This window comes from Polypterus senegalus, chromosome 10 (genome assembly GCF_016835505.1).
Source record: "Polypterus senegalus isolate Bchr_013 chromosome 10, ASM1683550v1, whole genome shotgun sequence".
In the NCBI taxonomy this organism is placed as follows: Eukaryota; Metazoa; Chordata; class Cladistia; order Polypteriformes; family Polypteridae; genus Polypterus; species Polypterus senegalus.
The window spans coordinates 17,795,404-17,908,385 of record NC_053163.1 but is presented as its reverse complement, the minus strand read 5'-3'; the positions used below and the strand labels follow the sequence as shown (position 1 = coordinate 17,908,385).

The 112,982-nt window shown below is 40.6% G+C and overlaps 3 protein-coding genes and 1 long non-coding RNA gene across 4 annotated transcripts in view; 3 read left to right on the top strand and 1 right to left on the bottom strand.

Annotated features, from left to right (window-relative positions):
- Positions 1 to 19,850: 19,850 nt before the first annotated feature.
- On the bottom strand, positions 19,851 to 27,558 carry LOC120536872. The gene is made up of 3 exons (XR_005635216.1): positions 27,481 to 27,558; positions 26,823 to 26,889; positions 19,851 to 19,910 (listed from the first exon to the last, which is right to left on the bottom strand). It is a non-coding gene; the product is annotated as an uncharacterized LOC120536872 (long non-coding RNA).
- A 2,203-nt stretch (positions 27,559 to 29,761) lies between these two features.
- Positions 29,762 to 64,939, top strand: LOC120536845 (extracellular serine/threonine protein kinase FAM20C-like). The gene is made up of 11 exons (XM_039765361.1): positions 29,762 to 29,869; positions 34,649 to 35,116; positions 38,903 to 39,075; positions 44,254 to 44,332; positions 47,709 to 47,801; positions 50,001 to 50,116; positions 56,199 to 56,379; positions 58,078 to 58,187; positions 60,799 to 60,880; positions 61,039 to 61,098; positions 64,548 to 64,939. Exons 1-11 carry the CDS (start codon positions 29,856 to 29,858, stop codon positions 64,786 to 64,788), a joined length of 1,617 nt encoding a protein of 538 aa, XP_039621295.1. The 5' UTR covers positions 29,762 to 29,855; the 3' UTR covers positions 64,789 to 64,939.
- Positions 64,940 to 79,084: 14,145 nt separating this feature from the next.
- Positions 79,085 to 86,267, top strand: LOC120536850 (zinc finger protein 184-like). Its single transcript, XM_039765369.1, has 2 exons — positions 79,085 to 79,792; positions 84,846 to 86,267. The coding sequence occupies exons 1-2, from the start codon at positions 79,156 to 79,158 to the stop codon at positions 85,751 to 85,753; spliced, it is 1,545 nt and encodes a 514-aa protein (XP_039621303.1). The 5' UTR covers positions 79,085 to 79,155; the 3' UTR covers positions 85,754 to 86,267.
- Positions 86,268 to 106,082: 19,815 nt separating this feature from the next.
- LOC120536863 overlaps positions 106,083 to 112,982 on the top strand; it is a 17,599-nt gene continuing 10,699 nt past the window's right edge. Inside the window, exon 1 of the mRNA XM_039765390.1 lies at positions 106,083 to 106,704. Within this exon, the coding sequence (XP_039621324.1) occupies positions 106,143 to 106,704 (562 nt within the window). The 5' untranslated portion in view covers positions 106,083 to 106,142. The remainder of the gene's footprint in view (positions 106,705 to 112,982) is intronic.

Genomic DNA, 112,982 nt, shown 5'->3' with positions numbered 1-112,982 from the left:
TGAGAGCAGGCCGTCCACATAAAACTGAATGATTGTGCAAGAAGAAGACTATTGAGGGAGGCCACTAACAGACCAATGAGTACCCTGAAGGACTTACAAGCTACACTGACTAGGACTGGAGAGACTCTGCAGATAACAGCGTCAGCTCGGGTGCTTCACCAATCACTTCTTTATGGGAGAGGTGGCAAAGAGAAAACATTTGGACGTGAGCGTCAGTAAGCTTTGCGCCCTAGGACCCAAGTTACCCAAACTATTCTATAACATTTCAGTAATTATTTACCCCTCTGATGCTGATGTTTCTGATCATAAAATAAGTCATTACGATAGCAATTGATGAGAAAAATTCATAATTAATCGCAGAATTACGGTATTTGAGGGTTCCTCTGGACTGCTTTGTTCTGTTGTCTGATTTGGCTTGAAAAGTAATCAACACATCATCATCTCATAACAGGCTTCATTTTCGAGTTTGGTATTTTATCCTTCCAGCTATTTTAGCTCAAGACCGTCCTCAAGAAACTGTGACACACAGACACATTCCCACACACAGACAAATGCACACCCATCATTGAAATATCGATTTTTTCGGTATCAGGAGACTCAAAAATGTCGAGATCCATCAAAAACTGGAATTGAAATTTTTGATGAATCTAAAGCTTTCGTTCCTCCCCTGTAGATGATAGGTTATGATGGGGGAGAACACAAAGCAAAACAACACAGAACATCTCAACAGAAAGCACATGGGAGACTCTGAAGTCAGCTGGAAGAAGGTTCTGCTGTCTGATGAGACCAAAACTGTTTTTTTGATCATCAGACTAAATGCAGTGTTTGAACACAACACATTATGATAAACACATCATCCCTGCCATGAAGCATGAGGGCAGTATCAGACTGTGGGGATGATTCTTTGCAGAAATGTGTGGATAAAATGCACACAGTAAAATATGGGGAAATCCTGGAGGAAAACCTGATGCAAACTTCAAGGAACATGAGCATCAGGAGCAAATTGAGTAAAGCCAAAGCTAGACAGGAATACTGTAGCATCAGAACAACAATATTAATATGCCAGAGTGACCGAGTCAGAGTCCAGATCTCAATCCAACTGAGACTGTGTGGCTGGACTTGTTCACTCATGATCAGCATGTCACCTGACAGAACTTGCACCGCTTTGCAAAGATGAATAGGTAAATATTGGCAATGTCCTGATGGGCAAAGCTAAGCGAGGATAAGAGAGACTTGTGCATACAGGATGATGACCAGCATGGCTGCCAAAAATGCATCTGTTAAATACTAACTTGGCTCATTTGACACAAAGTCAAACCAGCTGTACCTAGGATTCTCCCAATAAACACAATACCTAAGGAGTCCAGTCTTCTTCTCAGGTTACTGGATAGTGTCCATGTCTCACAACAATATAACAAGACAGGAAGCACCTGGACTCTAAAGACTTGGACCTTCGTTCTTATGCACAGATATTGGGATTGCCGCACACCCCTTTCCAGTGACCTCATGGCCCCCCATGCTCTCCCAATCTGTCTACTGACTTCATAGGAAGAGTCACCAGAGACATGAATAATCACTGTCATGGTAGGTAAACCTCTCAATGAGGTTGACACTCTCTCTACAAACAGACACACTGCTGATGGCTATGACCAAGAGGTCATTAAAGACCTGGATATTGGTTTTTATCCAGAACACTCGCAAGCCCAGACACTCAGACTCCTAGCTCAGTCTCTCGAGCACTCTGATCAGAGCTTCCATTGACTCCGGGAAGATCACAACACTGTCAGCAAAGTCAAGATCAGTGAATCTGTCTTCACCAACAGATGCCCCACTAAGCTGCTGGACCCTACGACCTTGCCCAAAACCCAGTCTATACAAGCACTGAACAGAGTAGGAGCAGAACACACCCCTAATGAACCCCAGAATCAACTGGGAAAAACGCAGAGGTTCTGCCTCCATTCTGCACAGCACTCCTAGTACCAGTGTACAGGCCGGCCATAATATCCAGCAGCCTTGAGGGGATCCCGCGAACCCTCAGAATGTCCCACATTACAGCTTGATCGACTGAGTCGAACACTTTATGAAAATCAACAAAGGCTGCTTAAAAACTCTACCGATATTTGCATTTGCACTCAATGAGAACCCTCATTGCCAGGATGTGGTTGATGGAAGACATTTTAGGCGTAAAACCAGACTGCTTCGGTTGTTCGTGGGTCAGCAAGTGATCACGGATCTTATTGAGGATGACTCTAGCCAGGACCTTCCCCGGCACCGAGAGCAGTGCTCTCCCTCTGTAGTTGCCGCAATCCAGACGATCACTCTTCTTTTTCCATATAGAGACGACAAGTCCCATTTTTCAGTCAGTTGGGATACCAACAGTCTCCCAAATGGAAGCAAAGATTGCTTGCAATGCCAGGAGAAAAGCCTTACTATTAGCCTGAAGAAGTTCACCTCGAATACCACATATCCCAGCAGCCTTCCCTACCCTCAGCTGGTTTACCACCTGGGCAATCTCAGTGAGATTGGGTCGGTCACATCTAATTTTTTTTTAGTCATTGATGAAAAGAGATTGGGTGGTTCATATTAGCTGTGAACCATCCAATCGCTGTTCATCGGTGACTAAAAAAATCTAATTAAACCCACTGTGATTCAATGTAATAACGATACAATGTGAAAAGTTCAATTTGTTGAATACTTTTAATAGGTACTGTAGATAGATAGATAGATAGATAGGTAGATAGATAGATAGATAGATAGATAGATAGATAGATAGATAGATAGATAGATAGATAGATAGATAGATAGATAGATAGATAGATGTACTTTATTTTTCCACAAGGGGAAATCTGAACTTTACAGAAGGTTGAGAGAAAAAGAAATATAAATAATATATAAATAATGAAACAAACAACATCCCCCTAATCACACATAAGAACATCTGTCTTGGATACTGGAGAATTGCTGCAATCAATAACACCAAAATAGTCTGGAGTGAAAGTTGCATGTTTATTTGTGTATTATATATACAAAGTGATAGATAGACAGTACATGTGATAGACTGGTATCCCAAGTGGAATTGGTTCTGAGTACGGTCTTGAAATTGATTTTGTGGCCTGTTCTTTACTCCATCCAACCAACTGTCTCTCCAGGTTGTCACACATGTACATCTGTGGTTTGCCTTCTGGGCTCATCAGAGGTAAGCACTACCACTCTGGGACACAAGGGGGTGCTGTCTCTGATGGTGCCATCTCCTTTGTCTCCTACAGCCCTGAGAAACCACCAGCGGGGGTTGTTTCATTCTGGAAGAACGGACCTCCTGTGTGAGTACTGACCACTCTAGAAAACCTTGAATGCTTTTGTTTACCTCTGTTTTTGCTCTGCTTTACATTTTACTATTATTCAATGCACCATTGAGTGCTTTTTTATTTTTTATAAGCTGCAAATTTTAAAAGGGGCAACCTGGCTGGTGCCCCAACATGTGACCAATATGTTCCCTCAGACAATGAAATGGTTTATAGCCACTTTGTTCTCTTCTGGCAAGAATGGGAGCAAGAGTGGATTCAGACCAGGCAGGCCACCAGTATACTTTGAGACACACATCAATAACTGATTTAGAGTCACCAATCCATTTCACGGTGCATCTCTGCACATGGGATTGACGCTGGAGTCCATGGTGGAAACTCAGATGACTACAGCAGAACACAGAGGATCGAATTGTCTTTCTTTTTGAGTTGGTGACCCTCATTTTAAGCTTGGACTGATGTTGACTGTCACCATCTAGAAGAGCAACACTGCTCTGCTGACTTCACTGTCTCTGTGTCAACTTTTCTCTTCGGTCACATTGCTTGGTTAAGCCCGTGGTGCTGTTTGGTGCTGTGGTGTTTAGTTCAGTGTGGTGGTGGTGGTCACTGTATCCAAACCTGGATCAGGCCAGGGCCCACACAAAAAACCACCTCAGTTTTCTTTTGAATATAAATAGTGTGACCAAGTGGCTACGGCACCACCAAGCTGCAGGTCTAAAGCTCTCCAATCACTGATTCACTAAATGACCGTTGAGATGGTCATTTATCCTGTGTAGCAATTGTAACTATATGAACATAATGGTGCTTGTGACTTGCAAGGCACTGTATCTGTATAGAATGCAGTCCGATCAGTCCACGCCTTTCTTAAATGTAATTGCTGTTGCACTCAATGCATTCAAATCTGCATTAGTCATTGGCCAGAAATAAAACTACGACCTTCCATTTTAACATAAACATGGCGGCCACCCTGTGGTGGGTTGGCACCCTGCCCGGGGTTTGTTTCCTGCCTTGTGCCCTGTGTTGGCTGGGATTGGCTCCAGCGGACCCCCGTGACCCTGTAGTTAGGATATAGTGGGTTAGATAATGGATGGATAGATGGACATGGCGGCCAAGTGGTTAAAGCACTGGAGTGTAAAGCACAAGACTCCACGTTCAGGCCCCAACACTCATGGATCCACTATGTAACCTGCTCATGTTACGTACTGGTTGTACAGTAAAAGAATACATGGAAATCGTAAGGTGCTACATACAGTAATATCCAGCCTGATCAGTCTGAATCTTTAATGGTGGTCATTGTGTCTGATTCCCTCACACTTAAAGGGTCCACTTGGTTTCAGTTATAGGTAAAGGGGCTAACTGTGGAGCAGACACTTCCTGGTTCAATTCCCACCACTGACTTGGGTGACTTTTGGGGGGTGGGGGGGAGTCATTTAATCCTCCTGCACTACAATCATTAAGGTATAGAAGTGTCGGGATTTGTGGGCTTCTTTATCAAAGAGGCTGATAAATAAGCAAACGTGAAACTCAAGGGCGCCCCCAACATGAAAGGAAGAAACTGCGCCTAGGCATTTATAAGTGAAGGTGGATTATTCAGGTGGCACGGTGGTATGGTAGTGCTGTTGATTTGCACTGGTTTGTGTCCCAGGTGCTCCCTGCTTGGAGTTTGCTTGTTCTCCAGTGGCCTTCTTGGTTTCCTCTGAAGTCCAACACCATGCAAATTAGGAGGATTGGCATTGGTAAATTGCCCGTAGTGTGTGTGAGAGTGTGAGTGTCTGTGTTCACCTTGCGATGGACTGATGTCACGTCCATGCGTTGTTCCTGCCCTTGCGCCTGATGCTTGTTAGGGTAGGCTCCCGCTACCCTGTAACCCTGCTCAGATTAACTGGGACCGATAATGGATGGATGGTCTGTTGCCCATGAGATTCACACTGCTGTGACACTTAACCTGCCATCAACTTGCACTTTGAGCTGCATGATAAACCCTCGGCTCATCTTGGCCTCAGCCCAATGTGCAGGACGTGACCCATCACCACGTGGGCCTTCATCCAAATGGCAGAAATCAAAGCTTTACTTTTATTCAGAAAATTTCATTCAAGGAGCTTCTTTAACCTTTAAATGCGCCAAGATAAATGGACGAGTGAACAGCGGCTTTAAATATCATTGTATATAAATTCCTAGTTAAGCATTCGTCTTCTCCATGACAGGTCTGTACTTTTAGTTATTTATTTATTTTTGTTTAAAAAATGCTTTACAATAACAGTTTTCTAACAAACTCGGGGAGCAGCACACTCTTCTCAAATGATGCAGGCCTTCACCCACAAACAATGCCAGCTACCTGCTGCTACCCTAAAAGAGCTTTAGCGCCTTTCTTTTGAGTGGGGCCTCTGATTCAACGACACTGTCGTTTTCTTCACACCTCGTGTCACAAGCAGTGCCATGTGGGTGAGTGTGTATGAGAATCACAAGTTTAGCAGTGAGCCACGAGCTGCAAAAAAAAAAAAAATTCAAAATGTAAAATAAGCCACCTGTATGTGAGCAGAAGTGACGTTTGCTCCATGATTTGACCTGTGCCAGTGCTATGAGGGCCACGAACTAACAGCCAGGGAACTAACCGATCAAGGAAGACGAAATACAGCTGAGCTACAGAATATGGCTGCCCAATGTGGGCACCCACAGGGAAATCTAGAACTCCATTACCTCCCACCTGTCCCAGATTTACTGGACATTCCCAGATGAACTGCCACCTTCTTTTTCCAGGAAAGAAAGGGTCACTCCCTCAATGCTGCTGTTCCTTGAACTCACTGATTCACCACAACACTCTCCTGAATTGTCAAAACAATCAAAATGGAGAAATAGGATCATGCTAGAGCAGGAAGTTGACCACACTTGGCGACTTGTCTGATGTGCTGAATGTAGTTCCCTGTGATTTATGTGGCTAAATGTAGGATACACTTTTTCATTACAGTCAGCGCTGTATAAAACCCCATCCTGAGTGCCATTATGGAAAAGCCAACCTCTGGCTTTAATGACCTCAGTTCCTGGATACCTGCAGAACTCCAATATTTCATCTAACACTTTATTTGATACTTCCATCCATCCATTTTCCAACCTGTTGAATCCGAACACAGGGGTCTGCTGGAGCCAACCCCAGCCAAAACAGGGCACAAGGCAGGAACCACTCCTGGGCAGGGCGCCAAGCCACTGCAGGACACACTCACACACCAGGGACAATTTAGAATCGCCAATCCACCTAACCTACATGTCTTTGGGAGGAAACCCTCGCAGACACGGGGAGAACATGCAAACTCCACACAGGGAGGATAAACCCTCTACTAACTGCGAGGCAGCAGCGCTACCACTGCACCACCGTGCCACTGATTTGATAATTGCTGTGCTAAATGTTTTTGACATATTATTTGATCTGTATGTTCTTTTAGGTTTGGGGTCCGGTCAAAAGCATCTCCTGCAGTTTACACTATCTATCTATCTATCTATCTATCTATCTATCTATCTATCTATTAGTTGATCCTGCCTTCTTCTTCTATCTATCGGCTACTCCCTATTAGTTGATCCTGCCTTCTTCTTCTTTCGGCTACTCCCCACAGCGGATCATCTTCTTCCATATCTTTCTGTCCTCTTCATCTTGTTCTGTTACACCCATCATCTGCATGTCCTCTCTCACCACGTCCATAAACCTTCTCTTAGGCCCTCCTCTTTTTCTCTTCCCTGACAGCTCTATCCTTTGCATCCTTCTCCCAATATACCCAGCATCTCTCTTCTGCACATGTCCAAACCAACGCAATCTCGGCTCTCTGACTTTGACTCCCAAACGTCCAACTTTAGCTGACCCTCTAATGTCCTCATTTCTAATCTTGTTCATCCTCGTCATGCCCAATGCAAATCTTAGCACCTTTAACTCTGACACCTCCAGCTCTGTCTCCTGCTTTCTGGTCAACGCCACCGTCTCCAAGCTATATAACATAGCTGGTCTCACTACCGTCCTGTAGATCTTCCCTTTCACTCTTGCTGATACTCGTCTGTCACAAATCACTCCTGACACTCTTCTCCACCCATTCCACCCTGCCTGCACTCTCTTTTTTACCTCTCTTCCACAATCCCCATTACTCTGTACTGTTGATCCCAAGTATTAAAACTCATCCACCTTCACCAACTCTACTCCCTGCATCCTCACCATTCCACTGACCTCCCTCTCATTCACACACATATATTATGTCTTGTTCTTACTGACCTTCATTCCTCTCCTCTCTAGAGCATATCTCAACCTCTCCAGGGTCTCCTCAACCTGCTCCCTACTATTGCTACAGATCACAATGTCATTAGTAAACATCATAGTCCAAGGGGACTCCTGTCTAATCTTGTCTGTCAACCTGTCCATCACAATTGCAAATAAGAAAGGGCTCAGAGCCGATCCCTGATGTGCAGTAATCCCACCTTCAACTTGAATGTATCCATCACTCCTACCGCAGACCTCACTTCCCTTGTACATATCCTGTACAACTGTTACGTACTTCTCTGCCACTCCCGACTTACTCATACAATACCACAGCTCCTCTCGAGGCACTCTGTCATATACTTTCTTCAGTTTCACAAAGACGTAGTGCAACTCCTTCTGGCCTTCTCTGTACTTCTCCATCAACATCCTTAGAGCAAACATTGAATCTGTGTTGCTCTTTCTTAGCATGAAACCATACTGCTGCTCAGTAATCATCACTTCACTTCTTAACCTAGCTTCCACTATTCTTTCCCATAACTTCATGCTGTGGCTCATCAATTTTATTCCCCTGTAGTTACTACAGTCCTGCACAACCCCTTTATTCATAAATATCGGCACCAGTACACTTTTTCTGCACTCCTGAGGCATCCTCTCACTTTCCAAGATTCCATTAAACAATCTGGTTAAAAACACCACTGCCCTCTCTCCTAAACACCTCCATGCTTCCACAGGTATGTCATTTGGACCAACGGCCTTTCCATTCTTCATCCTCTTCATAGCTGTCCTTACTTCCTCCTTGCTAATCCGTTGCACTTCCTGATTCACTATCTCCACATCTTCCAACCTTTTCTCTCTCTCGTTCTCTTCATTCATCTCTTCATTCAGCAGCCTCTCAAAGTACTCTCCATCTGCTCAACACACTCACCTCACTTGTGAGTACATTTCCATCTTTATCCTTCATCACCCTAACCTGCTGCTCATCTTTTCCAGCTCGGCCCCTCTCTGTACCCCACCTCTTCCTCTGTATACTCTCCTGTATTTCCTCATTCCACCAACAGGTTTCCTTTTCCTCCTTCCTCTTTCCAGATGTCACAGCAAGCACCCTTCTTGCTGTCACCCTTACTACATCTGCTATAGTTTCCCAGCTATCTAGTAACTCTTCACTGCCACCCAGTGCCTGTCTCACCTCCTCCCTAAACTCAACCTTGCAGTCTTCCTTTTTCAACTTCCACCATTTGATCCTTGGCTCTGCCCTCACTCTCTTCCTCTTCTTGATCTCCATTGTCATCCTACAGACCACCATCCTATGCTGCTTAACTACACTTTCCCCTGCCACCACTTTGCAGTCTTCAATCTCCTTCAGATCAACTCTTCTGCATAGGATGTAATCTACCTGTGTGCCTCTTCCTCCACTCTTGTACGTAGCCCAATGTTCCTCCCTCTTCTTAAAATACGTATTCACCATAGCCATGTCCATCCTTTTGGCAAAATCCACTATCCTCTAACCTTCTTCATTCATCTCCTTGACACCATACCTACCCATCACCTCCTCGTCTCCACTGTTCCCTTCACCAACATGCCCATTGAAATCCACTCCAATCACCACTTTCTGTCCCTTAGGTACACTGTTCATCACTTCATCCAACTCACTCCAAAAATCTTCTTTCTCACCCATTTAACACCCAACTTGTGGTGCATATGCACTAACAACATTCATCATCACACCTCCAATTTCCAGCTTCATAATCATTACTCTGTCTGACACTCTTTTCACCTCCAAAACACTCTTGACATACTGTTCCTTCAGAATAACTCTTACTCCATTTCTCCTCCCATCCACACCATGATTGAACAATTTGAATCCACCTCCAATCCACCTGGCCTTACTCCCCTTCCATTTAGTCTCTTGCACACACAATATATCAACCTTCCTTCTCTCCATCATATCTGCTAACTCTCTCCTCTTACCAGTCATACTGCCAACATTCAAAGTTCCTACCCTCAGTTCCATTCTCTTTACTTTCCTCCTCTCCTACTGCCTCTGGACACGTCTCCCTCCTGTTCTTCTCCTTCTTCTTTTTTGGCCAAAAGTAGCCCAATTTCCGCCGGCACCCTGTTGGCTAATAGTACCGGTGGCAGTCGTTGTTAACCCGGAGCTCGACCAATCAGGATGCCCTTCCTGATGTAACCCTCCCCATTTATCCGGGCTTGATCCTGCCTACTATGCTAGAATTAAAATCTATCTATCTATCTATCTATCTATCTATCTATCTATCTATCTATCTATCTATCTATCTATCTATCTATCTATCTATCTATCTATCTATCTATCTATCTATCTATTATATACTGCCTTCCATATCTATCTATCTATCTATCTATGTGCCTTGAGCATGGGAAATACACTATATAAATAAAATGTATTATTATTATTATTATTATTATTATTATTATTATTATTATTATTATTTATCTATCTGTGCTGTTAATACTAAGAGGTTTCTAATGTCAGCACTTGTAAACCTCAAGGACTGCTGTCATTTACACAGATTCAGTGACAGTAAGCCAAGACATAAGTCCACCTGAGCGGCACTGATGATGCCCTAAGCTAAAGAGAAGTGTCCACAATGTGTTTGCCAGAGGAATTCTGGTGTAACGTCTCAGCTGGGGCAGGCTGACACCTGGCGTCTCTCACGGTTACTGTTTACTTTGGCTCTGTGAGTGTTTATCCACATACAGACACACAACCAGCCACCCCCAGTAAGCAATGAGGTAGGGCACAATGCACTTATGGCTCAAAGTGCTCATCCACGTGTCTGAGGGCTTCAGTTCTGCCAGCTGCTCTGTGAGCAGGAGCACAGGACAGAGAGTGCTTGCATTCAGTCATTTTATGTGGTCTGAAGCATCTGCCGATTCTCTCACCTCCAACCCACAGAGCATTGGCATGACCGTGTTGAGGAAACTGTACAGTACTAATCTCACAATAAGGATGTTTTAACATCAGGGTATAGACCACAGTGGAGAATGTCCCTGCACTATTAAGGGTATTCTTACTTTTTTCTGGATTCATCTTTATGGGAATGAGAAGAATAATAAAACCCAGTAGTGGTTTTGTATTTAGATATTGTGGGGTATTGCTGAGGCCATCAGGTTGCTCTTGCCCTTGTGGTCTTTGTGTGGATCCCAATGTTGGTGTTAAATTGCTAACCATCCTTCGGATAAGATGTAAAATTGAGTTCCTAACTCCCTTTTCTCATTAACAATCTATGGGTATTTTCGAAAAGAGTAAGGTGTACAGCAGCGTCCTGACTAATTTGCCCACCATGGTCATTCTGACCCCCTGATTTAGTCCATTATTGCCTATCTCTCTCACCACTTCATTATCTAATAGCTAATGTGTGCTTAGCATACTGGCAGAACAGTGGCAGCCATCACATCATTAAGGTGGATGCCACAAATTGATGGTGGTTGAAGTGACTCCTCTACTGTCTACTGTATGTAAAACACTTTGAGTAGATTAGAAAAGCTCTATATAAATGTAATGTATTATTATTATTATTATTCTTTCCCCATAATTGCCTAATGCTTGTCACCGTTAAAAAGTAATTTATAACATAACATGATAGATTTTTCAGTCTGTGTAACTGAGCTTTAAGTTGTGGGGAATCAGAGGTGCTTGAAATGTGCCAACATTAGAAGGTCAAATGAAGGTGGATCTTGGTGGTGAGGGTGGAGAAAGCCATGACGGATGGAAAGACCAGCCAATCCACAGGCAGCTGAAGTGATACCCTGGAAATTAGAATTTGGCTAATCCTAACAACTTATCGTTGAAATATGGGAGCACACGTGAAGGGAAAATGGTGCCCAGCAGGGTATCCAACAGTGCTAGGTGGCAGCCCACTCCCTGTTCATCCATCTCTGTATTCTTGCCTGGCATCCTAGGGTGCCCTGCCACTCTGCATCCCAGCATGCCAGCATGTTAATGAACAGGACCTCCGGATGTCTGATCGTCAAGCCTTCAGAAGCCTTTATTTTAATTAGGGACCTCCAAGAGAGGGAGGGATGCGATAAGGGATCACATGACATCAGGTTTCCCCTTCATGGTAAAGAAAATGAAGGCTGCCATCATTTGAAAGCCTCGGCACCCTGGAGATGCCTCTGAAAATGACTTCCTTTCAGCACCTCCGATGCTGTGTTAATATTTTATGTCCTGCGTTATACCGGATGTCTGGGGAGAATAAGGGAGAGACAGAGAGGAGTGTAAGAGAAGCCTGTGGCTCAGCAGGGGGGTGGGCTCGGTAAATGAAATCAAATACAAGAGAGACAAGACATACAGTATAATGCGACATGAAGCAGAGGTGGCACAAAGAGCAGCTGTCAAAGTGACACACTAACATACAGCCAGTGTCACTTGTTCTGTCCTCGCTGTCTTGGGTGACTTCTCTGTCATTGTGTGTTTTGCTTTATTTGTTATTTGTGTATAAGTGGCTTTACTGTATGCTGTCGATGTTCATTTTATCTGTCTGTACATTTTCAGATTTAGCCTTTTTCTGTGATAAGGTGGTGGGAAGCCAGAACTGATGCTGGAAGAAAGAGGTATAAAGTAGGAAACATCCCTAGAGGGGGCATCAGCCTGTTTTGTGGCAAACTTTCACACACTTGTACACTTTCACTTGCAGCATCCAAGAATAATTGGGGGGAGAAAAAAGAAAAAATCAATTAGACAATGGAAAAAAAGACAAACTCCACAGACAAACTGGGTTGGAAGCCTGACCAGGTCCCTACAACTAAACACTGAGCCACAGTGCCCAGAAATCATCCAACTCTCTTCAGACCATGTCACATAACAAAAGCCTTCCAGCTGTGTCCAGTCACAGACTTCATTTACATAATCTTAATGAGTCAAAGGCAGTCCCGGTGTGTTACCAAGACCACCGGTCATGTACTCCACCAGTCTGTGTTCGTTTGTAGGGACGGGCTCAGTGTGCTTGAGATCGAACAACCAATGAATGACCACCCAGAATTATAATGCTTATAATGCATTTTCCTTCAAAAAGCATTCATGTCACTTCACTTTTTACTTTCTTGTATATAAAGTATAGGGAAAGTATTGTAATTGTCCAAAACTTCGACCTCGACATTTTAATAAATCTCCTCGTTTTAGACCTCCCTGAGTCCGATTTACTTTCTCGTAAGGAAAGTTTTGCATTTGTTCGAAAAGTCGACCTCGAGATCTTGTTGAATCTCGACATTTTAGACCTCCCTGAGTCCGATTTACTTTCTCGGAGGGAAAGTATTGTAATCGTCCAAAAATTCAGTTTCAAGAATTTGATGAAACTCTGCGTTTTAGACCTCAACTACTCCCCCAAAAATCTAAACCTCGAGAATTTGATTAATGTCGACATTTTAGACCTCCACTATTCCCCCTGTACAATCCTCCTACTCAGCACATAATTCACTATTATACACACAGCACTGTATTCTCTAGTACGTCTTCTTTTCTGTGCTTTCAACCATCCAGGGACATTTAAAGAAGTCACCACCCAGTCACCAACTTTCCCTTCTCAACAGAACACAACCCCCAAGCCCCCATCAATTGCAGAAGGTCTGCATGTCTCCAATAAGGTGGTGGTAAGAGAACTCCAGTTTCACTTGGCACTTCACCATTACTTTAAAACTCAGGAACACATCGGTGGTCTTTGAGTTTTTCTCTGTGTTCCTCCTGGTTTTGAGGATTGAGAGTTTTGCTTGGCCAAGAAGATAATTTCTCAACACACACTTGCTTTTCTGTGGGGAATCACAGGTAATAATCACTGTGCTACTATGCGACCCTGTGGACCCTGTGTAGATAGATAGATAGATAGATAGATAGATAGATAGATAGATAGATAGATAGATAGATAGATAGATAGATAGATAGTGAATGGCTTTGGACATCCCAAGTATTACACACAAAAGCAGACCTCAGAAGGAGCTACAGACAGGTCAGATAGATAAATTACATAAGAAAAACTATGCAGATTCTATCCAGCCAGCCATCCATCCATAATCCAACTATATCCTAAGTACGGGGTCATGGGGGTCTGCTGGAGCCAATCCCAGCAGACACAGGGTGCAAGGCAGGAAACAAACCTTGGTCAGGGCGCCAGCCCACCACAGACTATGCAGACTCATACTTTTCAAATACTTTTCACAGAGTAGTTGTTGTCTTCTGTCATCATTGTGTAGATTAGGCCACCGAACTGACCCACCACAGGTTGGAACGGCTAGATACCGAAGTGCATTTATATTACAATCAATTGAAACCTCAGACAGGTAATCTCCATTGACCCAATTCTGGGACTTCTAAAGCCAACTGGCTGCCCCTGTAATGATTTAGGGGTGTCATAATAAAGTGTGGGGGTTACTTTTGGAAACAATTATTTTGTGGTTTACTCATTAATTTAGACCAGTTTGTAGAGATCTGTTTTCATTTTGACATTAAAGTGTCTTTTTCTACTGGTGTCAAAAAAAGATAAATGAAACCTGCTGTGATTCAATGTTGAAGAAAAAGATGCGAAAACACCAAACTTTGTGTGTGTGTGTCTGTGTCAATATATCATATCAATAAATAATTTACCAAAATAGTGTCTAACTTGCCCTTAATTTAATTCAAAATGCAGGTAATATTATATTTAGATTTCAGTGAAGCGTGTTGTTTGAAAGACTAGTATATTAGTATTAAAAGATTTGTACCTTGATATAACAATATTTACTATATATGTGTATATATGTATGTACCGGGATATATAAATCAGCATGTTTTGTGAGTGAGTATGAGTCCACATATAAAAATGATTATATATAATAATTATACACACACACACACACGTGTATATATAGATAGATAGATAGATAGATAGATAGATAGATAGATAGATAGATAGATAGATAGATAGATAGATAGATAGATAGATAGATAGATAGATATTTATATATAATAACAATTTTGGGGTTTTATGTCAGCTGTCACTCTTCCTTGCACTCCATTTCCAGCTAGTAACACGTCCCCACATGTGTGCTGGAGTCTATGCATTCTTTCATCTTTAAAGAAAACGCCTGCAGCACTGGCACAAGTGAGAATTCACATCTGACCAATCAGTAAAGGGCAGGAGGAGGTTGCTAGGCAACATCTATCTGTAAGGAGCTCTGTAGAAGCAACAGGAGTAGGGCAGCAGAGCAGGAGGGAGGATGGGCGGATGAGGAAAGTGTGAGCCAAGGACTTGTGGCCGTGTGTGGCTGTGAGTGTGTGTGTGCGCGTGCGTGCATATTTTGCTCTCAGTCTGAAGTGTGAAGTGGACGCCGCAGAGCAGACTACTTGCAGTACAATGACATGACATGCAACTAAATCTCATTCCATGTCAGGTTCAGGAGAAGTGGAGCAGTGTCCACGGCTCCAGAACTCAGCCTTCTCGATTCTGACCACATCATGCTCAGATAATTGATAGTCAGACATGGGAGGACAGCCCTCGCCCATCCCTCTTTCTGATGAGTCTCTTACTTTTACCATTGCCTAATGATTTCTGATTCATAATAGGGATTGGGGTTATTGGGATGACATTTGCAAAAATACCAAATAGAAAAGCTAAAAAGAACAGAAAAATAAAACAGATAAAAAAAAAAAGTAATTTGCTAGTCATAAGCAGGAAGCTCTCAAAAGAAGGTACCTCATTTCTTTGTAAGTAGCCCATTGATAGTCAAAACCCACCAACAATTGACTCAAAACCCCAGCACTGAAGTGAAATAAGAAGAATCTACAATCTCCTATCCCCCTCTGCAGCTTGCTATCCCTTCCTTCTATCCTGTATATAGATAGATAGATAGATAGATAGATAGATAGATAGATAGATAGATAGATAGATAGATAGATAGATAGATAGATAGATAGATAGATAGATAGATAGATAGACTTTATTTTAGTATAGGTGGCAGGATAGATAGATAGATAGATAGATAGATAGATAGATAGATAGATAGATAGATAGATAGATAGATAGATAGATAGATAGATAGATAGATAGATAGATAGATAGATAGAGTAGATTGCAAGTTTATTATACTTCTGCTGTGTGGGATGTATGGGATGCAATCTGAAGGATCTGCAGTCAGGTCCTTTTAAGAGGAGAATGTGTGAAGCTGCATTTTTCACTCCCGTCTTGTAATGATGAAACATATGAGACGCATTCCGCCTGGCACAGAATGAAAATGATGGCCACTACTAGCATTCTGCTTTTCTGTGGCTAATAAAGACACAGACAAGTTCCATTTTAGAAAGTAGGACAGGTTGGTGGAAAATAATGGAAGTGGGGTTTTGGGGGCAAGATAGTCCGGACTATGCAATAAGTAATATTTTTCTTTCTTTCTTTCTTTCTTTCTTTCTTTCTTTCTTTCTTTCTTTCTTTCTTTCTTTCTTTCTTTCTTTCTTTCTTTCTTTCTTTCTTCCAGAGATGCGACTTGAGTGAGCACAGATTGCATTGACTAATATCAGTGCGCCGCAGGGCCGAGGCGCTGCCGAGGTGCAAACACAAATCAAAGTCTTTTGGGGGTGGTGGTGTTGCTTTGCAATCTGCTCAGTGGAGGAGCATATCTGGCTTTGAAAAAAGAACTCTTATATAAACACCCCCTCCCCCCACCAACACCGACACCTTCCCCCTGCTATTGAGGACAATATTAAAAAAAAAAAAAGAATAAGTACAAGTCTGAGAGCTGCCACACACTCCCTCGCATGCTAAAGAAGTCTTGGCTCAGGATAGCAGCAGACTCTTCGCAGCACATATTCTCAGCAATTATAAATATAGTGCCTCACTGCAGGAATGCTGGGAAGTCTTTCTTTTCAGATGTGTGGCTTCTTATTCGTGTTTGGCCAAAAAATTCAGATTTGAAGAAGAGAGAGAGGGAAAGAGAGAGGAGGCCATTATATCAAGCTGAAGTGCTTCAGGCGGTAGAGCCCACCGATAAATCTGGTAGAGAGGAAGAAGGCAGGAGAAAGGAGTGAGTGAGGATGAGCGTCAAAAAGTCCAAATTCATTCCTCCACCAAGAGAAAAGTGCATGCAGAGATAAAATGAGTGGGTGAAAGGACCACGCAGCATAGGCAGGAAGGGAATAGAAGCTGAGATGATCCACGTTTCACACTCCTGGAGAACTTAGCTGACTGTTTTACCTGTGATCAACCACTGAATGACTCAGCCGTGAGCTTCAAAGTTTTCTAAGCACTTACTAACTTAACAGAGAAATTGCACTGTTTCAATTAGTTCATCGAGTTAGCCATGATGTTCTTATGTATTACCCTACAAATTACAAATCACCATTAACAAAGTGAAGGGTCTTACAGAAGAGCTCAGTGACTTTAAACCCGGGATTGCTGTAGGATACTATTTTGCCACAAATCATGACATGAAATTTCTTCTCTACTAGATCTGCCCTGGTGCATGTAAGTACTACTATTGTGAAGGGGAAGTGTTGGGAGCAAGAATAATTCAATTATGAAATTACAAACCACGCAAACTCTCAGAGTGGGGCAACCGAGTAGTGAAGCACATGGAGCGTGAAGTTCACATATCCTCATGTGGCATCATTCACAGCAGAGTTCCAACCTTCCATTGGAAGCAACGTTGTCACAAGAACTGTGCATCAGGAGCTTTCATGAAATGGGTTTACATGGCCGAGTAGCTGCACACAAGCCTAAGATCATTGTGCACAATGCCAAGTGTTGGCTAGAGTGGAATAAAGCATGTCACCATGGGACTCAGGAAGAGTGGAAACATGTCCTCTAGAGTGATGAACCGTGCCTTACTATCTGGCAGTCTGATGGTTGAATCTGTGTTTGGAGGATGCCAGGATTACGCTACTTTACAGACTGCATTGTGCCTACTATAAAGTTTAGTGGAGGAGGGATAATGGTCTGGGGCTGTTTTTCAGGGTTTGGAATTAGCCCCTTGGTTCCAGTGAGGGGTATTGTTAATGCTACAGCAGACAAAGATATTTTAGACAATTGTACACTTCCAAATTTGTGGTAACAGTTTGGAGAGGACCTTATTCTGTTGTAGCAGGACTCTGCCCCATGCACAAAGCCAGGTCCATAAAAGCATGGAGGAACTCGAGTGGCCTGCACAGAGCCCTGACCTCAACCCTACTGAACACTCTTCAGATGAATTGTAATCCAGGTCTTTTTACCCAACATTAGTCCCTGACCTCACAATTGCTTTGTGGATGAATGGGCCAACATGTTCACATAGACATTTTTATTGGCTAACTAAAAAGATTACAATATGCAAGCTTCCAAGGCAGCTCGGGCCCCATCTTGCCTGAATAAGTGTCCTAAGCTGCCTCGAAAGCTTGCATAATGTAATCTATTTAGTGAGCCAATAAAAGGTGTCATTGTGCTTGACTTCTCCTTGCATCCATAATGGCTAACACAGTACAACATCCTACTACTGCATACACACTTTACAATCTTGTGGAAAAACCTTCTCAGAAAACGGGAGACTGGGATAGGGGGGCCAACTCCATATTAATGCCCAAGGTTTTGGAATAGGATGCCAGCAAGTTTGGAAATGGTGTGATGGTCATGTATCCACATACTTTTGGTTATATAATCTATCTATTTGACCTGACTGCAGGTCCATCGGATTGTATCCCATTCAAGAGGTCTGCTTTTGTGTGTAATGCTTGGGATATCCCTGGCCATCCAACATCTATCTATCTATCTATCTATCTATCTATCTATCTATCTATCTATCTATCTATCTATCTATCTATCTATCTATCTATCTATCTATCTATCTATCTATCTATATATCTATCACATTTAACATGAAAAAGACGCAATGATATTCAGTGTAAAAGAGCTTATGTGAAACGTAGTGCAGTCCATCCTGGAGTTTGGAGCTGTAAGAGCAAATTAGATGGGGCACTCACCAGTAAGTAGTTCATGTTGTTGATGTGGGATGTAATGTAAGGATGGACAAGTTTATCAGCATTAGAAAAGGAAAAGAATGAGCAAACATGGGTTATGTTATGGAGGTGGAAATAAGAAAGATTTTTAATGTGATAAGTGTGGGTCGAAGAAGAATGGGAGGAATCCAAAATGAAATCTATTTATCTATCCAATCCCACCTACTATACTAAATTTATTATCTATCTATCTATCTATCTATCTATCTATCTATCTATCTATCTATCTATCTATCTATCTATCTATCTATCTATCTATCTATCTACACAGGGTCCACAGGGTCGCATAGTAGCACAGTGATTATTACCTGTGATTCCACACAGAAAAGTGTGTGCTGGGAAGTTATCTTCTTGGCCAAGCAAAACTCTCAATCTTCAAAACCAGGAGGAACACAGAGAAAAACTCAAAGACCACCGATGTGCTCCTGAGTTTTAAAGTAATGGTGAAGTGCCAAATGAAACTGGAGTTCTCTTACCACCACCTTATTGGAGACATGATTTTTAATGTGATAAGTGTGGGTCGAATAAGAATGGGAGGAATCCAAAAATGACACCAAGATTTCTTGCAGTAGAAGAAGGTCTGATGATTTCATCACCAAGAGTGATTTTAAAGGAACAAATTTACTTAAACTAACAGTTAACACCAATCAGCATTGCTTCAGTTTTGGAGCAGTTTAATTTTAAAGAGTCATGTTCCATTCAGGTTTAAATTTTACTAAGGCAAGATGTGAGCTGAAAAATGTATGAGAAACTTTGTCTTTTAACACAGAAACAGATTGGAGTACTATCTCCATTAAAATGATAACCCAGTCCAAAGCTAGAAATAATATGCCCAAGGGGAAGCATGTAGATGAAGAACAGAAGGATGAGGACAGAGCCTTTAGGAACTGCTTGTGAGACTGGTAGTGAGCCGGACGTGCTGTTGCCAACTCAACAAACATTTGCCAAACAGTCATCTATCTTGCCTACTACATTAAAATTAATATCTATCTATCTATCTATCTATCTATCTATCTATCTATCTATCTATCTATCTATCTATCTATCTATTTCAGGAAACTACAGAGGGTGGCAAAGTTGGAACAGAATATCACTGACACACAATTCCCTCATGTCCAAGATATATTAAGCATTATCTTCATTTAAGAAGAAAGAGTATTATTAATTCTTCAATCTTGCACAATCCTCCATCCCACCGAACAGTTCAGGACCATCAGCACTTGCACCACAAGATTCACAGATAGTTTGATCCTCAGATCATACAGCTTATTCAACAGCCAACCCTGCTAACAACTGAATAAGCAGAAATTATGTGTGTTTCTTCTTTAGCCATCATCTGGTGTGGTATGGATTGTTTCTGGTCATTATTGTACTCTTGAGTCTGTAAGAGACAGGAAAGCGAGAATTCCATGAAAATAAATTTAATCTTGAACTTGAATTTGTAAGCCAAAGACTGTCAAGAAATTAGTGTTGCATTCTAGTCACCACAGCAGAAATCTGTTGGGAAAATATGATTTTAAGATAGCATTCCAACAGGCATAAAGACCTCCCAAGTACATCCAGCCAGAGTGACTTTGACAGTCAGAACTTTCACACCTACCAATATAATATGCAGATGTAGACATAGGACCATCAATTTTTGGAAATGCCTTTTGACCATCCTGGACTAAGAACTTAGTGACTTCATGCCTAAGAATAGGCCTACAGTATGTGCCAATTGGTACTTTACAGGCACACAAACATGCAAGGAAATAGTTAAAACAACAGCACGTGTCCATCAGCTAATTGTAGAACCATGGCCAGATTGTTGAAAAGGAGTTAGACAAGCCAGACACAGGAGACCTTTGCCTCCCCCCCATTGGTCATTCAACAGCTGAGTCAGTGCTGGAGTGGCCAATCAGATGAAAGGACCTTTCTACCTGATGATTCCACTGCTCCTTCAACTGAGATGACTTTGCCATAGGCAGGCAAACAACTTAGCAGTGCAGCAGTGGCACCAAGTGCCACATGAGGGCCACGAGAAGAGAACTACACTACACTGCCGTCTTCTCAGAAGCCTCATCCTCGAGGGTAACTCAAACTCCATCTGCCAGGTGATCTGGTTTGACTTAGCTGAAAGCGAGCCATTGTGAGGCGGGATTGAGGGGTCCACCAACATTAGATCTAAACCACTCCTCCATTTGGGGGGTCATTAGTTGGTTCTTCTCCCAACCACTCCACCAATTTAACAGCCCAGGGAGTACAAGACTACATGGCCCTTTGTCAAATCAGCCCAATTAAAGAGATAATTCGAATCGGCAGAATGAAGGCAGCCAGACTTCGTTACATCCCACTCTTTTCATATAAATCTGATTTATTGTCATTTAGTAGCTCGGGAACATTTTTTCCATTCATGTGGAATGGGTTTGTAGTACTATTTGTTGATAATTTATTTGATTTAGTATCTAATTTGCATACAATTTGAATAATTTAGTTGTCCGGTTATGTGATTTCTGCACAGTTTGGTTTAGTGTCTCATTTACATTTAGAAATCCTATGGGAATAACTGCATGTGGTGTCTTCAGTTAAGGTGCTTCTCTGACTTACTTACATTGTACTAATATGGGATTACACGTACATGATTTGAGAATATAATCAATATGATTTAGCATGTACTTGCAGTTTTTGCTATGAAATGAAAATTGCTTAATGCTACTGTTAAATGTAATCGTTTAATTGATTTAGTATCTCATTTGGATATTTGCCTCCATTTTAAATAAGATAGTATCATGATGATTTGAATAAAATGAGTGTGATTTGGTACCACATTTGCATATCTTACATTAATTTAGAATTACCTCGTAAGGCAGAAACACGAATTGTGCAAAATTTCTGTGATTCGTCATTTCAGTTTAAATAATTTAGTGCTGTAGTTACTATGTCATTTACATACAGGGTGATTTAGTATGTCATTTGCATCTATGAATCTAATTAGCACAATTAAGTATTGCACTTAAGTCGTTTCAATAATATTAATGTGATTTAGTACCTTGCGTGTTTGCATCCAAATGGAACAGATTAGCATCTCAATTGCATGACTTGTACACAATTACTTTGATTCAGGACTTCATTGTTGCATCCATTTAAAATAATCAAGCAGAGCAAGAACACGATTTGCCCAACATCCATCCGTCTCATTTTTGCACTTACAATTTGCACCAAACGTTGGCGTGATCTTTGCCAACAGCCAGAGTTAGCGGACTGGTGCTGTCACTTGTCACACTTGCTCTGATGAATTACTCCTCGTGCCATCGCTTTTTATGCTGAGGTTCCCCGTGCTACACCACACCCTGCCGGCGTTACACAAATAAACTGAATCCCCCTGGAGGCTGCCTTCCTGTCATGTTTCATTTTTTTACTTTTCATCAACTGGGAGTTCAGGTAATTTAGTGTCTTATTCACTTGATTTGCAGCCTCCTTTGTGATGCCTGGGGATTATTTAGCCTCTAATTTGCATACTCATCCCATGCAAATTGCCCCACATTTTGTTTTGCATAATTTGAATCCTGTCAGAGTGATCTGATCCCGCCTGGAAAGATGGATGACATGCGCCGGGTTGCTTCGATGAACTCTGCGCTCATTGTTACATTCTTTTTCTCTCGATAGGCTCTCGATGCCCGCCTCAGGGTATATGCCTGCATTATTGAAATGGTGCTCAGAAATATCTGGATTTTGACCTAAAGCTGAAGAAGCCTGGAGAATAAATACTTGAGCTCATTTAAGCTCTCTTATTCCAAATGGAGAAGCCGCACTTACATGCAGGCACACAAATCAAACACACTTAGCTGGTTACATCATCGGCTACGATAAACCAAATATAGACTTGGGGATGGGGGAGAGAGCTTACTGTAAAGTATGGCCACAGAGCCCGAGGAGACGGAGACGGCAAGCTTGGAAATGAGCTGTGAGCCTAGCAAACAGACGCATTTCGAGAGCCCGGCTTTTTCAGCAGTAGCCGCAAGCGCTACAAAACGCTCTTAAGAGACAATCTTTATGTTAGAGCATATAGGACATTGTCATTATTAATAGTAGCCTAAAGCACTATACACTTTAATTCAGAAATTGTCTAATGCTTTTAATCAGTCTGCAGTTTTACATTGAACATGAGGGCACAACACACTTCATCACAAATAGTGACCGTTAAAGTCACCAAGGAGATCAGGTGGCACCTCCACCTTGCAGTATGAGTGACATAAGTTAGGCAAACTCAATTTATCCATTACCCAGTTCAGGGGGTATATCCTGTATAGGGCACCACTGTGTCACAACCAATCAGATTGGGAGAGTTTCAGAGATGCTGGTTAGTTTAGTTTAGTGTTTCATGTCTGAAGTTCCTGTCTGTCTACCTTCCATTCGGATTCTTGTTTTGTCCTGGATTGTCTCTTGTTTTGGGATATGGTCTGTCTGGTGTCTTCCTGCTTATGAGGATTTGCCATCCTGTGAAGAAAGGAGCGCTCCTGATCCCATTCATCCATCTTCATTTTCATCCGGAAAATACCAGTAGGACTATCTTTACATTCAATACAATCTATATATATAATTCACTAAGGCAAGACACCCATGGAAAGCACGCCAGAAGGGGCGTGGATTCACTAAGCCGTTGACAAATAAGACACCGATGGCACACGCAGGGAGGAGCCACGCCCACCAACTCCAAGACCATTGGAAACGACGACAACTCGCAGAGCCACGGCTACCAACTCGGACGCGACGACAAAGAAAGAACGGCGTCATTTATATTCGTCTGTCGTAGAGGCCTCATGTACCTCCGAGCCACCTTGACTGTTCATAGAGGCATGTTTCTCGCGGAGGTGAATCGCCATATGCGGCGTGTAAAACAGTTTGCGAGGGGTATCACATGGGATCCTTAAAACCATCCTTTACAACTGAGGTTAAAACACAATGAAGTAAGCAGTCTTTAAAAACTGAGTTTTCTGTTACGACGCACGACCGCGTGCACCATAGCAAACTGTTTTACACGCTACATACAGCAATTCACATCCGCGACAAACATGCGTCGTCTTCACTCACGGACAATTATATGTTGCTCTCTCCAGAGTTCCATCTTTTCATTCACTTTCTGTTGTATCCTCAAACCCTCCCTTTTTAGACAACTGTGTCTTTCCAGAAGTGTTCAACCATCAATAAATAATTATGCGGCGTTTGTTATGCCACGGGTTCACTATTGTGTTGTATTTTGCTCTCTCCAGAGTTCCATCTTTTCATTCACTTACTGTTGTATTCTCACACCAACCCATTTTAGACAACCGTGTCTTTCCAGAAGTGTTTAGCATTCAATAAATAATTATGCATGAGATTGAGCGTGTGTCTACACGACGCAGAGAGGTGTGGGTAAGCCATTGAACCCCATTCGGGCTGCAAACTGTGGAATTCCCACTAAGTGCGATTCATACACTCCCACTGGTTGCGTCCCTACCCTTTGTACACACCCCCCTCCCACCTCGCTACTACCGTGGTTGGGTGTCTTGGTGGATTATATTTAGAAAAGCAGCCAACGACTCAAGTGACGAGTTGGAGGTGGGCACATGAGCGGGCAGTACATACTGAACGAGAATTCCGGAGACTAGCATGACGGAGGGAGCTGAATGGACGTCCTTCTCCTCTCCTCCCATTCCACACTCCGCGCCATGCACCCCCATCCCTCCGTCTGGCAAGAGAAGGCGCCATTGCAGTCCGCCAGTTTTCAGTCACAGACGATTGTGTGTTGGTTCGTTCCGTGCATTGTTACAATGTTGCTTTTCATGCTGATTTATTACATTACCGATTTTTCAAATGTTAATTTTCTCCCTGTGCTTAAAAATCATTAAAAAACCGGCCTGATTATGTGGCTTATGGTACTCTGCGGGTTGGCTAGTACAATATAATACAATACAATTTATTTTTGTATAGCCCAAAATCACACAAGAAGTTCAGCAATGGGCTTTAACAGGCCCTGCTTCTTGACAGCCGTCCAGCCTTGACTCTCTAAGAAGACAAAAAAAAACTCCCCCAAAAAAACCCTTGTAGGAAAAAATGGAAGAAACCTTGAGAAAGGAAGTTCAAAGAGAGACCCCATTCCAGGTAGGCCGGGCGTGCAGTGGGTGTCAAAAAAAAGGAGGTCAATACAATGCAATACACAGAACAGAACAAATCCTCAATACAGTATAAAAATAAAAATTTGACAAGTACGGAGCAGGAGTTAACAGTAGATGATATCACATAATATGATTTGGATTTGTTTAGAGTCCTGGCCGTCAAGCTGCCTCCCCCATTTGGCCATTCCACAGCAGAGACAGCCAATCTGATGAAAGGACCCAACTAGCCCACGATTTCTGCAATACTCCATCAGGGATGACATTCCCATTCAACTTGCTGATTTCTGGACCTCCATCGTTGCATTTCATCCGTTGCCGTTTTCTATGGACTTTATAGTGAGTGTTTATTGTTGTGGTTTGTTTTTGTGTTTATTGTACATTGCCGTAAGGGGAACTGGGGTGGGATTGTTGCTTTCATTTATTATTGTTGAATACATTCCTTATTTGTTGTTTATAACCAGTGGCTTTTTTGTCTCTGCTTGTGAGTGTGTGAGGGTCGGGTCAAGGTTGGGTGCATCCATGGAATCTCCACCCAAATAAAAAATAAATCACCGTCTCTTCGACGGTGTGAATCTTAGTGGCACCTTACCGCTACGCCCTTTATACTATTTATTACACAGACCTTAACAGATTGCCATAAATCCTGTACTATAGCCCTCATATGTTACACTGACTTTGTTGCCTATGACCTCTGCCATCCCACTTGAAGATGGTGTTCTGCAATATGGATTTGGACATTTTTAGGTCTACGAGTCTAACCTGATATTATTTCCCAAATTTGTTATGAGTTGGCCTACCCTTGCGCTTTAAGCTAACATACACATGTACACACACATAGACTCTATCCAGTTAAGTGTTGTTTATGAGTGATGCCTACAATTCCCATCACTCCTCAGTACTTCACATGGACTCATAATTAATTAATAATCAGTATGACAAACATACATGGTGTCCCCAAGACAGATGAAGGCTCATACACTTTGCTTAATTTCACTTACCCACCAACAATGTCTTGCTTCTTCTGTACTGTACTGTATTGGAAAACATCTTTCCTCAATGTGCCAAACCCTGTGTATAAACACAGTGACAATCTTCCCACATCACATGTCCTGCAACGACTTTACACACACACACACTATCCACTTGTGCACTCTTTATGTGCCACTCCTCAGTACTCCGCACAGGGACTCATTAGCTTTGGCACAAACAACACATAAGCGATCCCTGAGACACATGGAGGATGATAGACCCTTTAGTTTTATGGCACTTACCACCCATAGGATATTTTACTCCCAACTTTACTGACTCGATTAGAGACAAAATATTTTTTTTTGTTTGAAAAGGACCAGAAGATATGCAAAGTCTAACAACTAGCTGAGGTCAAAACTAAGAGTTACTGGATTTATTAACAAAACCAAAAGGAGAACAAGCTCAAAGGTCATGGATAAGACCAAAAGATTTGAGAACCGGGAAATCAAAAATAAAAGTCTTGAAAGTCGCAAGTTAAGATATGCAAAATAGATGATGGAGAAGACCTTTCAATCTCTGACTAGATTTATCAATGAATCCAAAATGTGAACAACATCAAAGATCAGGGACAAGACCAAAAGATTTGAGAACTGGAAAATCAAAAAACAAAGCTCTTTGAAGTTGCAACTTAGGACTGGTTTGCTAGCTACAAATATTGATACAAAATGGGCTGCCGAAGAGACCTTTCATCCTCCCACCAACTGGCCTCTTCAAGTTGTGATATCAGAGGCCAAGCCTCTAGTAATCAGGATCCACAAAATAATGTTAGAATACACAAAATGGCAGCGCTCAAGGAAAACCAATATGGTATCAAGAGAAAATTCTAACTTAATATAAGTTCATCATAAATGCATTAAACCTGAGCTGTGTCTTCAGAGGTAGAATTACTGAGTTTCAAAACCCCAGATGAGACATATAATTAGCCAAAATGTATTCAGGATCAAACAAAATTTCCAGTCATAACTTCACCATGAGGTCCAATTCTTCTGAGACATTCCTGTCAAACTGATAACCTTGTAGGCAAAAGCAAATGGCAATCTTGGCCTCACCACATGTCCTATAAACACAAACACATGCATGCAAACGGTCATCCAAACAGTAACCACAAACAGGGTACAACACATGCTTACCCAAAAATTCTGCCGTGCTCTACGCCAAGTGTTCTGGAGTAGAGTCCTAAGGAGATGCTGCTTTCCCCTATAGATAGATAGATAGATAGATAGTGAATGGCTTTGGACATCCCAAGCATTACACACAAAAGCAGACCCCAGAAGGAGCTACAGACAGGTCAGATAGATAAATTACATAAGAAAAACTATGCAGATTCTATCCAGCAAGCCATCCATCCATAATCCAACTATATCCTAACTACGGGGTCATGGGGGTCTGCTGGAGCCAATCCCAGCCAACACAGGGTGCAAGGCAGGAAACAAACCTTGGGCAGGGCGCCAGCCCACCACAGACTATGCAGACTCATGCTTTTCAATTACTTTTCACAGAGTAGTTGTTGTCTTCTGTCATCATTGTGTAGATTAGGCCACCGTTTAATTCTAGCATAATAGGCAGGATCAAGCCAGGATAAATAGGGAGGGTTACGTCAGGAAGGGCATCCGGTGTAAAATTTAGCAAAATCAATATTCAGACAACTATACAAGTTTCCATACTGGATCAGTCGAGCTCCGGGTTAACAACGACTGCCACCGGTACTGTTAGCCCTATGAACACAAACACATGCATGCAAACGGTCATCCAAACAGTAACCACAAACAGGGTGCAACACATGCTTACCCAAAAATTCTGTTGTGCTCTATGCCGTGTTCTGGAGTAGAGTCCTAAGGAGATACTGCTTTCCCCTATAGATAGATAGATAGATAGATAGATAGATAGATAGATAGATAGATAGATAGATAGATAGATAGATAGATAGATAGATAATTACAATAAAATAGCCTGGATCGAAAGTTGCATGTTAGTTTGTGTATTATATATGATAATTTAAATCTTTAAATATTATGACTAGTGCCATAAACAAAAGCAAACAGAATGTGACTTTGCAAACCATACAATGTAATGGTGCTTGATGTGTAGTTTCAGCCTTTGTACTGTAGGTACTTGTAGTTACACTCTATTCTCTGATCAGCTCATCTCTGGTCTGTTTTCTTCTGGTTATCATCTTGTCAATTCTCTTCCTAGCCACCTCATTAACCTGACTTTTTACATCTTCATTCCTTAGTGGCCTGTGCCAGGCTCATATATCTAAAACCGGTCTCTCTTTTTCTAAGGTTTCTTTCTGGAGAGGGGTGGTTCATAGAATGTGAAGTGTCCGTGAAGACCTGGTCCACTCTCACCCTAACAAAGGATCTTATCTGATCTAATAAATCATAAATGTCCCCAAGCAAGGACTGGCTGATATACCTTCCCTGCATTTTAAAATTAGATATTAACTTTTCTGCCAGTTTAAAATTTGTTAAATGTGTAATTAATAATAAAAAATAATTAACCTATATGCTAGATATTCTTCTCCATTACAGCTTGCAATGTAATGGATTGGTGTCCCAGCAAATGAAGGACCTTAGCTCTCTGCAATCCTGATTGGGGTAGACTTGCAGTAGAAATGAACGATTTTCCTGATTTAAGTGACTTGTAGAAATATCTGCCTGCTTGTGTAGGAGAAGCTCCATTGATCTTAACAGTTAAATCCAGACTGAATACTCACTACTTTACTCTATTATAACCCAATTTGATCTGCCGGGTAGATGTTATTATTGCAGCTCTATTAGTCATCTGTTAAAAGTTAAAACTTGCCAATGGTGATGAACTGCTAATGACCCTCCTGCATTCTGTGTCTGTTCTTGTTATCCTGCTGTGGCACTTAGTGCCACTGTTAGAGAGCCAAGCTGTTACTCCTGCCCAAGGAGAGTGGCACCAAAGATATTGAGAGCTTGGAACTCCAAAGATGAAATCATTTAATCTTCTTATTTTTCTGCCTGACATGTTGTTTTAGTTTCATACAATACTCAGAAGAGGGTGGGAGGCTAGTATGTCTGCGTCACCAGGGCTGTGACTTTATGTGACATCACCTGTGATTTTCTCTTTTACAGTCAACTGTGGACCCCCTACTCTGCCTAACCAGGAATGATGCTAATAAAGGTTTTTGTAAATCCCCTCTTGTCTTTGTATTATAGATGCATAAGTGCTCTGTACCTGTACTTGGTGATGAGCACTATACAAACAGAAGTTGAATTGAAGTCAAAAAATAAAAATCTGAGAGATTATGCAAGATGACCTGCAGTCAAAATCATTAAACATTCATTGAGTGCTTGCTCACCATTTCTGTGATGTGACCGATGACTCTTCTCTGCACATGGTCTAACTGTCGTTACAGCAGTGGTTCTAAAACTGTGAGGTGGGCCCCCCTAAGGGGGCACGAAGTAACAAAAAGGGGGGGTGCGAAGATGTAAAAAAAAGAAAACAATTATCAAAAATATGAGAAATACATCTATCGAAACCAAAACAAATTAACTTAAACTACATTCTGATACTAGAAAAATAAATAGATAGAGTTAGAGTTAGATAATGTCGATAAAAGTTAAGTAGGTATAATAAAATATGCATCTATGATATATCATTAATTAAAAAAGAACAAATTGGTATTAGTGGGCTTCTTTCAAAAAAATGTTACGGGGGTGCAATTAAAACTGTTATGAAAATTCGGACCTCAAATACTTAAAAGGTTGAGAAACGCTGCGTTACACCATCGTGGTGGTATGGAGACTGAGAATTCTGGCCTTGTGTCACCAGGGTGGTGGCAGTTTAGCTGGATCTACCTGATGCCACGTGCAAGACAGTGTTCACTTTGACAGGTGCTATAACACCTCAGCTTTAAAGACGCTTCATTAAACCTGCCCAGTTCCATGGTGTACGTGTTCCCTACATTTTAAGGACATCACCTTTTTGAGAATGTCCTAACTGTGTCTGGCCAGTTGTACCCATTAATGATCACTGTAACCTGGCAAAGTCACCGTGTGCTTTGTTTGCACCGTGATAAGAGTGAAAGACAAGAGGGGGGAGAGAGTGGGGAAGAAATCTGATGTGCAGTGGGCATCAGGGAGCTCAAGCAAAATCATTTTCAGGGAACTTTCTGGAAAAGTGCTGGCTGAGAGATGACAGCTTCCAGGTGAGACTGAGGAGAAATCTATTATAAGTTTATAGATGGCTGATACATGTAGTCACTGATTTTAGGAAATTTATATTGGGTGGATGATAAAGTTAGGGAAGAGCTGCACCAGTGTGCCATGGGAAGGGGAAGAAGTCAACAAAAGTAAATGCCACAAAAAATGTGTTTTTGGTTCAATTACTTTTTATCTTATGCTCTGTTTCTGTTTATCCTTTTTGGTCAAACATATGCAGTGTATGATGTGCATAAATGCCTAAATAAAAATGTTAAAACAATAATGCCTATTATTTAAAAACATATGATCCATGAATCAATTTGGTTTAATTTATAATGTACAGATGTGTAATTCATAATATAATATAATATAATATAATTTCAAGTTTTATTTATGTAATGGCTAAATTAATGTAGGAATCTTTCATCTACTGTATGTATTGTATAAAATGTGCTTAATTCAAAAAATACAATTAGAAAATGGAAATGTAAACTTGTAAAACAGGAGAAATGTGTCATGGTGACCAGCAGCAGGTCGAATAGACAGGCAAACAGCTGTCCCTAACCAGTGCTGACAGATTATTACACCAGAATACATAGATGAGTGGCCAGATGATATGAAAGGCATTATACAAATACATATATTTCAAAGGGATTATAATCAGACAGATAGATAATCAATAGTCATTAATTTATTAGTTGTAGTGTTAAAGTCCTGCTTATGGAAACAGTATTTCCATATGTAGTCAGAAAGAATTGAAACAGATAGATAGATAGATAGATAGATAGATAGATAGATAGATAGATAGATAGATAGATAGATAGATAGATAGATAGATAGATAGATATAAATTTCAGTATAGTAGGCAGGATAGATAGATGTGTGATACTATTGCATATTGAATGTTAAATTTAGAGTATCTACTATGTATATTATTATTTAAATATATTAAATATTAAATGAAAGCATCGAAGAAGCAGAATGAGCTTGATACATGGTATATAGTGGCACAGTGGGCAACAGTGGTGCCCTAGAAATGCAGTTTTCTGCTTTCCAGAGTCTTTTGCTCTTATGCAGTTTGCACATTTTTTCCATGTTTTCTTCAATTTTTTCCCCCATACATCCCCAAACATGTGCTGGTTAGTTTTATTAATAATTCCAATTTGACCCTATGTCAGTGTACTGTAAGTGTGTCTGTGCCTGGTGCTGCTGCCAGGATATCCTCCAGCCCCACATTAGCCTGAGTTGCAGAAGTGTGTTTAAGAATGCGTATATACAGTATATACAGTAGATAGATAGATAGATAGATAGATAGATAGATAGATAGATAGATAGATAGATAGATAGATAGATAGAAATTGTAGTATAGTAGGCAGCATAGATATTAATTTTAGTATAGTAGGCAGGATTAGATAGATAGATAGATAGATAGATAGATAGATAGATAGATAGATAGATAGATAGATAGATAGATAGATAGATACTTTATTAATCCCCAAGGGGAAATTCACATTCTCCAGCAGCAGCATACTAATAAAAACAATATTAATTAAATAGTGATAAAAATGCAGTGCGAGTTAAAAAATGCAGGGTGGAGAGTGAAAGGCAGGTATAGCAGTCTATAATCTTGTATAATTTTGACGTTTACCCCCCTGGGTGGAATTGCAGAGTCGCATAGTGTGGGGGAGGAACGATCTCCTCATTCTGTCAGTGGAGCAGGATGGTGACAGCAGTCTGTTGCTGAAGCTGCTCCGATGTCTGGAGATGTTACTGTTTAGTTGACACAGTGAAAGCAATGGATTCTCCATGATTGACAGGAGCCTGCTCAGCACCCATCACTCTGCCACAGATGTCAAACTGTCCAGCCCTGTGCCTTCAATAGAGCCTTCCTTACCAGTTTGTCTGGGTGTGAGGCGTCCCTCATCTTTATGCTGCCTCCCCAGCACACCACCGAATAGAAGAGGGTGCTTGCCACAACCATCTGATAGATCATCTGCAGCATCTTATTGCAGATGTTGAAAGATGCCAGCCTTCTTAGGAAGTATAGTCGGCTCTGTCCTCTCTTGCACAGAGTATTGGTATTGGCAGTCCAGTCCAATTTATCATCCAGCTGCACTCCGAGGTATTTATAGGTCTGTACCATCTGCACACAGTCACCTCTGATGATCACAGGGTCCAAGAGTGGCCTGGGCCTCCTAGAATCCACCACCAGCTCCTTGGTTTTGTAGGTGTTCAGTTGTAGGTGGACGGAGTCGTACCATTTAACAAAGTCCTTGATTTGGTTCCTATACTCCTCCTCCTGCCCACTCCTGATGCAGCCCACGATAGCAGTGTTGTCAGCGAACTTTTGCACGTGGCAGGACTCCGAGTTGTATTGGAAGTCCAATGTATATAGGCTGAACAGGACCGGAGAAAGCACAGTCCCCTGCAGTGCTCCTGTGCTGTTGACCACAATGTCAGACCTGCAGTTCCCGAGATGCACATACTGAGGTCTGTCTGTAAGTTGGTCCATGATCCTTGCCACCAGATATGAATCTACTCCTATCTCTGTCAGCTTGTCCCTAAGGAGCATATATATATATATATATATATATATATATATATATATATATATATAATATCTATATATATATATATATATCTAATATCTATATAAATATATATATATATATCTATATCTATATATCTCTCTCTCTATATATATACACATACATACTGTATATACATACACACACACACACATTATATATATATATATATCTATATCTATCTATATATATATATATATATATATACATATATATGCACACACACACACATTATATCTATATATCTATATATATATATATATATATATATATTATATATACATACACACACAAACATTATATCTAAATCTGTATATATATACTAGCAAAATACCAAGCCAGAAGGCAAAGTACTGCCTTAAAAGTTTTATTAAGAAGAAAATTAAACCTTTTTAAACTGAGGGAAAATATACCAATAATTATTTGTTAAGGATCTCTTTGTATACCACATTGTGAGTTCGGCCCTCCGGTTGTAATATGACCAAGCTGTGCACTGAGCTTACTCTTAAGCATGCATCGTACAGTTGGCCATGTGAACAGTAATCTTGTTTCAAATCTCACAGCTTGGATTGCTGCTGTCATAATCTGTTTGAGTTTCATGGTTTGTTTCAATTACGACAGCATTTGCAGGACATGTGTTGAAGTGACATTCGGCATCTGTGAAGCGTTGTAAGTATACAACCAGTTTCATCGATAACTTCACATCCAGCTTTTGAGAGTTTAAACATTCATAAACATCAAAGTGTCCACTACTGAAATTGTCACCTGTGAATCTAAAATGTTTAAGAGGCATTGGCGGTTGTCGAAAGGTGTAAAATATTTGGCCATTTTGGTACACTTGAAAGCGACAACCAAACAATTCAGCGGCAGCCATCAACTCACATGCAGAACCATAGGTGAAGGGCTTAAGCATTTCACTCTTCTAGTGCTCCTGTGTAGTATAATTATCTCCTGTACTGTCATCAATCCACACCTTGAACCTGTCCCAGTCATTTAATACATAAGACACAATGTTTCTCCAGATATCAAGAGTGAGCCTGATATGGCCGTGCAATATGTAACACAGAGAATGGAAAAGATAGGTGCCATCTCCTGGCATGGAAACCACTCAGTAAGTGACAGTTCTTTGATCGATGGTGATCACCTCGATAGATATGTTAATGTGGGTACGGTTGGAATGATAAAGGAAATGGGTACCTGAACAATGTAAAGTAAGCCTTAAATACCTACACAATAACTATAATCATAATAAATGAACAATAAAACATCGGAGAAGCTGTGTATTAAATATAAAGGCTGTAGTTATCAGCAGGTAGACGTGAATCCCGTGGCGAAGCAAGGAAGGGAATGAAGAGACTTGAGCGACGGACGGCCTTATATAGGCATGCAGCCAACAACGTGGGAGGCGTTGGGATGGGGGACTATGCAGGCTATGGACATATATATGTACGTAAGTAGGATTCAGTTAGCGTTGGGAACCCGCGTACCAAATTTCTTAAAGATAGGCCCATAAGTAACAAAGACTGTTGAAAAGTTCAATATGGTGGCCGACAGTGGCATCATACCACCGAAATAAGTACCAAATTTCAGCCTTCTACCTACACGGGAATTTGGAGAATTAGTGACGTTTGGAAAATTCAATATGGCGGCCGACAGTGGCGTCATACTACCGAAATAAGTATGTACATCGGTTTCGTTTAGCGCAGGGAAGCCGCCTACCAAATTTCGTGAAGATGGGGCCATAAATAAGAAAGTTCAACATGGCAGACGTTGTTGACCGTTATTGACCGTTATGACCCTTACGCGTAGAATTCCGAAATAAAACGTGCTTGCCTTTTGTAAGTAAGCTGTAAGGAATAAGCCTGCCAAATTTCAGCCTTCTACCTACACGGGAAGCTGGAGAATTAGTGATGAGTGAGTGAGTGAGTGAGGGCTTTGTCTTTTATTAGTATATATATATATATATATATATATATATATATATATATATATATATATATATATATATATATATATATATATATATATATATAAAGAGTCACAGAGACTCTTGCCTTGTACCAGCACTAGTACAACTGAGTGTATGTTGAAAGTCCTTATGTTTTTAATTTACTCCTTCCTGTTGTTGTCTGACATTAGTTTATCATGTTCTCCACATTTGAGGATTCTCACATATTGTATTTGTGTTCTTGACAGAACCTTCTTCAGACTTCGACTTCACTGTCTCCATAATGTTCTCCACCGCAAAATTAAAACCCTCCTCTTGGCTCTGCTGTCCTTGTCTTTTTTTCTTCACACCTTTGTAATGCTCTCCCCTCTTATGAAACCTCTGGAGAGGTCAGACTGCCCTGAAAGAAACACACTCTTACCAGCGCAGGTGCAATCGGATCCAACAGGCAGAAGGGTTCAGGTCTCTCCACACCTCAGAGTGCTACAGGACTTCAGTGGCTCATCAAACAAGTCTTCTATAGATGCATCCAACACAAAGCAGGATATTTCCAAAGCTGGCAGCAGACAAAGTCAACTCACAGTATCAAAAATGGCAGCCCTGTTCAGGCATCCACTCTACAACACAGCCCTATCAGAACTGACAGACGACGACTGGCTTCTGCGTTTAAAATCTGGTGCCATGTTCAACGAAAAAGACAGCAACAGCCAGGAATGGTAAGTGCGGACGTCTTAACCTTGGTGGGCTCAGATTTAATGACTGACTCATAAATTAACACAAATCAGCCTTCAGGGGCAACTAATTAGGCCAATCATCTCATAAGAGTGCAGATATTTGCATGAAGTGCCTTCAATAGATTTAAATAGTGAGCAGGTCTCATTATAGAGAAGCAACAAAGGAACATCTTTAGTGGAAAATTGCAGTGAAAAGTGGAAACCAAGCAAATGGAAGACAAATATGCTTGAGTAGGCCACATCTAGGTTTAAAATTGGGTATAAATTGTATTGTTTCAATTGAATTCTTTGCATTTAGAAGGTCTAGGTGGTGCTGGTACCTCACATGTGGAAGAATTAGATGATGATTATCATGTGGACCTCTGGCCTTCAATCCATTAACGTAGGGACTGCACAGTGCATTGATCAGGTGGTGGTGGTGCAGATCAGCACCAAAGAAAACCTGAAAAAGAACAGCAGAGAAAGTTGGGGTTAGTGTGGATTGTGGAGATATGATACAAATGATAATTCAATGCATATACAGAATATCAGGATCACACTAAAATGAAGCTATGAGAAAGCCATGTTAAAATAATCATCCAGAGAAGAATGACAGAAAATCCCTAAATCCAAGTGTACAAAGTTTGATACATCAGACCCAAGAAGTTTCCAGGCTGGAATCGCTGCCAAAGGGGCCTTCCATTAAGTATTGAGTAAAGGGTCTAAATACTTGCATCAGTATGATAGTTCAGTTTTTTTTTATTTTAACCAGATTGGACAAAATTGATAAAAGCTTGTCTTCATGTTGTCATTCTGGAGTGTTGAGTGTTGTTTGATGTAGGAAAGTGAAATTAAGGCTGCAACATTGCTAAACATCAAAACAGTGAAGCAGTCTGAGTACTTTCTTAATCCACTATATACAGCTACTAATTTACCCAACATGCCCATCCCTGGAATATGGGAGGAAAGCCATTGTCCCCAGAGAAAAGCCCTAAGACTTGTCTGGAAGTCAGCAGCCTTAACCATTGCCTCACCATACTGTCCCACATGATTACTTCAAATTGTATTTTTAAAATTTTGAATCTTGAAAACTATAGTATTGATTCAATCACTTTACATTAACATTATATTATACTAGCAGGAGTACCCGATGTTGCCCGGGAATCTATAACCAGTGAATTTCACAAATGAAAGAAACAGAACATAGAAATAGGAAAAACAGTTTTGTGATTCACATTTTATTGTAAGTTCCTTCACTCTGGATTTTGTCTGATGTGGCGTTTCAGACGCCCTTGAAATAGACTTTCTTGTGGCATGTGAAGTGGATCTTCCAATTCTATATCTTTTTTTCGGTGGCATGGGTATATTAGCGAAAAGCAGGACAATTATAATGTATTACATGGTATTACGTACGGAATAAGCACCACAGTGAGATGAATTTACGTTATTTACAATATGTCGGAAAGTGAACAAATAGCACCAATCAGTCAGAAAGAGCAACACTAAAATCGTACTGTGAGTTGGAAAGTAAGCAAATAGCACCACAAATGCAGAAAGCCAGTGAGAAAGAGTAGCACTGAAACCGTACTGGGAAAAATGGCGGGGAGGGGTGCTCTGTTTTTAAGGAACATCTGTGTTGAACCGTGATGTCATCTAACAGATGTTGGTGATGGTAAGTACAGAGAGAAGTGATATACAACCGCTGGTGCGTGTGTGGAAAATGGTGGGGGAAGGATGCTGTCTTTTTAAGGTGAGTCTCTGTTCAAACGTGCTGCCAAATAACAGACGTTGGCGAATGAAATACAGCACTATTAGTGCGTGTGGGAGTGTGACCCGGGGAAACGGGGGTGTGTCAGCCGGTCACGTGCACTGTGTTGTTCACGTTTTACATCCATACAGCAGTTCCTCTTCACCCGATCAAAGCAGTCGGCCTTCTCATACTTGGACACTTGCGCCACCTCTTGGCAATTTAAAGAAACATGGGTAAAGAGCGACAGACAGGGACCAAACGTGGCGCTAGATGGCGCCTGCGTGAACGTCTGTTGCAGCGTGCAGCCATCTTGTCGATGATAAGTACAATACATGTGAGACATGTGCCAAATGTTGTGCCGGTGAAAAGGTGCCCTGCGCTTCACCAGGATCATTTTTCCCAACCAAACATACCCTATGACCTCCTCCTGGTCACAAAGGAGCTCCATCCCCAATTTGGTGGTGATTGGACGCCTGGTGCAAATTTGTATGGCAGACAAACAAACATACATACACACATACATACATCAGCTCTGCTTTATATATTAAATTATATTATATTATATTATATTATATTATATTATATTATATTATATTATATTACATTGATCCCCCGCCTATAGCTGAAGTTACATTCCAGACCCATCAGCGATAGGTGAAAATCTGCGATATAGAAAGACCATATAAATAAACATTTTTTATAGTTTAAGCCTTAAAATACCCTCCCACATGCTTTAAACACATGTAAACTTATTAAAACACACTTTGTAAACACATATGATATGTGGATCTTGGGCTCAGGATATGAGTATAATAATAATAATAATAATAATAATAATAATAATAATAATAATAATAATAATAATGTAGCGTACCGTCGATTCATTCAAGCCATAATAGCGAGTGACATTCGCATAACGCTTTCCTTCCCTTCTAAAATGCAGGAACCTTGGGAGCCATTGTAGGGCTTAAAACAAAATCAAAAGTTCACAAACATTGTTGTTTGCTCACAACAATCAGACCACAAGCAAGATACGCGATACGGAGAGAACTGAGCTGCGTCGGGGACCCACGCTCGCTGTTCTTGACCGATTACACCACGTTAGCAGCAGCCAATCAGAGCCCAAGAGAATTAAAATCCCATTCTGATTGGTTGAGTCTCCTCTTTCATCCAATAACGGGCCTTGTAAGAAATCATCTGGGCACTGTAACGCAAAACTCTTTGTCTACTGTAGTGACTGCTGAAAACCGTATGCTTTTTTATGAATTGGCTGCAAAGTACACTACAGGTAGGATGTACTTATTGAATTTTTCCACGATATAGCAGGGGCGCGATAGCTGAACCGCAATACAGTTGGGGATCACTGTATATTATATTATATTATATTATATTATATTATATTATATTATATTATATTATATTATATTATATTCTTGCATTCCTCATTGAGTTAAGCGTGTCCTAGAGTGCTATGTCTTTTTTTTCAAGTGAATGGTCTCCACTGGATTAACAGCTTGCCCAGTATTGCTGCTTGCCTTGCACTCAGTGCCTTGAGGATAAGCTTCACCTTCCTGCAATCCTGCATTGGTTTAGAGTAAACACTATATACACAAAATTCTCCAACCTCGTTAATTAAGTTTAAATGGAGGTGTTCGTCCCACAAGGTTTAGATGTGAGGCAGGAGCCATCCTTAAATGGGATGCCAGTGCATTGCTGCCCTCACTCCTGCTCACACCTATGTTTATGCTTACCTTCTGAAATGGCCAGTTGACTTAACACTCATGTTTTATGGGATGAGGATGGAAAGCCCATACAGGCATAATGTGAACATACATACTCCACACAGGCCTTAACTGGGCATGGAAATGAAATCAGAGGACACTGGATCTTTAGGGAAGCAGTCCCATTATCGTTATCATTGGATTGGCAACATTTTCTGGGTTCTTATTAAAGAGTATGGTGGAATTGTTATATGCTGAACTTACAATGATGGCCCCATATTACTGTCAAAATAAGATTCATTTTTTATCCCATTTCAGGGTGAGTGATGAGCACGGTTTCGACCTGATCAAGTGGAATAGGAGCGTCGAATCTCATCCTCCCTGGCTACGATTCCACCTGGGCATCAACCGCTACGAGCTGTACTCCCGCCACGACTCCAATGTGGACATCTTGTTAAAGCAACTGGTGACTCACAAAATCGTGAGTGCAGGTCAGGCACATTTTGACGATGTGTTTGGTGCATGCAGGTCGTTAGTAGATATGTAGAAGTACCTGATGTCATTGACTGACTCAGTGAGGGGAGATTAGTTAACTTGTTTACATCCTTCACACGAAACCCGCATCATTCTAGCCAAGCTGCCAAATTAAGACCAATCTTATCATAATGAAATGCAGCACAGTGGCACACATTGTATTGTCATCTCACAGATCCAGCATCCTAAGTAAACTCAGTTTTTACCTTTCTGGAGTTAGCATATTTTCCTACTTTTGCTCCTGCATTCCCAAAGTGTGTTGCTTAGAATAATTGAGGACCCCAAATTGGTTTGATACTAAATATATATGTTGCTATGTTTATACTATATGCACAGTATATATTATACTATTCTATATTTTACTGTACTTTATTTATATTTATATTTATATGCAGTTTGAATATTAGTAGCTAGAGATCCACAAAAGGAGAAAATGAATCACCTATTTTAAAATAGTTTTTTATTCTTAAGGTTTTCAGAACCTACCAGGTGTCATCATCGGAGAGAAATGATTAGACATACAGGAATCAAATGCAATATATAGCAAATGAGGGGGTGGGGATGTCAAGGGGGGGATCAATAAGGTGGGTTCGGAAGTTGTTTGTCATAAAGTCTTTCTTATTATTTGGATGTTCTTCTTTTTAAGCCTGCATCCTGGGTTCATGTCCAAATGTCTATTAATATCTATTTCACTTGAGAGCCATGATTCAACCAGCTCTCTGGCACTGCTACTGTATGTATTGACTTTGATTCCTGTATGTCTAATCATTTCCCTCTGATGGTGACACCTGGTAGGTTGTCAAAAGCTTAGAAATAAAAAAAAATATATTTTAAGATATGAGATTCATTTTCACCCTTTGTGGATTACTAGCTACAAATATACTGTATATAGTGTAGCATAGCATAGTAAAATAAACAGATAAGGAAGGGTTGGGATCCCAAAGGATTCCCCATTTAATGCTGATTTTTGGTCTGTGAGACCATTACATAGGGAGGCAGGCAGAAGGGGCGGAGCTATGCTGAATGTCTCAGTAGTGATGTCATAGTTCTTCCTGTGGTTGTGCCTCGATTTTTGGAGAGATAACAGAAAAGAAGCTCATGCTGGTGTTACCTTATCAAATTTTCCACATTTGTTTCTCTTGAAACAAACCCATGAGACTCCACCGATGCTTGAGTGTGTGACATGATATGCATACACAGTGGATTCAGAACTTTTTCAGACCCATCACTTTTGGCACACTTTATTGTGATGTAGATTTAATTTTAAACGGGTGCATTTACTATTTTTATCTGTCAGTGTACACTCAATAACCTATAATGCCAAAGTGAAAGCATGTTTTTTGAAAGCTATGCAGATTAATTAAAACACAAAAATGGAAATCTCCCATTGAGAGACCTTTGTAAACACCCCTTTGACAGCAATTTCATCTTCAAATCCTTTTAAGGTAAGTCTATACACGTTTTGCCCACCTGGATTTGATCTGTTTAATCCCATTCTTCCTGGCAGATCCTCTTTGTATATTCTTTATAAATTTGCAAACCTTACTGAAAATATGTTTTCATTTTGTCCTTATTGGTTTATGAGCATAGGTTGATGGGCAACGATGGCAAATTCAAATGAAGTTCACAAAGCAATAAAGTGTGCAGAAAGTGATGGGATCTGAATACTTTCTGAATCCATGGTATATATCTCTTTTTCAATATTAAACTCCATACAAATGTATTTTACAAGTCCAGAGTACAGGGGCTTAAGTGACTTGCATTGAGTCACACAGTGACAATATTTGAACTGGCACCCCTTCATAGGAGAGAACTGAACTGGCATCCTTGGAGTTTTACAGTCCAGTTCCTTATTGACTGGACCGCACTGCTAGCAGTTCTTTATTTACTCCTTCATTCATGATTTACTCCAATAGACCATTGAAGACACCTGACGCCTGTTCTGGCAACACGGAGGCAGCATTAGTTATTACATTATATGAATACTTGCAATGCCATATGATTTGGAAGTCACGTTACGAATGCAGGTTTCCTAATGTTTGCATTTAGTTCCTTCCCAGCATTCTTTCGTTTTCTTTGTCTCTTTCTTTCAGTATTCCTTGTGTGACAGTTTTGCGGATGGTGTAGGTAATATTTGCAGTGCAGATATTGTTCTAAGGCAGAATGCAGTACATTAACTTGCTGTATGTCCGCATCTCCCCGCATTTTTATTATGTCTTGTAATCTTCTAGAATATTGAGTTATGCTGGCTGGTGGGCTGGCTTTTGGAGGAAAGTTTTCTTCTGCTTAGAGGCTCTTACTGCGTGTACAGAAAGGAGAGAGCTTCAGAAAATGAATGCACCCCGTGAGAAAGAACCTTCATGCACCATTTGCAGGCTTTCATTATGTTTTAAATGAGATGAACAATGGCGTCTGCACGCTGCCCAGGGCCCTGCTGTACTATAAATGATTAAGGTGGCTGAATGGTGGAGGGTGGCTTTAAAACACAACTCTCAGAACTGAACTCTGGGCTCTTTCTGTCTAACGAGGATGTCATTTCACGGTGCCAAACACCGTTCTCCACTGGGATGTTATGATTACAGTATTGATTTACGCAGCTTTTTTTTTTTTTTTTTTACAACAATTGCGCCCAAGAGGTTTGCAGGTCTGTAAGCCCCCCTTTTTTTAGGTTTCAGGTTTCCAAATCCAAGAAAGAATAACTGAGATGAAATTCAACAAGTATGGATTTGAATTTTCTTCATTTTAGCAGCAGGAAGGTGACAATTTATGACTATTTTGAAATTTCTCATATAAATGAAGAAGAGGTTGAGGTATTTTAATATGAGAATAAGATGCTAAAAGTGTATTAAAAATAGCAGGTATGAGGTATATGGGCTAAGGTGCTGGACTTCAAAATGTAGAGCACAGATTTGAAAAGAGCATTTTTTGGCAAACGCTGAATTTTTGTAAGAGATTAGCTCCTATACAGTCTTAATATATAAACGTCTACGCCTGGAAGTGTGTGTGTCTGTCCGGCCCGGAAGTGTGAGGCTACAGCATGAAGCTCAAAGAGCTGGCAAGGCGGCCCTAAGTTAACAAGTCAGAAGAAGAAAGAAGTACGACACTACAGCATGAAGCTGAAAGAAACAGACTCAATCGCCAAAGTCAAACCGCCGATGAAAGACAAATGAGAGATAAACTTGCTTAGCCGCTGATAGAAAACGGGGCAAGCACGTCTGCAAAACGAAACCTCAGAGGAGGGAGAAACTTACTTAGCCGGTGATAGACAAGGGGGCGAGCACATCGGCAAAACAAAACCAGCGTCTCTGCCTTTCCATTTTTTTTTTTGTCTGACGATTTTAATAGTTTCTAGGAGCCTAGGCTTTTTACAGCACAGGCTTACACAGCTAGTGAAATATACAAGCACAAGTTTCTAACATGTATTCAGAATGAAATCAGTATGGACCCCTAAATCTACATTATCATTGACTGAGACATATAAAGAGTGTAGTGGCCAATTCACACTGTTTAAAATGGTGTTTCATTTATTTTATTTTAGGGTAATGCATCTGTTTTATCTTGGTAAAGTATTATATTACTCTACTTTCCACTTTTGTGTTATTAATGTGTAGCCTTTGTCATAATGCCTCAAATCTCGCAGATTTACCACTGTTTATAAGGTATTATAGTATATAACATCTCCCCACCTTCCCTTCTACATTTATAACCTCAGGCAATTAGGTGTAGTAAACAACAAGCAGGAGTTAAATTACAATTTAAATAAAGTACTATTGATAATATTCATCAATAATAACAATAAGCAAAGTACAAGTGAATATTGGCAACCATACAATCTGATAAATGGTGATGTGAGGTTTCAGGCGGCACACAGACTTGTTAGTTACTTAAAATGTCTCTTAACTTAAGTCCTCATTTGAGGTCAGCTTTCTTCAGAGCAGGCCGCATTCCTGTTTAAATATGGCTTCCCAGCTGTGCTCTTCATTGTGTTGTCCTCTTCAGTTCATGGTGAGAGATAGTCTTTCATCATTTGGTGAGTAAGAGAGAGTGAGGGCTAAAACAAACAAATTCTTGTTTCAACGAATAGGGCGTCATGGTACTTAATGGCTTCTGATACAAGCCAATTCCAAACAGCCATACTTCAGATCAATGGGGCACAGAATACCCTCACATCTGACACATTTCCCCCCAAAACCATTTGTTAAGGTGAAGATTGCCAGCTAGGCAGTCTGGCTTTCCTGTGGGGGTTGATTGAGAGAGTCCTGCAGAGAATCACTTGCCAAACTGGTTTGAGACTCTCCCCCCACCCCTGTGGTAAAATTCACTATCCTGACTTAGTCCTGGGGTACTACTGAGGCTGCTGGGAATTGTAGTCCATGTTAAGAAGTGATGGTACAAGAGGACTGTAAGCAACAATCAATCACATGGAGTGTATTGTCCTCTAAAGTTAAAAACCACAGTATATGATCACACAATACTTCATTACCATTTATTAATACGGCACTCAGTATCGCTCATTATCAGTAGGGGGTGATATAACTCTTAATCAAGAATTGGGGCCCTATGGCTTATTTGTACTGTGTCAACTCTTTGTGGTTCAACATCACCTCTGTGGTTTATTTTGTGATAAATCTGTCTTCCGGGCTTTGTGCATGCAGCAACCTTTTACAGAACTTCCATTTTTCTCGCTGTTTTTCTTTTTATTTCTGAACTGCCAAATTTCCTTTTGGGGACAAATAAAGTCCTATCTATCTATCTATCTATCTATCTATCTATCTATCTATCTATCTATCTATCTATCTATCTATCTATCTATCTATCTATCGAAAGAAAGAAAGAAAGAAAGAAAGAAAGAAAGAAAGAAAGAAAGAAAGAAAGAAAGAAAGAAAGAAAGAAAGAAAGAAAGAAAGACTATGAACCTGTAAGTTCTTTGGTGATTTTGGTTTTGGCTTAAACCAGTGCCTTGAAGTTTTAACATTTCTAAGTTGCATCCTAAATAAGTGCTTTGACTTGCAGCTCTAAACTCACCCAGTGTTAATGTACCATGTCCTAATATTTTCTGTATACTGTATACAGTATGTGCTAAAGTATGATTTTAGCATTCAATAATTAATGATTTCTTTCTGTGTCTCTCTTAGTTCAGAAGCCCGGTGGCACTCAACTCAAGCTGGTCATGTCCTTTCCAAACTATGGCCAGGCCCTCTTCAAACCAATGAAGTAAGCTTTCTGCGCATGTCTGCACCCTGTCCCTAACCTGTGCTAAGCTTATAACAATTTCGCCATGATGCAGCATTGCTGACATCGCCAGTTTTGGTCAATCCCTTTCATTTCTTACCACTCAATCTGCTGATCTTTCTTTTATATGAAATGCACTTTATAAATCACATTACAATCAATCAACGCTGCAGTAAGATACGGACCATTCTCCTACTCTCATGTTTATCATTGACTCAGTTGTTTCATCTTTTCCTTTTATGTCTTATCTTTTGAGGCATTTATTATTAAACACCCTTTGTTGCTTATCCTTTTTTTAATTTATTTTTTTGTTTTGTTGTCACATATTTCATTCTTTCTTAGCCTACTGCATGTTTCAGTTTTTCTCCCTGCTCTTTGCTTTTCATGCTATTTTTCCATTTCAGTTCTACAGTCTTCCCCAATTTTCCAAAATGTTACAAAATCAATGATATCTCTAGTCGTTTTTCAGGCTCTGCATTTTTCTATTTTTTCATTTTTTTACATGACTCTTTATTTGTTCCAGATAAATACGGATAAAGACAAGAAGTTAAATAATATGACATTCAAGCATAAGTTGCAGTGAGCTAAAGTAATAAAGTAATCAGAACTACAAATGATTAAAATACACAGTCATAAACCACACTAAACCTCCCACCCTCATTTTTCCTTTTTCAATATTATATTTTCTGTCTTAAACTCTAAATAAGCATTTATTTATTTATTGGGCTTAATTACACATTTTAAGGTGTGTGAATGAAAGGCCTACAGCACTAAGCAATGGGATCTTTAATAAATCATACATTTTAACAAAGATGGGTCTGCTTTGTGTATGTGTGTGTGTGTGTGAGAAGTGTGTGTCAGTGGGCTGTACACTGGACTTTAACTCTGCAGCCATGATGATAAGTCACGGGTGCTCATAACTCTTAATTGCTATAAATGGTTTTGAAACTGTTGTGATGTATTAATTTGTGTTATGCATTGTCATATAAAATAGAGAGGACAAAACCAAGTGACAGCTATCATATTATTTTAGGTTTCTTCTTCCTCTTTCCCCACTTCTATTTAAATGTTACATTTTATCTCTATCTCCTCTTCTATTACATTTAGCTCTGTCCCACCTCTTCCTTCTTGATATTCTGGACCTTAATCGCTGACCACTTCACTTTCTGGCTCCAAGTTGTCCTTGATCAAATATGTCCCTGTCTGCTCTAAACATTTTCCTGCTGATTTTGCTTCCATTTTCCTTGCTCTAAGTCTGTATAGGTCTTGCCCTGCTTTTCTGTAACTACTGCTTAATTATAAAATAACTAGTAGGCTTCAGCTCTTCACAACCAATTACTTCTGTAAGGACTATGTAAAAAATTCATTATTAGAAGTAAATTTGGCTTCATGCCATTTTAAATCGACTCTAAACCCTGGAATCTTCAGTGGTGATGTGCTTGCCGTTTGCATATTCATTCCAACTGCTATTAATCTTCTTAATAAGTTCAATTTTAATAAAAATTAACAGGCTTAAATCCTAAAATGAACAGTTAGCTTTTGCATCAATCATCAATAAAGTGTAAATTTTGATTTAATTTTTAAGTCTAATATGGTTGATTTCATGTTTCACCATAAGTATTATGCTCACTCCTATATTATATTGGCTTCTGCAAAGTTTATGTTTGATGACAGTGTTTAAAGGCTGCATTCTTTGTTGATGTGTCAATTCTATCCTGATAATAATAATAATAATAATAATAATAATAATAATAATAATAATAATAAAAGGCAAAGCCCTCACTGACTGACTGACTGACTCACTGACTCATCACTAATTCTCCAACTTCCCGTGTAGGTAGAAAGCTGAAATTTGGCAGGCTCATTCCTTACAGCTTACTTACAAAAGTTAAGCAGGTTTCATTTCGAAATTCTACGTAACGGTCATAACGGTCAACAACGTCCACCATGTTGAACTTTCTTATTTATGGCCCCATCTTCACGAAATTTGGTAGGTGGCTTCCCTGCGCTAACCGAAACCAATGCACATACTTATTTCGGTGGTATGATGCCACTGTCAGCCGCCATATTGAACTTTGCAACAGTCTTTGTTACTTATGGGCCCATCTTCAAGAAATTTGATACGCAGGTTCCCAACGCTAACTGAATCCTGCTTACGTACATATATACGTCCATAGCCTGCAGTTCGGTCACCGTGTGAGGTGGCGTTGGGTCCCCCATCCCAACGCCTCCCACGTTGTTGGCTGCCTGCCTATTTAAGGCCGTCTGTCGCTCCAGTCTCTACATTCCCTTTCTTGCTTCGCCACGGGATTCACGTCTCCCTGCTGATAACTACAGCCTTTTTGTTTAATCCACGGCTTCTCCACTGTTTTATTGTTTGTTTATTACAATTATAGTTATTGTGTAGGTATTTAAGACTTACTTTACATTGTTCAGGTACCCATTTCCTTTATCATTCCAACCGTACCCCCATTAACATGTCTATCGAGGTGATCACCATCGATCAAAGAACTGTCACTTACCGAGTGGTTTCCATGCCCGGAGATGGCACCTACCTTTTCCATTCTCTTTGTTACATATTGCACGGCCATATCAGGCTCACTCTTGATATCGGAGGAACATTGTGTCTTATGTATTGAATGACTGGGACAGGTTCAAGGTGTGGACTGATGACGGTACAGGAGATAATTATACTACACAGGAGCACTAGAAGAGTGAAATGCTTAAGCCCTTCACCTATGGTTCTGCATGTGAGTTGATGGCTGCCGCTGAATTGTTCGGTTGTCGCTTTCAAGTGTACCGAAATGGCCAAATATTTTACACCTTTGGACAACCACCAATGCCTCTTAAACATCTTAGATTCACAGGTGACGATTTCAGTAGTGGACACTTTGATGTTTATGAATGTTTAAACTCTCAAAAGCTGGATGTGATTTTATCGATGAAACCGGTTGTGTGCTTACAACACTTGACAGATGCCGAATGTCACTTCAACACAAGTCCTGCAAATACTGTCATAATTGAAACAAACCATGAAACTCAAACCGATTATGACAGCAGCAATCCAAGCTGTGAGATTTGAGACAAGATTACTGTTCACATGGCCAACTGTACGTTGCATGCTCAAGAGTAAGCTCAGCGCACAGCTTGGTCATATTACAACCGGAGGGCCGAACTCACAATGTGGTATACAAAGAGATCCTTAACAAATAATTATTGGCATATTTTCCCTCAGTTTAAAAAGGTTTAATTTTCTTCTTAATAAACATTTTAATGCAGTATTTCGCCGCTGTGAAGCGCGGTATTTTGCTAGTAATAATAATAATAATAATAATAAACAACTGTTTTGATTTTTCAGGCAGACCCGGGACCAAGAAACTCCAGCAGACTTCTTTTACTTCTCTGACTTTGAGAGGCACAATTCTGAGATTGCAGCCTTCCATTTAGACAGGTAACATACATACATACATACTGTTACTCAGCATTTTGCTATAGAACTATAACTTATTGCAAAAAACTATCTATCTATCTAATCCTGCCTACTATAGTAAAATGAATATCTATCTATCTATCTATCTATCTATCTATCTATCTATCTATCTATCTATCTATCTATCTATCTATCTATCTATCTATCTATCTATCTATCTATCTATCTATCTATCTATAATGTAAGACAAATAAGATAACAACAATGAAGAATGTGTAATACTTGCAAAGTTTAGGATAGAACTGATAAAGATGGCGGACCTTTCGGTTTTCAGTCCTTCATGGTCCAGGTGGACAGAATTGGGAAGTGATTTCAGATTTATTATAGCTGTCAATTAGCTACCAATGCCAACCACTAGTGTGGTGGTGGAACTGCAGTCACTAGAGCCCTTCAGCTGTACACACTGTGCACATACATGACAAAATCTATCTATCCATTAATTGCCTACCATACTAAATTTAATACATATTATATAGTGTCTTATCTATCTATCTATCTATCTATCTATCTATCTATCTATCTATCTATCTATCTATCTATCTATCTATCTATCTATCTATCTATCTATCTATCTATCATATAGTGCCTTACATTTCATTTAGATTTGCAACATTAAACCTAAATTTTGGTAAGAAAAGCAAATTGGTTTTAGAAAGGATGGTATTGTCATGGTGACAAGCCCAGTGTCAGAGATTGTGGGCGTATGTCCATTGTAATTACACTGCTGTCCCCATCAGGTTTGGTTTCTGAGCTTGCACCTTAAGCTACCAGGACAAGCATCTGATCCCAGCCACTAGCAAAAAGACAGATAAAAGTAATTTGCCACATTGTGTATACTTAATAATAACTTGGCATTCTGAGGATATGTATGCTTAAAGTTATTTGTAATAATCAGTACTTGATCTGAGATTCCAAACCTAGTGGTGATAAACAGCCTAATCTTTTCATGGCTGGTTTAGAAGCCAAATGGGTGGATGAATAAAGTAACTGAGTGAGCATTCATCACGACGGATTTATCAAAAGCAACCTACATTTACACAGAATGTGCATCATTAAATGGGGAAATAAAAGCTACCATAACCATATGCTTCAGGACCTTTCATCCCCTTGAGACACACGATTATAGAAAATGATTCATGTAAGAGTAATATACTGTGGCCAGATTATTATAAAGTGATTTCGTCAGTACCGCAGTCTAAAAATGATAACAGTCATAAAGCAAGGATGTGCAGAATTATTATGTGGGCCAACTTCATCTTCAGTGATTCGACATTTGCTGTTGTCATCTCACAGCTCCTCTTCACTGGAGAGTTTGGAGTGTGCTGTTACTGACAGAAACAACAATCTGATTCATGCATTTGCATCATCCATCAAGCACTTCTCTCCCAAATTGTTTTAGAGTTGTACCTCCCATGTATGACTACACAATTTATTTATAATGTTCCTAAATATTCCTATCACTTAAAAGAGTTTATGTGAAATGACAGCACCAATTTTAAACACTATGTGTTTCCATTCATGGATGTGCATTGCCAGACTTTTTTTTTTTTTGCATAGTTTATTAAGCTTTCTACCTCCTACTTTTTTAATCATTTAAGCTAACCACTTTTCATCCATTTTCTTGCTTTTATAAAATGCACTCATTGAAAAGCTGTAATACTTTATTAAGTAGTGTGGGAGACAGTGGGACTTCAGTGACTTTCAAAACAGGGCTTGATGCTATTTTTGAAGAATTCGGTGGATAGGACTGGCGAGCTTTGTTGGGCTGAATGGCCTTTTCTCGTCCTGACTGTTCTAATGTTCTAACATGCAGGGAGGACCAAGAATGTGAACTCCGTATCATATCATATCATATCATATCATATCATATCATATCATATCATATCATATCATGTCATGTCATGTCATACCTTTATCTTGGTTGAAATGTTTCAGAACACCAAGCGATTGTGTAAACTTTATTCAGTAGCTAAACCACACCAGGAATTCAATATTTTGCTGAAAGTGAAAGGAAACGGTCCGAAAATGTTTTGGAAAATAGTTATGGATTTATTTACAGTGTTGTTTTTGTTTATTACCATTTTCTTTTAGCAAGAGGCATATGTACAATAGTGTAGCTGTAGAGAATATATATTCAACAGTCATTTAATTGTTCTTAAGAATTTTAGATTTCCGGAGGATACCCCCTACAGTTGGACGCCTGATTAATATTACTTCTGAAATTTGGGACATCACCAGTGACCGCAAACTGGCCCGCACCTTTTACATCTCACCAGGTGAGGAATGCTTGCTGGTTTGTATCTCATATCAATGCCATCACCCCATCTTTTTTCCTATAAAGGTAACAACATGGTTTAGTTTAAGGTATTAGACCTCAAACCCCAAGGATGCAAGTTCAAATTCCACTACTGACATTATGTGACCTCACTCTTAAAAATTAAGATGACAGAGTGGTACTTCAGAGCAATGCCATAGAGGAACTATTTTGGGCTCCACATGAAAGTTCCAGAAAGAACCATTTTACTTGTTTAGACCTTTAACAGGCTCCATATAGTGAGCAGCCAGGAACAGATAGTAATGGATTTGTGAAATTCCGATGGCTCCTGATTTCCAAAGGACTCTCACTGCTCTCACTACATACAATAACACTGGTTAAGTCCAGATTTTCTTAATATGTCAGTGCCCTGATGGTTAGCCCACCATACATTAAAGATTTCAAGTTTCTTCTATACATTAGGAAGTTTTACAAAGCACAAAAAACAACGTCATATGTAAAAAACCCTTCTGGCCAAGAAACAGTTGTATAAGGAGCCAAATAACCCAGTAAAGAACCATAAAATTCCATTAAAGAACTAGGATTTTTAAGAATGCATTAGCAAGTCACTTCGCCTGCTTGTGCTCCATTTAGAGAAAAAAGAAATATAATCAATTGCAGCTCAAGTGGTGTAAGTCGCCTCGGATAAAGGCGTGAATCAAATGAGAATAATCTTATAGAAAATGCAAGTTACATAAGAAAGCCCACGAGAATTATCTCCAGCACCTGGACAATTCTTATAATTAAGTTCTGAAATCTGATCATCTCACTTGATGTTAACTCCTCTCCGTTTTATCTCCTGGCCCCTTACTGCGGACGCTGAATGTCACTTAGACTCGTGTCTGCTGTCAGTGAACACAGAGTTGCTAGTAGAGAGTAGCCTCGCGCAGATGGCCCGTTTGATCCCTATTAGCCAATGAAACTCGTGGGCACTTTTGAACGAGCGTTGTGATTGGTTGCTATGCATTAGATTAAGACGCTCTTCCTTGCTTTTAATTTCAGCCGTCTGTATTTTTAGTTGTATAATAAAATAAATTCGAGCTCTGCTTTCTAAAGGAAGACAAAACCAGTAACTGCGTCGCTAAGAAGAATATAACCGTGGAGAGGCTTTTCAGAGCCTGATTAACCGTGTCCGTTTTCTAACAACAGAGGTGATCAATATAGTTGTGGGGTAAAATGCCATTAAATATTATATGCAATGTCCATTTTTTCTTCATATTTAATTTCATTTTCAGTGCGAGTGAATGAGTGAGTCCTGCGATAGAGACTGGCGGCCCGTCCAGGATTGGTTCTTCTTTGCGCCCATACTTCCCCAAATATGGATGGATACATGAATTCAGACGTGAATTGTATATGTGTTACTGCATTATTTATTATGATCCTTACTCTAACAGATTGAGATGTTCTTCAGCCTTTGATTTATCAAGTTTTTATTTCACGTGTTGAGTTTTTAAATGTAATATTAACTCATTAAGGGAAATGATTAATTACTTGATGGAATATGGCGATCGTTTAGGACAAAAACAAAACACACCAGTAAGCTGTATTGTGTGATAAACCGGCAGTTTCAGGAGTCCCGTTCTTGTTTAAAGGTGGAACTGGTCTACCCAATCCGTCCATCCATTTTCGAGCCGATCACTACGAGTATACAACAAAGGTCCAACCACGTGTATTTTAGATGAATTAGTTTAGATATACTAGTTGTAGTGTGTGTTAGCGTGCGTGTATGTGTGTGTGTGTGCGTGTGTGTGTGTGTGTGTGTGCGCTTGTGCTTGTGTGTGTGTGTTCACTCTGCGATGGACAGTCGTCATATGTTCCTTCCTCGCGCATCATGCTTGCTATAATTGGCTCCAGCTTCCCCATGTGGGACTGATCAAATTAACCTAAAATTAAAATCTGAATTTTTATATGTGAATAAATAAATAAATAGGTTGGCGCCCTGCCTGGGGTTTGTTCCTGCCTTGCGCCCTGTGTTGCCTGGGATTGGCTCCAGGAGACCCCCGTGACCCTGTGTTCGGATTCAACGGGTTGGAACATGGATGGATGGATGGATGGATGGATGGATGGATAAATAAATTCAGGATTCAGATGGAACAAACATGTAATAACATAGGAGAAGACGACAGTCCATCTCAGGGTCCATTCATTCACACCATAGGGATGCGTGGGGCTGGGAGGCTGTGGGTGTAAACCAGAAAACCCAGAAGAAAAGCTCACATACACTGGAAGACAACACCCCATGGAAAAAACAGGACCACACAAAACAACGGGCAACACGGGATTTGAACCCAACTTGCTTGATGTAATGAGGCATCGTTAATGATACATTTCTTTTGCGAAATGATTCATTTCGTGCGTGTGAGATACGCGTCTTCATGTCTTCTGTTCATAGCCGAGTTTCCTTGATTTCGGGCTATGGAACGAAGTTTGGAGATTTAGAGAACCTTTGTTTTTCAAGAAGCAGTTGGAACAAATAATAAGAAAAGGAAAGTTTCAATGCGAACACGATAACCTTGAGCTGCCTTTGTTTCCATTTCGCGTTCTCGTTGCTCTGCAAATCATCGCAGTAAAGCTCTGCGGGCTGGCGCCGCTACTGATACTGCAGCTGCATTGCTTCACATTCGTTGAGATGCATTGCGGCTGCAAACCGAATAGAATGATCAGACCGCAAATCCCCGCGAGCGGAGTGAGCCAGCGGTTTGGGCAGCTTTTTATTTTTGGACCCTTGTTTGAAAGTTCACGAGTATTACAGTGTAATCGGAAGCACGAGTTCCTTTATTTTAGTTTTTTCAAATCTACATTGTAATTCAACTAAACCAGTCAAACCGTGCATGACATGCTGTAAAAATGTAAAATACGCGTTTGAGGTACTTGACCTCCACGATCAGGGCCATCTTTAAAGAAATTTTAAATCGGAAGGTGGTCTTCTAATCAGGCATGTAACAGTGACAGTAAATGGCCTATGCCGTGTGCGTGACTGCTTGTTTTGTTACATTTTAACACTGTAGCTTCAGAGGGACGTATAAATAAGTGGATAGTGATAGGACTTTACAATGTTAAAAATAAAAGTGCCAAAGTGATACTTCAGAGTGATACCATAGGAGAACCATTTCAGGTTACCACATGAACCATCCACATGAAGGTTACAGAGAGAACCCTTATTTATTTAGAGCAGCACCAGCTTACTTAAATTAAAAGCCCTGAGTTGTTGGTACCAGATTTGTGAAATACTAATGGGTTCCTCTGCGGTGGGTTGGCACCCTGCCCTGGATTGGTTCCTGTCTTGTGCCCTGTGTTGGCTGGGATTGGCTCCAGCAGACCCCCGTGACCCTGTATTCGGATTCAGCGGGTTAGACGATGGATGGATGGGTAATGGGTTCCTGATTTTAAAGGAACTTTAGATGAATATAATAACACAGGTTAAGTTCAGGTTTTCTTGATTTCTTAGTGCCCTGCTAGGTAGCTTACTAGAAATTAAGGACTTCTGTTATGTTCACATATTTGTCATGTTTCCAAATCCCAAAGAACCAAATTCAAATGCAAAGAAGAATCCCCTCTCTAATCATGCCAGTCTGCTGTGCAGGCCACCATTGACCACGCAGAAGGATGGGATATTTACAATGCAGGGTCTTGCAGGGAATCTTAGCTGTGAACTCTTTCTTCTCAATTATTACTCAGGGGGCTTCTGGTGCTTACATTATTGTAGTGAAAGAGAGAGACCTTTTTTTTTTGTTGTTGTTGTTTAATATTTTGTAAAAGGTTGGAGCTTTTATTTAATCTGATACCGAAGCTTACTGAGGGCTTGGGAATTGGGTACACAAGAGTGGACTTTCTCTTTGGCATCACAATGATAAAAGAATGGAAAGTAATAAAAAAACTTGAAAATTATTATTATTGGGAAAAGTAAATGGGCTATATGTAAAATTTCGAAGTGTAAAAGTGAAGTGAAAAGTCTGCAGGACCCAGTGGTGTTTTTCTTAATACTTTGATTTAATAGAATATTAGCAGATTTATTTTTTTTTACAGATTTCCAAAGAATTTGAAAAGTTTAAAAGTATATCCTGTGTGGGTTATATATTTTGTGACTTTTTTAATGTACTGATAAACAAATAATTTTTTTGGATGCATGTGTTTGTGTTTTGAGTATGCTTTTTTCCATTTGATATGATAATATGCTTTTAATATAGGATGTCTGGTTTCCGTATAGTTGACTCATTTTCTTCAATACAGTTTGTATTAAAATATCAGTTTATCTATATAAATATCTAATGTTTTATTTTACATAGTGCATTAACTTATGTAATATTTTATATTTTATATAGTGACTTTTTCACAGTGACTTTCAAATCTATCTATCTATCTATCTATCTATCTATCTATCTATCTATCTATCTATCTATCTATCTATCTATCTATCTATCTATCCTGCCTTCTATACTAAAAGTAACATCTATCTATCTATCTATCTATCTATTGTGGCGGACAGCTGGATCCCATGCCCGGCAGGGATGCCCCTGCTACATCTGTTCTGGGGGAGCAACCATGGGCAGCTCAATACCTCCCCCGGGACGCTTGGTGGCAGCCTCCCTGGTGGATGGTGATTCCCCAACCTAATGCATGGCTCCATGGGAGATGGAGTCCTCCCCAGCCTGGTTGGGGGCTCGGATGGCCGCTAGGTGGAGCTGCATGGAGTCAGCAGCATGGCTGGATGAATCTTCAGCCCCACCAGGAAGTTCAATTAGGAGCAGGTGGTCAAGCACCTGGAACACTTCCAGGTGGGCTATAAAAAGGGCCAGCCACCACCACTCAATGGCCAGAGTTGGGAGGAGGAGGACTATGCTTGAGGAGGAGTGGTGGTAAAAGGGAGAAAACTGTTGGTGTGTTGTGATAGTGCTTTTTGGACTGTGTATTGCCTGGGGGTGACGGGGAAGACGTGTGCCCATGGGTGAAGAAAAATAAAGTCTTGTGTAGTTTCATATGGGCCTCTTTGTCTATCTGTGTCGGGTCAGGTGCCTATATAGCACCTTTGTTACACTGGCATAGTCCTCCTCCTCCTCCCGACTCTGGCCATTGAGTGGTGGCGGCTGGCCCTTTTTATAGCCCACCCGGAAGTGTTCCAGGTGCTTGACCACCTTGTCCTAATTGCACTTCCTGGTGGGGCTGAAGATTCGTCCAGCTGTGCTGCTGACTCCATGCAGCTTCCCCTAGCGGCCATCCGAGCCCCCAACCAGGCTGTGGAGGACTCCATCTCCCATAGAGCCATGCGACAGGTTGGGGAATCACCATCCGCCAGGGAGTCTGCCACCAAGCGTCCCGTGGGAGGTATTGAGCTGCCCATGGTTGCTCCCCAGGAACAGATGCAGCCCTGCCGGGCTTGGAACCCGGCTGTCCGCCACACTATCTATCTAAGTTTTCCTGTCCACTATACTAAATTTAATCTACCTCTCTACAGTGCCCATTAATAGTAATTCAACAATTTGAAGTTTTCACATTGTATCCTTATAAAATTGAATCGCAGTGGATTTAATTAGATTTTTAGTCACTGATGAACAGAGAATGATCAGTTAATAGCAAAATAAAAACTGATACATTACTCATATAACTCACACATTTATTGATTGCATAAGTATTCTCCCCTTCAAGTCAGTATTTAGACGATACGTCTTTGGCAGCCACGCCGGCCTTGATGCTGTGTGCACGGGTCTCTCTCTCTGTCTCTCTTTTTTTTTTCTGTCTATCGATCGATCGCTGACCTGAATGACCCCAAGTGGTGAGTCCACCGCGTTGCACCTCACAACCCCTCAAAGCTTGCTCACGAGCTCCAGCTATAAGCCACATGTGACTTCACACACATTCATTTTGTACGTCAATATTTTTCAGACACAATTTACTGTCGTGTCTTTTACTGAATACACTTTAACTAACTTCTTCTTAGTTTTCAGCTTGACCATTATGTTGCTTAAACAATGTATTTCTAATAGTGGAATTTATATTACTCAAGGCAATGAAATGGGCCGTTTGTTTCTGTTTCTCTCCCTCCCCAGCCAACAACGTGTGCTTCTACGGCGAGTGCTCGTACTACTGCTCCACCGAACACGCCATTTGTGGCCGTCCCCACTTGTTGGAGGCGTCTCTTGCGGCGTTCCTGCCCGACCTGTCCCTCGCCAAACGAAGGAGCTGGAGGAGTCCCTGGAGGCGATCGTACAACAAGCACAAGAAGGCCGAGTAAGTGGGATCATGAGAGTGTCGCGTGTGGAGGCACATAACGTCGTTGTCACATCTGTTGCTGTTTCTTGTCCCTGGCGTCAACAGTCTTAGCTCTCCCTGATTCAGTCCTCTTTGAACCCCTCCGCACCTCCAGATGACACCCACCGCTCACTTACTCACTCTCTGCTTGTCTTTTGTCCTCCTTTTTTTTAACGAGCTTCTAACTTTCTTTACGCCAACACTACCTGACCCTGCTGTGCAAATCAGCGCATTGGCACCGAAGCCTCACGTCACCCGGGATTTGGTTTTAATTTGAAACATCCGTACCTTCCCCATGTTCGCGCAGGCTACCTCGTGACATTCCGTTTTCCTCCCATACAGGACGGCACTGTTAGGTAAAGTGTAGTCTGGAAAATGGGGCCGAGAAGAGTGATTGCGATGTTGTGTCTCCCGGGGCTGAAGTAGCGCCATCATACACCCGCTGATCTCGACATCATAGAAGAAAATATTCAAAAGAACCAGTGCGTGAATTAATATGTCAGCGACCAGTATGAAAATCTCTTCATTGAGTACATGCGCATTCGTGTCTTAGAGTTTCCAAATTCTCATCTTAAATTGTATTTCTAGTCATTGTTGACGTGTGCTGTGTAACTGGAGAAAGGTACAAGTGACACTGCGACGATAAGAGGCGTGTCATTGGCAGGGCATAGCGTTACTAGGGTTACTCATTACGTAAAATGTGACCTTGTACGGTGGACAGATCATTGCGTGGAAGCGTACGATGTGCATTTATTTAGTTACTTGATTTTATCTATATGCATTCACAAAATCACAATTGAATAGTTGCAAAATTGCTTTTAAATGTCTAACTGACCTGCTCTGGTTTACAAGTCAGCGATGGGCTTTGACAGCAGCCATGCATCTGCACATCAAAACAGGTTAACCAACTGAAGCTAAGCATATTTGAGCCTTGCCAGTATTTAGATTGGAGATCAACCAGGAAAGGTTGGATTTCTGCTAGAAGAAGTGTTGGTGAGTCCAGCAGGGGTGCTTAGCCTGTGATTGGGATGTGAGTCCCAATGCCTCAGTGCAGTGATGGGGACATCGCGTTGTAAAAACTGGTGCTATGCTTCAGATGAGATGTAAAGCCGAAATCCTGACTTTCTGTGGGCATAAAAGAGTCAAAAAGAGTAGGGTGCACCCCAATGTTTTGGCTAAATTGCTCACCCAAGCCTCATTCAATTTGGCTCTCTAATTATTCACCGTCTCTAAGTGTCTCTCTCATCCTTAACATGTGGTGAGTGTACTGGCACAGGAATGGCTTACATCATGTCATCCAGGTGGATGCTGCTCATTGGTGGTGGCTGAAGTGGCACTCCATTGTCCATGAAAATCGCTATATAAATGCAACTGTCTAACAACAAGATCACTTTAACTGCTCAGATATTATAATCGGCATGGAAACATGGAGAAAGTATTAACGACAAAGCTTTACAGAGGGACATGAGTCCTGGAGTGTTTAGCAGAAGTGCTGCTTGGAATCACACTGACCAGTGAAACGACTGTAGAAGAAACTTTGTCTCCGTACTAAGCTGTCTTTTTATAGTATTATCCATTACATTTATTGTTTTATGTTTTAAATAAAAAATATAATAATCTAAACAATCAAGCCAAAGACGATCAATCTTATTTCTCTGGTATGCTTTTTAATTTTAGGTGGGAGACAAATCCAGATTATTGTGCAACTGTCAAAAATACACCCCCCTACAACAAGGGCACAAGGCTTGTGGACCTGATTGACTTAACCATTTTGGACTTCCTCATGGGTAATTCTTTATTCATTACTTATTGTACTGCCTTTGATGGCCCTCAGCATCATTCACACTGTCATTGCTTCATTCATTTCTTTGAAACCTGGTCTATCTATCTATCTATCTATCTATCTATCTATCTATCTATCTATCTATCTATCTATCTATCTATCTATCTATCTATCTATCTATCTATCTATCTATCTATCTGGAAACGTTTTGAACGTCCCTCGTATCTACCTACTATGCTAAAACTAATATATATCTTATATTGCCTACCATACAAAAATTAATATCTATCTATCAATCTATCTATCTATCTATCTATCTATCTATCTATCTATCTATCTATCTATCTATCTAGAAATGTTTTGAACGTCTCTTGTATCTATCTATCTATCTATCCTGCCTACTAAACTAAAACTAATATCTATCTTATACTGCCTACCATACAAAAATAAATTACCACTTGGTACAGGATTCTTTAAATTGGTGCTAATGTCTGTGATGCCCAAACTCTATTTTTCTGTAGCAGTATATATATATATATATATATATATAACAGTTAGTCAGTCAGTCAGTCATCTATCTATCTATCTATCTATCTATCTATCTATCTATCTATCTATCTATCTATCTATCTATCTATCTATCTATCTATCCTGCCTACTAAACTAAAACTAAAATCTATCTTATACTGCCTACCATACAAAAATTAATTACCACTTGGTACAGGATTCTTTAAAGTGGTGCTAATGTCTGTGATGCCCAAACTCTATTTTTCTTTTGCAGTATATATATATATATATATATATATATATATATATATATATATATATATATATATATATATATATATATATATATATATATATATATATATATATATATATATATATATATATATATATAACAGTTAGTCAGTCAGTCATTATCCAACCCACTATTTCCTAACTACAGGGTAATGGGGGTCTGCTGGAGCCAATCTCAGCCAACACAGGGCGCAATGCAGGAACAAACCCCGGGCAGGGCGCCAGCCCACCACAGTATATAACTGTTATTATAACATAAATCCCATTAATTATAGTACATTGAAGAAAAAAGAGAGAAATAACTTAACCTACTGAATAACAGTTCATTCCTTCTGTTATGCAGTACATTTCATGGGATGGGTTTTCCTGATCTTCTGTAGCAATGCTTATCCCCCCACCTAAGTCACAAGCCTTGTTGAATTTCTCCTGGGCATTCAGTTATCTGTCTGTTCATACACTTAACTTAAACCTGTTGTGCATGGCAGACAGATATCCATTTATTAATTCAATAACTACTAAGCTTATAATTACTGATATCTGTGGGCTGCCTTTCATAAGTTACATAATTAATAAAGGATATCATTCACATACCAGAATCCATATCTCAGAAAGCAAGATAGCAGGTCACATTTCTCCATACGGAGAGACCAAGCATGAGCATGAAAGCACTTGGATGGTTTCAGTTTATCCCGCTGTCAGGTGGGCCTCAGCTTCCGGATGCTCCTGACTGGGGTCCAGCTGCCACGGAAATTGAACAGATTGGTGGACCCCCTCCATTCCTGAAGCACCCCAGTGCTCCTTTGTAATAGAGTTCATACATTTTAATTTGTTTTATTCTTAGTTAACTATATAGTTCATACATTTCATTTTATTTGCTACCCCATAGCTCTCCAATGCTTTATTCTAATTTACTTTACATCACATTAATATTTACTGACCATGAAATGTCTTAAGAACCTATAAGACTTCAAAAATATTTGAAATGTGTTTGTATGCAATGCCCTGCAATGGACTGGCACCTGGTTCAGGGCTGTTTTCCACCGTGTGCCCACTGCTGTTTGCTGGGATAAGGTCTGGACCCCTGTGATCCTAAATCAGGTTAGAGAGGGTGCAGTATGTTTGTACGTAGTGTTCAGGTAGATGCAGCACCTATTAAAGGTGTTTACCCCTTAGAAGTTCTCACATGTTACTATTAGAGTATATAACATTGAATGCCAGTGGATTTAATTTGACTTTTATTGACACTGGTCATCAGAAAAAAACATAGTGTTTAATGTCATTTATTACAAATATAAAACACAAAACAACCTTTCGGCTACAGACAGGTGATCTCCATTGAACTAATTCTGTGATTTCTACACTATAACCAATTGGCTGCACCAATAAGGGTTTAGGTGTGTCACATTAAAGTGGGTGAACGCTCATGTGAGAAGTTATTTTCAATCTCTGGGTGGGCCGATGGTCATTTTTAACAGAAAAAGTTAGTTCTATAAATCTCTGTCCACACAGAATTTCACATACATCGGTATTCAAAAGCATTCAATCCCTTTGAACATCTTCATATTTTTATGCATGCCCAAAGATTTGTAGACATATTTCTCCATTCAGTATTTTTGTTGTGAACTCTTATGCAGTAACAATACATTTCCAAAGTCAAAATAAACCATAGGTTCAAGGCAGACTAAATCAATGTGTACAAACCTTTTTATTATGATGACTTTCAAGGGGATTGAATACTTTTGCCTGGACTGTAATTGAAAACAAAGTAGTGACTGCTGGCCTCTCATACTCGATTTCTCTTTCTTTGGGCTCAGGTAACTTAGACCGACATCATTATGAGACGTTTGAACGATTTGGAAATGAAACATTTCTTATCCATTTGGATAATGGCAGAGGGTGAGTGAGGAACATCTTCACACGTGTGTATAGATAATAATGTGCACCTCTATATTATAAATTGTGCACTTTGATATTGAAATCAGGAAATATTCTGGTAACAACTGTGCCATCTTTTCCGTGGGTGAGGATCTGACACTTATTTCTTGATTCTTCAGGTTTGGTCGGTACTCCCATGATGAGCTTTCCATATTGGCTCCGCTACAGCAATGCTGCAGGTAATAATAATAATAATAATAATAATAATAATAATAATAATAATAATAATAATAATAATACATTTTAACTTATATGGCATCTTTCCCATGTTCAAGATAATCAGTCAGCCAACCTTCAGATCACTAAACAATGTGAAGTGGTCTCAAACTCTTGTTCTTTCTATTTCCATCATCAGCCAGATTAGTACTTGGATTGGAGACCGTCTAGAAAAGCTTGGGTTGATAATGGAGGAGGGGTTGGTAAGGCCAGCAGGGGGCGCTCACCTTGCTGTCTGTGTGTGGATCTCAATGTGCCAGTGCAGTGATGGGGACACTTTGCTGTAAATTTGGTGCTGGTTTTTGGATGAGATGTAAAAACAAGGTTCTCACTCTCTGTGGTCATTAAAGATCCTTGGGCATCTTTCGAAAAGAGATGTCCAGGCTTAATTGCCCTCCAATGGCTTGGTCATTCTAATCCCTTAATCATCCCCTGTTTCAAACTGTCTAAATATCTCTGTCACCCATTCATCAGCTAATGTTTGGTAAGCAACCCGGCACATCAGTGGCTGCTGTTGCAACACCAGGATGGATACTGTACACTTATGTGGTCCAAGTGCCGCCCCACGGTCTATGTAAAGCACTTTGAGTAGGTTATAAAATGTTAAATAAATGTTATTATTTATTATTATTATTATTTAATGTGGAAGACTCAGATGTTCTTCTAGTTTAATGAGACAGAATTGCTGAAACGTGCTAAACACTGCTGTACCACAGGCTTAGGTTTACTAAAAGCCGCAATTCTCGGCTTACAACTGCAATACACACCACTGTGGGCTCTTCATAGAAAACCAGCATCTAGTGTCACTTGAGTGCCCTCTTCTGGTCTTCATTAGAACTGCTACTACATGGACATTATTCAAGATAATTTAGTACCATTCGCGCTGAGACACGGAATAGGGCGATATTAGCATGTGGGTGGGATACAATGTCACATCCTTACCATGTGAAGAGTGTATGACTTTGAATGTGAGAGGTCTCATTGGCTACTTAATCAGTAAATATTTATTTTTGTATTGTGACTGCTATTGTTATTTTAATTGTTAGCTATTTAATTGACTTGTAGGGTAAATATTTGACATATTTAACTGCTGAAGCTCAAAGAAGGGAGTGGACCGGCACAAATCAAGCATTGCTGCCATAGTGTATAACACTGATCGCTTGTGTCACTGGCTCTGTGGGTGCTAGTCATAGTGGTAGGAGCTCAGGAAATGCAAAGAATAATAAAGGAATAGGAGTATTGTGCTGTGCTATTGTCTCTCTCTCTCTCTGTGTAGATAGATAGATAGATAGATAGATAGATAGATAGATAGATAGATAGATAGATAGATAGATAGATTGATTTTAATTTTTCTATGGTAGGCATTATAAGATAGATAAGTATTCACAGTGCATCACTTTTTCCACATTTTGTTATGTTACAGCCTTATTCCAAAATGGATTAAATTCATTTTTTTCCTCAGAATTCTACATACAACACCCCATAATGACAACGTGAAAAAAGTTTACTTGAGATTTTTGCAAATTTATTAAAAATAAAAAAATTGAGAAAGCACATGTACATAAGTATTCACAGCCTTGGCCATGAAGCTCAAAACTGAGCTCAGGTGCATCCTGTTTCCCCTGATCATCCTTGAGATGTTTCTGCAGATTAATTGGAGTCCACCTGTGGTAAATTCAGTTGATTGTACATGATTTGGAAAGGCACACACCTGTCTATATAAGGTCCCACAGTTGACCCCTCATGTCAGAGCACAAACCAAGTATGAAGTCAAAGGAATTGTCTGTAGACCTCTGAGACAGGATTGTCTCGAGACACAAATCTGGGGAAGGTTACAGAAAAGTTTCTGCTGCTTTGAAGGTCCCAGTGGCCTCCATCATCCGTAAGTGGAAGAATTTCAAAACCACCAGGACTCTTCCTAGAGCTGGCCAGCCATCTAAACTGAGTGATTGGGGGAGTAGGCCCTTAGTCAGGGAGGTGACCAGGAACCCGATGGTCACTCTGTCAGAACTCCAGAGGTCCTCTGTGGAGAGAGGAGAACCTTCCAGAAGGACAACCATCTCTGCAGCAATTCACCAATCAGGCCTGTATGGTAGAGTGGCCAGACGGAAGCCACTCCTTAGTAAAAGGCACATGGCAGCCCACCTGGCGTTTGCCAAAAGGCACCTGAAGGACTCTCAGACCATGAGAAACAAAATTCTGATGAGACAAAGATTGAACTCTTTGGTGTGAATGCCAGGCGTCACGTTTGGAGGAAACCAGGCACCGCTCCTCACCAGGACAATACCATCCCTACAGTGAAGCGTGGTGGTGGCAGCTTCATGCTGTGGGGATGTTTTTCAGCGGCAGGAACTGGGAGACTAGTCAGGATAAAGGGAAAAATGACTGCAGCAATGTACAGAGACATCCTGGATGAAAACCTGCTCCAGAGTGCTCTTGACCTCAGACTGGGGCGACGGTTCATCTTTCAGCAGGACAACGACCCTAAGCACACAGCCAAGATATCAAAGGAGTGGCTTCAGGACAACTCTGTGAATGTCCTTGAGTGGCCCAGCCAGAGCCCAGACTTGAATCTGATTGAACATCTCTAGAGAGATCTTAAAATGGCTGTGCACTGACGCTTCCCATCCAGCCTGATGGAGCTTGAGAGGTGCTGCAAAAAGGAATGGGGAATGGAAACTTCAAGTAAACTTTTTTCACGTTGTCATTATGGGGTGTTGTGTGTAGAATTCTGAGGGAAAAAATGAATTTCATCCATTTTGGAATAAGGCTGTAACATAACAAAATGTGGGAAAAGTGATGCGCTGTGAATACTTTCCGGATGCACTGTAGATAGATAGATAGATAGATAGATAGATAGATAGATAGATAGATAGATAGATAGATAATATTGTTAGAGGGTGGAGTTTGTCTGTGCACGAGGCATAGTGACACAGGGATTAGCACTGTTGTCTCACATGCACTGCTCGTACTTTCTGGCCACAATGATCATCCCAGCGTAATTCTGTTTCTCCTTTCCCTTTTACTTCAGTTCATTATGCAGAGTTCAGTGAAGCTCCCAAACATTTCCGTGATTTCGCCAAACTTGAGGCAAAGTGAATTCAGTGATATTCGCCCATTATTAGAGACTCAAAATGGGAAGGGCGCTGATCTTGTTAGCACCAAACAATGGCCATTATGTAGAGCCCACACAAGAATCTCACCATTATAAGGTGCTATATAAAGCAAATACTCATTTATTATATGATAATGGATTGGCTCCTTCAGTAATTATGTTTTAGGCACAGTATATTAATACTGTAAATGACCTTCTGGAATCCGCCTTTGTTATGAGGTGAGCCTGACAATATGTGTCTTCTACTTACTGTTTGCTTTTAGGCTCAAAGTGAACTGCTACTCGTCTTTCTTTCAGAATCAAGCGATCCACCTACCATCGCCTGCGTCTGCTGTCCCAGGAGGAGTACCGGCTGAGTGATGTGCTTCGTGAGTCCCTGTCCAGGGACCCCCTGACACCTGTGCTGTCAGAGCCCCATCTCTTAGCCCTGGACAGGAGGCTGAAGATCATCTTGCAGACAATCAGCAATTGTATGAAGGCCCATTCCCGGGGTGTTGTGTACGATGACCTGACACCACCGCACAGGAGTGGACACTGACACAGCCCCTGTGAAAACTGAGAGCTGAAATGTGGGCTGTAGGTCAAGCATCAGCCGTCGTGTGAATTAATTGAGATGCCTCAACAAATGGTTATGTTGCAAACAAAAACATTGTAGACATAAAAATGTTCAGCTTTTCCTTTTCTAGAAATTTCAGCTGTTAACATCTATTGTTTTCCTGACCATCCAAATTCAAAAAGATAAATGTAAGGCCTTTTTAAATTCAGTTGGGATGCAGCAGTTTCCGGCAGCTCTACCCTTTGGTAGGGTGTTTGGATAATGGAGGAGGACAACTAAATGCCAGAATAAGGTCAAGTTTTACTTTTACTAATTTAGTTTTCATTGGATAGGCAGATGACCCTTTTGGATGGACACTATTGCCATACCCGTACTCCAAATATCAACTCAGCTGCTATCGTTTTAGACAAACTGCGATCCATCTCTTGTAGCTGAGTTGTAATTCCAATCGTCATCGTCAGCGATAACACATCTCGATCAAGGTGCTATAACATACAGTAAGCTGTTTAAGAAGAGCCTCTCACCGAAACACACGCTGTTTCAACCTCCTTCTTTCTTCTCATGGATCTCTCATATCCGGTGGAGTGGCACAGTCCAAAGACTTGCTGTGTTGACAAGCCAAAAATCATCACAAAGAGTGTTTGTAGTTCAGAAGTAATCCCCACCCTTGTGTCTAAAGCTGCAGCAGATAGAATTGTTCACTTACACTCTTAAAAGTGTCAAGTGTTCTGCAGAGCAATGCCATAGGGGAGCCATTTTTGGTTCCCAAAAGACCCATTCACATGAAGGTTCCAGAAAGAACCATGTATTTATTTAGATTTGTAACAGGCTCCATACAGTAAATCACCATGAATAGATGGTAACAGATCAGTGAAATACAAGTGGGTCCTGATATTAAAAGGAGTCTTGCTCCATACGATAACACAGGCTTTCTTAATCTGTTTCTTGTCCTGCCTAATAGCCTACCATACATGAAAGATTTCAGTTTTATTTTTATTTTTTTACATATAAGACTTTTTCAAAGCATAAAGAACCAACTTCACAATAACCCATCCCAGAATTACCGTATATACTCGCGTATAAGTCAGGTCTTGAAACCCAAAAAAATCGATGATAAAATCAGACCCCGACTTATACACCCGTTCAAAAATACGACCCTTAAATTTCTTCCATTCTCACACCAGTTTCTCAGACACATCAAATTTTGTTGCAGCAGCGCAGTTACCAATTTCTCTTGCCACTTCAACGACTTTTAATTTCAAACCAGTTTCATATTTTCTTCTGTTTGAACGCTCCATCGTAGGTTAGGGATGCTCTTACGATAAATGTGTATGAGGGTGTGAGATACAAAAAAACACAAAACAGTGCAAACGTGACTTCTGAATAGTTTGGGTATTACCGTGTGGTCACGTAGGCACAATACATAGAAAAAAAAGGCAGTGTGCTCCGTGGTTACTCTCTCAGGTGGGCGTTAGCATATCATAATCTCTTGGACCAATAGCGGGAATTTTCCACATTCAACTTATACGACCAAATTTATAAAATACCAGAAATCATACAGTAAAATCAAATCCCGACTTACCCGCGGGAGAAATTAAACGTGAGTATATACAGTAAATGGTGCTTTGTCAAGCAATAGTTCCATGAGAAACCACGTAACCCAGTAAAGAACCATAAAATGCCATTAAAGAGCCATCATTTTAATAAAGAATGTACCTGAGAAACTGGAAAGAAAATCAACAGATGGATATTTGGTTAATGGTGCAGTGGGTAACGCCCTTCTTCATCTAGTAATTTGTGTGCCCTCTTTGTTGGCGTTGCACAATCTCTCAGTTGTCTTGTCGTAAGTTTTTTTTTTTTCATATTCTGCTTTGTTTTATTCTTATTAAAAATCAGGGACTGTTGATGATGCGGTAATTAGCTCTGTCTCTCGTGGAATGAGTGCCCCCTCTCTCATGGCAGACCCACGTTTTTGGAGCCTTGAAGCTTAAACTGTTCTGGGGGTCCCTTAACAATCAGTGACAAGGTCTGGGTAAGGTCAATGGGGTTGTCCCATGACAGACCACCACAAATTTTTAAAATAATTTAACCATTGCAGGTCAGATTTTGATTAATATTGCTGTACTGAACTGAACTATATTATTAACTCTTTCAGGGCTGATGTCGACTTTTGTCAAAATTCAGGGGTAGAGGACGGTAGTCAGCTGCAAACTGTGACAAAACTCACCCTTACGTTTAAGTTTGACTCCCTTTGCTAGAAGGAAAGTTAAGCAGCTTTCTTGATTTAACCTCGATTCCCTGCATGAGTAGCAAAGAGCAAACAACCTCTAAAATGGTATCGACATCTGGCGAGAGACTAAATGCCCTATGGACGTTTTACATATGATCACTGAATCGGACTCTGGCTTGTCGGACTTGGAATTTGAGGCAAGTGATCAGGAGATGGACATCGGAAACAAAAATGGGGTTCCAGCATCAGCTGATCAGTCCCCAGTTGATTGCAGTGTTGAACACGGTTGTGTAGATGATACGCCTACAGCAGCGTTCACCTGGGAGGACCACCATTTATGGTGACAAAGAGGTACAAACCAGATTGCGTCACACTGCGACTGCCACCGCCACCCATCTGCTGTGCGAAGACAACCAGGCAGCCGGCCCATTGTGCATTCCTGCTGGCCATCGAGGCGCCCCCACACAGCCACTGCCACAAGAGTTGCCAAACACACACCAACAGCAGCCACAGCACGTAGCAACAGACGTTTTATGTTGATTTATGTGTGGAACCATTGCTTTGTGTGCTTTTCAGGTTTCATCAAGGAGTTCATAATAATATTTTCTAAAAACCCTTCTCATACAGTAGACACCTAAAATTTGTAACCTATATGGACTAAGGTGACTTCTGGGATTAGGGGACTTGAAGCGTAAGCATCATTAGTTTCATAGTAGATCTGACCCATGTACCCCGTGATTCTAAATTGAATTTAGTGTATTTGACAATGTCGGTCAATTATTTATAAAGCAATTTCTTGTTATTTTTCTTGGCCTTCCCACCAAATCTGTGAGTTTGATTTTCTTCCCTACATTTTCTGTACATTGTTTTTCCTTGTTTTGTATGTGTACTGTATATGTGCAATTACTCAAATTCTTTACATAGAAATGTTTTTTTTTTTTTTGCTAAGTTTAGGTCCATCCAGAATTCTTTTATTACTTTTTGACACAGTTCTTGATCTTTGGTTTCGTTTAACAATCCACAGCCGATTACCATAAAGTTCTCAATGTATGTGTCTGATATCTCATTAGGCTCAGGTTGTCAAAGAAAATATCACCTCATCGTGTAATTAAGCTGATCAAACCATTTTCTGTTTGACTGCCCTGATCTGCTCTGCGCTCCACAGAATTCTGTACGCATTTCTGTAATAACCCAGTGGTCTCAAACTCCGGGCCTGGAGGGCCGCAGAGGCCGCAGGTTTTCATTCTAACCCTTTTAATTGGCGACCAGTTTTCAATGCTAATTAACTCCTTTTCCTTTCATTTTAATTGACTTGTTTTGTTTTGTAAGATTTGTTCCTTTGGATTGCTTCATGTCTTTCCTTAAATGGCACCCAAACAGAAATGAAATAAGAAGTGAAGGACCCAACAGAAGACCAACTAACTCAGGGCCTCAAACTCCAACCAGTTGCATAATTAGGTGTGGATTTTTGTTGTTAATTAAACTCGTTCTTTAATTCCATGGCTTGTTGCTGCTCTCATTGTGCAATAGCAGACATTTCTGAAATTGTTGATTTTCTCTTTTCTAAGAGCGCTGTTTGTGGACCTGAGCAGATCAACATTCCTGAGACCCTCACCTTTCTTTATTTTCAGATATTGAATGACCGACACAGTTTGCTGGTCATGCTTTAGTTCATTTTATATCTCATTTTTGTTTGGCGGCTAATTAAGGAAAAACAAACAAATGGCCTGAGTCGTCAAGAGCAAGTCAATTAAAATTAACTCAAAAGAAGTTAATTAGCAGCAAAGGACAGGCCACAAATTAAGAAAAGGGTTAGAATGAAAACCTGCAGTCACTGCGGCCCTCCAAGACCAGAGCTTGAGACCACTGCTATAAACACTTTTGGATCATAAACACACCAACGTAATGTAGACGTTGAAGCTCTGTGCTTCATGACCATTGCTCGAAGATGTTCAAATGGCTTCACCCAGTGGGCATTTTGTGTCATTACACTTACAACTGTGAGAATAAAGTTGCTTATCTGACTGTTTATACTCCTCCATTACACGCTTTCAGTATTCAGTATCTCCATTTTCTCCGAGTCTTCTTTTTATCATATTGAGACTATAGGTAACATTAAGGTCCCCTGTTTCCCTTGGTGGTAACTGACTATCGTTTACAGAATATTTCAATATGAAAAATTAAGGAAAGAAATAGTGTAGTAGGTTGTTTTATAATACAAAGATGGATACTTAATGGAATATCTTTCAGAGAAAAGAAGTGCTATGTAAACGATCCTTTAGATTTGGTTAAACTCAGTACAGTGTTGGAGCCAGAGCCAATACCTGCAACACTGGATTCAAGGCAACTGCCATGTTGGCACCCCAATCCGGAGCAAAGCACAATCACAAGTACATTTGTGCTCTTATGCTGGGCCAGGCAGAGTCTTCATTTAACCTGACAGGCATGTATGTATTTTGTTTGCAGGGTCACATTTCATTCTAGTGACCTGGAAGTCAACACCGGTCACAATATACGGGAGGACTTGGAGTCATGGTCTGTGGATCACTGCATGCTATACATATAACAAAGATTTACTGCTAGGGTCATCTGACAGTTCCCTAGAGGTGCCATTAAAGGTGTGTGTGAGTATGAACTTAGAAAAACCGAAACGATCAGAGGTGGTCCTTGATTTTTTTCCCATCCCTCAGAGAAACATGCTTCTAAAAATTAAGTCAAGCAATTTAAATTTAATTTCAACAATTCCACTTGTTCTTATTTTTTTTTTAAATTACTCCTTGAGATATATATGAAAGTGACTATATAAGATAGATAGATAGATAGATAGATAGATAGATAGATAGATAGATAGATAGATAGATAGATAGATAGATAGATAGATAGATAGATAGATAGATAGATAGATAGATAGTGTGTTATGTGGCCTCGGTCTTTATCTGGCAGGGACGCCAATGGAATGGAAGGACTGTGGAGAGAGCATTGATGAAGCATTACCTCCCCTGTGACACTAGAGGGTGGCCATCCTGGGTGGCTGTGGCACAACATTTTCCCACAGGGCACGCTGGGAGAGCTGCAGAATAACCCTATCTTTGATTTCCATCACACACTGATGAACCACCTGGAACACTCCCATTATCTGAATGAAAGGGGCTGCCTCACTCCATTTGAGGAGCCAGAGTTGGGAAGATGTGGACAGAGCTTGCCAGGAGGAGTGGAGGTAAAAGGAAGGATTGAGAGAGAGAGAGAGAGAGAGAGAGAGAGAAAGAAGAAGAGAAGAAAAGGAGTGTGGTTTGTACTTTGGTGCTGTATTTACATGGTGTTGCTGTTGGGGAAATGAGACAAAAGCATTTTGTTACAGAAATAAAGTGTGTGCAGAGCTGGAACTCTCTGTCTGTTTGTGTCAGGTTAGGGCAGCTGTATGTGCCTCGGTGGTTCACGATAGATAGATAGATAGATAGATAGATAGATAGATAGATAGATAGATAGATAGATAGATAGATAGATAGATAGATATTAACTTTAGTGTAGTAGGCAGGATAGATAGATAGATAGATAGATAGATAGATAGATAGATAGATAGATAGATAGATAGATAGATAGATAGACAGTTTCACACATGCCCTCCAAGGAGACAGCTGAAGGGCTCTAGTGACTGCAGTTCTACCACCACTCCAGCAGGTGGCACTGTGTCCTAATGCCTTTTATCCTTTTCTCCCTCTGCAGACCAGACACACAGATTATTTTATTATTACATTTTTTTTGGAAGAATGGCTAGGGCTCACTTTTGAACCCCTATTGTCTTTTTTCTTTGGCTTTTCTCGTGGATTTACTAAAGGAAAATGCATTAGTATCTACCAATGTTTAGCACTACACTGAAACACAACAATTCCATAAATGGCATATAAAATAATGTGTAATTGTTGTAGTCATGTTTAAATGTAGCTTTATGAATATTATATTCCCATTAAAGTAAAATTACCCCCAGTGAAAATCCTTGAGTTTCAGCCTTCCTCACTCCTGTTTTAAAAAGATCTGTTGTGGCCTCAAAATGAGCTGTTAAGTAAGAATTTGAAATAAATCAGAACATTTGGCACCTGTCAAGGTCTGACGTTCAAGGAATGAACATCTTACGAGCAGAAGCTACTGACAAATCTGCAGACATCATATCGAAAGAGAACTGACAGATAAACACGAGGGGAGATACGTATGTATAAAGCTCTACTGACCAAGTTTACAAGGTTTAAAAAAAAGAGGAAAAATGAGCTTGAACAAACGAATGAAACAGAATGTCCAAGTCATGTTTTAATTAAAATAAAGAAAAGGAATTTGTAAGACTGTAATATAATAGAAAAAAATATCTCTTATGAAGTAAATGGACAAGATGTAATAGGCAGGAAAGAATGAGAAGTAATAAACGTGGTAAAGGATGCAATTTGGTAATCAACTAGTGTCTTATGTAAAAAAATACACCACCAGAGGAGTCTACAGAGAACAGAATGTTAAGTTAGAGGATTCTGCCATTAAAGAACCATAGAAGTACAACTGGCAAGAAAGGAAGTGCAAGTGGATCCTTAAAACATAAATGAAGTAAAGAAATAATGGAGATAACCAGTGGCCTTTCATCTGCTATTTTCAACCAGTAAAATATAAGAATGATAAACTGACTTAAAAGTGAATACTTTTTGTCTTTCTCTTTTATAATAAAAATGTTTTCCATCATGTCCATGTTATTCAGCCTTGACCACACCCCTCCACACCGTTCGCCCAATCGTCACTCCTACTGTGCACATCCTCTCTCCGCCCCACCCCGTGACACTCTCAGTGATGCTAACTCGCCCTTCAATACAGTCGGTTAGAATGGCAAGGCAGAAAAGCAAATTATCTATTCAAGAACATTGAATTTTTGATCGTGATAAAAAAAGAGCAGCAACAGCTGAAAATGAACATCGAAAAAAAGAAAATGAACAAAAAAGAACTGTATATAATAAAAATGAAGAACAAAGAGAATCATCCAATAACTGAGAAAGAGAAAAATAGCCCTAACATTATGCAAACAGAAATGCAAAAAAGAAACGTTAATAGAATGTACGTTAAAGGATAAAGTAATTCATAATATTGTTTTTGATGAGGCGTTAATGTAATTTTTTATTTGCTTTTTATTACTTTTTACTTGTACTTTTTTTATTTTTTTACTACATTTTATTATTCATTGGTATTTAAAATAGACAGTTGTAGTATAACACTCAAGTAACTGATTTTCTATCTATAATAGCTAAGGACCAAACCGTTTTCTTCCCGCACCCTGCATACTCTTCTATATACCACCACTTTAAATACAATGGCTTTCTCTAACAGAGGGACACCCCAACACCCTTCGAGCAGCTCAGCCATGACATAGCGGCTCATAGTGCTGCCCCCAGGGGTCGGTGAGTGAACCAAGCAGGGATGGAGCCCCTTAGCTTTGTTTAATTACACAAATACATTCTGTCTGTTTTCATTAATGGTGTATTTCTCATTTTTTTTAAAGAATCGAATTGAATAAATTACTTACAGTCAGACTCTAAATCTGCCCCTGCTGTAGTGCATCTTCTAACAGCTCACCAAGGTTATCGTTTCTGTGTCATCTGATTTAACTTAAATTGCATTTTTCATTAGCCAATCCGCAGTACAAATGAGTATTGGGTTAGGGCAATGACAAAAACCCCCTGGTCCAATCAGGTGGCAGTGTTTTTTATGAGGACATTTTGTCTCTATGGGGGAGAATCCTGTTATTTAGATGAACTTGAGGTGGTGTTTACCAAGAAGATATGTTTCCAGCAGCCATTGGGTGTACACTGGGGTTGATGGGAGGAAGCCATCTTTACGCAGCTAGTCGGTGTTTCGATGGAAATTAAAAGGATAACAGCACAACTGCTAGGATCCTTCACACACAACAAATAAGTGTGCGTTTGTCACGAAAAGTGGATGCTCGGCTTGATGGTCAGAAGTGCATGAAGTAGTGTTTTTATGTAGAGTGAATATACATGTTTGATGCAATTCATCTACTTAAGATATGCATATCCTAAGTAACAGGATTCTCCACAGCTGATTTATTGCATACTAGCCGAAGCCCGCCGGTGTAAGAATAGGAACGGAAAACGGTGAGAAAGGAATTCAGTATAACAAAGGCTTAGGAAACCACCATCGCAGTATAACAAAAATAGCAAGGAGCAAAAAGAATGCCAATGGTCATGAGAGTACCTTCCTGTAGCAGGCTATGGAAAACATAGACATATATAGGTAGACGCCGCATTCTCTGTGTTGCCCAGTCGACATGATAAGTCAGTGCGTCTGCCCTCTTGCGAGTGGTAAAAGGTAGACGTGGAAACCAGGTTTTCTGATGAAAAAACAATAACGTTTTAAACAGTATCGTTTACATACAACAGATTTTGGTGAATCGTTTACTTGCAATTATTTATATCCATTTATACACTAAATGCGTGCGTATCCCATGGTCTTAGAGTTGGTGGGCGGGACTCTCTGTCTTGCATGCGCTCTCTATCTTGCTTGCCCTTAGTTAGAGTTGGTGGGCGGGGCTCTCTGTCTTGTGTGCCGTGTAAAGTCAACGTGGCTCAGAGGTGCATGTGGACTTTTGCACAGACGAAAGCGACTGAGACTGTGTTTGGTGAGTTGTTGTGTGCCTCGAGAGCAACGCTGGACTCGGGAGGATGGTTACAGTTGGCGTGCGTGGCTCTGTCGTGTGTATCCCATGATGCAATAGGAGGGTTAGCGTTGGCGGGCGGGGCTCTGTCTTGCTTGTGCTCACTGTCTTGCGTGCCCTTAGTGAATTATATATATAGATTACCAGAGTACCAGAGTAAGATTTTAGCATTTAGTCAACACTGAGCAGTAACAGGGTTAGCCCTGATTACCACGGAGTATTTCATTGCACTGCTTGAAATCCCATAATTTTAGGTAAGCTAAAGAAATTTCTCAACTAGACATTGCCTCACCAGTTTGAATGACTTCAATGGCCCAGTACATGAGGAAATCATGTCACACCTCTGGAGTTAACCATGAAGAAAGATTGCTGTACAAAAAGATTTACTTAATCCCGGTAGAATAAGCCAGGTCTTGTAGAACTAGAGATAAGTGCAAACAGGAAAAGAAATGTAAAAGAAAAGGGTCAGATGAAGCGTGTTTGACCTTAAACAATAACTTGCATAAACCAAAAGAAAAAGCTGTCAATGTCATAAAACATGGCTACCTAAATTCATGCAGGTCGGCTCTTTGATGGAACTTGCTGGATCTGAGCTTCCTGTAAAAGTGATTCAGGCTCAGTAATCTGCTCCATCTTTATTGGTGAAGTCCATCAGTAGTTGGTTAATAGTAGAACTTTCTGAAATACACTTCTCAAGGTTGGATTCAATACCTAATTAGTATCTCACATGGTGGCAGAAGTGGGAATTGAATAAAAGTTTGAAGGCTGAAAGGTTATATCTTTACTTGCCGTGCACAAAGTGACATAAATGTGCACACATGGTTAAAAAGACTAACTTCATCATGCATAACATGAATGGCTAGCCATTTTCCGACCCTTATTCTCCAGTAAAGGATTGTGGGATTTCATATTACAGCAACATCAGGCTCAGGGCAGAAACTGAGCTTTAATTTAATGCCAGTCCACCTTTTGGCACCCTGACTGAGGTCATTTGGAAATACAACAAGTCCAAAGCAACAAACCACAGGTCCAAGAGTGAATCCATGGAGTTCATAGAGGACAAGCAAACTCCACTCAGAAAGTACCCTACCTGGAAAAGAGTGGAAGCAACTTTACCTGGCTTTAAGTACAACATTTTGGAAAATGAAGTGCATTATTTAAAAGCGTGGGCAGCACAATGGCGCAGTGGTGGCGCTGCTGCCTCACAGTTAGGAGGGTTCACGTCCCGGGTCCTCCCTGTGTGGAGTTTGTATGTTCTCCCCGTGTCTGTGTGGGTTTCCTCTGAGTACTCCGGTTTCCTCCCACAGTCCAAAGACATGCAGGTTCAGGTGCATTGGTGATCCCAAATTGTCTCTAGTGTGTGCTTGGTGTGTGGGTGTGCCCCGCGGTGGGCTGGCGCCCTGCCCGGGATTTGTTTCCTACCTTGTGCCCTGTGTTGGCTGGGATTGGCTCCAGCAGACCCCCATGACCCTGTAAATTAGGATATAGCGGGATGGATAATGGATGGATGGGTGGATTATTTAGAAGCAGAGAGTCTGACTCAGAATGAGAAGAGAAGAACGCTGAGACAGACGTTTTGAGATTGCAGGATCAAAGCCAAATGCAGGATGACATGATTGACAAAAGGAAATGAAAAGCAGAAGATTCTAAAAGACAGGCAGCCCGAGCTAAGAGACACACACAAGTCAAGATTACTGAGGATGGAGGCCTCGGTCTGCTGTCTGTCTCCATGAAAAAAAGAGATTACATCAGAGAAGGACACAATCACGGCCTAACAGTGATCACCAGAAAGAGAAACACGGGGCACTCATCTGGGCATTTCTTCCGTTCTCTTCTAAAAGCCATAGCACACCATTTAGCTGTAGTCCTAAGAAGAGAAGAAGGAAACAGCAGAGCCGTCTTACCGCATGGACACGCTGGACAGCAGCCCCAGGGTGTCCATTAGCATAGGGGCCCCATGCTAATCTACGTATGTCGTGACTTGTTGATTCATCTTTGCTGTACGGCATGTTTTTTAATCTTTAAACACTGACTTTGTTGGAAGTACCAATAAAATAAATATATGTTTAATTTTATCGACCATTTACATTTTTATTCCTGTGAGTGGTTGTGTAGTTAGGGACCACAGTGCATGGCTTTGCCTGGGGGCCTATAATGCTGTTAAGACAGTCCTGGGATGGAGCCATCAGTTCAGTGTCTACACGGGTACAAAAACGTAAAGAACAGAACAATTTGGATTTTCATAAAGGCTGCCACAAAGTGACTTAATTTTTAACGATTTCCACAGTCATTTAGGAAGCACAATCACCAACACTTGATCCATCCCAAGTTAGCAACTACAGGCCTGTGTCTCTCTACTTTCCTTTCTTTCCAAATCACTTGAATGTGCTGTTTATAACCATGCAGGTCTCTTTAATCCTTGTAGAAAATGGTCAACCAGCTACAACTTGCTGGAACTACCAACATCTCATCAGTCCTGATCCTTCTAGATCTTTCCTCTGCCTTTGACACGGTCGACCACGACATTCTACTTACCACCCTCTCCGACCTTGGCATCACTGGGACTGCTTTTAGATGGCCTGAGTCCTACATCTCAAGCACATCCTACAATGTGTCATGGTGGTGCTGGATCCTCTACTTTTCTCTCTGTACACCACCTCACTGGGCTCCATCATCCAATCCTGTGGGTTCTCTTATCAGTGATATGCGGATGACATACTGATGTACCTGTTGTTGCCACCTAAGGACAATACAGTATCAAACACAGTCTCTGCATGTCTTACTGATATCTCAACCTGGATGAAGGACGGCCATCTACAGCTCAATCTGGCAAAAACTAAGCTTTTTGTGATCCCAGCCAGACAGTCTGTTCAACCTCTCATCTCTATACAGCTTGGCTCACTGTCACTAACACCTGCCAAGTCAGTATGCAACCTTGGGGTGGTAACTGATGAGCAGCTATCTTTTTCTGACCTCAGTTCTACTGCTTCTCATTTACGCAGGTTCAGACTGTTCAACATCCTCAAGATCTGACTTTATCTGACAGATTATGCAACACGATTTCTCATCTAATCTGTTGTCTTGTTGTACCTGGACTATTGCACTTCTGGCAGTTTACCTGCAGATGCTATCTAACCACTGCAGATGATCCATCTTGTATTTAACCAGCTGAGGTGGACACATGTCACTCCTCTCTTTAGGGCACTCCATTGGCTCCCAATAGCAGCACACATCAAGTTCAAGTCTTACAGAGTAGTCAATGGGTCAGGACCTGAGTGTATAGAGACACTGGTGAGGTGCCGTGCTTCTATTTGCCCACTCAGGTCTGCCAGGGAACAGCACCTGGTGATGCCACTTCTGCATGGTATCAAGTCTCAGTCCCGACTCTTTTCCTGTGTAGTTCCTAGTTGGTGGAACAAGCTGTCTGCCTCCATCCGTACTGCTGACTCCCTTAATATATATCTGTGAAAATCTGTCTAATTGATTGGAAAAAAAAAACTTTGCTTTGTGCTATAATTGGTTGATTTGTTAGATTAATCTTAATTGTTTTAGCAATTGTAATCTATGATAGTAAAATTATTAGTTATTACATCTTTTTACTTGCATCAATCAGCTTTTGTTATCTGTCTTACTACACTTGCTGAACAAACGGGCCCTAGCCTAATGTCACTCGATTATGTTTACCTCTTTTGTAAGTCGCTTTGGATAAAATCGTCTGCCAAGCAAACAAATGTAAATGTAAACGTAAATGTGGCAGAAAGATTGTTTTTGTTGTCCCATTTTGCATTTTTAGGCCATACTAAATAAGTCTGTTGTTCACAAATGATGTGCGTGTTTCGGTTTGGTGGTTTGAGGTGAGTTGTCCAGTTTAGCCCACAGCTGCCAGGTTGGGCTGCAAGTGAAGAGGGTTACCAACTGGATGAGTGTTTGTATATTCAAAACTATTTTTAAATTGACATTTACTGACATCACCGTTCACTTGTTACCTCGGCCTTCCTTTACCTTTGATGTTGTTGATGACTGGTCGGGCGTCACCTCATGTTGGGCTTCGGATGAACTACAGTCATTTACTCAAAGCATTTGTTCACTTTCCTCTTCTGTATTCCAAGCAGAGATTACTTGCCTGTATTTAGAAAGCTGAAATGTTTCACAATCACCACAAAGGGTTTGTTGTATACTGTGCCTATACAAAAAGTATTCGCCCTACTGGAAGATTTCATATTTTACTGTTATGCAACATTGAATCCCAATGGATTTAGTTTGGTCTTTATGGTAAAGGTAAAATTAGCTTGATTCTTCTCATTCATTTTGAAAATAAACTCAGACAAAATAAAAACCATTAAAACACGCTATGAAAATAATTTTTCAAAGTGACAATGTATTTACAAGTGTTCTGCTTTTCTAAAATATCGTTATTTTTTTAGAAGAGAAAATTAAAAGTCGCTCAGAGGTATTTGAGATGTCATTTTAATATATCCTGAGATTTTTAAAAGTACATTTAAGTACATTTATGCACTATATCTACAAATTCTTGTTAAGGTATCGTAACGTATTCCTAGGCATCTTAAAGTTTACTTTGAAATTTGTGTTAATGTTAACTCGGCTTGTCATACCAGCTGCATTCGCGTGCTTTAATTGTGGCTATAAAGGGGCGGGGCCGGCGAATTTCGCGCAAGCGCAAAGGTTCTTTTCGCGACTATTTAAGTTCGAGTAAATGTATGTGAATGAGAAATCGAGAAACATTACACCTGCGGACATGGGCAACAAAAAATCTGTAAACGGCTTAAGATCAAGTTGTTGGATGTGGGATGCTTTTTAAATATTCCATTATGTATGACACCTTTAAGGCGCTGTTCACGAGACCAAGACCGTTATGTCTAAAATCCATTCTTGGACCTTGGTTAGCAATGTCAGTAGCACAAGGATGCTTTCGAGGTATCACTTATTAATGATAGATGGTGCATTACAGTCTTGATCAAAAAATGAAATATGAATATATTAATAATTTATTTAAAAGAAAGTTGACAATCGTGCTTAAAGTATCCAGTCTAACGTGTTAGCCTGCAACAGTATATATATACTAGCAATATAAGTATAATATATTTTGATATACATATACTGTATGTTATTAACGAAGGGATAATAAGCAATGTGACATTCTATTAATATGTTTTTTTCATGAATTGTGCTGTTTTTAATTAAGGAAGCTTTCCTTGCATAAAACCCTTTCTTCAAATTTTAAAGATTTCCTTTATTTAATTAAAGTGAGTACCTTTTTTCCCCCTTTTTAATTGGCAGCCCCTGCTTGGCATCTCCAGATGAGCTCGCCGTTGCCGCTTGGTCCCACAGCGGGGCGCCTCTGCTGACTGAGCTGTGCGGACAAGTCGCCCCCCACCTCAATGCAGAAAAGGCAGACAAGATGGAAGGCGGGATTTCTGCCTGCATGCTGAAAGAACAGATTGCCACCACCATCCAGCAGACCGTGAAAGCCACATCGGAGTCTATTCTGAACACATTCTCCAACTTTATGGACTGCGAATATAAACTCGTGCAAAGGGCGAGCGACCCACATGGAAACGGGGTGTGGAGACGTGGTGGCAAGTACGAGAACGACTTTCTTTACATTATTGAGGAAGCCGTGAAGGCGGCCGTGGATTTTATCATGTCCGAGTTCACGGACGTGGTGGACAAGAGGTTTGCCGATTTCCAGCTCGACATTCTGGGCAAAGAGAACGAAATTGAATGCCTCAAGCTGGGGCTGGAGATCTCGCGGAGCAAGCTGAAAGCTGTGCGGGAATACCTGAACTCCGCCGAAGCGCACTGCCCCGAGAGAAACTGCGAGCCTCCTGTAAGTTTCTACGAGAAGGAAAACGAGGAGGAGGAGAGGCTGCGGGTCCTGCCATTGGTGAACAGCGAGATGGTCCACGCCAGGAGCGACCTCCATCACCAGGACATAGTAGAAGCCTCGGAGGTCACCGGTGATCTGTCTATCTTAGTCCACGGCTGGGATCAAATTGGCAACATTTTTGTGCCCGATAAAGGGGCACCTGTGCACAGTAAGCTTTGGCTTTTCTTCGTATTCTTAACCCAGTGCTAATAAAAAAATAAATATGAGGACTTCGAAAGCGCCGCATCGCCTGTTGTCGTGAAAAGACTTTTTCACCGCATGCTTTGCGGTATTTGCCATAAAAAAAAAACGACAGGACGAGGGGCTGCCCAGAGTACGCATGCGCAGACCTGCCTCATTACATTTTTCAGCGGAATGTAAATAGAAAGTAGCCAAGGTTAAAACAATGGCATCAGTCGGGCTTGAAAACGACTCAGAATAACCAGAGTAGTACTACTACTAATAATAATAATAATAATGAGCAGGATCAAAGTTATTTCAATATTAGCATAAGATACTTAAAAACATTACTATTTTTGTGTATTTGTTCATATCCTTTAGGAAATTTGCCTGTATATTGAGGGATCCGTCCATCCATGCAAACCTCTATATCCTAACTACAGGGTCACAGGGGTCTGCTGGAGCCAATCCAAGCCAACACAGGGTGCAAGGCAGGAAACAAACCCAGGGCAGGGTGCCAGCCCATTGCAAGACACACCCACACACCAAGCACACACTAGGGACAATTTAGAATCGCCAATGCACCTAATCTGCATGTCTTCGGTGTGCAAATTAAATTGAGAACAGCTACACTCATTAACTAGTTTGAAAATCTGCCTTACAGCCCCAGAACTCTGGGTTCAAAGCCTGGTTTGAGCATTTTCACGACCGCTGTCACAGGTGATCTTCCTCGTGTTAGACTCATGTGCAACTCAAATTGACTGATTTTAATATAAATTTTTGAAAACTGTTGAGTGCAGTCGTGGGTTAGTAGGGGAGGGTCTGGGCGGCAATTCTGGTAGCATTGGGATGTAAAACAGACGCCAAACCAGGATGAGTCACTAGGCCATAATTTGGAACTTCAGATCAGTGTAATGTGTGTTTGGGATGTGGGAATGCAACTTATACACGCCACACAATCTCCAGTGGTAAATTAACTCTTAAAAGTGTATATTCAACCCCTTCTAGACTTTTTCTACTGCTGCTATGTATTTTTTTTTTTTTTTTTTTGTAATGTGGAGACCAAAATTGAACACAGTACTCAAGGGGAGGCCTTATTAGTGTATTATAAAGCTTAACCATAACTACTTTTGATTAGTTTTTTAATTCACGTTTTACTATGGAGTTTGCTGTATTAATTCTGACGATGATGAAAAGAGTAGGCTCCAGAGCAAATCATAGTTACTGCCATTTAGCAGTTGGTATCTCAGAATGTGTATCATGGCTTAAAAATAACAAAATATTAAAAAAAAAAGCAAAAATGCAACTCTTACCTACTTTCTTACAGCAGAGAGAGAGAGACAGGCTTACAGATTTGGGAGCATGCACTGATACTGTGTGCTGCTGCACCCACCACACCTCTACATCATTCAATAAAAATTTATCATAACCATAATTTGGGGGGGGCGGCATGACAGAAATTGGAAATAGCATCTTGCTTAACTACTGTAGGAATCCAATTTAAGGAGGAAACTGGTTGAGATGATACATTGCAACCATAGGGGACCCCAAACACTGAACCTGAGAATCCCTGCACTAGTATGATATTTACAGTGGATTCAAAGTATTAATACCCCTATAGTTTCTGCACATTTTATTGTGTTGTAGTTTTAATTTTAAAATCCTTAAATTTGCTGTTTTGCTTATCAGTCTACACTTAATTAATCATAATAACAAAGGAAACACATTGGTATCACTTTAGATTAGGTGTCCTTAATTACACTGTACTTACCATGTAATTACCTGTATAATTGTAGAGTAACTAAGTGTTATTACCTTATACTTGCTGTGTAATACAGTGTAACGCTATAATAAGGCACTCAGTTGTAATCGTTATTTCACAATTTATATACATACTACTTATAAAAAATGGAATAACAATTATAATCGAATACTTAATTATACCATTACACTGTATTATACAGTGAGTACAAAGTAGTTATTCTGTAATTATACAGTTAATTACATGGTAGGTTCAGCGTACTGAAAACTCTTATGTCTGTTGTGATGTGAGATTTTGCATTTAACTTGATAAATACAGTGGAACCTCGGTATACGTCCTTAATCCGTTCCAGATCCTTTGACTTATACCAAACAGGACGTATACCAAACAAATTTTTCCCATAAGAAATAATGGGAAAATGATTAATCCGTTCCCATGAAAAAAAAATCCTATTGCTATTGGCATATTATACATTGATGGGGTTGTATAAAATAATTTAAACAGTGCTTAATACTAAAATACATAAATACAAAAGCAATTAGATGAAATAAATGAAAATTTTACCTCACTTTACTTTTTAATAACATCTTTGTTTTTCACAATCGTAGATACCGTCGTTCTCGGCAAACGGTATGCAACAGCCATGTCCTGGATACGCATGCCACCTTCATACTTTTCAACAATCAATTCAAATTTACATGAAAAAAACACAAAATCACGTTGTGACGATGCAGGTTTGCTGTATGTTCCCATCTGCTGCCGGGTAGCCCTTGAACCCTACACCGTCGGTAATGTGCCTCATCGGTAAAGCAAGGGGATGGTGAAAACGTGCAAAGTGCTTCAAAACAAGGTGTTCAAATTAAAGTGCAGTCTCCAAAGTTCCAATAAATAATCCATAAAATCAGAAGTGAAACGTGGAGGTTAAAAACAATAGAAAAAGTCTTCTTAAAACAACAAAGTTAAAATAGAGCAGGAAGCATTCTTTAAAAAAAAAAAAACCAAGAAGAAGCCCGGTGCCTTTTTACCTAGCGGCCCCCCTACTTCTTTCTTTTTACTCCCCTTTTCAAGCCAACTCGCGCTTCTGTTTATCAAGATAAGCAGCCCCAGGAATAATCATGAATGCGGACGGTCCCTCACAAGTGCACTTTGGGGAGAAACGCCCACATCGCTAATCGCCCTGACAACCTTCAGCCACATAACCACCACGCCCCCTCACCAAGCTGCGAGCGGTGATTATTTATTTTAAAGCTGGACTTTGACAGGAGCTGTGGACCCGCTATATCACACACATGAAATTTCAGAGAGTTATAGCGCGGGTTGTTCACTGAATGCTAGCAACTGGCGCACTAACGCCGTGGGCAGTCGTGGCTTTGTCTCGAGAGAGGTAAACAAGGTTAGCACACGAGTCGTATTCCAAACAAAGGTCGTATACCAAGCAAAATTTTTCGTGTCCAAACAGGACGTATACCAAGTTGGACTTATTCCAAAGCAGACGTATACCAAGGTACCACTGTATTTTGTATGTCTTTATTTGTAATGTAGGCAAAGCAATGTAATTTAGTGTCCACCCCCCATTTACGAATGAGTCTACTTGTAATTTTACGACAGGATTTGGGGGATGTGTCTTAAACCAGTTTGGCGAGTGTTTCTTTGCTAAAGTCTTTCTCTCATCCCCCACACAAAGCCAGGTTAGTTTAACAGATGGTCTTAGATGGGGTTGGTTTGCTGGTGTTAAGATGTTCTACTTTCCTCATTGGTCTGAGGTATGGCTGTTTGGAATTGGCTTGTCTCAGAGGCCTTTAAGTACCATGATATCCTATTGGCTGTAGGGGTTGGACAGAACATCTATAAATGTACGTGCTTAACCTCACATTCTCTCTCATGCTAACCAACGTTTGATGAAAGAAGCATCTCTCTTGCTAACAACTGAAGAAGACCATCACACCATGAACTGAAGACAACACAATGAAGAGCACAGCTTCAGCCATTTTGAACAGACATGTGGCTAAAAGCTGAGCACCAATGATGCCTTAACTAGAGACATTTTAAGTAACTACAAGTCTGTGTGCCACCTGTAACAACACATCAACATTTAATCAGGTTGTATTGTTGCCAATATTCAAATGTACTTTGCATTTTGTTATTATTTATGAATATTATCAGTAATACATTATTTTATGTGTAACTTAACTCCTGCTTGTCTTTTTACTACATCTAATTGCCTGAGGTTATAGATATAGAAGGAAAGGTGGGGATAAGTTATATACAGTGGTAAGTCTGTGAGATTAGGCATTTTAAGGCTTCATATTAATAATACAATAGGGGAAAGTAGAGCAATATATATGTTACTTTACCAAGATAAAACAATGTCCATATTCAGTCCATTAATTCAGTGCCTATTTGGCAGCAATTTCTGCTTCGAGGCATCTTGGGTAAGTCTCTGCCAGCTTTGCACACCAAGATTTGGGCAGTTTACCCCCTTCTTCCTTGGCAGATCCTTTCAAACTATATCTTGATTTGGATGGGTCACATTAAACAGAAAATGGTCAACAAAAAGTTAAGTGTTTTAAAGGTAGGGTAAAAAAAAAATAAATTTTTAATTTCTTCTAAATGTGGATTCAGAAAGTATTCCAGCCCCTTCAAAATTCAGATCACAGTCTGATGTTCGGACCTTCTCCTTCAGTACTTTCTAGGAGAGAACATGTGGATCAGAGCCATATTTTAGGTGTCACGGCAAAGCGTCTGAATGCTTGTTTCAATAGGATATTTCAGTTTTTATCTTTAATATATTTGCAAAAATTCCTAAAATCCTGTTGTCACTTCATCAATGAGGGAAACAAATCGATGAGGGAAACAAATGTAAACGATTTTAGCAGAAGGTTGAAAGGAAATGTGAAAAAAGTGTTGGGGTCTGAATATTTTCAGAAAGTATCATAAGTGAAGTCTGACTGAAAATCACTGAGAAAGTTGTGTAGTATGACAGGGGCTTTATAGGATCATAAGGGTCTCCGGCCTTGAGGCCACAGTGCCCGCAGGTTTTTCTTTCAGCCAATCACCACATTAGAGGTCGGTTTCTGGTGTTAATGAAATAAATAATTTAAGTCCTTGCCATTTCTGATGTTGCAGATTTTTTGAGGATGTCTTATTTTCCCCTTTGTCCTCGAATTTCTTTTTTTTTCTGCTTCTCTTTGAATGAAAGGTTAAATATGGTGTTTTTAATTTCCTAATATACCACGTGTAATTTTGAATAATGTCTAATGTGACTTTTTTATTGTTGCAGCAACCACTGAGAAAGAAGAGCCCGCTGTCCCCCATCTTAATGAGTTCCCTCCTGTCGAAGAAGAGTGTGTCTTTGGCAAGGAGTACAGTGTGACGGTCTCTCTGGACTCTTCTGAAGATGGAGACAGTGCCCCAGAGGAGAGCTCCGAACTTGGTGAGGAGGAGGAGGATGGTAGTGAAACGGGCATCCATCATCTTGTACAGGGTGAAATGGCATGGGTACCCCTCCACGTTAAAAGAGAGTTACCAGAAGTGAAGGTCTCTTCTTCTTCAGTTAAGATGGAGCGGGTGGAGCAGGAGAAGACCCCAAATGTGGAGATGACAGATGAGAAATTTAATCCCCATCAGATTGGCAGCAACACAGAAAACTATGGAAAGAGCATCCAACAGACTGACAGCCATCAGAACTCCAATGGGTATTATTCACGCTATGAACTTTACAGCTGCACTGAATGCTGGAAGACCTTCACAAAAATGTCCTACCTTCGAAAACACCAGAGGATTCACTCGGGTGTGAAGCCATATTCGTGCACGGCCTGCAAAAAGACCTTTAGCCGCTCGGAGCACCTGAAGAGGCACCTAAGGGTTCACACTGGAGAAAAGCCCTACAGCTGCCCAGAGTGCCCAAAGACCTTCAGCCGACCAGAGCACCTTAAAGGACACCTGAGAGTCCATACGGGAGAGAAGCCCTACAGTTGCAACGAGTGCGGGAAGACCTTTGGGCACTTGATGAGTGTTAAGACGCACCAGAGCATTCACACTGGGGAGAAGCCCTTTAGTTGCACAGAATGTGGGAAGGCCTACAGTCACTTGGTGAGCCTTAAAGCACACAAGCGCATTCACAGACGAGAAAAACTGTACACTGCTGGCCAGTCGGGGAAGACTGTTGGGCAATCCTCTCTGGGTTAACTAAGCTGGGGGGATGAATGTATACAAGTCAGTTGCACGTAATGTAACAAAATGTCACCATTCTGAACTTCTCTGTGAATTGTAAGGGATTACCCACGGGGTCTTTCTTTCTGTCATAACTGATGTTGAGGAGCCACAATGGCGACATTAAAATGGGGAGACCAAAACTGGCCCTACTTCTCCAGTTTCCCACCGCTGCCACCATATACATCCAGAAAGAAGCTTGCCTTATTTAGTAGTAGGATGTCTTGGGAAAAGTATAACTGAAAAAATATTAATCTGTATAAAGAATAAACCAGATAAAGTGAATGTGAGTGGGTCTCATGAGTTAAATTTCAATGAAAACATAATCCTGTAGCATTTTATTTGCTACAGATCTTGATGTGTGCAGAGCTACTGCCCTTGTCCTCTATGTATTTCAGTTGGTCATCGCTTGCTTATCAGTTTAATCCTTTACAGTGGTCATTCTGCATCAAATCCCTCCCCCAATTACTATAATAGTTTAACACCACCACATTATTTTTACACCATCATGTTATACTTCCGTTTGAGCGAACGCGGGTGTGACTGATCGATCGCCGCTGCTCTCCAGTAACTTTTAAACTTTTTTTTCTTTTTTTAACATTTTTACGATACACTTACAATCTAATGGACTAAGCAGCTGTTTTCATTTTCATTTCGGGCAGATTTATTCGTTGAGTTTTATTTTTCAATCATTTAAAGCTAGACTGATTTCCAGCTTGACTGCTGATCTGGCTGTGTATGGACTATTTTTCGGCCTATCCCTGCCTTGAGACTTCTTCTCTGGACATCCGAGTTGTCTGCGTCTTCGCTTAACCTGTGGACCGGTAGGATATTTATTTGGTTTGTGTTTGTTTGGTCCGTCCTGTCACTCGCTATCCAGCCTGCAATGGGCCTGCTCCAGTACTCAGCTGCCGAGCTACTCTGACTCTGTTTCCACCTGTCCGAGCCTCTGCTGACTGGCCTATTTCTCCACCCAAACATCGTATTCCTCCCCCATTGGAGATACACCCACCGCGGGTCCCGCCGGACTATCCAAGCTGACAGTTCGAAAATAATAAATTCAATCTGATCCAGATCCAGTTCTCGACGTCATTGCTGCTCAACACAGTGTATTAGCCAGCCTAGCCCGGTTGGCTAACACTGTTGCTAAATGCAATAATGCCATTGTTAACTTCGGTCTGCTGAACATCCCTTCACTCAAGAGCAAGGGGCCTCTCATCCACGATATCCTCACGTAAGTTTGACTTTTTCTGTCTAACTGAGGCATGACAACAACCCCATGACTTTTCCAAACTTAACAAATCCACTCTCCCAGGGTTTGTTTACAGCTCTCTACCCCGTGGCTCTGGCCGTGGTGGAGGTCTCGTGTTAATGTATCGTGAGAAATGGAAAGTCTTGCCGTTGTCTGTTCCTGCCTTCAGTTCTTTTGAATCTCCATCCATTGTTCAACCCACTGAATCCGAACACAGGGTCACGAGGGGGTCTGCTGGAGCCAATGCCAGCCAACACAGGGCAGGAACCAATCCTGGGCAGGGTGCCAACCCACCCCAGGACACACACAAACACACCCACACACCAAGCACACACTAGGGCCAATTTAGAATCGCCAATCCACCTAACCTGCATGTCTTTGGACTGTGGGAGAACATGCACCCACAGTTCCACCCGGAGGAAACCCACGCAGACACAGGGAGAACATGCAGATACCACGCAGGGAGGGCCCGGGAAGCGAACCCAGGTCTCCTAACTGCAAGGCAGCAGCGCTACCACTGCGCCACCATGCCGCCCTCTTTTGAATCTCTTGTATGTCAATTAAATGGACCTGTTCCTACTATTATTGCAACTGTTTACCGGCCCCCTAAACCAAATAATGACTTTCTAAAGGACTTTGCTGTTTTCCTTACACACTTCTCTACTGTTTCATCAAACATAATACTTCTGGGGGATTTCAATATACATATGGATAATATCAATGTCCCTATTACTGCAGACTTTACATCCTGCCTTGAGAGTTTTGGATTCCAGCAGCATACCGATGTTCCCACTCATTCCAAAGGACATATCTTGGACTTGATTTGCTGTTCTGGAGTTACCCCACTTGATTGTATGGCAGATGAACTCCCCATAACTGATCAATTTCTTATTTCATTCAATGTTAATCTTGCACTTTCCAACACTAAGCTTTCCCGTCTCATGTCTTTCTGTAATATTAAGAATATTAACTTGGACTCTCTTTCCTCTAGTATTGGTTCCCTTATGGACACTGATAATGTATCCACTCCGTATTGGTTCCCTTTTGGACACTGATAATGTATCCACTCCTGAAGTACTGGTCTCACACTATAACACTGGACTTAATGGTATTCTTAACTCTGTCACTCCATTAAAAACTACATCTGTTTCTTTCTCCTTTTCTGCTCCCTGGTTCACGCCTGAACTTCAGCTTTTGAAAGCCAAAGGCCAGCAACTTGAACGGTTATATAAAAAAACTGGACTCTTTGTTCACAAACAGATGTACAAAAACCATATACTTTATTACAAGGACTGTATTGCCCAAAATAAATCTAACTATTATACTCTCATTATTTCTTCCAATGAAGGAAACACCAAGTCATTGTTTTCACTACTCAACAATATCACACAACCCCTGGATTCCTTACCTTCTCACCTTTACTCAACTGAATTTTGCAATTCCCTTATGTCCTTTTTTAATGAAAAAATCCAGAAGACTCATCAGTCTCTCTGTATGGACTCCTCCAGTACTTCATTTGAATTTCACCCACCAACTCACTCATTCTCCTCTTTTCAGCTTCCTACTTTCTCACAAATCTCAGATCTTGTCTGTAAGTCTAAGCCGTCCACCTGTCAACTGGACCCCCTTCCTACAGTTCTGGTCAAAGCCTGCCTCCCCTCTCTGGTCCCCTTTATATCTGCTATAAACCACTCTTCTCTCACTACTGGTACTGTTCCTTCATCTTTTAAAACTGCTGCAATAACCCCAATACTGGAAAAACCTGGTGCCAATCCGACTAATTTCAGTAATTTTCATCCTATTTCTAATCTACCCTTCATTTCCAAAATTCTTGAAACAATAGTGGCTATTCAATTTAATTCTCATTTATCTCAAAATGATCTGTATGAACAATTCCAGTCTGGTTTTCATTCCCTCCACAGTACAGAAACGGCACTTATTACTAATGACCTCCTTATGGCAGCTGATTCTGGTTTAATTCCTATTCTCATCCTCCTTGATCTGAGTGCGGCCTTTGACACTATCTGTCACACTACTCTTCTCAATAGATTATCTTCGATTGGCATTACCAACACTCCACTAGATTGGTTCAGATCCTACCTCTCAGGCCGCACTCAGTTTGTTCATCTTAAAACTTTCACATCCCAACCCACCGCTGTTACTTCAGGTGGGCTCTGTCCTGAGGCCCCTCCTTTTCATTATCTACCTCATTCCTCTTGGTAATATCTTTTGGAAATATAACGTTAGCTTCCACTGTTATGCTGATGACACCCAGCTCTATGTCACTAGCAAACAAACCTACTGCTTCCTTTCCACCCTCCTCACTTATTGATTGCATAGCAGAAATCAAATCCTGGTTTTCTTCAAATTTTCTTAAATTAAATAGTGACAAAACTAAGGTTCTCCTCATTGGTACAAAATCAACATTATCCAGAACTGATCATTTTTCATTTGTTATTGATAATTCCTCTGTCTCCCCTTCCCCACAGGTGTCATCCTTGACAGTACTTTATCCTTTCAGTCCCACATCAATAACATCTCCCGTTCTGCATATTTCCACCTGCGTAACATTAATCGTATTCGCCCCTTCCTCACTCCCCAAACCACTGCTATCCTCGTTCATAGCCTTGTCACTTCTCGCCTGGATTACTGCAATTCTCTTTTCTTTGGTCTTTCTTGCAAATCTCTTTATAAGCTTCAACTCATCCAGAATTCAGCTGCCCGCATCATTACTAGAACCCCCTCTGTTCACCATTTCACTCCCGTCTTGCAGCAGCTTCACTGGCTTACAGTTCAGTTTCGAATTCAATTCAAAATTCTCCTTCTAACTTTTAAGGCTCTCCACAACCTCGCCCCTCCATATCTGTCTGACCTCCTCCATGTTGCCATTCCCTCCCACACACTCAGATCCTCTTCCTCCATCCACTTGACTGTCCCCTTTGTCCATCTTACCACTATGGGGAGCAGAGGATTCAGTTGCTGTGCTCCCCAGCTTTGGAACTCACTACCACCTGAGCTTAAAAATATTGAATCATTTTCACTTTTCAAATCTAAACTTAAAACTCATTTGTTTAAGACTGCTTTTTTTCTTCGATTACAATTGCTCTGTCTGATTTTAACTTTTGTCTTTTACTTTTGTTTATAATCTGCGTTTTGTCTATTGTTCGGTGTCCTTGATAGTTTAGAAAGGTGCCTACAAATAAAAAAAATGTATTATTATTATTATTATACATTTATTTCTCTCAGAATCTTACACTGCTAAGTTTATCTACAAATTTTAAAATAACAATGTCTACCCCAGCAGCTGACAATTGCAGGCAGAGGGATACGAAGAGAAACAGAAGGCTTTAAAACTCACAGGACATTTCCATGTTAAAGTGGGAGATGATGTGGTTTTTAAAAAACATTCCTTCTGTGTTTTGAGACAACAAAGTGAAGTTGAAAAATGATTCTTAGCACTTGATAAGGTAATACATTATTGATAAGGAAAACAACCAAGTACAGTAAAACCTTGAATTGTGAGTAACTTGGTCTGTGAGTGTTTTGCAAGACGAGCTAAAATGTTTAATAAATTTTAACTTGATAAATGAGCGAAGTCTTGCAGTACAAGTAGTTTGTGTATACTGTATATGCTTTGTCTGCCGAGCGTCATGTGATCACAGCTGAGCCAATGGTTTCTTCTCTCTCTGCAGGATTGTCGGTAATTGTCTCCCATGCTCATTCTCAGTCGGCGGGCCTCACTCTTATAGTCAACATCCATCCATCCATCCATTTTCTAACCCGCTGAATCCGAATACAGGGTCACGGGGGTCTGCTGGAGCCAATCCCAGCCAACACAGGGCACAAGGCAGGAACCAATCCCGGGCAGGGTGCCAACCCACTGCAGGACACACACAAACACACCAAGCACACACTAGGGCCAATTTAGAATCGCCAATCCACCTAAGTACGAGCGTATACTGTTTATTATAGCATTGTGACCACGTGTGTGTGATGTAACATGTGAGTCACTGTCATGCACCCCAAAACACGAAGCTGAGTCTCAGTACTTCAGTAACACCAGCTTTATTCAGCTTGAAACAAGAACAGCACGGTTATGTACTGTAGCGGGATCTGCTGCTCTCCTATACATAGACACAGCATTCAGGCAGGGTCAGGTTAATGGCCAAGTAATATTGTGCTCTTACATTTATAATGTTCTTTGCATCAACGATCGACAGTAGGTGCTTATAGCACGACCGCGATCTTTTTGGATTCGCTTTTGCGGCGAACTGCTACAGCACTGGGAGCCTGCGGTTGCTTCGGGACGCTCTTCCACATGTCGTCCCGTTGGAGGGAATCCCAAAAGAGTTTAGAAACCTTACAGTGCATAATGCATTTTTTAGTTTTGTGTCCAAGTGTAGTCACTCTTCAGGCAGAAGCAACTGTCATTGGACAGGTTCCTTGTTAAAGAAGGAAAAAAAGAAAAAGATTTCAGTAAGCCAACAGATAGCAGTGATTCTGTTAGTTATAGTGAAAGTCATCCTACACAATAACCCTCCTCCTCCTCTCCTCTCTCTCGTCTCCCTCATACCAGCTACGATTCTTTTCAAAGGTAATATGTGCAGGTTAATTTGTTTTATGTATTTTTACTTCATATAAAAATGATTAGTACAACATATAAATATTTTTGGGTTGTAGAATGAATCATCTGAGTTTCCATTATTTCTTATGGGCTTTAGATTAAGATCACAGTTCCGGAACAAATTATGCTCGCAAAACAAGGCATCACTGTAATTCCATTAAACTGACAGTATAATTTGTTTTGCTGGTGATTTCATAGATGAGAAATGCAGAACACTTTTTTTTTTTTTTTTGAGGTTTGTGGTAGAAACTAAATACGAAATATAATTAAAGAAAGCAATCTTGTCCTCAATAAAACGTCTTTGAAACAGGAACCAGGCAGGAGGAAGCTTGTCCATTGTGTCTTCAACTTTTTGAGGGCTGAATATATTTTCCAAAAAAATGTAGTTTTCCAAAAAGCACACAAAGCAATAGTTTCACACATTCATCAACATTAATCATCCGTTGCCGCTTGCTGTGGCTGCCAGTTTGCTGTCTCTTGTGGCTCAAGCTGCTGACTGGTGGCAGACTGGCTGCGAAGCTATCTTCAACATTTATTTTTATTGCATTTTCTGGCTTTAACAATTGCATTTTTTAAGAATTCTCACCTTTCTACTGTAAAACATGCAAAACAGTAAAATTATCCAGTCATAAGTGTAGAAAGTATAATAATGACAAACAATAATAATAATAATAATATTTCATGTGGCAGAGGCAGCAGTGGTAGCTGTGGTCTCAGTGTGATGCAATCTAGTTTGTATCTTTGTCATTGTAAATGGAAGTACTCCCAGACAAATATTGTAGTAGGCTTGTCAGCTTCACAAAGGTGTTCAAAACCACAATCAGCTCAGGTCTCACTTTTGTTTTCAATCTCAATCTCCAGATCACTTACATCAAAAGTCGGCGGAGTCGGAGTCAGCGATAATTTACAAAACATCGTCCATGGAGTATTTTGCTTTGTGCATTCACTTCGCTCTCTTGCCAGATGTCGATGCCACTTTGCCGTTGTTTGCCATTCACTGCTCACTTTGAGTGCAGGGAATTTTGTTCAGACCAACAAAGCTAACTTTCCTTGTAGCAAGGAGAGTCAAACTAAAATGTAATGGCGAGTTTTGTCATCGTTTACAGTCGATTACTACCCTTCACCTCTCCTGCTTACAAATGTCAACGTCTACTCTGAAAGAGTCAATTACTCTCCAGCAAATACTGAAGATGAAGCATTCGTCACACCAGTCAGTTACAGAATGGTTAGAGAAATAAGGGCATAAACAACTGAATTTACGTAGCAGTGCTGATTAATGCATACATTTACTCTGATCGGTTTGTTGGTTTAGACCCAAATAGCTTATTTCAATAAAAGTCTATTCCTCTACACTCTTGTTCTTCTCATATCTCTTAGATTCAGCAATTACCATAGAAATTTCTGCGTTTGTGACAACTAACCAGTCTTGCTGTTTACAGGGCATCAGTTGATCGCTTAATCATCACCTAATACATTTTGTGTATTACATCCACCATTCTCTTAGTACATTCTTGTCTTTAATTTCCTTAACCATTTCCGTAGCTCTCTTCATAACATTCCAAAATAAAAGCTTCTATTTTTCAATGTACACTGCAAATCAAAATAATTAACTATGTTTTACCTGTAAATTATTCTCTTACAGGTTTTAAAAGCTTTTTGATTGGAAATTAGCTGAGGAATAGGCCAATTGCATACATTTTTGGTGCTTTGTAAATTGTTATGTTACAGGGTGGCCCACGAAAAAAGTAGCCCGCCTTCTTGCCAGGAAACGTGTGCATTACTGCACGTGGCTATTTGAAACAATTGCGAGTGGGTTGAAGGATCCGCTGCTGTATTTCATGAGTGACGAAGCCTGGTTCCATCTGTCAGGATATGTAAACTCGCAGAATAGCAGATATTGGTCAGTAGTCAATCCGCATGCGATTCATGAGCAACCTCTTCACGATCAGAAAGTCGGAGTCTGGTGTGCTGTGTCTGCAACTCGGATTGTGGGTCCCATATTTTTTGAGACAACAGTGAACACAAACTTGTATATGGGAATTTTTGAGGAATTGTACGGACAGTTGACGCTGGAAGAACGCGAGTACGCCTTCTTCCAACAGGACAGCGCGACTTGTCACACATCACACGTATCACTGTCACGAATTCGGGAGACATTTACAGAAGACAGGATTGTCACCAAAGGATTGTGGCCGCTGAGATCGCCGGACTTGAAAACTTGTGACTTTTATCTGTGGGGCAATTTGAAGGGAAAAGTGTACGCTAATAACCCGAGAACTTTACACCAGGTGAAAGACAATATTCGTAATGCAATTCGGAGCATTGGCGCCCCAGAGTTGCGTCGTGTATATGACAACATGTTATGCATTGACGCACAAGTAGATCATTTTCAGAACTTTCTGTAAAGAGTGGTTAAAGATTTTTGCATTTCAAGTTCTTTCTTTCTTTATGGAAGGGCGCCTTTTTTCGCCAGGGAGGCGGGATACTTTTTCGTGGGCCACCCTGTACTTGCTGTAAAAAGAACAATATCCAGTATAGCTGGATTCGGCCTCGGTTGTGACAACAATAACCCTGAAATGATTCTCGACAAATTGACAGGTTTACAAGGTAACTTTTACACTCAGTAAACCAAAATTCTTCTTTGATCATGGTTGAATAGGTCTTCATTAAGTCAACATTAGCTGGTCGGTTTATGATCTTACAGGGCCATTATTGCCATGTACAAAGAGTACAGTGAAATTTTTATTTGCTTATACTGATCAACATGCAACACATTGCCAGTCTCAAAAGCATAACATCATCACCACAAAACGTCTATCTTCCTCCCTGAAAAATCTCAGAAACTTTTATTTGACTACTTTTACACTCTTGAAAAAAATAAGCCAACCCGTGTTTTAAGGATCTAAGATTACAATTAGAAATGTAAAGGAACAGGAACACCAAAATATAGGACGGCACAAGACTGTTCAAAACTTTATATTTGATTAGGCTCTAAACAACACTGGTAGCCAGTGTAATGATGCTAAGACTGGTGTGGTTTAGATCAGAGGTTCTCAAAGTCAGTCCTGATGGCCCACTATGGCTTCAGGTTTTTGCTTCAACCAGATTCATAATCACTGATCTCTCTTCTCTTATTCTACATTACGAAAGCACAGTGGCATGATTTTTACATTTTAAGACATCTAGAAATATTTCCATTTTCGCTATAGATTTAAATGCTTAGCTCACTTTTGTTGCTTTCATTATATTTTACCCTTTCTCTGTACTTCATTGTATTTTATTAATGACAAATAAAAATGAGCAGAGCAGACACCCAGGCAAACAACACTGAATCATGAAAGGCTACAACTAGTTTAGCGTTAGACCTACTAATTAGAAAATAATGGATTAATTAAACAATTAGAACCCCTGGAAAAATAGAATGAATATCAAGATGAAAATATTGTTAAAAAGAAAAAAAAATACATTATTCCCATATAACTGCTTCATAATTAAAAAAAAAATAATAACCAAACTTAGTTTTCTATATTGTTCCCAAAACACAGAATCTGGGAAATAAACAGTTCACTTAATTAGCCCAGGAGTTTAATTAAAAAACAGAAGCTGCTTGGAACAAAAATCTGCAGCCACAAGGGGACTTTGAGAACCCCTGGTTTAGATTGTCGCTGCTGCATTTTGAACAACTTCAGCCTTTCTTAGGTAGTCCTGTGAGGAGAGCACTGCAGTAAACTAAGTTGAAAAGAAAACCTTGAATTAATTTTTTAGCATCTTGACAAGTTATAAAAGGTCAAATGCCACATTCCATTTGAACTGGTAAGTCAGAATTTCCACGTTCCCAGTAGAAAGTTTCAATTGGAATGCCCCCCACAAGGTAAATTTCCTACTTGGAAAGTTGAGAGAACTTCACCAATCCGGACTTCAAAATCCAAGATGGCTGCACTGCACATTGAGAGAAGGGAAAGCTGCAGTATCGTAGTGTTTATTAGCAATTCTGTCTATATGTGTCTCATTAGATCAGTTGTACACACGGTGCTGTCCATCTTCTATCAGTGGATGTGTTGCTACAGTGTTTGACTGCACAAAATACCGTGTAATTTGTTTTTATTAACTTGGTTAGTAGTTTTCTGTATTCCGAAATACCGAGCTCAACAGATGTTCCTGGAGACAGCTGTATTGATTTTCAGAATGTTTTACAGGAATGTGGTCAAATCAAGGGTGATATCTTTCCCAGTTTAGTAAATGGAATGCAGCATAACTTTTGCAATCTTTCCAAAATGAAAAAAACAAACATAGTCTTAGTAATATGGTTAGTATGTGCCTTGAGGTTTAAATCTGAGTCCATAATAATAGCTAATGTTTTCATGTCTGTCTTAATTTCAAAAGTTTATTTGTAAGGCACTTAATTTCCATTTTTTTCCTTCAGGATATTCCTACTCTTGTGTTCTGCAACACTAGTAACAAAAATAAATTCACCACTACCAAATAAATATAAAATCATAAACAATTTACCATTTGTGCGGCTGTGTCTTGATCTCTGTTTTCTAGGTAGAATGACTTGTCCACTTACCCACCTCACATCCTCATCTCTCTTCCACTCACCAATAGCCCTTTGCCTCAGATCCCCTCTTGATTGTAAACTCAGTGGGCCTCTGGGCTTGAGGTGGCTTTTAACCATTTTCTGAGATCATGTCCACCTACTGTAGGACAAGGATTGAGTTCTGAGATTAGGTTGACTGAAAATGTCGTATTGGCCCTGGTGTGTGTTTGTGTATGAGTGTGTTCACCTTTCAATGGGCTAGACGCCCCATGCTCGGATTGTTCCGGCCTTGCACCAATTCTCCAGCTTCCCCCAAAAATATGCTCTGGATAAGTGGGTTTGGAAGATGGGAGAATGGATGGGAAGATCTGTGCAGTTTCAGACCAACAAATCACAGTGCCATGCCATGGCCCCTGTGGCCAATGCACTACAGGACCTTCAGCATCACTAAAGATCAGGCTTCTGCTGCATTTATGTGCTATTAGACAGACGGTAAATACGGGTTTCTGAGTCAGAAATTCCACACGACTGTCCTACAAACTCAGAGCTATTGGTCAGACATTCTGGAGAAAGCAAAGTTATCTGAATTCTCTGAATATGTGAGGTAATGCTGACCTTTCAACTTAGTCAATCGTATCAAATAAAAAATTTAACCTGGTTAGCCAGAAATGCAATCGTTGTGGTGAAATTACAATTCCAGTGATGCAATACACCTTTAATACACTTAGGTTGCTCTTTCTTTTCTCTAAAAAGTCCATTAGGAAATTCAGGTGAACGCATATTGAAATAGGCAGCTCGGCCTCATTCCCTCAGCTCTCTGACAGCATGCTTTCATCTGATCAACTGAAGAGGAACGGCTGGTGTCCTCTCAGTTGTACTTTCTCGAATACGAAGTATAGGGAAAGTATTGTAATTGTCCAAATATTCAATGTCGAGATTTTGATGAATCTTGACATTTTAGATCTCCCTGACTTTCTTGTATACGAAGTCCAGGTAAAGTATTGGAATCCTCCAAACATTTCTATTCGAGATGTTTTAGACCTCCCTGAGTCCGAAAATACCATTCATTCATTCATTTTTAGAATTATGTCTGTGTGTGTGTGTGTGTGTAAACATGATAACTTGAGTACACTTTCATTTAGGTCAACCAAATTTTGCATACAAGTTTTAGGTATAAAATGTAGATTTCTATCAACTTTGAGCTATTTCTGCAAACCAGAAGTGATACTTGACCTTTTATTCATGCAGCTGCAGAGTCCGATTTATTCAGCCTTACTTTAATAATAATTGTTCAATATATTGTTGATATGATTTGATTTGTTATTGATGGTTCTTTAATGTAAATATTATAAAAATATAATCCTTGTCTTGTGGTTTCCTCCTCAAATATCCATCCCCATATCTGAGTATATGAGAAAGTCGTGGGGAGACCACTCCCAAATTTTTAGGTCTAAAAGGGGCATGTGATCCAATTCCACTTATCCTGTGACTATGCATTTTTTTTTTCAATCGGTCAGGAAATGTGGTAACTTTCTATTAATTTTACTGAAGACTTTTTCACAATTAACATAAGTCACATTATCTTCAATTTACATTCCCACTTGACTTTACATTGAGGGGGTGAACAGGTGGTGATACCCTAACCTCCTCATGAATGGTGCTGTGTGTGTTATAGGAGAGTGCTGGTTTTTACGTCCACTTCTTGTCATTCTCCACTCTTACCTTCCTGATATCCTGGCTGCATTGCCCACAATGCCCTAGTCATTCTGTCCCCCTGATCACCCCCTGTCTCTAATTGGCTATCTATCTCTGTGGTAATGCGCGGTTCGCGTCTTACCAAATTTATGTAAGTAGCAGCATGTATATCACTATAAGAAAGTGCACTTATCGTTGGTGTGTTCAAGGCGCTGTCGCGGGAACGCGGGGCCGTCTAGCGGGTGAGCGCTGTGAGGGGCGGGGTGTTAGACACACGTGGGGCCGGTATAATGGCCAATACGGGCTCCGCAGCATGTGTTCATTTTTACACTCCGGTGTCCTCGCAACCTGCCTAGTGCAGGCGGTTTAAAGTGCGGTGCGCCTAAAAGAGAAAGCCGGCATTTGATTGATTGAGTCAGAGATGGGGATCCCATAATGTTAGAGAAATGATTTTACTTACTGGTGAGTCAACCACGGTCGTGCTTGAGCTCAGCATAGCCGTTGGCTGTACCGGAGGGCTTATACGCGCGCGCGACCCGCAGGAGTTTGGTTTTAAATACATAGTTGCTCGGAGCGTGGCGTGAACGCGCTACCGTCTACCGGGATAGGTGCATGAAGTAGACGTGTTGGCAGATTGGCTGGACAATCTTGCCGGTTATATTTAAAGAGTTACCGGCCAACAGGGGTCGTCAGTGGACCTAAGAGCGAGGTAGGAATAAGCACTGCTGAGCTATTTGTAGGAGCAGTTGTAATTTTGGCGGCTTTTGCATATATTCTTTTGTATATATTCTTTTTGTATATAGAGTTATATATCTCCTAGTGATTATTTTTGGTGGAGGTATATATACTTATTTGGTGTTGGGATAGTTTTTGATTTTGGGTTTGGTGCAATTGTTTTATTTTTGTATATACACACACACTTGTTTTTGTGCATATTTCTTTCCTGCTGGAGGAACGTCTTGAACCAGGGATAAAAGAAGACAACCTTCATTATTGGAGCGTGTGTGTGTAGTTTTTGTAGGAGTGCACTGTTTTTTTTTGTAAATACACCATATTTTTCCTTTTTGTTTTTATTTCTTTTTGAAGAGTCAGGGTTGAAGGACTGTATCTCAAAGCCCACCTGACACTACTACATTTTTTTTTGTGTACAGCACTCTTGTAAATAAATTTGCACCATTCACCCTTCAATTTTTTTCTGTGTCTCATCTCTCCATTTGATCCCGTTCGGTTCATGAGCTATCAGATGTCCAGAGTGTAGGCTGGGGCCACTTCCCACTACACGGGATATCACAATCTCTCATTACTTTACCACCTAACAACTGATGTTAGGGTGAATGCACTGGAGCAAAATGGTTGCCGTTGTATCATCCAGGTGGATGCTGCACATTAGTGCTGGTTGAAGTGGCTCCCCACTCATTATGTAAAGCATTTTGAGTAGTGAGAAAAGTGCTATATAAATGTAAAGAATTATTATTTAACCAAAAAAGAGAGTGCATCTTCCATGGCTGAGGCAGACAAAATATTAACTTTCTAACATGTCTATTTTGGGAATGTGGCCTCCCTGATTATTACTCCAAAGCCTTGGCTTGACAGTTCTACCCATGGCAGCCTGAGTGGTTACTGCTTTTCATACCAACTTCAAACTTATGCCGCATAGAATATTATGAACTACAATACTGTAGAACTTTACAATGTCTATGTCTGCCTCCTTGTTTGAGTGCAATGTTTCCATGATTGGCACTGCAGCCCCTCACAAAAGGAATGAAAGGACAATGGAGATAAAGGTATCGTTTTGGAACAATAATGACAGATAAGCACAGTAACGAAAATGAATCCCTACTTGCAGTCTTGCGACGCCTTGTATGCAGAATGGCTTCTAACCGCTGGTAATGTATCAGAGTTAAGGTAGCTGGCCACGGCCAGTGTTGAGCTATTCTCACTTTGTATTTGAGCTTATCTGTGCTGAGTGAATGACGAATATGTACGTTTTGCAGAAGGTATGTGTGAATCAAGGCTAACAATTTAGACATTTCCAGTATTAACTTATCCACCAATATAAAAAGAACCTCAGAGGTTAAAGCACACCACAAAACACTTGATTTTAGCAGTGTCATGAATTTCTCTTTTTCTTCTTTCGGATGCTCCCGTTAGGGGTTGCCACAGCAGATCATACTCTCCCATATCTTTCTGTCCTCTGCGTCTTGTTTTGTTACACCCATCACCTGCATGTCCTTTTTCACCACATCCATAAACCTTTGCTTAGGTCTTCCTCTTTTCCTCTTCCCTGGCAGCTCTATCCTTAGCATCCTTCTCCCAATATACCCAGCATCTCTCCTCTGCACAAGTCCAAACCAACGCAATCTCGCCTCTCTGACATTGTCTCCCAACCGTCCAACTTTAGCTGACCCCCTAATGTTCTCATTTCTAATCCTATCCATCCTCATCACACCCAATGCAAATCTTAGCATCTTTAACTCTGCCACCTGCAGCTCTGTCTCCTGCTTTCTGGTCAGTGCCACCGTCTCCAACCCATATAACATAGCTGGTCTCACTACCATCCTGTAGAGCTTCCCTTTCACTCTTGCTGATACCCGTCTGTCACAAATCACTCCTGACACTCTTCTCCACCCATTCCACCCTGCCTGCACTCTCTTTTTAACTTCTCTTCCACAATCTCCATTACTCTGTACTGTTAATCCCAAGTATTTAAACTCATCCACCTTCACCAACTCTACTCCCTGCATCCTCACCATTCCACTGACCTTCCTCTCATTCACACACATGTATTCTGTTTGTTCCTACTGACCTTCATTCCTCTCCTCTCTAAAGTATATCTCCACCTCTCCAGGGTCTCTTCAACCTGTTCCCTACTATCGCTACAGATCACAATGTCATCAGCAAACATCATAGTTCACGGGGACTCCTATTTAATCTTGTCTGTCAACCTGTTCATTACCATTGCAAATAAGAAAGGGCTCAGAGCCAATCCCTGATGTAATCCCACCTCCATGTTGAATGCATCCGTCAATCCTACTGCAGACCTCACCACTGTCACACTTCCCTCGTACATATCCTGTACAACTCTTACGTACTTCTCTGCCACTCCCGACTTTCTCATACAATACCACAGCTCCTCTCAAGGCACCCTGTCATATGCTTTCTCCAGGTCCACAAAGACGCAATGCAACTCCTTTCTGGCCTTCTCTAAACTTGTCCATCAACACCCTCAGAGGAAACATTGAATCTGTGGTGGTCTTTTTGACATGACACCATACTGCTGCTCACTTATCACCTCACTTCTTAACCTAGCTTCCACTACTCTTTCCCATACCTTCATGCTGTGGCTTGTCAATTTTATTCCCCTGTAGTTACTGCAGTCCTGCACAACCCCTTTATTTATAAATATCAGCACCAGTACACTTCTTCTCCCCTCCTCAGGCATCCTCTCACTTTCCAAGATTCCATTAAACATTCTGGTTAAAAACTCCACTGCCATCTCTCCTAAACACCTCCATGCTTCCACAGGTATGTCATTTGGACCAATGGCCTTTCCATTCTTCATCCTCTACATAGCTGTCCTTACCTCCTCCTTGCTAATCCATTGGACTTCCTGATTCACTATCCCCACATTACCCATCCTCTTCTTCTCTTCATTCATCAGCCTCTCAAAGTACTCTTTCCATCTGCTCAACACACTCTCCTCGATTGTGAGTACTTTTCCATCTTTATCCTTTTACCATCCTAACCTGCTGCACATCTTTCCCAGCTCGGTCCCTCTCTGTAGCCCACAGGTCCTTTTCTCCCTCCTTAGTGTCCAACCTCTTAAACAACTTATCGTGGGCCTTTGCTTTAGCCTTTGCCACCGCTCTCTTCACTTTGCTCCTTATCTCCTTGTACTCTTGTCTACTTTCTGCATCCCTCTGACTATCCCACTTCTTCTTTTCCATCCTCTTACTCTGTATACTCTCCTGTATTTCCTCATTCCACCACCAGGTTTCCTTTTCCTCCTTCCTTTTTCCAGATGTCGCCAAGCACCCTTCTTGCTGTCACCCTTACTACATCTGTTGTAGTTTCCCAACTGTCTGGTAACTCTTCACGGCCACCCAGTGTCTGTCTCACCTCCTCCCTGAACTCAACCTTGCAGCCTTCCTTTTTCAACTTCCACCATTTGATCCTTGGCTCTGCCCTCACTCTCTTCCTCTTCTTGATCTCCAACAAGTCCTACAGACCACCATCCAATGCTGCTTAACTACACTTTCCCCTACCACCACTTTGCAGTCTTCAATCTCCTTCAGATCAACTCTTCTGCATAGGATGTAATCTACCTGTGTGCATCTTCCTCCACTCTTGTACGTCACCCTATGTTCCTCCCTCTTCTTAAAATACGTATTCACTACAGACATGTCCATCCTTTTGGCAAAATCCACTATCCTCTGACCTTCTTCACTCCCCTCCTTGACACCATACCTACCCATCACCTCCTCGTCTCCACTGTTCTCTTCACCAACATGTCCACTGAAATCTGCTCCAATCACCACTTTCTGTTCCTTAGATACACTGTTCATCACTTCATCCAACTCACTCCAAAAATCTTCTTTCTCACCCATTTAACACCCAACTTGTGGTGCATATGCACTAACAACACTCATCATCACACCTCCAATTTCTAGCTTCATAATCATTACTCTGGCTGACACTCTTTTCACCTCCAAAACACTCTTGACATGCTGTTCCTTCAGAATAACTCCTACTCCATTTCTCCTTCTATCCACACCATGATAGAACAATTTAGATCCACCTCCGATCCACCTGGCATTACTCCCCTTCCATTTAGTCTCTTACACGCACAATAAATCAACCTTCCTTCTCTCCATCATATCTGCTAACTCTCTCTCCTTACCAGTCATACCGCCAATATTTAAAGTTCCTGCTCTCTTTACTTTCCTCCTCTCCTCCTGCCTCTTGACTCATCTCCCTCCTCTTCTTCTCCTTCTTCTTCTTCGGCCAACAGTAGCTCAATTTCCGCCAGCACCCTGTTGGCTAACAGTACTAGTGTCATGCATTTCTCTTAAGAATAAAAAATGTTAAAGATCATTTCCATGCTGAAAAGCAAAGAAGTTAAAAAGACAAAAGGATTTGGTGACTTACCTAATGAAGGCTATACTATACAGATGAAATGTTGTGCCTCTTCTTACCTTCATCCCTCTTCAGCTTGGAAATAACTTTCTCTTTATGTTGTTTCACCTAAAAGAAAAAAAAATGCAACACATATAACCAAATGAGCTTTCATCATATATTTTTTTCAATACTGTATCATATTTATTTAAAGAAATCCATTTAAACACTTTGCTCTGTAGGCTGTACCCACTGGAAGGGAAAATGACTCTTGAAATACAAGTGCATAGCTCCGCCCTCTCATGCATATTCAATACTAATTTACCAATCAGAGGAGTGACGTTCACAGGTTGGCAGTGATGGAAGGTGTTTGGGTGGCAATCGGCTGGCTTGAAATAGACTAACCAATATTCAGCTTGATTTTGTTGGATTTTGGGTAGGATTTTGACGGTGATTTGGCTTTAAAGTGTCTGTCAGATCTGGTGACCTGCTACCTGCAAACCTCCAAAGCTCTGTGATTTAGGAGCTCCAATGAACAGCCATTCAAATTGCACATGTACACCATGGAAAAGAAATATTGAACATGTCAATGTTTTCCTCAGTAAATCTATTTCTAATGGGGCTATTGACATGACATTTCCACTGGATGTCAGTAACAACTCAAGTAATCAAGTAATCCACACATACATCCACACATAAAAAAAAAAAAATCCATAAGTCCATAAATTATGTGTAATGTATGTGTGGATTACTTTGGATGTTGCCGACATCTGGTGAAAATGTCATGTCAATAGCCCCATTAGAAATAGATTTACTGAAAAAAAAAGATAACACATTCAATACTTATTTTCCCAGCAGTATGCATCAGGATCAAAAACTTTGAAAAGGAGGTGGCTGGCAGGGCCGTCTTAACGTATGGGCACAACGGGCTCTAGTCAGGGGCCCCAGGAGTATAGGGGCCACAATGTTTCTGATGCCTTTGTGTGTTTCCATTTTTTATTGTCAAAACTGGGGCCCCAGCACACTACTATGCCTGGAGGCCTATGATGTTGTTAATGCGACTCTTCAATTCCACCTTGCAAACGTTAATATTATCTATCTATCTTATCCTGCCTACTATAATAAAATTCAAATCTATCTATCTATCTATCTATCTATCTATCTATACTAAAATGGAAGTCTATCTATCTATCTATCTATCTTGCCTACTATACTAAAATGGAAGTCTATCTATCTATCTATCTATCTATCTATCTATCTATCTATCTATCTATCTATCTATCTATCTTGCCTACTATACTAAAATGGAAGTCTATCTATCTATCTATCTTGCCTACTATACTAAAATGGAAGTCTATCTATCTATCTATCTATCTATCTATCTATCTATCTAGATGGCTCTGGTGGCTACATAAAGTCACTAACCAGGAGATTGACAAACTACACAAATCTCCTACTCAATAGTTGCCATTACACTTGAGTAAAATTACCCTCACCGCAACCTTAACCGTAATGTTAGGATGTTTTATGAGAATGACGCATGAGATGCTCTTCAAAATGGCCATGTTGGGAAAGACACAAATAACTGTGCGTACCGTGTGTAAAGAAATAAATGGCAATGAAAGTGCAGAGATCTTGATAAAACGAGCTTTGAATAAAGCACAAATAGATAATGAGATACCTTATAATAAAAGAAAAGTCAAAGGAAAAATTAAAATGATGTGTTTGAATGACTGATAAGACCAATAGAAAAAGTGTCCTCAGGAAAATGTTGCTTTGTTGAAATTGTCCGTTGTTATCCTTAATATATTAATGACAATAACATTGTCATTTTTGTGTAACGCACATTGAGTTGTATTTAGTTCTTTAAATGTGCTACACAGAGAAATAAAATATTATTACTAAAGCAGTAGCAGTAAACAACAGTAGTAGAAGTAGTTGGTTGTGGGTTAATTATCATTTTTGTTGTTGCAAAAAGAATTTATTATAAAAAGATTAAGACTGTGTTTCTGTATATGAAAACACTATTATTATTATCATTATTATTACTAACTGAAATACCCGGGATTGCCCGGGAGGAAAATTACGTTTTATTTTTAATCTTTTGAGAAGAATATAATTTATAAAACCACAACATTTTTGTTTTGTCGTGTAGTAATAAGTTTTTACATGCAGAATTTTTGATGACAAAAAAGAAACGTCTATTTAATTAATATCATTATTATTAGGTTGATTTATTACTACTACCACTACAACATTGTTAAAACAAGAATAATGCAAGATGAAAATATATTTAACAAAAACAAATACTAAAGGACAAACAAATGATACTATGAATTTTTCAGGCTACAAGTGTCGGTTGCTTTTCCGGAGTACACCAGAAACGTTCCGAGCGTCAACTGGATGATCACATACATACAAGACCGCTAGATTGTTACATTCTGCTTTATATATATGATTGTGGCAAATTGTTGGAGAGGTGTTCATTGGAAGATGCTTTTTGGAATAAAAACTCTTTATTGGATTTATATTCTTATATTGCGGACTGTATTGCCGCGTTTGGGGCTCTCTGGCGACCCCTTGTGGTTACTAAGCGTCAACTGTATGATAACATACATACAAGACCACAAAACTGTTACAGTCTGCTTTATATTATTATTATTATTATTATTATTATTATTATTATTATTGTTGTTGTTTTTATTATGCAGGTAAACGTATAAAACTACATAAAGCAGGCAATTATTTATAATGCGAAGCAAAGGAAAAATTAGAATATTTCCTGATGTATTGTTTGAAATATATAAAACAAAGCTGTATCATATTTCATCAAACAATTTAGGTGTAATCATTTTAGAGAAATAACTATGAAAATACTATGCTAAAAGTAGTTTCAAACATTTATTCAGCATTTGACAGATGCAGGTGTTCAAACTCATTTCCAATTATTAAAATACAAGGAAGTTTAAGCCTCCGCCCGCCAGATGGCAGCAATATTTCAATATTTCATTGTGGTTTATTCCAGCCTGTCAGCAACCAGCGAGAGAGTTGTGTTTTTCTTTTTCAGCTCTGGTAGGTACAGTATTTCAGGTGGTGGTTTATTAGTGGAATTGAATCGTATGAAATATTATGTACGTTAAAAATGAGCCGCATGGACGAAGAGGCCAGTAGCTTGAAAGAGCAGTTCGCCGAAGTCATCGAGAAGACGGTGAAAGTCACTTCCGATGCCTTACTGAACACCTTTTCAGACTTCATGGTGTACGAGTTATCTATTTATGAGAAAAAGAAACGCAGGGACTCTCGGGGGGCGTTGAAAGAGGTTGGCCGCTTCGAGCCCTATTTTGTCTCAATTGTCGAAGATATGGTGAAGGCAGCGATGGAGGTGGTCGTGTCGTACTGCAGTGACTTTGTGGAGCGGCGGAATGCTGAGTTGCAGATGGCCATGGCTGAGATCGGAAACCTGAAGATGCAGATCGCGACACGCGTTAGCGAACCGGAGCCGTCACATAGGGACGTGCCCGACACACCCGCTGCCCCCGTGTCTTCCGAGTGGGAAGAAACTGTAGAGAGCCGAGACACTAAATCGGGCTTAACGATCGTGACCGTCGGCGATGCATTGTCGCCAAAAGTGGATGAGTGCGACCAGCCGGTTTGCAAGCAGAGGAAGACCAGGAAAGTGCGCGCTGCACGAAGCCCCAAACGGGGTAAGGTCCATTTTTAGCACGTGTTATTTCTAACACTTTGAGGAGACTAGAATAGAACCGCATGTCGGCAGTTGGCATCTCCAGGGGGTTGTTGGTGATGGTTTTGCTCCCAGGTCCCACAGACAAGACGATTGACTGATGTAGGTGTGCACGGCATCTTGGTCTCCATTACCAGTTCGGTCCGTCGTGCTCGGGATAGTGCCAACTGGGCCACGTAAATTAGCTCTGTGGTCCTTTTACACAAGTGCCCTGTAAATTACCGATCATGATTTATTGTTGAAAGCTGTAAATTAATGTTCAGACTGGTGCCTGAGAAGAGTATTCATCTTCTTGTAAGCTTTCATATTTGTTCATCATTCAATCACAGTGGATTTAATTTCTCCCTTTTAAAAGCGATCAACTGATCACTGCAAAATTATCAAAGTTAATTATAACTATAAAACACTAAAACTTCTCATATAAGTTACTCACTCCCTTCAAGTCAGTAATTAGCAGGTGTATCCTTAATAATAATAATAATAATACATTTTATTTATTATAGCACCTTTCCCACGCTCAAGGCGCTTCACAGAGTCTTACAAAAAAACGGCAGGGTATTTGTAACATTGGATGCAGATGTTTTCCCAAATAGAACAATGAAACCGATAACAAAGCATTACATAGAATAAAGGACAATAACAGCAGAGTAAAATACTAAATTTAATATTAAAGGAAAAACCTAAGAAATAACCTAATTTGTGATATAACAGACACACATTATCCTGAGCACCTGGACAGAGAGGTAAACGGAAAGAAAGGGCAGAATGTTAAGTTAAAAGCCTTCCTAAATAGATGAATGGTAAGTTGTTTGTAAAAGAATGAATGGAGTCGGCTGATCTCATTCATTTCGGGATGTCATTCCAAAGTCTGGGTGCTATGGAGCTGAAGGCCCTGCTGTCACCCATAGAGTGCAGGTTCGTGTGAGGCACAACAAGATTACCAGAATCGGAGGACCTTTGTAGGCGAACAGGAGCCTAGTGATTTAGCAGGTCACTGATGTAGTCTGGTGTGAGGCCATTTAAAGCTTTATAGGTTATTAATAGACTTTTATATTCAATCCTGTAAGACACAGGGAGCCAGTGAAGGCGAAGCAGGATGGGAGTGATGTGCTCGCTGCTGCTGCTGGTCCGAATGAGGACTCTTGCAGCCGAGTTTTGAATCAGCTGGAGGTGTGATATAAGATTAGAAGGGACACCTGCCAGCAGCGAGTTACAATAATCAACGTGGGATATGATAAAAGCAGGGACGAGTTTCTCAGCGTTAGAAAAGGAGAGGAAGGAGCGAACACGGGATACGTTATGGAAGTGAAAGCCTCAAGCCTGTGTGAACAGATCCCTGTCAGCTTTGCACATCATTCTGCACGCTGACATTTTCCTCCCATTCTTTTGTGCCTTCTGATGGACAGGCAGCCATACCAGTTTGGATTCCCAAACATCTTGTTACCCTACCATAAATAAAATAGGTATTTTAAAACATCCGAGGAAGCTAAGCTCATTCCCTGCCTGGAATCGTAAAACTTGTTCAGGTCTTAATGACCAACTCTCATTCCATCTTTTCTAAAGGTGGGTTTCTCTCACCTCCTCGCTCCTTTTCTACTGTTATCTGCCCTGATTTTGTTCCTTCCTTTCCCCTCTTATCGGTGTCACCTGCTCTTTCCTTTTCACTTGCACACCTGATAAGGGACAGACAGCTAAAACATTGTGTCTTTAACCTTTTTTTTTTTCTTTTAATCTTTTTCTTCCTCTACAGCTGTACACTGATGCCACCCTGCAGTAGCTCTCTATGTACAGTTGTGGCCAAAAGCTTTGAGAATGACACAAGGATTGAGTTTTGCAAAGTCTGCTGCTTCAGTGTTTTCAGATCTTTTTGTTTCTGTCGTATACTGAAGTAGAATTACAAGCATTTCAGAAATTGAAAGGCTTTTATTGACAATTACATCACGTGTATGCAGAGTCAATATTTGCATTGTTGGCCCATCTTTCTTTTTCAAGCCCTCTGCAGTTCATCCTGGCATGGTGTCAATCAACTTCTGGGCCAAATCCTCAATGATGGCAGCCCATTCTTGCATAATCGATGCTTGGAGTTTGCCAGAATTTGTGGTTGTGCTTGTTCTGTATACCTGCGTGCCATAAGACTCCTTATCTATATAATAAAAGCCCAGCAAGGTGTCCGTGTCCGGGTCCGCGTTCCTTTTGGCTGTATAGCCGCCCCGTAGAAAAGCCCCAGTCCGTCCCCTCTCAGAATTCCTGCTTACCCCCCTCCGTTCTTTCCCCTTTGCTTTTATTTTTCCTGTTCCCGAAAGTCTTTTGAAAACAAAAGTAAAGAAATAGACAGAGCGTCACATTAACGTCTTCTCCCCTCTGCCAATTAAATAATCAATAAAATGAAATAAAAAAATCACGAAAGAAACAGAAACCACAACCTACCCTTACAGCGTCCACCGCGCTTCTGGCGTTAACAGCCAAACACGTGGTGTATGCAGGTTATGAGGTGTAACGCTAATTAACGCCCAACAACAACATTTATTTATATAGCACAGTTTCATACAAACAGTAGCTCCAAGTGCTTTACGTAATAAAGAATAGAAAAATAAAAGACACAGTAAGAAAATAAAATAAGTCAACATTAATTAACATCGCATAAGAGTAAGGTTCAATGGCCAGGGGGGACAGAAAAAAAACTCCAGACGGCTGGAGAAAAAAATGAAATCTGTAGGGATTTCAGACCATGAGACCTCCCAGTCCCCTCTGGGCATCCTACCTAACATAAATGAAACAGTCCTCTTTGGATTTAGGGCCCGTACTACAACAGATTATATTGTTCATATACTATTAACTATTTACAGGGATCAACTCTTTTGAAGAAGTTCATAACAAAAAAAAATTGAATTATAAATAACGTGCACTTGAGTATTTGGAGCCCCGCGTCTGAGTCGGATGGTCCCCCTAGTCACCAATTTGTGTGTTTCACTATGCCCACTATGCCTTTCCGTCTTCAGCTACCCATGTGCACTTGTACGGTGGAGACCTTACGGAACAATGCCGAAACGAAACGCAACTAAACCTGCTGCTGCAACAGAGGACACATTACAGCGTGATCACGAAGCAAAGAGGCAAAGGCGTGACAGTCGCTCGCAAGAAACGGACATTCAGACATTCACACAGATTAGCTCAACGACGCGTCTCTGCCGCAACGAAAGGCAACTGAAACCCTACAGAGAGAGAAGACAGATTACGCCGTGATCGCGAAAGAAAGAGGCAAAAGCGTGCGAACGAGACACCCGACGAGAGGTCCTTACAATTGAGTCCTTCAACTGTGGTCATCCAATGTGCAGCGTAGCGCGCGCCAAGTTGCTAGTTTATTAAATAACATATCTAAGCAGAAACACTTCATTGTGCACATTATTGTAAGTGAACACTCTGTCTTTATTGGGGATTTGTTTTCCTTGCCTTTAACTATCAATAACTTTAACTTTTGCTCTCAAAGTTGTTGTACAGTCGTGGCCAAAAGTTTTTAGAATGACACAAAGTTTGCTGCTTCAGTGTTTTTAGATCTTTTTGTCAGATGTTTCTATGGGATCCTGAAGTAGAATTACAGGCATTTCATAAGTTTCAAAGGCTTTTATTGACAATTACATTAAATTTATTCAAAGAGTCGATATTTGCAGCATTGGCCCTTCTTTGCTTTTCAAGCCTTCTGCAATTCTCCCTGGCATGCTGTCAATCAACTTCTGGGCCCAATCCTGACTGATGGCAGCCCATTCTTGCATAATCAGAATTGGTGGGTTTTTGTTTGCCCACCCGCCTCGAGGATTGACCACAAGTTCTCAATTGGGAGTTTTCTGGCCATGGACCCCTAAATGTCGATGGTTTTTTTCCCTGATCCACTTAGTTCTCACTTTTGCCTTATGGCCCAGTGCTCCTTCCTGCTGGAAAAGGCCACCAAACTGTTCTTGGATGTTTGGGAGAAGTTGATCTCGGTGGATGTTTTGGTCCCATTCTTTATTCATGGCTGTGTTCTTAGGCACCACCAGTGCAGAGTTTGCTCAGGAATGGCAGCAGGCAGGTGTAAGTGAGGTGAAGACTTTTTGATGATGGCCTGGTGTCAAGAAGGGGAGCAAAGAAGCCAAGAAAGACATCAGGGACAGATGGATATTCTGCAAAAGGTACAGAAATTGGACTGCTGAGGACTGTTGGGGTCAAGTCATTTTCTCTGGTGAATCCCCTTTCTGATTGTTTGGGGCACCCAGAAAAAAGAAAAGATGAGTGGTGCTACCATCAGTCCTGTGTCAGGGCAACAGTAAAACATCCTGAGACCATTCATATCAGCCAAGGCAGTGGGCTAACTCTCTTATTTTACCTAAGAACATAGCCATGAATTAAGAATTGGACCAAAACATCCTCTAAGAGCAACTTCTCCCAACCATCCAAGAACAGTTTTTAGACCCGCAATGCCTTTTCCAGCAGGGTGGAGCACCGGGCCATAAGGCAGAAGTGAGAACTCAGTGTCTCGGGGAACAAAACATTAAAATTTTAGGTCTATGGCCAGAAAACTCCCCAGACCTTTAATCCCATTGAGAGCTTGTGGTCAATCCTCAAGAGGTGGGTGGACAAACAAAAACCCCACCAATTCTGGAAAACTCCAAACATTGATTATGCAAGATTGGGCTGCCATCATTGAGGATTTGGCCCAGAAGTTGATTGACAGACAGCATGCCAGGGTGAATTGCAGAGGTCTTGAAAAAGAAAGAAGGGCCAGTACTGCAAATATGGACTCTTTGCATAAGCGTAATTGTCAATAAAAGCCTTTGAAACTTCTGAAATGCTTGTAATTCTACTTCAGTATCCCATATAAACATCTATTATAAAAAAAAAAAAAATCGTGGAAAGCAAAAGCAGGGCGACGAGACGTGATCTTCTCAGAAGTTCTCGGAAGACATTTAAAAGGCAAGTCTCTTTTGTCTCGCGGGGACCGTAAACATGAGACTTGGTGCCAAGAGATTGTCCCAGGGTCGTCTCGCGGGGACGTGGAACATAAGATTCTTGCAAGACATGCACTACTTACAAAAGATCTCTATATATAATCTTCATTTGGATCTTGATCTTTGTTTGTCCGCGAATGATTTAGAAGAAGAAGCACTAGATGGCAGTAGAGAGACAGCTAAAACATAGGCATTGCATTAAGAATCTCCTCCAGGCTTATACTACTGAAGACTGTAGTACTCCAGTCACACCTCAAAACACAGACATTCAAACTAAACAAATTGTTGTGCTTTAAATTAACTAAAGAGATCTTGATCTTTGTCTGTCCGCGAATTCCACGCATGTGTAGACCACCTTCCAGTTTAGTACGTCGTTGTTACTCACGGATGTCAACAATGTGCCGGAATAACGAAAGGGGTGGTGGACAGTGTTACGCTAGTTAGCTCCTGAGGCCTGGTTAGAGAATGAGATTGCCAAAGATAAAAGGTACGTGCCTACGTAACATATGAATGAAAGAAAGACAGTGGGTAAAATGAATGACAACGTAACAGCACGTTGTAGCCGGCGACTGCTGCGCGTCTCACAGTTGTACTGTGGCTTGCTCACATGTCAGTGATCCCTATTTATGCTTTAAAGAGCCTGGATACCTGTGTGTCCCCCTTTTATAACCATTGCTCCGTGTATATTGCCTTACTCTTTGGATTGCCACGAGAAAGGTTGAGAAGACATCGTGAAAGGAAACGACAGCGTCGTGAAAACGAGATGGACTGTGAACGGACAGAAGCAGAAATGCTCCTACACCACCACATAATTATGATTTGGACAGAGATTCCGAGTAGGCCATTCCTATCGAATCAATATCCAAGGGTTTTCTTTTGTAATTTTGTTTCCCTTATAAAAAAATCATAATGCTGTGCGACAAAGGGCCCAGTTCATGACTGGCAGCCGTGTTTAAACAGGGAGCCCTTCACAAACAACTTTAACACGCGCAACGTAGTTGGGCGCACATGGCTAGTATCATATAAGAGCACACCCATCAAAAACACTCAGTCGTGTAAAAGCACGTAGCACACAGACATCCTGTGCTGTCAGCACATATAAAGCATATAAGGACAATATGGAGAATAGAGACCCAAAGGCGCTGGATAGAAAAAAAGGCAGATAAGAGATTATGAAAGCAGTGGAATTGGAAAGGCTCAAAAAAACGATGGCGCGATACACATGCAGGGAAAGGTACATAATATGAAAGCAGTAAAA

What these genes read in the sequence shown, in the direction of transcription:
- LOC120536845 (XM_039765361.1), top strand. An exon ending in GACAGCAACAGCCAGGAATG is followed by an intron (nt 35,117 to 38,902) that starts GTAAGTGCGGAC and finishes ATCCCATTTCAG; the next exon opens with GGTGAGTGATGAGCACGGTT. An exon ending in CATTTGGATAATGGCAGAGG is followed by an intron (nt 60,881 to 61,038) that starts GTGAGTGAGGAA and finishes TTGATTCTTCAG; the next exon opens with GTTTGGTCGGTACTCCCATG.
- LOC120536850 (XM_039765369.1), top strand. Translation starts at nt 79,156, where the DNA reads ATGGAAGGCGGGATTTCTGCCTGCATGCTGAAAGAACAGATTGCCACC. An exon ending in TAAAGGGGCACCTGTGCACA is followed by an intron (nt 79,793 to 84,845) that starts GTAAGCTTTGGC and finishes TTATTGTTGCAG; the next exon opens with CAACCACTGAGAAAGAAGAG.